Source organism: Ovis canadensis, chromosome 14 (genome assembly GCF_042477335.2).
Source record: "Ovis canadensis isolate MfBH-ARS-UI-01 breed Bighorn chromosome 14, ARS-UI_OviCan_v2, whole genome shotgun sequence".
Taxonomy (NCBI): domain Eukaryota; kingdom Metazoa; phylum Chordata; class Mammalia; order Artiodactyla; family Bovidae; genus Ovis; species Ovis canadensis.
Window position 1 is genome coordinate 28,450,444 of NC_091258.1, and position 133,029 is coordinate 28,583,472.

The 133,029-nt window shown below is 44.0% G+C and overlaps 1 protein-coding gene and 1 long non-coding RNA gene across 4 annotated transcripts; one reads left to right on the top strand and one right to left on the bottom strand.

The window, feature by feature from the left end:
- Positions 1-51,255: 51,255 nt before the first annotated feature.
- On the bottom strand, positions 51,256-65,862 carry LOC138418425 (uncharacterized). 2 transcript variants are annotated; one of them, XR_011248555.1, is made up of 4 exons: positions 65,631-65,862; positions 63,094-63,235; positions 54,837-54,921; positions 51,256-52,034 (listed from the first exon to the last, which is right to left on the bottom strand). It is a non-coding gene; the product is annotated as an uncharacterized lncRNA (long non-coding RNA). The 2 variants fall into 2 exon arrangements; XR_011248556.1 differs by lacking the exons at positions 63,094-63,235; positions 65,631-65,862 and adding an exon at positions 55,318-55,431.
- Positions 65,863-71,980: 6,118 nt separating this feature from the next.
- GPT2 (glutamic--pyruvic transaminase 2) lies at positions 71,981-106,176 on the top strand. 2 transcript variants are annotated; one of them, XM_069549780.1, is made up of 12 exons: positions 71,981-72,192; positions 72,426-72,689; positions 79,787-79,876; positions 81,964-82,072; positions 86,148-86,281; positions 88,418-88,661; positions 93,277-93,356; positions 95,029-95,165; positions 99,699-99,873; positions 101,359-101,514; positions 102,510-102,622; positions 103,750-106,176. In XM_069549780.1, exons 2-12 carry the CDS (start codon positions 72,447-72,449, stop codon positions 103,838-103,840), a joined length of 1,572 nt encoding a protein of 523 aa, XP_069405881.1. In that variant the 5' UTR covers positions 71,981-72,192; positions 72,426-72,446; the 3' UTR covers positions 103,841-106,176. The 2 variants fall into 2 exon arrangements, with proteins under 2 accessions (XP_069405881.1, XP_069405882.1); XM_069549781.1 differs by lacking the exon at positions 101,359-101,514 and having other exon boundaries at positions 72,023-72,192.
- The last annotated feature ends 26,853 nt before the right edge of the window (positions 106,177-133,029 follow it).

Here is a 133,029-nt window from a genome sequence, read left to right on the forward strand (position 1 = left end):
CTTTTTTTGGTGGGTTGCAACATAATCCTGCCCACGGTTCACCAGCTAGTTGCGATTTTGTTGTTTTCACAGGAGAAGATGACAGCACATTCTTCTAATCTGCCATCTGCATCAAAACTAGCTAATATCATACCCAACAGCGAAAAGCTAAAAGCTTTTCCCCTAAGATCAGGCCAAGACAAGGGTGCCCACTCTCACCACTTCTATTCAACATGGTACTGGAATTCCTAACCAGAGCAATTAAATGAGAAAAAGATATATAGCCTACATAAATAGAAATTATTTTTGGAAAATTCTTAAAGAAATGGGAATAACAGACCACCTAACCTGCCTCCTGAGAAACCTGTAGGCAGGTCAAGAAACAGCAGCTGGAACTGGACAAAGAACAACAGACTGGTTCAAAATTGAGAAAGGAGTACATCAAGGCTCTATATTGCCACCCTGCTTATTTAACTTATATGAAGAGAAGTTAACATATACAATATAAACTTAAATAAGTTATGTAACATCATGTGAAATGCCAGGCTGAATGAAGCACAAACTGGAATCATGATTGCCAGGAGAAATGTCACCAGCCTCAGATATGCAGATGACACTACCCTAATGGTAGAAAGGAAACAGGAACTAAAAAGCCCCTTGATGAAGGTGAAAGAGGAGAGTGAAAGGCTGGCTGAAAACGCAACATTCAAAAAATGAAGGTCATCTAGAAGAAATAAAAAAAGAGTCAATATATAATGAATAATGCAATAAATGAGATCACAAACACTCTGGAGGCAACAAATAGTAGAATAACAGAAGCAGAAGATAGGATTAGTGAAATAGATGATAGAATGGTAGAAATAAATGAATCAGAGAGGAAAAAAAGAAAAACGAATTAAAAGAAATGAGGACAATCTCAGAGACCTCCAGGACAATATAAACCACTCCAACATTCAAATTATAGGAGTCCCAGAAGAAGAAGACAGAAAGACCACGAGAAAATACTTGAGGAGATAATAGTTGAAAACTTCCCTAAAATGGGGAAGGAAATAATCACCCAAGTCCAAGAAACCCAGAGAGTCCCAAACAGGATAAACCCAAGGCAAAACACCCAAAGACACATATTAATCAAATTAACAAAGCTCAAACACAAAGAACAAATATTAAAAGCAGCAAGGGAAAAACAACAAATAACACACAAGGGTATTCCGATAAGGATAATAGCTGATCTTTCAATAGAAACTCTTCAGGCCAGGAGGGAATGGCAAGACATACTTAAAGTGATGAAGGAAATAACCTACAGTCCAGATTACTGTACCCAGCAAGGATCTCGTTCAAATATGAAGGAGAAATCAAAAGCTTTACAGACAAGCAAAAGCTGAGAGAATTCAGCACCACCAAACCAGCTCTCCAACAAATGCTAAAGGATAGTCTCTAGACAGGAAACACAAAAAGGGTGTATAAACCTGAACCCAAAACAATAAAGTAAATGGCAATGGGATCATACTTATCAATAATTACCTTAAACGTAAATGGATTGAATGCCCCAACCAAAAGACAAAGACTGGCTGAATGGATACAAAAACAAGACCCCTATATATGTTGTCTACAAGAGACCCACCTCAAAACAAGGGACACATACAGACTGAAAGTGAAGGGCTGGAAAAAGATATTCCATGCAAATAGAGAACAAAAGAAAGCAGGAGTAGCAATACTCATATCAGATAAAATAGACTTTAAAACAAAGGCTGTGAAAAGAGACAAAGAAGGCCATTACATAACTATCAAAGAATCAATCCAAGAAGAAGATATAACAATTATAAATATAGGGGCTTCCCTGGTGGTGCAGAGGTTAAAGCATCTGCCTGCAATATGGGAGAGCTGGGCTACAGTCCACGGGTGGCAAAGAGTCAGACATGACTGAGCAACTTCACCTTCACCTTCATGCACCCAACATAAGAGCACTGCGATATGTAAGACAAATGCTAACAAGTATGAAAGGGGAAATTAACAATAACACAATAATAGTGGGAGACTTTAATGCCCCACTCACACCTATGGACAGATCAACTAAACAGAAAATTAACAAAGAAACACAAACTTTAAATGATACAATAGACCAGTTAGACCTAATTGATATCTATAGGACATTTCACCCCAAAACAATGAATTTCACCTTTTCCTCAAGTGCTCACAGAACCTTCTCCAGGATAGATCACATCCTGGGCCATAAATCTAGCCTTGATAAATTCAAAAAAATTGAAATCATTCCAAGCATCTTTTCTGACCACAATGCAGTAAGATTAGATCTCAATTACAGGAGAAAAACTATTAAAAATTCCAACATATGGAGGCTGAACAACACGCTTTTGAATAACCAACAAATCACAGAAGAAATCAAAAAATAAATCAAAATATGCATAGAAATGAATGAAAATGAAAACACAACAACCCAAAATCTGTGGGACACTATAAAAGCAGTGCTAAGGGGGAAGTTCATAGCAATACAGGCATACCTCAAGAAACAAGAAAAAAGTCAAATAAATAACCTAACTCTACACCTAGAGCAACTAGAAAAGGAAGAAATGGAGAACCCCAGGGTTAGTAGAAGGAAAGAAATCTTTAAAATTAGGGCAGAAATAAATGCAAAAGAAACAAAAGAGACCAGAGCAAAAATCAACAAAGCCAAAAGCTGGTTCTTTGAAAGGATAAATAAAATTGACAAACCATTAGCCAGACTCATCAAGAAACAAAGGGAGAAAAATCAAATCAATAAAATTAGAAATGAAAATGGAGAGATCACAACAGATAACACAGAAATACAAAGGATCATAAGAGACTACTATCAGCAATTATATGCCAATAAAATGGACAACGTGGAAGAAATGGACAAATTCTTAGAAAAGTACAACTTTCCAAAACTGAACCAGGAAGAAATAGAAAATCTTAACAGACCCATCAAAAGCATGGACATTGAAACTGTAATCAGAAATCGTCCAACAAACAAAAGCCCAGGTCCAGACAGCTTCACAGCTGAATTCTACCAAAAATTTAAAGAAGAGCTAACACCTATCCTACTCAAGCTCTTCCAGAAAATTGCAGAGGAAGGTAAACTTCCAAATTCATTCTATGAGGCCATCATCACCCTAATAGCAAAACCTGACAAAGATACTACAAAAAAAAGAAAACTACAGGCCAATATCACTGATGACCATAGATGCAAAAATCCTTAACAAAATTATAGCAATCAGAATCCAACAACACATTAAAAAGATCATACACCATGACCAAGTGGGCTTTATCCCAGGGATGCAAGGATTCTTCAATATCTGCAAATCAATCAATGTAATTCACCACATTAACAAATTGAAAAATAAAAGCCATATGATTATCTCAATAGATGCAGAGAAAGCCTTTGACAAATTTCAACATCCATTTATGATAAAAACTCTCCAGAAAGCAAGAATAGAAGGAACATACCTCAACATAATAAAAGCTATATATGACAAACCCACAGCAAACATTATCCTCAATGGTGAAAAATTGAAAGCATTTCCCCTAAAGTCAGGAACAAGACAAGGGTGCCCACTTTCACCGCTACTATTCAACATTGTTCTGGAAGTTTTGGCCACAGCAATCAGAGCAGAAAAAGAAATAAAAGGATTCCAAATTGGAAAAGAAGAAGTAAAACTCTCACTGTTTGCAGATGACATGATCCTCTACATGGAAAACCCTAAAGACTCCACCAGAAAATTACTAGAGCTAATCAATGAATATAGTAAAGTTGCAGGATATAAAATCAACACACAGAAATCCCTTGCATTCCTATACACGAATAATGAGAAAGTAGAAAAAGAAATTAAGGAAACAATTCCATTCACCATTGCAACGAAAAGAATAAAATACTTAGGAATATATCTACCTAAAGAAACTAAAGACCTATATATAGAAAACTATAAAACACTGATGAAAGAAATCAAAGAGGACACTAATAGATGGAGAAATATACCATGTTCATGGATTGGAAGAATCAATATAGTGAAAATGAGTATACTACCCAAAGCAATTTACAAATTCAATGCAATCCCTATCAAGCTACCAGCCACATTTTTCACAGAACTAGAACAAATAATTTCAAGATTTGTATGGAAATACAAAAAACCTCGAATAGCCAAAGCAATCTTGAGAAAGAAGAATGGAACTGGAGGAATCAACTTGCCTGCCTTCAGGCTGTATTACAAAGCCACAGTCATCAAGACAGTATGGTACTGGCACAAAGACAGACATATAGATCAATGGAACAAAATAGAAAGCCCAGAGATAAATCCACACACATATGGACACCTTATCTTTGACAAAGGAGGCAAGAATATACAATGGAGTAAAGACAACCTCTTTAACAAGTGGTGCTGGGAAAACTGGTCAACCACTTGTAAAAGAATGAAACTAGATCACTTTCTAACACCGTACACAAAAATAAACTCAAAATGGATTAAAGATCTAAATGTAAGATCAGAAACTATAAAACTCCTAGAGGAGAACATAGGCAAAACACTCTCAGACATAAATCACAGCAGGATCCTCTGTGACCCACCTCCCAGAATACTGGAAATAAAAGCAAAAATAAACAAATGGGATCTAATTAAAATTAAAAGCTTCTGCACAACAAAGGAAAATATAAGCAAGGTGAAAAGACAGCCTTCTGAATGGGAGAAAATAATAGCAAATGAAGCAACTGACAAACAACTAATCTCAAAAATATACAAGCAACTTATGCAGCTCAATTCCAGAAAAATAAACGACCCAATCAAAAAATGGGCCAAAGAACTAAATAGACATTTCTCCAAAGAAGACATACGGATGGCTAACAAACACATGAAAAGATGCTCAACATCACTCATTATTAGAGAAATGCAAATCAAAACCACAATGAGGTACCACTTCACACCAGTCAGAATGGCTGCGATCCAAAAATCTGCAAGCAATAAATGCTGGAGGGGGTGTGGAGAAAAGGGAACCCTCCTACACTGTTGGTGGGAATGCAAACTAGTACAGCCACTATGGAGAACAGTGTGGAGATTCCTTAAAAAATTGCAAATAGAACTACCTTATGACCCAGCAATCCCACTGCTGGGCATACACACCGAGGAAACCAGAATTGAAAGAGACACATGTACCCCAATGTTCATCGCAGCACTGTTTATAATAGCCAGGACATGGAAACAACCTAGATGTCCATCAGCAGATGAATGGATAAGAAAGCTGTGGTACATATACACAATGGAGTATTACTCAGCAGTTAAAAAGAATTCATTTGAATCAGTTCTGATGAGATGGATGAAACTGGAGCCGATTATACAGAGTGAAGTAAGCCAGAAAGAAAAACACCAATACAGTATACTAACACATATATATGGAATTTAGGAAGATGGCAATGACGACCCTGTATGCAAGACAGGGAAAGAGACACAGATGTGTATAACGGACTTTTGGACTCAGAGGGAGAGGGAGAGGGTGGGATGATTTGGGAGAATGACATTCTAACATGTATACTATCATGTGAATTGAATCACCAGTCTATGTCTGATGCAGGATGCAGCATGCTTGGGGCTGGTGCATGGGGATGACCCAGAAAGATGTTATGGGGAGGGAGGTGGGAGGGGGGTTCATGTTTGGGAATGCATGTAAGAATTAAAGATTTTAAAATTTAAAAAATAAAAAACTAAAATAAAAAAATAAAGATAAGAGAAAAAAAAAATAAAATCAACACACAGAAATCCTTTGCATTCCTATACACTAATAATGAGAACGTAGAAAAAGAAATCAAGAAAACAATCCCATTCACCATTGCAATGAAAAGAATAAAATACTTGGGAATATATCTACCTAAAGAAACTAAAGACCTATATATAGAAAACTATAAAACACTGGTGAAAGAAATCAAAGAGGACACTAATAGATGGAGAAATATACCATGTTCATGGATCAGAAGAATCAATATAGTGAAAATGAGTATACTACCCAAAGCAATCTATAGATTCAATGCAAGCCCTATCAAGCTACCAGCTGTATTTTTCACAGAGCTAGAACAAATAATTTCACAATTTGTATGGAAATACAAAAAACCTCGAATAGCCAAAACAATCTTGAGAAAGAAGAATGGAACTGGAGGAATCAACCTGCCTGACTTCAGGCTCTATTACAAAGCCACAGTCATCAAGACAGAATAGTACTGGCACAAAGACAGAAATATAGATCAATGGAACAGAATAGAAAGCCCAGAGGTAAATCCACACACCTATGGACACCTTATCTTTGACAAAGGAGGCAAGAATATACAATGGATTAAAGACAACCTCTTTAACAAGTGGTGCTGGGAAAACTGGTCAACCACTTGTAAAAAGAATGAAACCAGAACACTTTCTAACACCATTCACAAAAATAAACTCAAAATGGATTAAAGATCTAAACATAAGACCAGAAACTATAAAACTCCTGGAGGAGAACATAGGCAAAACACTCTGTGACATAAATCACAGCAGGATCCTCTATGATCCACCTCCCAGAATACTGGAAATAAAAGCAAAAATAAACAAATGGGATCTAATTAAAATTAAAGGCTTCTGCACAACAAAGGAAACTATAAGCAAGGTGAAAAGACAGCCTTTGGAATGGGAGAAAATAATAGCAAATGAAGCAACTGACAAACACCTAATCTCAAAAATATACAAGCAACTTATGCAGCTCAATTCCAGAAAAATAAGTGACCCAATCAAAAAATGGGCCAAAGAACTAAATAGACATTTCTCCAAAGAAGACATATGGATGGCTAACAAACACATGAAAAGATGCTCAACATCACTCATTATCAGAGAAATGCAAATCAAAACCACAATGAGGTACCATTTCACACCAGTCAGAATGGCTGCGATCCAAAAGTCTACAAGCAATAAATGCTGGACAGGGTGTGGAGAAAAGGGAACCCTCTTACACTGTTGGTGGGAATGCAAACTAGTACAGCCTCTATGGAGAACAGTGTGGAGATTCCTTAAAAAACTGCAAATAGAACTGCCTTATGACCCAGCAATCCCACTGCTGGGAGTACACACCAAGGAAACCAGAATTGAAAGAGACACATGTACTCCAATGTTAATTGCAGCACTGTTTATAATAGCCAGGACATGGAAGCAACCTAGATGTCCATCAGCAGATGAATGGATAAGAAAGCTGTGGTATATACACAATGGAGTATTACTCAACCATTAAAAAGAATACATTTGAATCAGTTCTAATAAGGTGGATGAAACTGGAGCCAATTATATAGTGAAGTAAGCCAGAAAGAAAAACACCAATACAGTATACTAACACATATATATGGAATTTAGAAAGATGGTAACAATAACCCTGTATGCGAGACAGCAAAAGAGACACAGATGTATAGAACAGACTTTTGGACTCTGTGGGAGAGGGAGAGGGTGGGATGACTTGGAAGAATGGCATTGAAACATGTATACTATTATGTAAGAAACAAATCACCAGTCTAGGTTCGATACAGGATACAGGATACTTGGGGCTGGTGCACTGGGATGACCCAGAGAGATGATATGGGGAGGGTGGTGGGAGGGGGGCTCAGGATTGGGAACTCATGTACACATGTGGCAGATTCATGTCAATGTATGGCAAAACCAATACAGTATTGTAAAGTAAAAAAAAATAATAATAAAGAGCAAAAAATAAAAGGGAAAAAACTGAAGGTCATGGCATCAGGTCCCATCACTTCATGGCAAATAGATGGGGAAACAATGGAAACAGTAACAGACTTTATTTTCTTGGGCTCTAAAATCATTTCAAACAGTGACTCCAGCCATGAAATTAAAAGACACTTGTTTCTTGAAAGAAAAGCTATGACAAACCTAGACAGCTCATTAAAAAGCAGAGGCATCACTTTGCGAACAAAGGTCCATATAGTCAAAGCTGTGGTTTTTCCAGTAGTCATGTAAGGATGTGAGAGTTGGACCACAAAGAAAGCTGAGTGCCAAAGAATTGATGCTTTTGAACTGTGGTGTTGGAGAAGACTCTTAAGAGTCCTTTGGACTGCAAGGAGATCAGTCAGTCCTAAAGGAAATCAACCCTGAATATTCATTGGGAAGACTGATGCTGAAGCTGAAACTTCAATACTTTGGCCACCTGATGCGAAGAACTGACTCATTGGAAAAGACCCTGATGCTGGGAAAGATTGAAGGCAGGAGGACAAGGGGATGACAGAGGATAAGATGGCTGGATAGCATCACCAATTCAGTGGACATGAGTTTGAGCTAACTCCAGGAGACAGTGAAGAACAGGGAAGCCTGACGTGCTACAGTCCATGGGGTCACAAAGAGTTGAACATGACTCAGAGACTGAACAAAAATAAATATAAAGGAAGAAGAAAATTTGTCTCTGTTTGCAGATGACATAATCTTATATAGCTTATAGAATTAGTAAATTAATTCAATAAAGTTGCAGGATAAAAATATTCAATAAATAAAAAATCAATTGCAGGGGACTTCCCTGGCCATCCAGTGGCTCTGTGCTCCCAATGCAGGGGCCCCAGTTTCTATCTCTAACCAGGAAACTAGATCCCACATGCTACCACAAATATTGAAGATCCCACGTACTGCAACTAAGACCCTGCATAACCAAATAAATTAATTAAATAAATAAATATTTTAAAAAATCAGTTGTATTTTTAAACACAAACAATGAACTGCAAGAAAGATAAGTTAAGAAAGCAGCCCCATTGATAATAGCATCAAAAGTAATAAAATATTTAGGAATAATTTTACCCAAAGAGGTGAAATATCTCTACATTAAAAATTATAAGTGAAAGTGTTAGTTGCTTAGTTGTGTCTGGCTCTTTGTGACGCCATAGACTGTAGCCCACCAGACTCCTCTCTCCATGGAATTCTCCAGGTAAGAATACTAGGATGGGTAGTCATTCCCTTCTCCAGGGGATCTTCCCGACCCAAGGATCGAACCCAGGTCTCCTGTATTGCAAGCAGATATTTTACCACTTGATATAAAAATTATAGGACTTTCCTGGTGGTACAGAGGATAAGAATCTGCTTGCCAAAAATTCACATGCAATCACAAAAGATGTTGAATGGCCAGATGAACCCTGAAAAAGAACAAAGCTGGTGACACTGAGGAAAGGGGAGAGGCACATGCAGATGAGCGACAGAGGGCATTGGTGGGTGACTCCCTTTTCCATGGAGGGAATGCAGGGCCAGGAGATGGTGGTGGTATGTGAATGCCACCATACTAATCCATGCCTGGGTCCTCCACCATCACTGGCTCAAGTGTGGGTCAGAGGGCCTGGTCAGTCATTGGCCCTTGCTGTCTTCCTTTCCACGGTGCAAGTCAACCAGCAGTCCTGGCAGGCTTGGGCTGAATGTCCCAGCAGACTGGCTAAATGGTTACAAAACAAGACACATATATATGCTGTCTATAAGAGACGCACATTAGATCTAGAGACACATACAATCTGAAAGCAAGGTAATGGAAAAGAAGTATTCCATGCATATGGAAATCAAAAGAAAGCTAGAGTAGCAGTACTCATTTAAGACAAAATAGACTTTTTAAAATAAAGACAATAATCAAGGGATCAATCCAAGAAGAATAACAATTGTAAATACATATGTATTCAACATAGGAGAACCTCAATATATAAGTCAAATACTAAGAACTTAAAGGGAGAAATGGACAGTAACACAATAATAGTGGAGAACTTTAGCACCCTACTTCATGAATGAACAGATCATCCAGACATAAAACCAAAAAGTAAACAAAGGCAAGAAATGACAAATTAGATCAGATGGACTTAATGGATATTTATGGAGCATTCCATCCAAAAGCAGCAGAATACATATTCTTCTCAAGTTCACATGGACTATTCTCCAGAATTGACCATATCCTGGGCTAAAAAGTGAGCCTCAGTGAGCTTAAGAAAACTGAAATCAAATCAAGTATCTTTTCCAACCACAACTCTTATGAGATTAGAAATCAACTATGAGGACTTCCCTGATGATGCATTGGATAAGAGTCTGCCTGCCAATGCAAGGGACATGGGTTTGATCCCTGGTCTGGGAAGATTTCACATGCTGCAGAGCAACTAAGCCTGTGCATCACAACTATTGAGCCTGAACTCCAGTCTGTGAGTTGCAACTACTGAGTCTTCCTAAGGCCCACTTGACTTTGCATTCTAAAATATCTGGCTCTAGGCTGGTGATCACACCCTTGTGATTATCTGGGTCATGAAGATCTTGTTTGCATAGTTCTTCTGTGTATTTTTGCCACCTCTTCTTAATATCTTCTGCTTCTGTTAAGTCCATACAATTTCTGTCCTTTATTGTGCCCATTTTGCAATAAATATTCCCTTGGTATCTCTAATTTTCTTGAAGAGGTCTCTAGACTTTCCCATTCTATTGTTTTCCTCTATACACAGAAGAACTATAGAAACTATACAAAAAAGATCTTCATGACCCAGATAATCATGAGGGTGTGATCAGCAACCTAGAGGCAGACAATTTAGAATGCAAAGTCAAGTGAGCCTTAGGAAGCATCACTACGAACAAAGCTAGTGGAGGTGATGGAATTTCAATTAAGCTATTTCAAATTCTAAAATATGATGCTGTGAAAGTGCTGCACTCAATATGCCAGCACATTTGGAAAACTCAGCAGTGGCCATAGGACTGGAAAAAGTCCAATCTTAAGGTCATTCCAATCCCAAAGAAAGGCAATGCTAAAGAATGCTCCACTACTGCACAATAGCACTATCTCACACTCTAGTAAAGTAATACTCAAAATTCTCCAAGCCAGGCTTCAACTGTACATGAACTTCCAGATGTTCAAGCTGGATTTAGAAAAGGCAGGGGAACCAGAGATCAAATTGCCAACATCTGCTAGATCACTGAAAAAGCAAGAGAGTTCCAGAAAAAAACATCTGCTTTATTGACTATGCCAAAGCCTTTGAATGTGTGGACCACAACAAACTCTGGAAAATTCTTAAATAGACAGGAGTACCAGACCACCTGACCTGCCTCTTGAGAAACCTATATGCAGATTAGGAAGCAACAGTTAGAACTGGGCATGGAACAACAGACTGGTTCCAAATAGGGAAAGGAGTATGTCAAGGCTGTATATTGTTACCCTGCTTATTTAACTTACACGCAGAGTACATCATGAGAAACTCTGGGCTGGATGAAGCACAAGCTGGAACCAAGATTGCCAGAAGAAATATCAATAACCTCAGATATACAGATAACAACGCGCTTATGGCAGAAAGCAAAGAAGAACCAAAGAGCCTCTTGATGGAGGTGAAAGAGGAGAGTGAAAAAGTTGGCTTAGAGCTCAACATTCAGAAAACTAAGATCATGGCATCCGGTCCCATCATTTCATGGGAAATAGATGGGGAAACAGTGGAAACAGTGACAGACTTTATTTTATTGGGCTCCAAGATCACTGCAGATGATGACTGCTGCTGCTGCTGCTGAGTCGCTTCAGTCGTGCCCGACTCTGTGTGACCCCAGAGACGGCAGCCCACCAGGCTCCCCCATCCCTGGGATTCTCCAGGCAAGAACACTGGAGTGGGTTGCCATTTCCTTCTCCAATGCATGAAAGTGAAAAGTGAAAGTGAAGTGGCTCAGTCAAGTCTGACACTTCGCAACCCCATGGACTGCAGCCCACCAGGCTCCTCCGTCCATGGGATTTTCCAGGCAAGAGTACTGGAGTGGGGTGCCATTGCCTTCTCCCACAGATGATGACTGCAGCCATGAAATTAAAAGATGCTTGCTTCTTGGAAGAAGAGCTATGACCAACCTAGGCAGTATATTAAAAAGCAGAGACATTACTTTGCCAACAAAGGTCTGTATAGTCAAAGCTATGGTTTTTCCAGTAGTCATGTATGGATGTGAGATTTGGGCTATAAAGAAAGCTGAGTACCAAAGAATTGATGCTTTTGAACTGTGGTGTTGGAGAAGACTCTTGAGAGTCCCTTGGACTGCAAGGAGATCCAACCAGTCCATCCTAAAGGAAATCAGTCCTGAATATTCATTGGAAGGACTGATGCTGAAGCTGAAACTCCAATACTTTGGCCACCTGATGTGAAGAACTGACTCACTGGAAAAGACTCTGATGCTGGGAAAGATAGAAGGCGGGAGGAGAAGGGGACGACAGAAGATGAAATGGTTGGATGGCATCACCAACTCAATGGACATGGGGTCGCAAAGAGTTGGACACGACTGAGTGACTGAACTGAACTGAACACCATGATCAAGTGGGATTTATCCCAGGGATGTAAGGACTTTTCAGTATCTACAAATCAAACAATGTGATACATCACATCAACAAATTGAAGAATAAAAACCATATGATCATCTTAATATAGAAAAGGCTTTTGATAAAATTCAATACCCATTTATAATAAAAACTCCCCAGAAAGTGGGTATAAAGGGAACCTATCTCAACGTAATAAAGGTGATATATGACAAACCCACAGCAAACATTATTCTCAATGGTGAAAAACTGAAAACATTTCCTCTAAGACCAGGAACAAGGCAAGGATGTCCACTCTCACCACTATTATTCAACATAGTTTTGGAAGTCCTAGCCAAAGCAATCAGAGAAGAGAAAGAAATAAATGGAATCTAAATTGGAGAAAAAGAAGTAAAACTGTAACCGTTTGCAGATGGCATGATACTATACACAGAAAATCACTAGAGCTCATCAAGTAGCAGGATACAAAATTAATACACAGAAGTCTGTTGCATGTCTATGCACTAACAATGAAAGATCAGAAAGAGAAATGAAACAGTCCCCTTTGCAACTGCATCAAAAGCTATAAAATACCTAGGAATACACCTACCCAAGGAGGCAAAAGACCTATACTTGGAAAACTTTGAGACACTGATGAAAGAAATCAAAGATGACATGGACAGATGGAGAGATAGTCTATGTTCTTGAACTGGAAGAATCAATATTGTGAAAATGGCTAAACTACCAAAGGTTATCTATAGATTGAGTACAATTTGAGTTAAATTACCAATGCCATTTTCCACAGAAATAGAACAAAAAAAAATTTTTTTTTTTAAATTTGTATGGAGACATGAAAGACCCCGAATAGCCAAAGCAATCTTGAGAAAGAAAAACAGAGCTGGAGGAATCAGGCTCCCTGACTTCAGACTATACTACAAAGCTACAGTCATCAAAGCAGTATGGTACTACCACAAAAACAGATATATAGAGCAAGGTAACAGAATAAAAAAGCCAGAAACAAACCCATGCACCTATGGCCAATTAATCTTTGACAACAGAGGCAAGACTATGAAATGGAGGAAAGGTAGTCTCTTCAATAAATGGATCTGGGGAAACTGGAAAGCTACATGTAAAAAAAATGAAATGAGAACATTCTTTTATGCAATACACAAAAATAAACTCAAAATGGATTAAACACCTAAATGTAAGACAATTCTATAAAACTCTTAGAGGAAAACAAAGACAGAACATTCTTTGACATAAATGTTGACACTATATTTTTGATCTGTCTCATAGAGTAATGGAAAAAAATAAATAAATAAATAAATGGGACCTAATCAAATTCAAAAGCTTTTGCACACCAAAGGAAACCATAAGCAAAATGAAAAGACAGCCCACGAAATGGGAGAAAACATTTGCGATCAATGTGATGAATAAAGGATGAGCCTCCAAAATTTACAAACAGCTCATGTAGCTCAATATAAAAAAATAAATTTAAACAAAAAGTTCAAAATGGGCGAAAAACCTAAAGAGACATTTCTCCAAAGAAGGCATACAGTTGAACAAGACATACATAAAATGATGCTCAACTTTTAGATAGCATCGCTAGTTTTTAGAGAAATGCAGATCAAAACTACAATGAGATATCACCTCACACCAGACAGAATGGCCATCATCAAACAAGCTGCAAATAGTAAATGCTAGAAAGGATGCGGCAAATAGGGAAACTTCCTACACTGTTGGTGGGAATGTAAATTGGTACAGCTACTATGGAGAACAGTATGGAGATTCCTTAAAAGACTAAAAATAGGTCTACAATATCATCCTGCAATCTCACTCTTGAGCATATATCTAGAGAAAAACATGGCTTGAAAGGATACATTCACCCCAATGCTTATTGCAGCACTGGTTACAATAGCCAAGACATGGAAGCAACCTAAATGTCTATCAGCAGCTGAGTGGATAAAGAAGATGTGATGCATATATGTGATGGAATATTACTCAGCCATTAAAAAGAATGAAAGAATGCCATTTGCAGCAACATGGATAGACCTAGGGAGGGTCATACTGAGTGAAGTAAGTCAGACAGAAAAGGAGAAATATCATATAACATCCCTTATATATGAAATCTAAAAAAAAAAATGATACAAATGAACTTATTTACAGAACAGAAAGAGACTCACAGACTTAGAAAGCGAGCTTATGTTTGCCAGGGGGAAGGGATAGTTAGGGAGCCGGGGATGGATATGTACACACTGCTATATTCAAAATGGATAACCAACAAGGACTTATCGTATAGTATGTGGAACTCTACACAATGTTATGTGACATTCTGGATGGAGTGAGGTTTGGAAGATAATGGATACATGTATATGTATGGCTGAGTCCCTTCACTATTTACCTAAAACTACCACAACATTGTTAATTGGATATACAATAAAACAAATAAAACATTTTTAAATATTAAAGTTAAAAAAAAGAATGAAATAATGCCATTTGCAGAAACATGAATAGACCTGGAGAAGATCTTACTAAGGGAAGTAAGTCAGACAAAGAAGTATTATGTGATATCACTTATACATGGAATCTTTTTTAAAATGATACAAATGGACTTATTTACAGAACAGAAAGAGACTCACAGACTTAGAGAATGAACTTATAGTTACCAAGGGGAAGGGTGGATAGACTGGAGTTTGAGATTGACATGTGCAATCTGTTATATTTAAAATAAAATGCCTTTCCCATGAAAAAAATTTTAATAAACTGTATTATAAGGATACAGTAATCAAAACAACATGGTTCAGGAGTTCCCTGGTCGCCTAGTGGTTTTCCAAGCTTTCACTACTGTGGCCCAGGTTCAGTTCCTGGTTGGGGAACTGAGATCCTGCAAGCCACGTGCATGGCCAAAAATAAAACAAAACAAACAAACAAAAACAGTATGGTATAGCCATAAAAGTAGGCAAATAGATCAGTGGAACAAAACAGAGTGCCCAGGACTTTCCTGGTGGTACTGTGGATAAAAATCTGCCTACCAATGGAGGGGACATGGGTTCAATCCTTGGTGCAAGAAGATTCCACATGTCCATGTCACAGAGCAAATAAGCCACAACTTACACAACAACCACAGCTACTGAAACCTGAACACTCTAGGGCCAACAAGCCACAACTACTGAGCTTGTGTGCTGCAACTGAAACCTCTGCACCTAGAGCCTGTTCTCCATGACAAGAGAGGCCACTGCAATGAGAAGCCTGTGCACCACAACCTGAGAGTAGCCCCCTTTCTCCCCAACTACAGAAAGGCTGCACACAGCAACGAAGACCCAGTGCAACCAAAAATAAAATAAATGAATTATTTTTTAAAAAATAGAGTGCCCCCAAATAAAGCAACATATATACAGTCATCTGCTATTGGACAAGGGCACCGTGGAACATACAATTGAGAAAGGATCATCTCATCAGTAAATGGTGTTGGGAAACTGGATATTCACATGCAAAAGAATGAAACTAGACCCTCAAACTATGTCAAACATCTTGATTTTAAACTATACTACAAAATTATCTTGAGATGGATTAAACACTTAAATGTAAGACCTGAGACTGTAAAACTCTTAGAAGAAAACATAGAGGGAGTTCTCCTTGACATTGATGTTGGCAGTGATGTTTGGGGCATCACACCAAAAGAAAAACAACAAAATAAAAAATAAACGAAAATACATCAAATTTTAAAACATCTGCTGCACAACAAAGGAAACAGTCAACAAAACAAAAAGGCAATTGCAAAATGGGAAAAAAAAATTTCAAGCTATATATCCGTTCAGTTCAGTTCATTTCAGTGGCTCAGTCGTGTCCAACTCTTTGCGACCCCATGGACTGCAGCACACCATGCCTCCCTGTCCATCGCCAACTTCCAGAGCTTACTCAAACTCATGTCCATCAAGTCAGTGATGCCATCCAACCATCTCATCCTCTCCTCCGGTTCTCCTCCTGCCTTCAATCTTTCCCAGCATCAGGGTCTTTTCCAATGAGTCAGTTCTTCACATCAGGTGACCAAAGTATTGGAGTTTCAGTTCAGCATCAGTCCTTCCAATGAATATTCAGGACTGATTTCCTTTAGGATGGACTGGTTGGATCTCCTTGCAGTCCAAGGGACTCTCAAGAGTCTTCTCCAACACCACAGTTCAAAAGCATCAATTCTTTGGTGCTCAGCTTTCTTTATAGTCCAACTCTCACATCCATACACGACTACTAGAAAAACCATAGCTTCGGCTAGACGGACTTTTGTTGGTATATCTGTTAAGGGTTTAATACCCAAAATATTTAAAGAATTTATGCAACTCAAGAGCAATAAAAAATAATAATCCAGTTTAAAAGTGAGCAAAGACAGAGATGTGGAAAATAAACTTTATAGTTACCAGAGTGAAAGGGGGAAGGATAAATTGGTATATTGGGAGTGATATAGACACACTACTGTATGTGAAATAGATAACAAGGAACTCTTCTGAATACTCTATATTGCCCTCGATGGGAACAGAATCTAAAGAAGAGTGGATGTTTGTACATGCATTGCTGGGAGCCAGCGTGGAAAATCTCACCATGGCAAAGGTCATGAGGAAGAGGCCTGACCGGCAAAGGCGAGATCAGGACTCAAGGGACCCCCTGGATTTGCTCGAGCATCTACCCCCAAACCAGAATCTGTCTGTCTTACTATTTTATGCCTTTCATCAACTCCTCTGACATTAACAGGGGGCTGCCTCCAACCACCTTTCACTGGAAAGAGTTAACTTAGGGCTTTAGTTAATAAGTCTCCTGGACAAGATAAGAGTGTTTCAATTCAAACCTCCTGTTAGCATTCTAGCTTACTTGGCAGGTTTATCCAGACTCTTGCAACACTGTTGAGCCTATGCTTGCTGCCAAGTTCTCACATCCCTTATCCATTGTGTTCCTGGGAGTGCATATAGTCAGGATGTAGAAGAAACAAGCAGTAGCTTTAACATTAGCAACATTAGACATTGAGTTAATAAGTTCTTTCTTTGATGTAACCCACTGAATCTTTGCTCCATAAAAATTTAACTCTGTACTTTAAGGGTGATGCAGGCTAAAACTTTTAGAAGAAACACTTAAAGGGAAAATTATTGTTCTGGCTGACCAACCTTTATCAAAAAGAGGTCATGAAGTATCAACAGGCCTCCAGGCCAGAAGATGATGTACAAAAAATAATACTCTTGCAGGAAGGAACCTGATATCGATCAAAGTTATTACTGATGGAATGTTGAGTTGACTCTGCATTTTTTCACCTTGCTGTATGTATAACTCAGGGTATAGAAACCCCGGGGAAAATAAAGTAAACCGGCCTCGCTCACTGACGCTTGGTCACCCTGTGTCATTCTTTCCTTATCTCTTTCTCTATCTTCATTCGCGGATGTCGTCCATCCTGGACTCTGCTGAGGCTGGACCCCGGCAATGCATATCTAATTCACTTTGCTGTTCAGCAGAAACTAACACAACATTTTAAATCAACTACACACCAATTTAAAAAATTAGTGAAAATATACATATTACTAGGCTTCTGTAAAGAAAAACCATAGCTTTGACTAGACGGACCTCTGTTGGCAAAGTAGTCTCTGCTTTTTAATATGCTGTCTAGGTTGGTCATAACTTTCCTTCCAAGGAGCAAGCGTCTTTTAATTTTGTGGATGCAGTCACCATCTGTAGTGATTTTGGAGTCCAGAAAAATAGTCTGCCACTGTTTCCATTGCTCACCCATCTATTTCCCATGAAGTGATGGGACCAGATGACATGATCTTAGTTTTTTGAATGTTGAGTTTTAAGTCAACTTTTTCACTCTCCTCTTTCATCCTCATTAAGAGGCTCTTTAGTTCCTCTTCACTTTCTGCCATACGGGTGGTATCATTTGCATATCTGAGGTTATTGATATTTCTCCCAGGAATCTTGATTCCAGCTTGAGCTTCATTCAGCCTGGCATTTCACATGATGTACTCTGCATGTAAGTTTAATAAGCAGGGTGACAATATACAGCCTTGTTGTACTCCTTTCCCAATTTTGAACCAGTCTGTTCTTCCATGTGCAGTTCTAGCTGTTGCTTCTTGACTTGCATACACGTTTCTCAGGAGGCAGGTAAAGTGGTCTGGTATTCCCATCTCTTTAAGAATTTTCCAATCATGGAGTACTAAAGTCCCCTATTATTATTTAAAGGGATTTCCCTCAATTATTATTATATCACTGTATATTTCTTCCTTTAGTTCTGTTAGTATTTGCTTTACATATTTAGGTTCTCTAATATTGGGTACATAAAAATTTAAAATTTTGATATCTTATTGATGGATTGATTCCTTTGTCATTATTGAAAAATTCAGTCTTAAATTGAAAAAAAATAGGGAAAACTACTAGGCCATTTAGGTATGACCTAAATCAAGTCCCTTAAGATTATACAGTGGAGGTGATAAAAAGATTCAAGGGATTAGATCTAGTAGATAGACTGCCTAAAGAACTAGGGACAGAGGTTAATAATAGTAGATAGTGACCAAAGCCATCTCCAAGAAAAAGAAATGCAAGAAGGAAAAGTGATTGTCTGAGGAAGCTTTACAAATAGCTGAGGAAAGAAGAGAAGCTAAAAGCAAGGGAGAAAGGGAAAGATACACTCAACTGAATGCGGAGTTTCAGAGAATAGCAAGGAGAGACAAGAAGGCCTTCAATGAACAGTGCAAAGAGGTAGAGGAAAACAATAGACTAGGAAAGACTAGAGATCTCTTCAAGAAAATTGGAGAGATCAAGGGAACATTTCGTGTAATGATGGGTGCAGTAAAATACCTAACAGAGGCAGGAGAGATTAAGAAGAGACAGCAAAAATACAAAATACAAAAAAGGTCTTAATGACCAGAATAACCATGAAGGTGTGTGTGGTCACTCACCTAGAGCCAGGCATCCTGAAGTGTGAAGTCAAGTGGGCCTTAGGAAGCATTGCTACAAGCAAAACCAGTGGAGGTGATGGAATTCCATCTGAGCTAATTAAAATCCTAAAAGATGATGCTGTTAAAGTTCTTCACTCAACATGTCAGCAAATTTGGAAAACTCAGCAGTGGCCACAGGACTGGAAAAGGTCAGTTTTCATTCTAATTCCAAAGAAGGGCAGTGTCAAAGAATGTTCAAACTACTGTACAATTTCACTCATTTCACATGCTAGTAAGGGTATGCTCAAAATGGCTCCTGCAGTATGAACTTCAAGATGTAAACCTGGGTTTAGAAATGACGGAGTAACCAGGGATCAAATTGCCAACATTCTTTGGATTGTAGACAAAGCAAAGGAATTTCAGAAAAAGCTTTACTTATGCTTTATTGACTATGTGAAAGCATTTGTGTGGATTACAACAAATTGTCAAAAATTCTTAAAGAGATGGGCATGCTACTGCTAAGTTGCTTCAGTCGTGTCCGACTCTGTGCGACCCCATAGACGGCAGCCCACCAGGATCTGCCGTCCCTGGGATTCTCCAAGCAAGAGCACTGGTGTGGGTTGCCATTTCCTTCTCCAATGCATGAAAGTGAAAAGTGAAAGTGAAGTCACTGAGTCACGCCCAACTCTCAGCGACCCCATGGACTGCAGCCTACCAGGCTCCTCTGTCCATGGGATTTTCCAGGCAAGAATACTGGAGTAGGGTGCCATTGCCTTCTCCAAGACCACATTATCTGCCTCCTGAGAAATATGTATGCAGGTCAAGAAGCAGCAGTTAGAACTTTACATGGACCAACTGTCTGGTTCAAAATTGGGAAAGGAATACAACAGGCTGTATATTGTCACCCTGCTTATTTTACTTATACACAGAGTACATCATGTGAAATGCTGGGCTGGATGAATCACAAGCTGGAATCAAGTTTCCTGGGAGAAATATCAACAGTCTCAAATATGCGGATGATACCATGCTAATGGCAGAAAACAAAGAAGAACTAAAGAGCCTCTTGATGAGGATGAAAGAGGAGAGTGAAAAAGTTGGCTTAAAACTCAACATTCAAGAAACTAATACATAGCATCTAGTTCCTTCACTTCATGGCAAGTAGAAGGGTGAAAGTAGAAGCAGTGACAGATTTTATTTTCTTGCGTTCCAACATCACTGGGGATGGTGACTGCAGCCATGAAATTAGAAGATACTTTCTCCTTGGAAGGAAAGGTATGGCAAACATAGAGAGTGTACTAAAAAGTAGAGACATCACTTTGCCAACAAAGGTCTGTATAGTCAAAGCTATGGTTTTTCCAGTAGTCATGTACGGATATCAGAGTGGGACCATGAAGAATTCTAAGCACCAAAGAACTGATGCTTTCAAAGTGTAGTGCTGGAAAAGACTGCTGAGATTCCCTAGGACAGCAAGGAGGACAAACCAATCAATCCTCAAGGAAATCAACCCTGAATATTCATTGCAAGGACTGATGCTGAAGCCGAAGCTCCAATACCTTGGCCACCTGATGCAATGAGCCGACTCATTGGAAAACACCTGGATGTTGGGAAAGACTGAGGGTAAAAGAAGAGAGCATCAGAGGATGAGATGGTTAGATAGCATCATTGACTCAATGGACATGAATTTGAGCAAACTCTGGGAGCTAGTGAAAGACAGGGAAGCCTGGCATGCTGCAGTCCTTGGGATCGCAAGGAATTGGACATGATATAGCAACCAAAAATTACCTTTTGTATCTTTAGATCATTTTTAGCTTAAAATCTGTTTTGTTTTGTTTCATAAGAACAGCTACCAAATAGAAGGCTAATGGGAACCTGCAGTATAGCACAGGGAACTCAGCTTGGTGTTCTGCGGTGCCCTATATGCGTGCGATGGAGGGGAATGAGAGGGAGGTCCAAGAGGAGAGGATAGATGTATACATACAGCTAATTCACTTCATTGTATACCAGAAACTAACAACACTGTAAAGCAACTATACTCCAATTAAAAGATAAAAATGAAAAAGAGGCCTCTCCTTTGGGGTAGGCCCGTCCTCACACCTCGAGGGTATACTATCCTTTGTTTGCCAAATAAAACTCTGAGCTGTAACCGAGCTGTAACACAGTCCGCTGTAAAAAAAAAATTAGTAAATAAACAAAAATAAAAAAGAATAGTTACCCCTGCTTTCTTTCGGTTACAGTTTGCTTGAAATATCTTTTTCTATCTCTTCATTCTCAGTCAATCTACATGTATCTTTAAAACTAAACTAGATGTCTTATAGACAATATTCCATTGGATCATCTTTTGATTGGATAATTTAATCCGTTTATGTTTCAAGCAATGATTGGTAGGTAAGGACTTCAGTTCAGTTCAGTCGCTCAGTAGTGTCCGACTCTTTGTGACCCCATGGACTGCAGGATGCCAGGCTTCCCTGTCTATCTCCAACTCCTGGAGCTTGCTCAAACTCGTCCATCAAGTTGGTTATGCCATCCAACCTTCTTATCCTCTGTCGTCCCCTTCTTCTCCTGTTTTTAATCTTGCCCAGCATCAGGGTCTTTTCCAGTGCGTTCTTCACATCAAGTGACCAAAGTATTGGAGTTTCAGCATCAATCCTTCTAATGAATATTCAGAACTGATTTCCTTTAGAATGGACTGGTTAGATTTCCTTGCAGTCCAAGGGACTCTCAAAAGTCTTCTCCAACACCACAGTTCAAAAGCATCAATTCTTCAGCACTCAGCTTTCCTTATAGTCCAACTCGCACATCCATACGTGACTATTGGAAAAACCATAGCTTTGACTAGACAGACCTTTGGCAGCAAAGTAATGTCTCTGTTTGATAATATGCTGTCTAGCTCTGTCAAAGATTTTCTTCCAAGGAGTAAGCGTCTTTTAATTTCATGGCTGCAATCACCATCTGCAGTGATTTTGGAGCCCCAAAAAGTAAAGTCTGCCACTGTTTCCATTGTTGCCCCATCTATTTGACAGGAAGTGATGGGACCAGATGCCACAATCTTCATTTTCTGAATGTTGAGCTTTAAGCCAATTTTTTCACTCTCCTCTTTCACTTTCATCAAGAGGCTCTTTAGTTCTTTGCTTTCTGCCATAAGGGTGGTGTCATCTGCATATCTGAGGTTATTGATATTTCTCCTGGCTATCTTGATTCCAGCTTGGGCTTCATCCAGCCTGGCATTTCACATGATGTAGTCTGCATATAAGTTTAATATGTAGGGTGACAATATACAGCCTGATGTACTCCTCTCATCGTTTGGAACCATTCTGTTGTTCCATGTCTGTTTCTAACTGTTGCTTCTTGACCTGCACACAGATTTCTCAGGAGGCAGATAAGGTAGTCTGGTATTCCCATAATATTACCATTTTGTTAATTGTTTTCTGTTTTGTGGATCCATTACTCCTTGATTCTTATCTTGCTATCTTTTATGATCTGATATCTTTATGTAGCAGTATGCCTCGACTCTGTTACTATAATCTTCTTGTAATTATGACAGAGTTTCCTTTGTGGTTACCATGAGGTTTACATAAAATATCTTACATTTATAACATTCTATTTTAAACTGAAGACAGCCTAACTTTGATAGCATTCCAAGCTTGACATTTTTACTTAACACATGGGCTTCCCTGGTAGCTCAGCTGGTAAATAATCTGCGTGCAATGCGGGAGACTCTAGTTTACTTCCTGGGTCAGGAGGATCCCCTAGAGAAGGGCTAGGCTACCTACTCCAGTATTCTTGGGCTTCCCTGGTTGTTCAGCTGGTAAAGAATCCGGGACCCCTGGGTTTGATCCCTGGGTTGGGAACATCCCCTGGTGAAGGGATCAGTTACCCACTCCAGTATTCTGGCCTGGAGATTTCCATGGACTGTATAGTTCATGGGGTTGCAAAGAGTTGGACATGACTGAGTGACTTTCACTTTCATTTAAAATTTTAGGTTTTTGATTTTACAGTTTACATTTTTACAGTGTGTATTCAAAAGCAAAATATTTTAGTTATGGTTATTTGTAATATGTTTGTTTTTAACTTTTTTTTTTCAGGCCATGCTGTGCAGCATGTGGGATCTTAGTTCCTTGACCAGAGCTCGAAACTTTGCCCCCTGCATTGGGAGTGTGGAGTCTTAATCACTGGACTACCAGAGAAGTGGCTATTTTTTAACTTTTAAACTAGAGTTGTAAGTGAATTACAAGCCACCGTTACAATATTAGAGAATCTGACTTTGACCTCATATTTGACCTCGTTCACAACGAGTTTTACACAACTACCTTCATATATTTTTATGATGTTAGTTAGTGTCCCTTTATTTCCACTTGAAAAACTTTCTTTAGCATTTCTTGTAAGGAAGGAGTAGTGGTGAGGAACTCCCTCAGCTCTTGCTTACTTTAGAAAGTTTATCACTCCTTCATTTCTCACAGGCAGCCTTTCCAGGTATAGTATTCTTGTTTGATGTTAGTTTTTTTTTTTTTTCTTTCAATATTTTGAATATACCATCCCATTCTTTCTTGACCTAAAATGCTTTTGTAGAGAAATCTTCCAACGGTTCCATGGGATTCCCTTATATGTTTGTGACTTTTCACTTTTCCTTTGTTGTTTTCAAAATTCTCTCTCTTTTTTTTAGGTAAGAAGTAGATTTATTTAGAGAGAACACACTTCACAGAAAAGAGCGTAGGCGGTTGCTGAGGGCAGGTACAGCTCCAAATTCTCTGTCTTTGACTTCAAATAATTTAAATCTAGTGAGTCTCTGTGTAGTCCTTTTTCATTCAGTTTTGGGGTATTCTTTGGGCCTCTTTTGGTTGTCAATTTCTCTTCCCATGTTAAAGAAGCTCTCAGCCATTACTGATTTAAATATATTTTCGGTCTCTTTCGCCTCTCCTAAGAGTCCCATAATGTGCATGTGGTTTGTCTTGATAGTGTCCCATAAGTCCCACAGGCTTTCTTCATTTTTTTCATGTTTACCTGATTCTTCAAGGTCCCTGATTCCTTTTAGTTGGTATAAGCCCATGTGTGTAAACTGTCTCCTCTTCCAGACTTCACAGATTCATTTTGGCAGAGTCAGTTCTTCACCAGTCAGCTTAGCTTGGGGTTTCAGATGGGTCACTTGGTATTGTCCTTGAGCAGATTGGGCATGCAAAGCTTTTATGGGTTCAGAAAGTAATGGGAAAATTACTTCCACAGTATTCTGTTGGTAACACAGGTCTGGACCATATTCACTATGAAAGGAAACTACACAATGACATATCATTAGTTGTCATTATTTGTAGTATTTAAATTCTCTAAGTTTTGTAAATTAACTATAATTAACTAAAAATAAATTTAAATAAATAGATGAATTCAACAAAGTCACCATGAACACTGAGTTAGTGAATACTGAACCATTGCTTCTAGAGGAAATATAAGGTTGTGTTCCTGCAAGCCTCTGGTCACAACACTTTTGTCAACTGATTAATCCAGAACTTATTTTTATGTTTGTTTCCTTTCTAAAGACACATTATTTACTATATATTGTTGATCCTTCTGCATTAATCTAACAACCAATGGCACTCTAACTCATACAAGAACAAAGCTTTTCTAATACACTTATTTCCTCCATAAGACAATCACAGCCTTCTTGAGCTTCAACACTCAAACACCAGACAGCACTTCAACACTCTTCTTGAGGACTACCAGACTAATAAAGACCATCACTAATCTCTTTTTAGTCTCTGTGAACTTAGACCTTTTCTGATGACTTTGTATAAATGAAATCATATAGCCTGTAGTGTTTTCCACCACCCCTTCTGGCAACAAGTATGAGGGGAGTTTTCTCCCCCACATTAACCAATTCCCTAGCTCACTAGACACTAGCTGGGTGTCCTACAATTATACATTTATTCTTTTTGGCCACTCTGTACAGCTTGCAGGGTCTTAGTTCCCCAACCAGGGATTGAACCTAGGCCCTTGGCAGTTAAAGTGCAGATTCCTAACCACTGGACTACCAGGGAAGTGGATAGGACAATACATTTCTGATGTTAACTGGAGTTAGCACAGAACCCACATTTTAAGAACTTAGTCCCATAAGAGTACCCCAGCTTTAGATACCAGTTGCAAGTTCCTATACGTCTGACCAATCTGCTATGAATCCAGAGTCCCCATGATCCCTCCAGAGTTTTATTTTCTAGAAAAGCTCACAGGACTCGGAAAAACATACCACTTACTATTACCAGTTTGTTAGAAGAGGATACACCTCAGTTCAGTTCAGTTCAGTTCAGTCGCTCAGTCGTGTCCAACTCTTTGCGACCCCGTGAATCACAGCACGCCAGGCCTCTCTGTCCATCACCAACTCCTGGAGTTCACTCAAACTCATGTCCATCGAGTTGGTGATGCCATCCAGCCATCTCATCTGTCATCCTCTTCTCTTCCTGCCCCCAATCCCTCCCAGCATCAGAGTCTTTTCCAATGAGTTAACTCTTCGCATGAGGTGGCCAAAGTATTGGAGTTTCAGCTTTAGCATCAGTCCCTCCAAAGAACACCCAGGACTGGTCTCCTTTAGGATGGACTGGTTGGATCTCCTTGCAGTCCAAGGGACTCTCAAGAGTCTTTTCCAACACCACACTTCAAAAGCATCAATTCTTCGATGCTCAGCTTTCTTCACAGTCCAACTCTCACATCCATACATGACCACTGGAAAAACCATAGCCTTGACTAGACAGACCTTTGTTGGCAAAGTAGTATTTCTGCTTTTCAATATGCTATCTAGGTTGGTCATAACTTTCCTTCCAAGGAGTAAGCGTCTTTTAATTTTATGGCTGCAATCACCATCTGCAGTGATTTTGGAGCCCTCAAAATAAAGTCAGCCACTGTTTCTACTGTTTCCCCATCTATCTGCCATGAAGTGATGGGACCAGATGCCATGATCTTTGTTTTCTGAATGTTGAGCTTTAAGCCAACTTTTTCACTCTCCTCTTTCACTTTCATTAAGAGGCTTTTTAGTTCCTCTTCACTTTCTGCCATAAGGGTGGTGTCATCTGCATATCTGAGGTTAGTGATATTTCTCCCCGCATTCTTGATTCCATCTTGCGCTTCTTCCACCCCAGTGTTTCTCATGATGCACTCAGTTCAGTTCAGTTCAGTCGCTCAGTTGTGTCCGACTCTTTGCGACCCCATGAATCACAGCACGCCAGGCCTCCCTGTCCATCACCAACTCCCGGAGTTCACTCAAACTCATGTCCATCGAGTCGGTGATGCCATTCAGCCATCTCATCCTCGGTCGTCCCCTTTTCCTCCTGCCCCCAATCTCTCCCAGCATCAGAGTCTTTTCCAATGAGTCAACTCTTCGCATGAGGTGGCCAAAGTATTGGAGCTTCAGCTTTAGCATCATTCCTTCCAAAGAAATCCCAGGGTTGATCTCCTTCAGAATGGACTGGTTGGATCTCCTTGCAGTCCAAGGGACCCTCAAGAGTCTTCTCCAACACCACAGTTCAAATGCATCAATTCTTCGGCGCTCAGCCTTCTTCACAGTGCAACTCTCACTCTGCATATAAGTTAAATAAGCAGGGTGATAATATATAGCCTTGACGTACTCCTTTTCCTATTTGGAACCAGCCTGTTGTTCCATGTCCAGTTCTAACTGTTGCTTCCGGACCTGCATATAGGTTTCTCAAGAGGCAGGTCAGATGGTCTGGTATTCCCGTCTCTTTCAGAATTTTCCACAGTTTATTGTGATCCACACAGTCAAAGGCTTTGGCATAGTCAATAAAGCAGAGATAGATGGTTTTCTGGAACTCTCTTGCTTTTTCCATGATCCAGCAAATGTTGGCAATTTGATCTCTGGTTCCTCTGCCTTTTCTAAAACCAGCTTGAACATCTGGGAGGTCACGGTTCACGTATTGCTGAAGCCTGGCTTGAAGAATTTTAAGCATTACTTTACTAGCGTGTGAGATGAGTGCAATTGTGCAGTAGTTTGAGCATTCTTTGGCATTGCCTTTCTTTGGAACTGGAATGAAAAGTGACCTTTTCCAGTCCTGTGGCTACTGCTGAATTTTCCAAATTTGCTGGCATATTGAGTGCAGCACTTTCACAGCATCATCTTTCAGATACACCTCAATAACACTTAAATGTAAGAGATACATAGGACAAGGTATGGGGCTATGGGCACAGGGCTTGCATTCCCTCTCTGGGCACACCACCCTCCTGGCACCTCAATGGGAAAGCTTTCCAAACCTTATCATTTAGGGGTTTTTATAGTGGTTCCATTACATAAGCAGACTGATTAATTCATTGGCCATTGGTGATTGAACTCATTGTTCAACCCTCTTTCTTCCCAAGAGGTCCAGAGATGAATTAAAAGTTCCAACCCTCTGATTCATATGCTAGGTTGCATTAGCAATCACCCTCCATTCTGAAGCTATCTAGAGCCTCACCAAGAGATATCTTTCTAGCATAAAGCTTGGTATAGTCAAAAGGGGCTTATGAATAACAAAAGCTGCTCCCTTATCCCTCAGGAATTCCAAGGGTTTTTGAAACTCTGTGATAGGAACTGATGAGAAGACCAAATATAATTCTTATTGTATCACATAGAATGTGCTGTCTTTTATGACTAGCTTCTTTTATGTAACATAATGTTTTCAAAGTTTTTCTCTGTTGTAGCAAGCACCAGTGTTTTGTTTCTTTTTATAGCTGTATTACATTCCATTCTATGGATATTCCACATTTTGTTTATCGATTCACAGTTGATGGACATCTTTTGTGATGAAAGGGTTGTTTTCACTTTTTAGTTATTATAAACAATGTTGCTATAAACATTCAAAAGCTCTTATGTAGACATGTTTTCTTTTCTCGTAAGTATATACCTAGGTTTGGAATTACAAGATAATATGGTAATTTTATCTGGAGGAGGGCATGGCAACCCACTCCAGTATTGTTGCCTGGCAAATCCCCATGGACAGAGAAGCCTGGCAGGCACAGTCCATGGGGTCACAAAGAGTCAGACAAGACTGAGGGACCAAGCACACATGGTAACTTTACATTTAACTTTTTTAAGGAACTGCCAAACTGTTTTTCAAAGCAGTTCAGCTATTTTTCTGTTGCCTCTTTTAATTCAGTAATCTTTTTTTTGAGAGGTTATTTTGACAAGAAAGGAAGATTTTATAACTATGTATGGTATTGGATGTTAACTAGACTTATTGTAGTGATCATTTAATGATTTGATATTTAGTAGTATTTTGGAGAAGGCAATGGCATCCCACTCCAGACTCCTGCCTGGAAAATTCCATGGATGGAGAATCCTGGTAGACTGCAGTCCATTTGGTCGTGAAGAGTCGGACACAATTGAGCAACTTCATTTTCACTTTCCACTTTCATGTATTGGAGAAGGAAATGGCAACCCACTCCAGTGTTCTTGCCTAGAGAATCTAAGGGACGGGGGAGGCTGATGGGCTGCCATCTATGGGGTCGCACAGAGCCAGACACGACTGAAGTGACTTAGCAGCAGTAGCAGTAGCAGTATTTACAAAATATCAGATCATTATCAAATCAATATCAATATAAAAGATTATATTTATTTTTAATTTATTTATTTGTGTTCTGTTTGTATATGCTATGTAAGTTTTGACAGTTTCCTTGTTTCATTGGTCAGTATACTTCCACAAATAATATACCACAGTCTTAGCTCTTAACTGTTAAGTTTGGCATGTATATTGACAAAAATAACCCAGAAATAATAAAGTTTGTTTTGACACATTAGGAGTGAAAATAAATAAATTTTCCTTCTCTAATTTAGCCAATGGTATCAATATTAAATTAGATATATAGTTTTAAGACTCAATTAAAAACTTAAATGACTATAAAATTGGGAGCAGCTTAGCCACATGGTTCTGGCACAGAATCTCTCATAAGGAGGTGGCAATCAAGCTGTCAACAGGGCTACAGCCATCTGACTTGACTAGAGCTAGAGGATACGCTTCAAGGTGACTCACATGTGGCTGTTGGCAGGAGGCCCCAGTTCCTCACCTCATGGTCTTATCCACAGGGATATTTGAGTATCCTCATGACATGTCAGCAGATTCCTTCCAGATCAAGTGATCTAAAAAAGAGCGGGGGTAAAGTTGCCATTTCGCTCATGACCAAGTCTCAGAAGTCACAGACCATCCTGTCTCCTATATTCTATTTATTAGAAGTGAGTTGGGATTTCCTTGGTGGTCCAGTGGTTAAGACTCTGTGCTTCTACTGCTGGGAGCAGAATTTTAATCCCTGGTCGGGAAACTAAGATCCCTCATGCCGCAAAGCATGGCCAAAAGAGAGTTGTAATTCTTACCTTCACTAAACTACTGTGGTGAGTAAAAATTCCATTCCCATTAGCTCAGGATACCAAAAAAAAAAAAAAAGGGCTCAAAATGAGCAAAGACAGTATAACAATGTAAATAATTATTTTAAAAAGAAGTGAGTTAACAAGTCCAGTCCATACTCAAGAAGGGAATTAAATTCTACCTCTTAAGAGAGATGTATCAAAGAAATGGTGGACATCTTTTAAAACCACCACACTGGCTAATGGCAAGAAGCCTCAGTTCTTGAAAAGCCATGTGGACTTCTCCACTGGGTGCTCAAGTGTCCTTATGACACGGCAGCTGGTCTTTCAGTGTGGAAGAAGGTGGAAGAACAATAAGGAATCCACAGTACCTTTTATGGTCTAACTTCAGAAGCTACACTCTGTCATTTCTGCAGTTTCCTATTGGTTATACAGGTCAGCTTTATCCAAGGTGGCAAGACACTAAATGAGGGCATGTATCCCAGGAATATGAGAGCCGTCCTGGGTGCTGGCAACCACAGTTATCCAGGAAGTAATAATTAATTCTGCCAGGGCATTCTGGGGGTGGGCTTCAAAAAGAAATGATAGAGAGGTGGGCTTTTTGGGTCTCACAGATACTGAGAAAAATGAGAAGGATCAGTAAACGTTACCTGGTTTATCCCTGACTTAAAGACAGAAAGTAAGAAAGAGCCAGGACAGATGCCAGAGAAGTCCATTTTCCACTGGCTTTTGATGCTATTTCTAACTTTGTTCAAGATCTATCACGTGTGCTGCTAAAATACCTGTAGTTGCTCTAGTCTCACAATATGCAATTAGACCAGTCAGAAGCTTCTTTAATAATAGGTCTTAAGTACTTGATGAACCAAAATGGCTATTCAAAGCCACTTTTTGTTCACTCCTGTAATTAGGACATACGCTTCCTCAGGGAGATTGGGAGAATTTACATGTAATAGCGCCTTCTCTCCCCAACTCCCGTCATCGTTTTAACATTCAGAACACAAAATCTCTACTGGGAAGTCAAAGGTTTTGTAATTTTGGTGGGAGAGGAGACCAAGAACAGTGGGAAGCTCAGCAGATCTTTAAAATATAAAGTTTCTTATTCCTCTTGGAAAACAAAAAATAACTCCTGAGTTATAAATCATAGGTCTTTGTTCTTTCTTGGTTTTTCCCCCTAAAGCTTTGGCATCATCACAACACTGCAAAGGTAGTCATTTCATATTTATTCTTTTAATTTTGCTATAAACTTCACATACTTCCACAAAGAAATAGTCTACAAACAATAATAGTAACAAAAATAAATACAGAGAAGTATCCATATTAAAGAAAAAGAGAGTGAGAAGACTCTCACCTTGTCCTGAAAGAGAGCTTTTATTTTCTTCCTACAAGGCCAGTAACACATTGGATCAGGGAGCATTTGCTTCAGGAAAGTCACAGGCTCAAAGCAACTTAAGAGGCCAGCCCTGTTTGATAGCTGAGTACCTCAGGAAAGTTCAAGACAGGTACCAGACTTTGCTGAGCACTGAACTCAGCCCACTGGCCGGCCCTGGACACAGAGGGCCCTCCAGAGGTGGCCCTTGCCTTGCTTTGCCTCCTTTTCCTTTTTCTCTGATAGTATTAAATACTATTTGGGGACATCTACTCTGTGCCTGTGCTTTATATTAGTTGTCCTTCTTCCTTCTCAAACCCCGAGTCACATTTTACAGTTAAGGAAAGTAAAGCTCAGAGAGCATATTAATCACGAAGATTTCTTTTGCTGAAAAAGAAAACCCAAACTCGAATTGGCTTATGCAGAAAGACTGTTGACGGGTTCACATAACCAAAAAAGCCAAGCATGTGACTGGGCTTCAGATGTAGCTGCATCTAGGTACTCAAGTGAGCCACCAAGACAACATTTCTCTCTGGGCCTATTGTTTCTTTTCTTTTAATATTTACTTATTTCATCTACGTGGCTTCACTGGGCCTTAGTTGCAGGGCGTGGGATCTTCTTTGTGACGTTTGGGCTTTGGTTGCAGCATGCAGACTCAGTCTAAATTCCCTAACCAGGGGTCGAACCCACATCCTTTGCATTGGAAGGCAGATTCTTAACCAGTGGTCCACCAGGGAGGTCCCTCTGCCTTTTGTTTCTCTACTACTCCATGCAGGCAAGCTCTTCTTTCCTGGTGTTGGGGAGGTGGCTGAGACAACAGAAATACTGCATTTGATTAAGTGTGGCAGCTGAGGGAGTGCTCCATTTGGACCTCCCTTGTAAAAGAACTTGCCATTCAGCCACAAGCAGAACCTTTAGCCAAGAGCCTCCAGCGATACCATCTTCAGGATCTGTGCCTTTCCTGGTCTGCTACCAATCAATTCCTGGGCATGCAAGGGGGTATGAGGGCCTGGTCACTTCTGCCCACTGCATAACTCTTCTAAAGGACAACCTTTGTTTTAGAGTTTCCGTGGGATTGGCTGAGAATGTCAGCTCAGATTGTGGTGAGGCCCCCCTGTATCAGACATTGCCCTCTCCGCTAAATAAACCTCTGGTACTCCAAATCCATCTCAGTGTCTTTCTCCTTCAGGAGTTAACTGAACCATCGTGTCTCACTGGTTTAATCCCTGGTAGAAACAGATGCTCTTGCTTCACACAGATCCCTTTGGATGCCTTTGTAGTGATTTTCAGCGTGTTCTTCTAATACCCAGAACCTTCAGCTGAGCCCAGGTAGTGCTCTCAGAGCCTTGGAGTTAGCGCTTCACCCTAACTGAATGTTTAGAAGGTCCAGGTCCTGTATAATGCCCTGCTTCCTCTCATCCCCATCCACCTGACCAATGAATGGCAAGTTAAGAGTCTCAATGCCAAGCCTCTTTGCCTCAAGGTAGACCTTCTGAGAAACAACCTACCTCTCAAAGTTCCTCTGAGGGGTCAGGCTAACACTGCCTTTCCACAGAATTCTGCCTGAGATAATATCTTGCTGAACTTCTCTCCTTCTCTGTCCTGCTTATGCGCCCCTACCCCTTCCCATCTGTCCAAGGATTCCTTATTACACTGCTTTCATGTGAATCCTCCTCTAAGGGTGTGCTTCCCAACCAAGAACCACAGCTGAGGCCACAGCAACTGTCAAGTGGCTCTCTCCTGTGGAACAGTTCTTCTGGGTCCTCTTCTGCTTTTTGCTCCATCTGGCCTGTGAGTGCTAGCTGCTTCCGACTGTCACTAACTCTACAGTGCTTTCCTGGTCTTGACTGTTTCCCTGAGTCCCTTCCCATCCTTTCTGAGTAGCCCTTTCATTAAACTCTCCCCAGCCACCCCTTTGAAGCATGCTACCTGTTTCCTACAAGACTCCTGAATCATAAATGTGTCCATTCCAGGATTTCTTTATAAAAAAGATTATGTAGCATCTACGAAATTCATAGTAACCTAGAGGTTTGAAATGAGACACAAATTTTATATTGTGGAATGATTGCCCTTTTATTCCATCCAATCAGTTAGATTCTGCATCTATAATAAGCTAAATTAGAGATAATATCAAAAGCCTGATTTTAAGGTTCTTCCTGATGATAGGGGTAATGACCTCCTACTTTCATTTGGCTCCCCAAATGCCCTTCAGCTGGAAACAGCAAGTAAACAACTTGCAGAAGGTGACATCTGGCACTAGATGGCAGTCATACCCACTGGTGCTGCTGCTCACAGAAGCCTGCAGGTTCGAGTCACACAGTCCAGCAAAAGCAAGTTCACCTGCCAGCTCTCCACTCGTAAATCAGGGTTATTCCACTTTCCTCCAACATAGAAGCAGCTTGTGGTTTTTCAGAACCTTGGGCCTGAAAAGGCTCCTATTTGTATCTCCTTCTATCGGCCCTCCCTCAATACATCTATTGCTAGACGCTTGTCTTGCTGTATCTCAGTATTCGCTGAACCCACAGTAGTCAAGGCGAGAGCGGAGAAGCTGGAAGAAAACTCAAGGAGCCGTAGGAACTGCAAACATGTTTGTTTTCTCCTGACTAGCACAGCAGCTGTAGCAGCAGACATGCTGTATTCTCTCACAGCTGACACAGCAGACGCAGCCATAATGCAGTCACAAGGGCTTTTCAGGTGGAGCTTATATAGGCAAACAGAACAAAAGCGGCCTGTGGCCAAGAGAGTACATTGTGACACTCATATGCAGTGCTATAAGTGATCTCAACTGTTACATAACCATGTATTTACAAAACGTGGGGCGAGAGGCTGTGGGGTGAGAAAGCCTGACCACAGCTATCTTGGCTAATTTGCTGTTTGCTTACAACACTCAAGGGCTTCCCTTGTGGCTCAGCTGGTACAGAATCCACCTGCAGTGCGGGAGACCTGGGTTTGATCCTTGGGTTGGGAAGATCCCCTGGAGCAGGGAAAGGCTACCCACTCTAGTATTCTGGCCTGGAGAATTCCATGGACTGTATAGTTCATGTCGACGTTCACTCTTGCCATCTCCTGTTTGTCCACTTCCGATTCGCCTTTATTCATGGACCTAACATTTCAGGTTCCTATGCAATATTGCTCTTTACAGCATCGGACCTTGATCTATCACCAGTCACATCCACAACTGGGTGTTGTTTTTGCTTTGGCTCCATCCCTTCATTCTTTCTGGAGTTATTTCTCCACTGACCTCCAGTAGCATATTGGGCACCTACTGGGGAGTTCCTCTTTCAGTGTCCTATCTTTTTGCCTTTTCATACTGTTCATGGGGTTCTCAAGGCAAGAATGCTGAAGTGGTTTGCCATTCCCTTCTCCAGTGGACCACATTCGGTCAGACCTCTCCACCATGACCCATCTGTCTTGGGTGGCCTCACAAGGCATGGCTTAGTTTCATTGAGTTAGACAAGGCTGTGGTCCGTGTGATCAGATTGGCCAGTTGTCTGTGATTGTGGTTTCAGTCTGTCTCCCCTCTGATGCCCTCTCTCAGTGCCTACCGTCTTACTTGGGTTTCTCTTACCTTGGATGTGGGGTTTCTGACAGATGGCAAGAGTGAACGTCAACATTCTAGGAATCAGTGAGCTGGATGGACTGGAATGGGGGAATTTAACTCAGATGACCATTATATCTACTACTGCAGGCAGGAATCCCTTAGAAGAAATGGAGCAGCCCTCATAGTCAACGAAAGAGTCCGAAATGCAGTACTTGGATGCAATCTCAAAAACGACAGAATGGTCTCTGCTCATTTCCAAGGCAAACCATTCAATATCACGGTAATCCAAGTCTAGACCCTGACCAATAATGCTGAAGAAGCTGAAGTTGAAAGGTTCTATGAAGACCTACAAGACCTTTTAGAAATAACACCCAAAAAAGATGTCTTTTTCATTATAGGAGACTGGAATGCAAAAGTAGGAAGTCAAGAAACACCTGGGGTAACAGGCAAAGTTGGCCTTGGAATACAGAATGAAGCAGGGCAAAGGCTAATAGACTTTTGCCAAGAGAATGCACTGGTTATAGCAAACACCCTCTTCCAACAACACAAGAGAAGACTCTACACATGGACATCACCAGATGGTCAACACTGAAATCAGATTGATCATATTCTTTGCAGCCAAAGATGGAGAAGCTCTATACAGTCAGCAAAAACAAGACCAGGAGCTGACTGTGGCTCAGATTATGAACTCCTTAGTGCCAAATTCAGACTTAAATTGAAGAAAGTGGGGAACCACTAGACCATTCAGATATGACCTAAATCAAATCCCTTATGATTATACAGTGGAAGTGAGAAATAGATTTAAGGGCCTAGATCTGATAGACAGAGTGCCTGATGAACTATGGACAGAGGTTCATGACATTGTACAGGAGAGAGGGATCAAGATCATCCCCAAGAAAAAGAAATGCAAAATAGCAAAATGGCTATCTGAGGAGGCCTTACAAATAGCTGTGAAAAGAAGGGAAGTGAAAAGCAAAGGAGAAAAGAAAAGATATAAGCATCTGAATGCAGAGCTCCGAAGAATAGCAAGGAGAGATAAGAAAGCCTTCCTCAGTGATCAATGCAAGGAAATAGAGGAAAATAATAGAATGGGAAAGACTAGAGATCTCTTCAAGAAAATTAGAGATACCAAGGGAACATTTCATGCAAAGATGGGTTCAATAAAGGACAGAAATGGACCTAACAGACGCAGAAGATATTAAGAAGAGGTGGCAAGAATACACAGAAGAACTGTACAAAAACAAATCTTCACAACCCAGATAATCACAATGGTGTGCTCACTCTTCAGACATCCTGGAATGTGAAGTCAAGTGGGCCTTAGGAAGCATCACTATGAACAAAGCTAGTGGAGGTGATGGAATTCCAGTTGAGCTATTTCAAACCCTGAAAGATGATGCTATGAAAGTGCTGCACTCAATATGCCAGCAAATTTGGAAAACTCAGCAGTGGCCACAGGACTGGAAAAGGTCAGTTTTCATTCCAGTGCCAAGAAAGGCAATGCCAAAGAATGCTCAAACTACCACACAATTGCACTCCTCTCCCATGCTAGTAAAGTAATGCTCAAAATTCTCCAAGCCAGGCTTCAGCAATACATGAACCATGAACTTCCAGATGTTCAAGTAGTTTTAAAAAAGGCAGAGGAACCAGACATCAAACTGCCAACATCTGCTGGATCATGGAAAAAGCAAGAGAGTTCCAGAAAAGCATCTATTTCTTCTTTATTTACTATGCCAAAATCTTTGACTGTGTGGATCACAATAAATTGTGGAAAATTCTGAAAGAGATGGGAATACCAGACCACCTGACCTACCTCTTGGGAAGCATGTATGCAGGTCCAGAAACAACAGTTAGAACTGGACATGGAAAAACAGACTGGTTCCAAATAGGAAAAGGAGTATGTCAAGACTGTATATTGTCACCCTGCTTATTTAACTTACATGCAGAGTACATCATGAGAAATGCTGGGCTGGAGGAAGCACAAGCTGGAATCAAGATTGCTGGGAGAAATATCAATAACCTCAGATATGCAGATGACACCACCCTTATGGCAGAAAGTGAAGAACTAAAAAGCCACTTGATGAAAGTGAAAGAAGAGAGTGAAAAAGTTGGCTTAAAGCTCAACATTCAGAAAACTAAGATCATGGCATCCAGTCCCATCACTTCATGGCAAACAGATGGGGAAACAATGGAAACAGTGACTGACTTTATTTTGAGGGGCTCCAAAATCACTGCAGATTGTGACTGCAGCCATGAAATTAAAAGACGCTTCCTTGTGGCTCAGCTGGTAAAGAATCTGCCTGCAATGCAGGAGACCTGGGTTCGATCCCTGAGTTGGGAGGATCCCTGGAGAACAGAAAGGCTACCCACTCCAGTATTCTGGCCTGGAGAATTCCGTGGACTAGTCCATGGGTCGCAAAGAGTCGGACATGACTGAGCGACTTTCACTTTTTTACTCCTTGGAAGGAAAGTTATGAACAACCTAGATCGCATATTAAAAAGCAGAGACATTACTTTGTGTACAAAGTTCCGTCTAGTCAAGGCTATGGTTTTTCCAGTGGTCATGTATGGATGTGAGAGTTGGACTATAAAGAAAGCTGAGTATCGAAGAATTGATGCTTTTGAACTATGGTGTTGGAGAAGACTCTTGAGAGTCCCTTGGACTGCAAGGAGATCCAACCAGTCCATCCTAAAGGAGATCAGTCCTGAGTGTTCATTGGAAGGACTGATGTTGAAGCTGAAACTCCAATACTTTGGCCATCTGATGCGAAGAGCTGACTCATTGGAAAAGACCCTGATGCTGGGAAAGATTGAGGGCAGGAAGAGAAGGGGATGACAGAGGATGAGATGGTTGGATGGCATCACCGACTGATTCAAAGGACATGGGTTTGGGTGGACTCCGGGAGTTGGTGATGGACATGAGGCCTGGCGTGCTGCAGTTCATGGGGTCACAAAGAGTTGGACATGACTGATCAACTTTCACATCTATAACACTCAAACACTGATGTAGACCCAAGGGTCTGGGTCTATGGGAAAGAGACTCTAGAACATAGAACCTGAGGAGGAATCCCTCCTGGTGCAGGAAATACTGGTGTGTTTGGGTTATGCTCTTCCTGGCTCAATGACCTCCTCAATTGCTTTAGCAGGCTTCCCCTACTACCTTTGGATATAGCAGACAAGTGACATTAGTTAAAATCATTGTATTAAAAGAGACACTTAAGGGAATTCCCTGACAGTTCAGCAGTTAGGACTCTGCACTTTCACTGCTGAGGGCCCGGGGTTCAATACCTGGTCAGGGAACTAAGATCTCCACAAGGTACGTGGTATAGCCAAAAAAAAAAAAAAAGAGAGAGAGAGAGAGACACTTTAACTTGCAAGTAACTGAAGCCCTATGAAAATGAGCTTAAGCCAAATAAAGAGAACTGTTTAGTCAATAGACTTAAGAGCCATACATATGTGAATTTAGTCACAGCTGTATCTACATGATGAGTTTCAGGCATGTCTGGATTCAGGTGCTAAAGAAAAGAATTAGCAGTAATCTGTCTCGATCCATCTTTTCTCTTCTCTCTTGAGCACAAACTCCCAAGTCCTCAAAGAAAGAAATGTATTTCTCCATAATTCTGCCAAGATCTCTAGACTAATCACATGGGAGACAGCCTGAGAGATGACATAGCCAATTTGTTTAGGTCAAGCACCCATTGCTAGAAAGAGGCATAGGTCAGGATGAAAATGAAAGAGGCTTGGATTCCCAAGAAAAAAATTGAAGTACTCTCACCTGAACAAGGTACACAGGACAAGCCAAGTCAGCAGAAGCCCATGATGACCAGGCAGCTATGAAGTTCCCTGTCCCCTTCACTCCCTCACTTATCTATTGACTCATCCAGTACACCTGCTAAATTTCCCTCTCTATTCTTGCCAAGCTGAAAGTCCTGAGTATTCAAGGACTCCTACCACACAGTCTTCTAACATCCTGTTCTTTTCCTTCAAAGCACTGATCAGTTCAAGATTATGTAGTGACATGTATGATTATTAATCTAGTATGCATCTTTCCTTTAGATTTTGGTACCTGTAGATCCTCGCACAGTGACTGAAACATAGTAGGTACTCAGTAAACATGTGCTCATTCATTGATTTTATGTTTCCTATTGCTGTCTGCGGCTAAGTTGCTTCAGTTGTGTCCGACTCTGTGGGACCACATAGACAGAAGCCCACCAGGCTCCCCCGTCCCTGGGATTCTCCAGGCAAGAACGCTGGAGTGGGTTGCCATTTCCATCTCCAATGCATGAAAGTGAAAAGTGAAAGTGAAGTTGCTCAGTCTTGTCCGACTCTTAGCGACCTCATGGATTGCAGCCTACCAGGCTCCTCCATCCTTGGGATTTTCCAGGCAAGGGTACTAGAGTGCGGTGCCATCGCCTTTCCTATTAGGGGATAGCAAGTCCAACCAGACATGGCCCCCACCTGGCTTCTATCCTAATGATGGAGTCAGACAAGTAAAGCAGTATTCACAGGTCAACTGCAATGATTTCTGCAAGAGTGGTGGACTCAAGGGAGCCTGGGAGAGGAACGTCTAAATCAGAGTAGTCCAGGAAATTTCCCTGAAGAGTCATCGTGTTGTGTTAACTTTGGAAAAATAAGAAGGCACATGCAGCAAGATGCCCTCAGAAGCACATTGGAAGACGAGAAAATCTGACATAGTCTGATGTAGTCTCAGTCTCAGAGCACTGACCCTTCAGGACAAGGGGTAACCGTACCAGAATTATCTCTTTTAGCTAAACCAACCCCTTTTTAAAAAGAAAGAAAATAAAAATTCTGCATCAAAAGCAGAATTTTTTGGACAAAAAACTAGCTTAAAAGAATATGGAGAAGTCCTCTGATTATAATAGCACCTGGCAGGGCAACTGCCAATAGTAGGCCCTCGATAAATATGTGACTACCTGGATGAAAGTCATTGGAATTGGCATATTTCACTTGAAACAGAAAACAACACCAACCTGGGATATGGCCTGTTAAGAATCCAAGCAAACTGCTGAATGAAATAAATGAAATAAAAGGCAAAAAAAAAAAAAAACCCTGTAAAACAAGATTTATATAACCCTATCTGTGGAATAAAAATGTGTCCAGTTTCACATGCTGTTCATTTGCTGCCAGGATCAGAGATTGTTGCTGAGAAAGGGGTGGGAGGAGGCTGTTGGGGGAAATCACATGCCAGGCCAAGAAACAGGGACAGAGAATTCAACGTTTAGGGGTTTGAAGAGAAGGCTTGGAACACAAGCCTCTTTTGTTCCTCAGGCTTCTCTTAATTGCCATGTTTGAGATCTGGGATTTATGATGGAAGCGCTATTCAAAATGACACTTTCCACTTCATTATAAAGAAAGTTCAGTCTCCCCTTAAGTTGTGTTAGCCTAAAACCAGTGGGTGTCCAGCCAAAAGACACAACAAAGCCAAAGACTGGGAGAAGGAAGGATTTATTACTGCTTGCAGCCAGTAGGGAGAACTCCAGGGCTCTTTCCCAAAGCAGTGTCTCCCTTAACAGCAAAATTGGGGAAGTTTTAAGCTAAGCATACATGCATATTCATGAAGGGGCTTGGGAAATGAGCAGAGTCCAAGTTTCAGTCGAATGAAGTCACAAGGGTTAGAAAAGGTCAACATCATCATCCCTCAGGTTCCAGTTTGTCTGGTGGTTGAGCACTTCAGGCTAATCTTTACTACTGAAACAGTTGGGATTCTTTGCAACTGATTTCTTTGCTATTGCCAAGATTCTCTTGCCAGACAACAGTTGTTTGTTTCTGCATTCGTTTGTTCCTTTAAGATCATTAATTAGAGATCTGTTCAAGGACAAGCATTGTGGCCAGGATTAGATCACAAAATGTGTGTATGTGTGTGTGTGTGTGTGTGTGTGTGTGTTCAATCGCGTCCTACTCTTTGCAAACCTGTGGACTGTAGCCCGCCAGGCTCCTCTGTCCATGGGGTTTTCCAGGCAAGAATACTAGAGTGGCTAGAGTGGATTGCCGTTTCCTGCTCCAGGACATCTTTCTGACCCAGGGATCGAACCCGTATCTCCTACATCTCCTGCATTGGCAGACAGATTCTTTACCACTGCGCCACATGGGAAGCCCATAACAAAACGGCTTAGAGTAAAAGGAATACATTTGAATCACTTCTAATGAGGTGGATGGAACTGGAGCCTATTATACAGAGTGAAGCAAGCCAGAAAGAAAAACACCAATACAGTATGCTAACGCATATACGTGGAATTTAGGAAGATGGTAACGATAACCCTGTATGCGAGACAGCAAAAGAGACACAGATGTATAGAAATCTTTTGGACTCTGTGGGAGAGGGCGAGGGTGGGATGACTTGGGAGAACGGCATTGAAACATGTATAATATCATATATGAAACGAATCGCCAGTCCAGGTTCGATGCATGATATTGGATGCTTGGGGCTGGTACCCTGGGACGACCCAGAGGGATGATGGTACGGGAGGGAAGAGGGAGGGGGGTTCAGGATGGGGAACACGCGTATACCTGTGGTGGATTCTTGTTGATGTATGGCAAAACCAATACAATATTGTAAAGTAATTAACCTCCAATTTAAATAAAATTTTTTTTTAATGGCTTAGGCCAAAAATGGTTTCCCTTGTGTCAAAAAAGCCATGCCTTGTTCTCTTTCTCCAGGGCACCCCCCCAACATCTTTCTCCAGGGAACTCCACCCCCCCCACCCCCCCCACCCCACCCCCCCCCCCCCCCCCACCCCCCCCCCCCCCCCCGCCATCAGCAACCTGAGTCATTTGTGGAATGGCTGTGTTAAGAGGAGAGGAGAATTATAAATAAAATCAGTTTGTTTTGTCACAAATTGAAGCAGTTGCTGCTCCCCAGGCTGGCAGCAAAATCATGAATCAGAGTCTAAAGTTTAGAGCAATGTTTGTGAATTGTCTCACTCATTGTGAATCTCACAATGAATCGTTCCCCCTGGCATTCAGCAGTGAGGCCCTCACCTCCAGATCTCTTGTGAACCACCCCCAAGTATGCAAACACACTGAACCTGGAAGCTCCTCATTCCAAACTAAGCTTTTGAAAGGGACCTCTTCCAGTTACTGTATCACAGCCTTAGGCCAAAGAACCCTACCCTCTTTGTTCAGTACTTGCTATACGGAGAACTTTTCTTACTCTCCCCTCCAGATCATTACATCTCTGTCAGTAATAGCAAAGGCTTCTCTGGATCTTGTCCCAAGCCAGTCACTCTTGTAAGTGTTGCTGTTATTTTGTTGTAAGTTAGTCACTCAGTCGTGTCCAACCCTTTGCAGGGATCAAGCCCAGGTGTCCGCATTGCAAGCAGATTCTTTACCATCTGAGCTACCAGGGAGGCCTGTAAGTGCTGTATGCAAAGTTAATTAATTTGATGTCACAACAATCTTGTGGGGGACGTGCTATCATCCCCTACTTTTCAGATAAGAAAGCTGAGGCCAGAGGTTTGTTAGCTTGCCCAAAGTCATACAGCCTTTAAATAGCAAAGCCAGTATTAGAACCAAAGTCATTTGGCTCCATAGCCCACATTCTCAACCACTAGATGCCTCATAAGAAGGGGTGCCAGATAAGCAGAGCTGAGCTAGCCCTTGTCATAATCCACTCTGTTAACCACGCCTGATTCCCTCCTCCTTCCCTCTTCATTCAAGGGGTTCTGAAGAAGATGCTGACCTTGACCAGGCATGAGCCAATCACCCACCTTCCTGCCTCAGTGACTGGCTCAGGCCTGGTCCTGTGACCAGATCAGTCAGTGAGTCTTGACCAGACTTTCCTGCGGCCTGGAAGGGAGGCCTTTAAGGGGGAGTCAACAGAGAAAACAGAACAAAGAGAGGGGCCCAGAGCACAGGACTCCAGGGGCACTGCCAAAAGTACACAGTGTTGGACTCATGCCACACAATATAATGAGGCCCTCCGGAGTTGGCAAAGCATATTGCCAAGACCTGATTTGAGCCCTGAATCCAGTGACTCCTAAAGTGCCAAGCAGCTCTACAATTTCTAGTTCCACGAGTCAATATATCCCTTTTCAAAAGCCAATGTAACGGACTTTCCTGGTGGAAAGTGAAAGTGAAAGTCGCTCAGTCTTGTCCAACTCTTTGTGACCCCTTTGGAATTCTCCAGGCCAGAATGCTGGAGTGGGTAGCCTTTCCCTTCTCCAGGGATCAAACCCAGGTCTCCCTCATTGCGGGCAGATTCTTTACCAGCTGAGCCACAAGGGAAGCCCAGGAATACTGGAGTGGGTAGCTTATCCCTTCTCCAGAGGATCTTCCCGATCCAGGAATTGAACTAGGGTCTCCTGCATTGCAGGCAGACTCTTTACCAACTGAGTTATCAGGGAAGCCCTTCCTGGTGGTCCAGTGGTTAAGAATCTGCTTTGGAGTTAAGAATGCAAAGGACATGGGTTTGATCCCTGGTCTGGGAATGTAGCACAAGTCACTGGGCTACTAAGCCCATGTGCCACTACTACTGAGACCACTCTTTAGAGCCTGAGAGCCACAACTCCTGAAGTCTGTGCACCCTAGAGCTGATGCTTTGCATCAAGAGAAACCACCGCAATAAGAAGCCCCTGCACTGCAATGAAGAGTAGCCCCGCCCCACTCGCCACAACTAGAGAAAGCCTGCTTGCAGCAACAAAGATCCAGGGAAACAAAAAATAATAAATAAATAATAGACACACAGATTTTTTTAATTAAAAAAAAAAAGTCAATGTGGGACTTCCCTGGTGATCCAGTGGTTAAGAATCTGCCTGCCAATGCTCAGGACATGGGTTCAATTCCTGGCCTGGGAAGATTCCATATGCCACGGGGCATCTAAGCCCATCAGTCACAACTATTGAGCCTATGCACTGTCGCAGCAAGAGAAGCCACCACAATGAAAAAGCCGAGCACTGAAACTAGAGTAGCCCCCACTCACACCTAAAGAAAGCCTGCACACAGCAACGAAGGTCTAGCATAGCCAAAAATAAATTAACATTTTAAAAATAATTAAAAAGTCAATGTGAGTATGATTTTCTGCAACTTGAATCAGAATGCACCCTAATTAAAACAATCTCAATAAACCTTGTGATGGCTAGGTCAAAATGTCCATTAGTTACCAATGCTAGGATGAAACAGTAGTTTTGCTGATCAGAGATGAATCATGCCTCAAGATGCCCACCCCCCTAGACAACAGAGAAAAGGCTAAATTCCTAACATTCCCAACTGTTCTCAAGTTTTACATTTTTGTACAAATGGAGGATAAGAGCAGCTCAAAAAATTCTCCAAAATAGTTGTTAATGAATTCACTTTTCTAACTACATTGAATTCTGGTTAATGTTAAAATGACTTCAGCAAGGCAGAGAGTCATGGATCAGAAATCTGCTGAAGAAGGGGCAAAGTCAACCAGGCATCAAGAAGAAAAAGCCAGGAGACTTGTGTTGGTGAGGCTAAAGTCCAAACAGGACTTTAGCCTTATGTATGTGTGGATTTCTTATAAAGGAATGCATTTGTAAATTATTTGTTCATAAATAAAAATTAACTTTAAAATAGATAGGGTTAGGGACTTCCCTGACAGTTCAGTAGTTAAGACTCCACACTTCCACTGTAGGGGGGTACAGGTTTGTTCTCTGGTTGAGGAAAGAAGATCCTGCATGCTGTGTGCCATGCGGCCAAAAAATTTTTTTCCATTAAAAATTAAAAGAAAACAATAAATAGGTTTAAAGGACAAGTCATGTAATTGCATGATCTTAGATGAGTGCTTAGGTTTGTTTTTTTTTTTTTTTAAATAATGGAACTCGTCAAATGAAACATTACATGGAACACTAGTGAGCATCTGTTGGGTTTCTCTTTCTTTGGTATAGATTTTTAAAAACGTGATAACTTGCCTTCTGGGAAACATCTTCTCCTCTTCACACCTAAATGTGAGTCAGGTACTTGGTACTTGGTCCTGGTCTGGCCATGGAAGCAAATATAATATTTTCTTCCTGAGCTTTCCTGGCTTTTTTCCTTGCTAACAATACTGGAAAGGCAAAGCACCAGTGTTGCAGGAAGGGCGACCCCTTCCAGGACCCCAAAAGGGGCTCTTGTCTAACACTGGAAATGACGTGTCTGAGGAGACACATCTGCTGATAAAGCAACAGACTTTATTGGGAAGCCATGCCCATGCTGAGAGCCAGAAGAACTGTTCTGCCACATGGTTCACAGTCTTGGGTGTTATGGTGACGGGATTAGTTTCCAGGCTGTCTTCGGCCAATCATTCTGACTCAAGGTCCTTCCTGGTGGTGCACATATTGCTCAGCCAAGATGAACACTAGCAAGGATTCTGGGAGGTGGTAGGGCACGTGGACGCTCCTTTTGACCTTTCCTGAATTCTTCCGGTAGGTGGTGGCTTATTCGTTCCATGGCTTTTTAACTGAGATCACACACCTGGCCTTAGGACTTAAAGAAGCTCAGGCACTTGACGTCTCATTTCACAAAGTGAGAGACAAACCGATAGGTAAGAAGTGGACTTATTTAGAGAGAAACACATCCCACATTGTGTGGGCCATCTCCCAAGGTGAGAGAGTGCCAAAATATGGCATTAGTTTTGCATGGGCTGGGTAATCTCATAGGCTAATGAGTGGGGGTATTATACCAACAGTTTTGGGGAAGGAGGCAGAGAGATTTCCAGGAATTGGGCCACCACACACTTTTTGGTCTTTTATGGTTAGCCTTGGAACTGTCATGCACTGGTGGGTGTGTTGTTTAGCATAGGCTAATGTTTTACAGCAAGCTTACAGTGAGGATCAACAAGGTCCCATGGAAATCCAGTCTTCCACCAACTTGGACCTAGTTGGATCTAATCAGGTTTTGTCATGTCCTGTGTGTATGTTATTCTTTTAGAAAGTATGACTTATCCCTTTCCCTCCTGTTTCACCAGCACCATAAGATCTCTGGGATATTTACATTTATGCAGAAGAAAGCACAAGGAAGAAACAGGGCATCTGATGGGCCAGAGAAAGGGTATTCATAGAAAGGCAGAATGGGCTGATTTGAGCAAAACAGTTGAAGCAAAAGGCCTTTTGCTGGCTCCAATATTAAATGAGTACAAAGGATCTCAATTCAAAAGATACAAGATATCAAAAGTTAACATAAGAACTAGAAAATTATATCAGTTAAGCAATAAATCTCAGGAAAAATTAAGAATAAAAGTTGTCTGAGGAATGAAACTAAATAGAAAAGAAAAAAAGAGTGAATACATATCATAGATATTGCCTTATGAGAAGTAGAAAGTGAAAAAAGTTTTTAAATTAAAAGAATAAAGGAAGAAAAAGAATTCAAGAGAAAGTGACAAATATTGAAGCCATGTAAACAAGATCCAACATATTATAACAGGGCTTCCCTAGTGGCTCAGTTGGGTGTGTTGGGTGTGTGTAAAGAATCCTCCTAAAAAAAAAAAAAAGAATCCTCCTGCAATGTGGGAGACCTGGGTTCGATCCCTGAATTGGGAAGATCCCCTGGAGGAGGGCATGGCAACCCACTCCATTATTCTTGCCTGAAGAATCCCCATGGACAGAGGAGCCTGGAGGGCTACAGTCTGCTGCTGCTGCTAAGTCGCTTCAGTTGTGTCCAACTCTGTGTCACCCCATAGACGGCAGCGCACCAGGCTTCCCCATCCCTGGGATTCTCCAGGCAAGAACACTGGAGTGGGTTGCCATTTTCTTCTCCAATGCATGAAAGTGAAAAGTGAAAGTGAAGTCTCTCAGTCGTGTCCGACTCTTAGCGACCCCATGGACTGCAGCCTACCAGGCTCCTCCATCCATGGGATTTTCCAGGCAAGAATACTGGAGTGGGGTTCCATCACCTTCTCTGGGGCTACAGTCTATGAGGTAGCAAAAAGTCAGACATGACTGTGTAACTAAGCACAACTCTGAAAGAAAATGAAACAAGGGGACAATATGACAAGTACCAAAAACTGTTCAGTTCAGTTCAGTCGCTCAGTCGTGTCCAACTCTTTGCGACCCCATGAATCGCAGCACAACAGGCCTCCCTGTCCATCACCAACTCCCAGAGTTCACTCAAACTCATGTCCATCGAGTCGGTGATGCCATCCAGCCATCTCATCCTCTGTCGTCCCCTTCTCCTCCTGCCCACAATCCCTCCCAGCATCAGAGTCTTTTCCAATGAGTCAACTCTTCGCACGAGGTGGCCAAAGTATTGGAGTTTCAGCTTTAGCATCATTTCTTCCAAAGAACACCCAGGGCTGATCTCCTTTAGAATGGACTGCAATGATTTCCTTGCAGTCCAAGGGACTCTCAAGAGTCTTCACCAACACCACAATTCAAAAGCATCAACTCTTCGGCGCTCAGCTTTCTTCACAGTCCAACTCTCACATCCATACATGACCACTGGAAAAACCATAGCCTTGACTAGATGGACCTTGGTTGGCAAAGTAATGTCTCTGCTTTTTAATATGATATCTAGGTTGGTCATAACTTTTCTTCCAAGGAGTAAGCGTCTTTTAATTTCATGGCTGCAGTCACCATCTGCAGTGATTTTGGAGCCCCCCAAAATAAAGTCTGACACTGTTTCCATTGTTTCCCCATCTATTTCCCATGAAGTGATGGGACCAGATGCCTTGATCTTCATTTTCTGAATGTTGAGTTTTAAGCCAACTTTTTCACTCTCCTCTTTCACTTTCATCAAGAGGCTTTTTAGTTCCTCTTCACTTTCTGCCATAAGGGCGGCGGCCAAGAGGAGCTACCCCATGGCTGAGGGCAGAGGCGGCGGCTGAGAGGAGCTACCACTAAAAACTGTAATTCAAGAAAATTGTCTTGAAATAAGATTTGAAACTACATATTGAAGAGGCACAGCTTTACCTGAAAATACTGACCCAGAGTGATCAACACCAAGAAATATTCTAGACCTCCCAAGGCAAGAGGGCCAAGTGAACTTCGATGGAAAGAAAAGTAGCTTTTCATTAAACTTTCAACAATAGTTCAGTTCAGATCAGTTCAGTTCACTCGCTCAGTCGTGTCCGACTCTTTGCGACCCCATGAATCATAGCACACCAGGCCTCCCTATCCATCACCAACTCCCAGAGTTCACTCAGACTCACATCCATTGAGTCAGTGATGTCATCGAGTCAGTGATGCCATCCAGCCATCTCATTCTCCATCGTCCCCTTCTCCTCCTGCCCTCAATCCCTCCCAGCATCAGAGTCTCTTCCAATGAGTCAACTCTTTGCATGAGGCCAAAAGAAAATGATAAGTCATATATATAAGATAATCAAGGAAAGAAAACATGAGTCAAAGGGTTTGTATCCAACTGATCTGAGTATCCAGCTGGGTAAAGGGTCGATAAAACGAACAAATGTTATCAACATGCAAAAACTCAGGGAATCTTGCTTAGATTTCTGGTCTCTTTGAAGAAGTGGTTTTTGTGATTGAGATGAGTCAAACAGATGGAGGCCAGCAAAGTTTCATCTCTTTTCCTGAGTGGTGGCTATAAGAGTATTCACCTTACAATAATCACTAATGGAGGACTGATAATGAGGCTGAAACTACAATACTTTGGCCACCTCATGTGAAGAGTTGACTCGTTGGAAAAGACCCTGATGCTGGGAGGGATTGGGGGCAGGAGGAGAAGGGGACGACAGACGATGAGATGGCTGGATGGTATCACCAACTCAATGCACATGAGTTTGGGTAAACTCTAGGAGCTGGTGATGGACAGGGAGGCCTGGTGTGCTGTGATTCATGGGGTCGCAAGGAGTCGGACATGACTGAGCGACTGAACTGAACTGATCTGATACGTATGTTTGGTATAGCTTTCTGTAAATGTGTTTTAGTTGCTCAGTTTTGTCCTTCTCTTTGCAACATTACAGATTATAGCTCACCAGGCTCCCCAGTTCATGGAATTCTCCAGGCAAGAATACTGGAGTGGGTTGACATTCCCTTCTCCAGGGGATCTTCCCAACCCAGGGGTCCAACCTGAGTCTCCTGCATTGCAGGCAGATTCTTTACTGTCTGAGCCACCAGGAAAGCCCATACTTTTCACTTTTCAAATGTGTTTTATTTTATAATAAGTTTAAAAGAAAAGAAAAGAAAATAGATAATTACTGTTCAAGAAATTTGAATATGGGCTAAGGAACTATTGGTAAATTTTAGGTATGCTACAATAGCATTGTAGTTATATAGTAGAATGTTCTTATTTTTTGGAGATGCATGCTAAAAAATTTACTGTAATGTTCTAGTAAAACAAAACTGATTATATGCAATTTGTTACTTTAATTTTTAATTGAGGTATAAAATATATTATATATTACATAAAGACCTTAAGTGTTACAGTTACATGAGTTTTGACAAATCCCACTACTCTATCAAAATACAAAATATTTTCCCCAGAAAATTTTCTCCTGGATCTTCCCAATGAATCCCCTCTCCTGCCCCCACTGAGGGAACCACTGTTCTGATTATCTCTTTCACAATAGATTAGTTTTACTTGATCTAGAACGTCACATAATGGAATCATGCAATACGTACTCTTTAGACACATTTTTTTTCACATTTTTAATATCCTGAAACTGGAATGTATCTTAGAAATTGGTAGTGTTTTAACAATTAAATGGAAGTGTTTTCTTCTCTTTTTTTAAATAAAATAACGGAGTGTCTTATAGTCAATGTCACCTTTAATTTGATGAAGTGTATTATACACAGAGGAGTAGGTCAAGGCTGTATATTGTCACCCTGCTTATTTAACTTCTATGCAGAGTACATCATGAGAAACGCTGGGCTGAAAGAAGCACAAGCTGGAATCAAGATTGCTGGGAGAAATATCAATAACCTCAGATATGCAGATGACACCACTCTTATGGCAAAAAGTGAAGAAGAACTAAAGAGCCTCTTGAAAGTGAAAGAGGAGAGTGAAAAAGTTGGCTTAAAGCTCAACATTCAGAAAATGAAGATCATGGCATCCGGTCCCATCACTTCATGGGAAATAGATGGGGAAACAGTGGAAAGAGTGTCAGACTTTATTTTGGGGGGCTCCAAAATCACTGCAGATGGTGATTGCGGCCATGAAATTAAAAGACACTTACTCTTTGGAAGAAAAGTTATGACCAACCTAGATAGCATATTAGAAAGCAGAGACATTACTTTGCCAACCAAGGTCTGTCTAGTCAAAGCTATGGTTTTTTCAGTGGTCATGTATGGATGTGAGAGTTGGACTGTGAAGAAAGCTGAGCATCGAAGAACTGATGCTTTTGAACTGTGATGTTGGAGAAGACTCTTGAGAGTCCCTTGGACTGCAAGGAGATCCAACCAGTCCATCCTAAAGGAGATCAGTCCTGAATATTTATTGGAAGGACTGATGCTTAAGCTGAAACTCCAATACTTTGGCCACCTCATGCGAAGAGTTGACTCATTGGAAAAGACTCTGATGCTGGGAGGGATTGAGGGGCAGGAGGAGAAGGGGACGATGGAGAATGAGATGGCTGGATGGCATCACCGACTCGATGGATGTGAGTTTGGGTGAACTCCGGGAGATGGTGATGGACAGAGAGGCCTGGCGTGCTGCCATTCATAGGGTTGCAAAGAGTTGGACACAACTGAGCGACTGAAATGAACTGAACTGAACTGAACTGAAGCAAATATGGCAAAAATATTAACAGTTGTTGAAGCTTGTTGGTGGTATATATGGGTGTTCTTTTCTGTGAGTCTGAAAATTTTTGTATAAAAGAGTTTACTTATATATAAGCAAATGATACCACAATTAGATATCTTGCTTTGACCTTTTTTCCCCCTTAGTTAAAGTGACCCTTAGCTAATGGAATTGGCTGGAGTCTTCCTTCTCCTCTGCAAGGCCCTGATTATAGCAGGGACCTGGACACTCAAGATAAAGTAACAGGTGATTATCAGGTCTTTATAAGATTTGCCTTTTTCTCATATGTATTATTTTTCTTCCCTCTATTTCCCCAAACTTTTCAAAAGCACAGAGTTTCTGTCCTCTGTGTCCTAAGGCAGTGAGAAAGTGAAGCTTTGTACTTGTTACCAGAGGGTCTAATCAAGCTTTTAACCCAGCAAGCAGAATGCCTGAGCCTGTGGCAAGAGAAGAAAGTTGGGGGCCCAGAATCAGGACCTTGAAGCTGGAGGGCCAAGGTGCTGGTCTTCTAAGTCAAAAAACACTTTCAGTTGCTCCTTGTGAGTGGTACTTCTGGCTTGAGAGCTGACACTTTTCTTTGCACTTACTGGAACAAAGCCTGTGGCCATCAGACCCTATCCTCATCATCTGGGACTTGTATCACTGCTGTATCATCCATCAGAAATGGAGTTCCCTGAAGGTCCCTGAAGGTCGGAACTCCTTTCTTGTCCTGGAATCTGGCTTTTCCAGTTCTGTCACCTTTAGGAAGAAGCCACAGGCTCTTTGTCCATGGAGGACTGCATATATCACTTTTGCCACTGGCAGAATTACAGCTATGGTCACATATTATTAAAAGTCTTTCGAGTTGAAACCATTTGGTATCATTTCAGGGCTCCAAAGAACTCCAGTACCATAGTCCTTTATGTCTCAGTACAGAAAAAATTTCAGCAAGGGGAAACCTACAGAAGTAGGTTTTCAAGGGGAGGTTCTGACTCTTCCATTAAATAAACTATGTGGCCCAGAAGAAATCTGCAGCTCTTACACTCCCAGTTGCCTTGTCTGTACGACAGGTTAATAGCACCCATCTCTCAGGGTGGTTGAAAATTGCGTAAGGAAACAAAAGGGAAAGCATTTAGCAGACTGTAAAATTACTTTCAATGTGAGCAGTTAACTTTTTCCTGAGAAGGGAGAGAAAAACACTTGTTGACTGAAAAATAAAAACACAATCTAGAAGTTAAGAATTATGTTTTATTTGGCAGACAAGACTGAGTACTTCAGCCTGGAAAACAGCCTCTCAGATAGCTCTGAGGGACTGCTCTGAAGAGGTAAGGGAGGAACCAGGATATATAGGAATTTCCGCAATAAAAAGCGGGTAGTTCGAACTGTCCATGGGATTCTCCAGGCAAGAATACTGGAGTGGGTAGCCATTTCCTTCTCCAAAGGATCTTCCAAACACAGGGATTGAACCCAGGTACCCTGCACTGAAGGAGGATTTTTTTACTGTCTGCGCCACCAGGGAAGCCTATTAAAAGATTCAGTTCAATTCAGTTCAGTTCATTTCAGTCACTCAGTCGTGTCCAGCTCTCTGCGACCCCATGAATCGCAGCACACCAGGCCTCCCTGTCCATCACCATCTCTCGGAGTTCACCCAAACTCGTGTCCATCGAGTCGGTGATGCCATCCAGCCATCTCATCCTCTGTTGTCCCCTTCTCCTCCTGCCCCCAACCCCTCCCAGCATCAGAGTCTTTTCCAGTGAGTCAGCTCTTCCCATGAGGTGGCCAAAGTATTGGAGTTTCAGCTTTAGCATCAGTCCTTCCAAAGAACACCCAGGACTGATTTCCTTCAGAGTGGACTGGTTGGATCTCCTTGCAGTCCAAGGGACTCTCAAGAGTCTTCTCCAACACCACAGTTTAAAAGCATCAATTCTTCGTCACTCAGCTTTCTTCACAGTCCAACTCTCACATCCATACATGACCACTGGAAAAACCATAGCCTTGAGTAGATTACTGTCAATTAAAGAAAACAAGACATCTCAAGTTAATGAATTTAGCAGTTTTCTGTGTTTGGGAGATGCAAGAATCTGGGCTCATTGAAATCATTGCTTTCACACGCATCTTAACCATCCAGTGCCAGTGTCCTGTTTTCTCCATTCTGAATTCCCTCAGGGCACACAGTGGGAGGTGGCTGCAATGGTTACTAGTTTGATGGATAAAGCATGCTTTGCTTACTGATCTGGCAGATGACATGTTTCATTCACACACTTCATCTCAGATCTCAGTTGGCTCATGGTATTGGGGGGCGGTGATAACACTCATTGGCCCCTATCTTCATGGGGGTGGGGACTGGATAACCACAGGCCCTTTCGGTGCTGACATTCTGGCCTTCTCTCAGTATGGAGGAAATATAGACACCAGCTTCATGGTGTTTTCACCAGGGCTCTGGTCTGTCACACTTCACCTGTTATCTACCTGGTGGAGACCACAGGGAATTTGCTCTGGTCACATAATACTAAAAGATCTTTTGTGTTGAAACCATTTGGTGTCATTTCACAGCTCCAAAGAGCTCCAGTACCATAGTCCTTTATGTCTCAGCACAGAAAATAATTCAGCAAGAGGCAAAGTGATAGATAAGAAATGATTTATTAGAATAGGATGCTTGTGAGGCTAATAAGCAGGAGGGCAAGAGGATGCTGTGCCCAGGAACTTACTGTGCTACAGTTTTATGATCAAAGGAAAAGCTGGGGGCAGAAAAATCTTTGTCTCTCTTGAGTAGACATCATGCTTCCACCATCAGCTCCTCCTCCTGGTTGGGCAAAGGAGTTTTCTTGACCCTACATGGTCAAGCTAGGTCCACAAATTATTGTTTTTTATGTGTGCAAAGAGCATGCCCTAGGGATCATTAGCTTACTGAGCTCACTGGGCAGGATGCGGGTCTCATACCACCATTGTTTTGTTGTTTGGGAGCATGTTTCACGCTTCTGTTTCATGGTTTTATACCTAAGCAAGCCTGCTTGGTTTCATGGTTAAGCAAACCTGTTGTCTTTAGTAATCATTAACTTACAGGGGTGTCCCATATTTTTTTACTTAAAATCCTCTAGTGGGATTAACTGTTTAATTACCTGTTTTTATCCATTCACTCTGTTTCTGTCAGACATCAGCAAGACGGTGGATTAGTAGGCTCTAGGCCCTCATTTCCCCCATATAAACATTAAATCAACAATCAGAGATTGGGTAAACTAGCTTAATAAGAGCTCAATAAGTCAGTCAAAAAAGCCACATTCAAAGTAAAAGAAGTTTTATGGAATTACTTGCCCCTGCCCCACCCTTTCCTCATCATGTCAGATAGTGGTTTAAGGGAGTAGCTACCCATTCCCCAGTTTTCTTCTGTGAACTAGAGAAGGAAGAGTGGACCTAATTTTCAACATTTTAACCAGTGTGGGAGCTGTCTGCTTGGTCCCTGTGTTGCCTAACTTGGAGCTCAGATGGCCAAATAGGGCACGGCTCAGATCTCAGGTTGGGAAAAGCTGTGGGAAGTAGTGGACTTGGCTCATGAAAGCCACAGGGGGACTACGGACCCACATACTCCTGGAGCAGAAGACTACTGATTGAGAAATTCAAGAGACCATGTAGATCCCCTTAGGGCTTCCCTCATGGCTCAGAGGCTAAAGAATCTGCCTGCAGTGCAGGAAACCAGAGTTCAGTTCCTAGGTCAGAAAGATCCCCTGGCAAAGGGAATAGCAACCCACTCCAGTATTCTTGCCTGGAGAATCCCAAGGACAGAGGATCATGGCAGGCTACGCTCCATGGGGTCACAAAGGGCTGGACACAGCTGAGTAACTAACACTCACTAGAGCCCCTTAAAAAGCAAAGTGAGACACTTGGGGAAATTAAAACCTTTTAAAGCTACTGTATATACGGGAGAATTGGGAATCAGAGTTTTCTGGTGACAAGGTGGCTCAACATGAGCCATTAGATAGTTTCAAGAGAGGAGCTAACCAGGCACACACTTGATTAGAAATTTCAGCCCCACCTCCCAAACTTCAGAGAGATGAGTCTAGAGATTGAGTTCAATTAACAGTGGTCAATGATGTAGTCATTACATTAATTGATGTAATCAACAATCAAAAGTTCAAAACTTTTGAACAAGGAGCCTTGGGGAACTTATGAGTTGGTGAACATGAAACCAAGTCCCCCAATCACTGAGTTTATGATTAATCTGTCTATCCAAAACTTTATCCTTTTCTTATCCCCTCTGACCTCAATTCTGTGCTAAGGGAACACTAATCAGTCAGATGACTAAAATTGCTGTTGTCAATAATATCATTGAGCTGTGCTGTGCTTGGTTGTGTCTGACTCTTTGCAACCTCATGGACTGTAGCCTGCCAGGCTCCTCTGACCATGGGATTTCCAGGCAAGAATACTGGAGTGGGTTGCCATTTATCCTCCAAGGGATCTTCTCAACTCAGGGATAGAAACTGAGTGTCTGGCATCTCTTGCATTTCAAGCAGATTCCTCACTGCTGAGCCAACGTGGTGGCCCCCAACATCATTAAGACAACATCGTCAGTGTAGTAACATTGCTATTACAGGTATCATCATTAATGTACAAATTCAGATTGTTTCTCCAGGGCAAGATGAGTCCTCCTATCTGTTGGATCTCCTGGCCAGAGAATTGTAAACCACAGACATCCCCACCCTCAAAACTCTGATTATGAAATGCCACAGAAATGTCAGAAGATGATGATTAATCCCAGCCTCTTCATTCTTCCTCTTAAAAAAAAAAAAAAAAACAACAAACCCAGAGACTTACCTGGCAGTCCAGAGGTTAAGACTCTGTGCTTCCAATGCAGGGGCCACTGATTTGATCCCTGGTCAGAGAACTAAGATCTCACATGCTGCATGGCATGGACAAAAGACAAAAATAAAATAACAATAATACAAAATCAAAAAAGAATATTTGCGTATAAGTTTAAAAAAAATTTTTTTTAACCCAAACTTCAAAGATCAAGCTGGAATGGTTCTGTGGCTTTTCTCCCCACTCCTTGGCTTTGGTGCCCTACAATAAATGCTATACTTTCCTTCACCACAACCTGGTATCCGTAGACTGGCTTTGCTGTGTGTCAGCAGGTGGACCCCGGTTAGTTAGCAAACATCCATGTGCTGGCAGGATGGTGTGCCCTCCTCTGCGTCTTGCGCTGCTGCTCCCCTCCCCACACCCACCCTTTGCACCTCTTCCATTTGGCTGCTCCTGAGCTATATCCTTTATAATAAAGTTATAATAAGTATAGAACCTTCCTGAGTTCTGTGAGTCATCCTAGAGAATTACTGAATCTGAGTGAAGAGTCGCAGCTGGTATCTAAAGTGGGGGCAGTCTTGTGGGACTGAGCCTTTAACCTTTGAGATCTGAAGTTCAGGTCTTAGTGCTGCCACTTATTAGCTATGTGATCTTGAAAAGTAGCCCAATCTCTCTGAATATCAGTTTTCCTATCGTAATAGGGATCATAGTAGTAAACATGTCATAAGGTTGTTCTGAGGGTTGTTTGATATGATGCAGTAAAGCGCTTAGCACAGTATCTGACACATTAAAAATGCTTAATAAAAATGTTAGCTATAATTGAAACCATTTGGTGTCATTTTGGAGGCTCTGAAGAGTTCTCATGTCATAGTCCTTTATGTCTCAGCACAGAAAGAATTCAGCAAGAGGCAATGTGATAGATAAGAAATAACTTACTGGAATAGGATAGTTGTGAGGCTTACAAGTGAGCAGGTGAGAGGATGCCATGCCCGAGAACTTGTGGGCTACAGTTTTATAATCAAAATAAAAGTGGAGGCAGAAAAATCTGTCTTTCTTGAGTAGACATCATGCTTCCACCATCAGCTCGTCCTCCAGGTTGGGCAGAGGAGTTTTCTTGTCCCGGCATGGTCAAGCTAGGTCTACAAATTATTATTTTTATGTGCACAATGAGCATGCCCTAGGGATCATTAACTTATTGGGCTCACTGGACAGGATGTGGGTATCATGCCTCCATTATTATATTGTTTTGGAGCATATCTCACACTTCTGTTGTAAGGTTTTATTTCTAAACAACCTGTTTTGTGGTTATGCAAACCTACTTTTTTGAGTAATCATTGACTTACAGGGATATCCTGTATTTTCTATACTTACAATCCCCTAGTGGAATTTAATCACCCACTTTGTCCCTTTACTCTGTCCCTATCATAATAATATTATTGCTAATGAAGAAGGCTTTTCCCCAGGCCACTCTGCAGCTAAACCCAAATCACAAATAATTTATGCTTGTTTCTCCAGGCATAAAATAGGAAACAGATTCCCTTTCTTGTTTTTTTTTTTTATTGTTTTGCTGGCAGATAATTGCTTTACAATGTTGTGTTAGTTTCTGCTGTACAACAAAATGATTCAGCTATATGTGTACATACATCCCCTCCCTCTTGAGCCTCCTTCCCACTTCCCCCAGCCCACCTCTCTAGGTCCAGATTCCCTAGTGCAGGGTTTTAGAACACTAGTCACCCATCCTCCTTGTACAGGTGCCTTTACAATAAATGCTGCATTTTCCTTCATCAAACATACACATGCAGAACTAGAATCCAAAACCCCCCAAAACTAAAGGAGTAAATGAGAACAAATGACAACAGCAGATGATATTGCATAAATATTTTTTGTCCTAACTTCTGAGGTCCCAAAACTATTTTGCAAGCTTCTCTAGGTGAAAGATTCTGTGGCTTCATGAAGAAAATATCTGGGAAACTGAATGAGTAAACCAGTTGAAAGTATTGATTTGAGCCATTGCTTACTTAATATTGTGCCTATTCGGGGGCACTGAATAGCTGAAGTCATTGAGTTTCCTGCTAAGAATTCTCTTTATATTAATCCCTAGGGCTATTTCTGAAATTTTTCCCAAATGCCCTCCAAGGAAAAAGTATCCAGGGAGCAGGAAATCAAAGGATGTGGAACAATAAATACCCTCTGATTGATGGAGGTTATGTTTGCTCCTGAATCTTATACAATTGTTCTCTTTCACTCCTCTACCCTGCCCTACCCCTGTTCTCTGATACCTGGTTTTGTTGCATCAGCTGCTAAGACCACAACATGTCTGCCTCCATTCTGAAATGTTATCAGTGCAATACTGAACTGCAAATATGGCTTTTGTGAAATGTCTCTATTCAGTCCCAATCTCCACGAATTCCACTTGTGTCAAATGCACCAGTTGCCTGTGTCCAGCTTGGCTTTGTATCACAAGTTTATCTTTAACCTACTTTGCACGTCATTTTGAAAGCTTACTAGTACATGTGCCCTGGCTGTCAGCTCACCTCAACTAATATTTACTTGTTAGAGAGGCGATTAGTTGTTCCAAAGACACTCAGAGCAAGTGGGATCTCAATGAAACTCTCCCCCTAAATTTCCACTAAAAACTGAAGCCCGACTTTTCAAAAATGTGGTTCTTATTTAGAAAGGAAAACACAAGGACCAAGGATGGGAGCTGACTGCTATGTGGCAGAAAGAGAGAGGGGGTGGGGAGGAAAAGGGAGAAACCTTCACAAATGCCTCCAGAGACAGCTCCATAGCCATGTCTGAAACCATCAGTATTTATATTGTTTCCTTCTTTAAATGTTCTTGCATGGCATAGGAAACCCTTGTACATTAGTTTTTGTGGTAAAATATACATAACATAAAATTTACCATTCTGAACATTTGTAAGTGTCCAGTTTAAGTACATTTCCATTGTTGTGCAACCATCACCACCATCCGTCTCTAGAACTTTCTCATCCTCCCAAGTGGAGACTGTGCCCCTCTTAAAAAGTAACTCTCCATTCCACTTTCCATCTAGCCCTTGCTAATCTATTCTAATTTTTGTCTCTATAATTTGCTTATTATAGTTGCCTCTTTTAGACGCAAAGTAATACAGTAACCCTTTTGTGTCTATACAATGTGCCTTTCTTCTTTTCACTTAGCATAATGTCTTTAAATTTCATCTATGTAATAGGATATGTCAAAATTTCCTTCCTTTTAAGGGTTGAGTAATATTCCATTTTATTTTGTTTATCCACATTTTGTATACCCATTCATCTGAGATTTGTGTTGTTTCCACCTTTTGACTATTGTGAATAATGCTGTTTTGAACACTGGTGCACAAATATCTGTTCAAGTCCCTGCCTGCCTTTAACTCTTCTGTGTATATACCCAGAAGAGGAATTGCTGGATTATATGGTAATTCCATGTTTATATTTTTTAAATTTATTTTTATTTTTAACATTCCTTTAAAATTTTATCATTGATTAAAATATTGATAATACATTAAGCAAAAAGAAAGCTTAATCACCAATAATCCCACCACTCAAAGATAAGCATCTTTAACAATAGAGTGTGTATCTTTTCAGACTTTCTAATCTACCCAAATATCCACAAGGAAAATAAATTTTTAAAATGTCATTTTAATCCTCTCAGTAATTCTCTGAGGCAGATAATGTTGTCATCTCACTGACAGGTAAGGAAACCAAAGTGAACAGAGGCTGCAGCTGTGACTGGGGGAGTTAGTTACAATGGAGGGGGAAGCTTGACTGTCTTTAAGCCCTCAGCGGAGCCAATGACTTAGAAATCACGTAGAAATGCAAGTAGTTCTGCAGATGAAGAGTTTAAGGCTCAAGAAGAGATAGTATTGGTTCAGGGTCGTACATCTGATTAGTGACAAATTTGGAACCAGAATCCAGACTTTCCTGATCTGGACTTTTCCCACCGTGATAGTGCCCTGCCTTGCCCTGCACCTGTGGTTCTCAAATTTTAGTGCAAATCAGAATCCTGATTAAAGGAAAATCTCTGGGTAAAACTATCCCTGGAGTTTCAGAACCAGCAAGTCTGTACGAAGGCTCTGGAATTTACATTTTAAGCAAAACTCTGGGAACCACTTTAGAATTACTGGCCTAGACTATTGTTATTCAGTTGCTAAGTCATGTCTGGCTGTTTGCAACCCCTCCATAGGACTACAACATGCCAGGCTCCTCTGTCTTTCACTATCTCCCTGAGTTTGTTCAGATTTATGTCCACTGAGTTGGTGATGCTATTATTTAACCATCTCATCCTCTGCTTCCCCCTTCTCCTTTTGTCTTCAGTCTTTCCCAGAATCAGGGTCTTTTGCAGTGAGTCAGCTCTTCACATCAGGTGGCCAAAGTGTTGGAGCTTCAGCTTCAACATCAGTCCTGCCAATGAATAGCCAGGGTTTATTTTCTTTAGGATTGACTTGTTTGATCTCCTTGCAGTCCAAGGAACTCACAGGAGTCTTCTGCAACACCACAATTCAAAAGTGTCAATTCTTTGATGCTCAGCCTTCTTTACGGTCCAATTCTCGCAACTATATGACTACTGTGAGAAACCAAAGCTTTGACTATATGGAACTTTGTTGGCAAAGTGATGTCTCTGCATTTTAATACACTGTCTAGATTTATCATAGCCTTCTTTCCAAGGGGCAAGTCAAGGTATTTGATTACTGAAAGTGCTAACTTCTACCAGCTTCCCAAGAGTCCTTGGGAGCAAAAGACTAAGAGCTACCCTTGAGCTACCTAAGCACTCAGCCCAAGCATGATCTGACATTCTGAGAGGTCATCTGCCTCTCCCTACAACACTACAGTGCCCATCTGCTCTTCTGGGAAGAACCTCTCACCTTCTGTTCTGTTCTGTGGTTACTTATGAAGGTCTCTCATCACCCTCACTGAGTGGAATGGCCCTCATTTACTCCGAGAGCTGGCTGTACCACACTCTTAGGAGCTGCCTTTTCCACACTTACCGTGAGCTGTCCAACTCCTACTGGACTGCAAGCACTTTGAGAGCCTTGTAGAATCAACCTCTACATTCATTTAATGAAAATTTATTGAAAACCTCTATGTGCCAGGTATTATACCAGGTCCTCAGGATGCCTGTTCATTTCCCATCACCCACACTCTAGTCGATGCCAACCCTGGACCTTATTTGTGCCATAGGTCACCCTCCTGCACCCTCCATTGCCCTCCTCCAATTCATCTTCCATTCAGCAGAATTTTAAATATAAATATGATCGTGTAATTCTCTTATTATTTTAAGCCTTCCAGGGGCTTAAAAATGAAACCAAAATTATTACATTTTTCATTTCTTTATTACATTATTTCATTTCTCAAAATGAAACCAAAATTATTACCTTTAGAACCTGGCCTACCTGTCCTACCACAGCTCACATCTGACCCTTGTCTTCCAGTCCTGACCCTCCCTCAGGTCTGAACTGCAATCATCCTAGACTTCTTGGAGCTCTTCAGACATCTCAGTCTCCAGCGATCCCTGGCTTGTGATGCTGTCTATGTCCCACCAACGCTAAGATGGAGTGTGAGGTGCAAGATGAACATTAAGAATCCACTGCTGTAAGACGAAATAGAAGGAAGCATGATCAGGCAAAGAAAGAAAACCCATAAGACAGGCCGGCCAAAGCTTCAGCCAACATCCTGGGGAAGCCCTGGAGCAAATACTGCTCCAGCACCTCCCCTGGGCTTCTGCAGTTAGGGTGTGACAGTGACCTCAGGCAAGGCAGTTCTGTGCAAATGCTATGCAAGGCTGTCTGCCGACTGCACCCTTTGGTTGAAGGCAAGTTCTCTCTTGACAGATGAGGGCACATCGCTGTGTCTACCTCACTTGCCAGGACTGCTATCCCTCATCATCTGCCAGTCAGGTCCAGCTTGCAGGCCACTTCCTTTGGGAAAACTTTGCTCAGACCTTTGGGCTATAAGTGCTCATAAATCTCAGCAATTATCACAGTTTGTAATCATGGTTGCGTGTACAATTATCTAATCAACATCTGCTTTCCCTAAGAAACTATATGTTCTATATAGGCAAGGATGGTCTGTGAGACTACAGACGCAGAGTTCAGCCAGTAACCTGGCACCTTGTAGGTGCCCAGTAGAAACCTGTTGAGGAAAGGATCAAAGACTGGTACTACGTCTTGCACAGTGTGATTCTCTTAACTGTGGGTCATCAAGAGCTTGCTGTGTATTTGGAGCTCTCAGCTCACAGGGAGGGCATTTATGACCATTTCAATCAGGTTTTATTTTTAATATTTAGGAGCCTGTCTCCTGCTCCACCCTGACCTGGTCTAGAAGGCAAAATAAAGGCAGAATTCACACTATCACCACCACCATCATCACAACTATCACCCAAAAGCTTTTAAGGGCTCAGTGCATTGCAATGGGTAGCTCAAATTTCCAAACCCAGAGAGCTGCATAAATCCGGTTCCCACATGTATAGGCTGCAGCACTGTGTTAGGAATCCCACTTTCTGCTGCACTCTTAACTGTGCCACCTGAAGTCATTCAATCTCTCAGAACCTCATCTGTAAAATGGGGATAATGCTTGTCCTTTTTCTTTCATTGAGGTCAGGTTAAAATGCAGTGATAGATAAGAAAGTGCTTTGCAAATTATAGTGTTGTTTACAGGAATGCAAGGGAACTTTCTTCTCATGCAATCTTGACAGGTTGGCAAAAGGCAGTTTTGGAACACTATTTTGTTTTCTACAATGATGACTTTGGAGCCCACGTAGATGAGCTGTGCTCTGGAAGTTTGCTTTTCTCAGTTGCACAAATGGATTTATGCTCACCTAAACTCACCCTGCCTCCCAGCCCACTGTCCTGATCAGAGGTGAAGACAGCAGGAAGGGACTGTGTTTACAGTCTGTGCAGGTCAAGGTTAAGTGTGTTTTGGAGATGGAGAGGAATGCGTGGGTGTGGTATCTCCCCAACTGAGCAGAACAGGTAAGAATATGGCATTGAAGGCAGTGGCATCCTTAGAGAAGCGAAGTTCCCTGGGGGAGAATCTTCTGCCTGGAGACTGAACACATATCCATTGAGACAGAGGCTGGGAAGGAGCTAGTGTAGACACAGGTGCTGAGGGTGGAACTAGTGATGAAAAGCCCTCCACAGGCCAACTCATTTTGCTAACAAAGGAATATTCAGCGCCACCTTTGGTTTCTATTGCTCTCCCCATCCTCCTTTCCCCTCCACTGGTAATCAATTTATTTAATCAAAGTATATGGCATTCTCTTGACAAAGAGGAATAAGAGTGATCCACAGCACCAGGTTCCAAACTCTTAACTTCTACAGTTAACTCACTGAACTTTCCCCACAGTCCCATGAGGTAGATGTGTTATCTCATTTCACAGATGGGGAAACTACGCTTACAAAGGCTAAGTAACACGGTCAGTTAGCCAAGTGATAAGTGGCTATATGTACCTATATTCAAACCCATAGTTTCTAGTACCTTCTCCCTGGTACTGCTGTGTTTAAGTGCCCCTGCCCTCCACCCTTCATAAAGCTAATGTGAGTGGGTGTTTGTTGGGGTGAGGGAGCTCTGGACTGTTTATCTGCCTGAAAACACCTACAACACAAATTCCAAGCCCCCGAGGGACTGTAGAAGTCAGTTAATGCAACTTTATTTTGTAGATAGAGACTCTGAGGCCCTGAGAGGGGAAGTGACTTCTCCCACGTCCTTTCTGTCGACGTTGGCATCTCAGCACAGGTGTCTTCCATTCCTGCTCTTGCCCTGCACTTACTCTGGGGAAGCCAGGATGCCTTTGCCTGCAGTGTCAACTACAAATTGGCACTTACCAAGAGCGCTGCCAATGACTGAACAAGAAGGCATTTGCCACCTGCCTCTGTGGAGACTGAACCCCATGCTGCTCTAGCTGTTGACCTTCAACACCCCCTGAGGGAGTTCAGGGTGGAGTCAGACGCTCTGTGCTCCAGGGAATCTGGTGGGACAGGTCTTCAGATAGTTGGATGTTTTTAGGAACAGATTTTCGGATCTCAATCCTTGCATCTCCTCATATCTAGAGAAGCACTAAATCCCTTCATGGTGACGTCAGGCTCTCATGTCTAACAAAAAACCCTTTGTAAATTGCATGCTTCATGGTATTGAACGTCCCCTTCACCAAAACCTTATATATTGACTTTCCCCCATTGCTGCTTTGGGGCAGTCTCTCAGAGCCATCTGAGATGCTGCCTCCCAGGCTGCAGTCCTCCTTTGCCCCAAATAAAACTTACAGCTCTCAAGTTGTACATCTTCTTTTAGTTGACACTTATGGTGACCACGAAGGGACCCAGAGTGGACTTCCTTCTTTCAACTGGACTCCAAGAGGAACCAGAGCTTTGGTACCAGCAGCGGCCCTGTGCGTCCATCAGTCTCCTCGGGGAGTGCAGAAAAATTTGGTTAAGTCTCTCTTGGTTCTTGAATCTCCTGTATTGGTTGAGATTCTGGGTTATTTGGCGGTGGAACAGGTTACCCGCCCCCTCCTAGTAGGAAAGATACTGGGGGCCCCCAGGTGAAACATCCAAGACATATCCACTCATGGTCTAGACACTGAGTGGGGCTCGGTTGAAAGATACTGAGAAATTCCCACCTAGTCAAAAGATCCTTGGTGGGGGGCTGGCTGAAAGATGCCAGGAGAATTGCCCATCCAGTGGAAAGGTACTGGGTAGGGAGGGCTCGACTGGAAAAAAATCGAGGAATACCTGGGGCTCAGCTGAAAGATGCTGAGGTCACTCCATTGTAGGGACTGCATGGTCTTGGCTGAGTGGTTAAGTAAGAGGCTGATCTGACACTTTTTCTCAATTTGACTGCCATTATAGAATTTGTCAGGATAAAAGTGAGGAAAATACATGAGGGCTTTGCTCTGAAGAAAAGGGACAAGACTCCTCTGGGCCAGTTTTGGTTTTCTCAGGTGACTGAGAAATTTACAGGAGTGGTGGGAGCCTACTCCTCGTATTGTGCAGTGGTCCCACAGGGAAACCCACTCATTAATTAAAATACTTGCTTGTCCAGGGGTCACACACAAGAACTGGCTATTCAGCTACCTGAGCAACCATGGTGGCCTTAGATTGCCAGAGACAGACTCTGAGACACGTAAGGTGAGCTGAAACGATTCTAGGGTGACTCCTAGGGGAGTTAAACTCACAAGCAGCACATGGGCCCACTACACAAATTCACTAGTGACTTTTATCCCTGACAAATTCAGCTTAAAATGGGAAACAGAATCTCTCAACAGAAACAAAGGGGTGTCAGAAAGCCAGCCTCTGACTAACACTCGAGCCAGATTCATGTACAATACACACAGAGCTCACACTTGCAAGTACTTAGTTAATTGGAGAAATTATACTAAAAGAGATCTCAATCTAAAATGGCCAGATTTGGGTTCTTTTGATATTCTAAAATTGATAATTTTTGCATGCACAATTAGACAAGGCCAGCCATGCTTTGACTGGTATCTAGAAGCTTCTAAAGCAGGAAATGATAGTGTTGTATAGCCACACGTTCCAGGAAACAAACACACTCAGAAGGACAATGCAGATAGTGGAGTGTAGTTTATTACACCGGCGGGCCCAAGGCAGAGTCTCCTTTTAGCAAAGGACCCCGACCAGTTTTTGTGAAAACCTTATATACCTTAAGGGTACTTGCTCAAACCCACCTCCCCAAATTCCTTGAAATTAGTCTGGACAAGGTAAAAGAGATACGATCAAAGTTAACCAATGATTCATGTGTCACAAGGCTAGATAAACAGTGGATATTTATCAATAGAACTGTGGTCATATCCCAATAAACATAATGGAATTTACCACTTTGTTCTGTTACAGAGACAATGAGCATATTCTTTTAGGCAACGGAGAGTCCAAGTACAAGTCCTGAGGTTCTTTCATCCGGGGGTCTTGTTTTCCATTCGTATGCCATTTCTATAGACACGGGCACAAAGTTCAGAGTCCATTGGGAGGGTAACCATGCATGAAGCCTAATGTTCGCAGCCTGGCCTAAGATGGAGTCCAGCTCTGTCTGTTTCCTGCTTCGATAGAGTAACTTCTTCACAGAAAATCAGCAAGGAATTGCTTGAAACTATATCAAAACTGAAAAAAGGCTGCTAGCACTAACTTTGCCAGGTCCAACTGGGACATCATGTTTGGCATTTATGCGAGTTGGCTTTGGATTTTAGGGCATCGCTTTACCATCTTTATGGGGCACTCTTGCTACTTGGCTTTTGATTTTGGGGCATCTCTTTGCCTTTTGTTTTGTTTGGAGTGTGACTCCAGGCTGGTGAAGTTCTGACTCAGTTTGGTTTGTTGGTTTGGTTTGAGTGCACAGACATCTGGTACAAACTGTTTGAGCTAATATGTGAATTGCTCACTCTAAGTTTCCACACACCCCTGGGAAGACCTTGGGAAAATTTTTTAAATAGTCACCTATTGCTATGATCCAATGACAAGAAAAATGGCCTAAAAATATTAGATCTTTATTGACATAGGATAGGAAAATGAACTTAAGTTCCCTTATATCCAGGACTTCCTCCTGTAATCAACAGCCTGGGGCTGATCAAATTAAGACCCCCTACTTCCTCAGAGGGACAATCCCTGCTGGGACCAATCTGCCCTTGTTATCAAGGCCAAGTTGAGCAGTATCTGGTCTAAATTTTGGCTATAAAACTATGGTCACACACACACACATACACACACACACACACACAAAACCCCACAATTTTTGACAGTATGGTCACAATATTCTTTAGACTCCAGAGGAAGCTTGAAGAAAAAATTACCTCTTTAAGGATTCTTGCCCTGAGGAAACAACTCTTCTATACCTTTGGACCAGAGCTCTCTGGATCACTTATCTGCTGCTGCTGCTGCTAAGTCGCTTCAGTCGTGTCTGACTCTGTGCAACCCCAGAGACGGCAGCTCACCAGGCTCCCCCATCCCTGGGATTCTCCAGGCGAGAACACTAGAGTGGGTTGCCATTTTCTTCTCCAATGCATGAAAGTGAAAAGTGAAAGTGAAGTCTCTCAGTCGTGTCCGACTCTTAGCGACCCCATGGACTGCAGCCTACCAGGCTCCTCCATCCATGGGATTTTCCAAGCAAGAGTACTGGAGTGGGTTGCCATTGCCTTCTCCGGGATCACTTATCTAGACCATATCTAATTCCTGAAATCAAAAAGAACAAAAAACCAAAAGGGGAACAAAGCCTTTTAAAATCTTACTACAACCATTTTTTATTCATAACTAAGCTTGGAAAACAAAGCTATAGGATCTCTTGTGTCTATTTGGATGTATGTATGTCTCAGTGTGTGTCTTTTGTTTTTTTGATAATATTGCTGATTGCTGAGATCAGTTTGTAAATAAGCTCTAATCTAATTGGCCTTAAAAAAATAAAGTAAGCAAGTGCTTACAAATCAAATAATTCTAAATACAAGAGAAATTTAACCTAAATGAATTTCAGGTTCATGTGAACTGGGAAATATTCAGTGTTAAATACCTGATATTAATGTTTATTTGTTGATTTAAATAATGTAGACATGTCTAAGAGTAGTTAACATTAAGCAGAATATTTTCATTGTACCTAGGTTTATAATAAGTTAAATATTACTATATCTGTTACAAGTTTGTTAGCAAGGAAATTACCTTGCTGAGTGAAGAAATTTCTTAAAAAATGTAAATGAGATATGAGCCTTTAGATAAACTCTATTAAGAATAATTACACTTTAGGAATGTCTGTCTAAAATAGTCTATCCAGATTGGGGTAACTTGAACTTCTAAGGGTTGTGCTAAACTAAGTGTTGGAAGTCTATTGAATAGCTAAGTCATTTCCAAATAAAAGAAGATTTTGAAACATTTACTACTAAACACTAATTACCTCTTACAGAGAAACTAAAGAGATTTGGGATTAAAAAGAAATGATGTTTGGTGCCATCCTAAAATGTTCTCTCTAAAAAACAAAGGTTTTAGAAATTATCACTGATATTTATGCTCATCAATCTATAAAATGCTAATATAAAAGTCAGTTCTTTGTTGCTTAAGGGAGGTAGGAAATGTGTTTTCAGTAAAGAAGGTATGAAGAATGGAATTTCATTTTGTGAAGGGAAAATGAAGTAAGCCTGCCTTACAGGTGGCTTTTTAGGATGGAAGAACGCAGTAATGGGTACAGAAAGGGATAAGGTTTGTGAAAAGTGAACCATGAGGAAAGAGTTTTGTATATGGTTAGGACTAAGTTTAAAATAAAGTTAAGTTTACTTTTTAAGTGAAGTACTGACTGGTGGCTCAGATAGTAAAGCATCTGTCTACAATGCGGGAGATCCGGGTTCAATCCCTGGGTTGGGAAAAATCCCCTGGAGAAGGAAATGGCAATCCACTCCACTACTATTGCCTGGAAAATCCCATGGACAGAGGAGCCTGGTAGGCTACAGTCCATGGGGTCGAAAAGAGTCAGACATGACTGAGTGACTTCACTTTCTTTCTAAGCTGGTGCAAAAACTTGAATTTAGCTTTTCTCTCTGTTAAGAGGACACCTTTTCTTCAGATATTGAACTGGCTTTGATAATAGATTTAAGTTTCTTTATCTCTTAAATGATCTGCTCTGAAATCCCTTGTTGTCACTTTGGCCTTTTTGGTATTTGTTGACAAAGCTTCCTAAATCACTCTATCTTATTCATATAAGATTTCTAGCTAACTTTGGGATGCTTCAGAGGGCCTCTGAAACATCCCAAGGAGAGTCATTACATTAATTAGGTTCATTTTGTATGCAGAATTACATGAGGGGTATTGTCAAGCGAGTAATAAGTCTTGGGTTATATTGTATGGTAAATGTTACTAATATAGATATCCTAGAAACTGTATGGAGTTCCTAAAATTTTGATATGTTTGGGTAAAATATTACCAGGCATAATTCTAGTTACTATGTTGATATTGTCATAGCACTAACCAAGTTTCACCTCTTCAAGTAGATTTATAAAAAGGACTTTTGGATAAATACCAGTTTCTGAACTGAGTAAGGATTCTAATAGAAAACCTGATGACTTCACAAAGGTTAACAAAAGGACTGAATGAACCTGTGAATGTGCTTATAACTTTTATGGTTTCTATATGAAAAATTACTGATTTGAATCTGTGTTTTCCAGGTGTAAGGAAAAACAACCCTCCCCTCAAACTAATTATGACAGTAATTTGGTAAAATTACATTTTATAAACAAGTGAAACATTTATCTTTTCTCTCTATCTGAACCCTCCAGAGATTTTAAAAGTTCAGTCTGAGCAAAGCAACTCTCAGCGAAGCAAAAAAGTCTATGATCAATTATGGTTAGGTAAATAATCAGGCCAAGTTTCTTGAGACCAGACCTATATTACAAACAGGCCTTGCTGCTACTGCTAAGTCGCTTCGGTCGTGTCCGACTCTGTGCGACCCCATAGACAGCAGCCCACCAAGCTCCGCCAATCCTGGGATTCTCCAGGCAAGAACACTGGAGTGGGTTGCCATTTCCTTCTCCAATGCATGAAAGTGAAAAGTGAAAGTGAAGTCACTGAGTCATGTCCAACTCTCAGCGACCCCATGGACTTCAGCCTACCAGGTTCCTCCATCCATGGGATTTTCCAGGCAAGAGTACTGGAGTGGGGTGCCATTGCCTTCTCCGTATATTTGGTAAAGATGATGGTGATTTTAGAGAGAAAGAGATGTTTCAAGGAAAGTTAAATCCTAGTTTGTTAATGGAGGTCTGTATCTACTAAGACTTATTTCCAGGATAGTTCTTTGCTGTTAGGATATATTAATGTAAAATTTAATTGAATTATTAAAGGACACTCTAGAGTTGTTTCTGAAGCTTATGGCAGTAATCTCTCTTTGGATGAAGATCAGATGCCTCACACATGATCTTCAGTCAAGACTGGAAGAAGACATAATTTAAGAAACTGTCTCCAACCTGGATAGAAGGACCTTTCTATCAGGTACTCTTAACTAGCTCATCCCCAGTGAAATTGAAGGGAAATTGACTCTTCAGTTAACTCCCATTTCCAAAGGCCCCTAAGCTGGACTGGTTCATAGAGAGGCCTGCTGACCTCAACTCATCTTAAAACAATGCTCAACCAGGAAACTACACTACACTAGGGTGAGAAGATGACATCAGAAGTAGACAGCCTGCCCAAGATGCTGATCTGACTTTTATGATCATTCATAATGTTTTCTTGATTCCTTGGACCTATGCCTATCAATCACATGTTTTCTATCATGGACATGATTCTACGCTAGTTTAAAACTCCAGTTTTTAAATCCAATTGTTGGATTGTGGCCAATTACCTGTGCCTATTACTTCTTGGTTACCTTGGTGGGTTTCTGTTCTTTAGGGCTCTGATTGAATACCCCCTAGGAAATTTGTTTTATTTATTTATTTATTTTTAATTGGAAATTTGTTTTAGATGAGTGTTCAGTCCTGTTCTCTCTATTAATAATAATTCTAGATGGGATCCTCTCACCTGGCCAATTAAAAATACCTGCTCTGAGGCTGGCCATAGATTTAAGTTTTCTCTTAGGGTCATTTAAACTCAATTGGAGTGATGAGCTAAGTCTCAATAAAAAATTAACTTCTCATCTATTGAAATGAAAACTCCTACAATTATGGGGAGGATCTACATGGTTAACACCAGGCTATGGTCATTTAAGTTTAAAGGCTCCTCTATGTTGGGAATGGTTAAATCATACTAAAAATGATCAACCTGGTAATTATGAGACAAGGCTGGGTGCTTTATGAACTATGCCTGTTATTACCCTTAGAGTGATTGGTATGGAACTCAGTGGATTTGTGGCACTAATCTATGGCCTTGACATTTACAGGGATGATACGAAGGTATAGCCTGGGATTCCCATGAATTTAAGGTCATACATGTCAACAAATTACAGGTAACCCCAAGCAATCTACCATCAGTATGATCTCAATGGGTCAAAGATCTGTATTCTACTGGTATGACCATTTAGCAGCGTGTGTGTGTGTGTGTGTGTGTGTGTGTGTGTGTGTGTCTTCAATGGGGTTGGAGGATGTAATTGACCATATCTAAGCCTCGACAACTTTCATAAGCTTTAAATGATAGTAACCGGGCTATTAGCCTATTGAATTCTGAGATCTCTATGATGAAAAAGGCAGTGCTACACAACTGCAAGACCTTTGACACCTTACAGCATCTCAGGGAGATATCTGTGCTATAATTCAAACTGAATGCTGTTATTTTTGTACCTGATAAATCCTTTAATGTAACACATTTGAACCACATGAAAAATGAGATTTCTGCTCTAAGTGACCCATTCCCTAGTCTTGACAATCTTTAAATAAAAATTGGTGTGGGAGGCTCATGGATAAAATATTTACTTTTAATTCCACTAATGTTGTTAACTATACCATTTGTATTTTGCTTGTTTCACAAGATTATTCTTACTTGTATTACCAAGTATATGATGGAGACTTCAACGGAAATGATGACTAGACTTGAAGCAGCTGATCAAATGTATAGTTCAATATATGATCAATGATTGTAATACTGTAACTCTAGAAGGCAATGGCACCCCACTCCAGTACTCTTGCCTGGAAAATCCCATGGACGGAGGAGCCTGGTAGGCTGCAGTCCATGGGGTCGCGAAGAGTCGGACACGACTGAGCGACTTCCCTTTCACTTTTCACTTTCATGCATTGGAGAAGGAAATGGCAACACAATCCAGTGTTCTTGCCTGGAGAATCCCAGGGACGGGGGAGCCTCGTGGGCTTCCGTCTATGGGGTCGCACAGAGTTGGACACGACTGAAGCGACTTAGCAGCAGCAGGTATGAAAAGATGCAACAAGAGGGAATACTCTCCTGGACTATAACTAGAAGACAGGTGTCCAGAGATCTTTGACTATTAAGACCTAGTCCAGTAATAGCACATTGAGTGTCTTATCAACAAAAACCTTCTTCAGAACTGGGGATGAGCCTTCCCAGCAATGCGGGACAAAATGGTTATGAAATGACCCCCAAAGTTTGGTAGGATTTATGACCACAAGGGGGCCATGTCAACAACAAATTGGCACTTACCAAGAGCATTGCCAGTGACAGAACAAGGCATTTGCCATCTGCCTCTGTGGAGATTGAACCCCATGCTGCAAACCATCATGGTGACATCAGACCCTCATGACTAACAAAAAACCCTTTTGTAAATTGAGTGCTTCATGGTATTGAACGTCCCCTTCACCAAAACCTTATGTATTGACTTTCCCCCACTGCCGCTTTGGAGCAGTCTCTCAGAGCTATCTGAGATGATGCCTTCCAGGCTTCAGTCCTCATTTTGCCTAAAATAAAACTTAACTCACAACTCTCAAGTTGTACATCTTTTTTCAGTCAACAGCAGGTACCTTTACCAAAAAAAAAAAAAAAAAGCTACAAAGAGCTGAGCATCCATTCTCAACAAACGTTTACTGAGTTCTTACTATGTGCTGCTAACACTCAGAGGTTGTGTGAATACGTTGTGAACACAATGAACGAGAAAAACGTTGCCCCTGCCTTCTGGAGCTTACATGGTTAATGCGGGAGCCAGTAAAAAGTATATAAATTTCTGATGCTAGAAAGGAAATTAAAAGAGGTAGCGGAGGTGGGGTAGCGTTTCAAATGGAGCTGTCAGGAAGCCTGACCACCTGGTATATACCAGCTGTGTTGGTCCTTTAATTTTCACGACAGTCCTTAAAGGCTGAGAGTTGATCTCCCTTTTGACAAGAAAACCGACGTTGAGACGGGTAAAAGTGGCAGTCAAGTCGCAAACTCCTAACCCCCACCCCACCCCTGCTTCCTAAACAGCGGCCACTGAACCCTGGATGATGAAACTTGGGGCGAGGACTGCACCATCTCTCCGCCTATGTCTTTGCAGATGTTAGGGAAAGGGTTGTGTGGGGGAATGCGGGACGCGCCTCCAGGGAGAAGCACCAAATAGCTCTAAATTCGCAGAAAGCCGCGAGGAGAGCCCCCGCCAGACCCCCTCCGGGATCCCAGACCCTTCAGCCAGACAAAGAGCCCGCCCAGCTCTCGGCAGAGCCAGACCCTCGCTCCCGCCTCCAGCCCGGCCCCCAGATCAGGCCAGCGCGGGGCACTATGGGACTTGTAGTTCAACCAGTTCGCCACACCTGTTCTGAAAAACGACAAGGGAACTACAAGGCCCAGGAGCCAGCGGGGAGGCCCGGGCGGACTCGCTGGCTGTGGGTGTGTGAGCGCTGGGGGCCCGGTGCTGCGTGCGGGAGCTGGGATGCGGCTGCCGGCGCTTGAGCCGAGGAGCTGCCCTAGGCGAGCTTTCTAGCCGGACTCGACCAAGGGGTGACCAGGCGGCGACAGGCACGTTGCACGCATGCACTGGGCTCAGCCTTTGCAAAACCCGGTTGTGCAGCGCTTTCGCTCTGCAGCGGCGAGGTGCAGGGTCCGAGTCGCCGGGGGATGGGCACCCGTCCCCGAAGCCAGGCTGGCACCTCTCGCTGAAGGAGCCCTTAGCTGAGCTTGGGGGTGGGTGCCCGCGTGCCTGCCTTGGGCTGTGCGCGACGTGTTTGTTCTCTTTCCCTATTTGTCCCAAGGTTTCACTCGGCGGCCGCGCGATGCAGCGGGCGGCGGCGCTGGTCCGGCGGGGCTGCTGCCCCCGGACCCTCGGCCCCTGGGGCCGTAGTCAGAGCAGCGCGGCCGCCGAGGCCTCGGCGGTGCTCAAAGTGCGGCCCGAGCGGAGCCGGCGCGAGCGCATCCTTACGCTCGAGTCCATGAACCCGCAGGTGAAGGCGGTGGAGTACGCGGTGCGGGGACCTATCGTGCTCAAGGCCGGCGAGATCGAGCTCGAGCTGCAGCGGGTGAGCGCGGGCGCCCGGGCCCGCGTGGGGCGGGAGGGCCCTGGGAGGCCAGGGGGCACTGGTGGGGGCGAGGGGGGAGCAGTAGCAGCTGTCGCCTCCTGGGGTCCAACCGCTGTACTTCCTCCAGCCGCGTGGCCAAGCTCCTTCATTCTGCCAATCTTGACTGAAATGAGAGAATGCCCTCCCCCCAACCCTTCCCTCACTAGTGCCCGGCACCTGGCACAAAGTAAGGCCCTCAGATATGGTTCACTTGTTGAACTGAATTCATCAATTATAATTGAGTGGCCCTTAGTGCCAGGCACTGCCTGCTATGTGGCTGTCTTACTTGAGTGGAACCAAGATCCACTGGGGCGTGAGCGTGAGGACAACGACAGGCAGGAAAGACATAAAGGAGAATTTCAGAGATCACGTTAGGCACCAGAGGTGCGATGAAGGCTCTGAAGAGACCTGAGTGTTCTCCCGAAGCTTTTTCTCTCTCTGAGACCTTCTGGGTCATTCTTCCAGGAATGATTCCCTGACAAAAGTGGTCCCGCACAATTCCTTCCCCTAGAGCCCCTTTGGAACCTTGACTGACACCCTTATTTTGTTCTCTGAGGAAACAGTCGCCCACAGTGGGTAGCAGAGGCTTGGGCCTTTGGGGCCTTGGCAGGGTGGCCCTGGAACTTTCTTCCTCCTGGCAGCCAGCAGACTGGAATCTTGAGTTCACAGCTGTATATAAGGTGACCACACACCTGGTAGTGATTCCTGTCCCCCTACAACGAGGTGGCTCGGATGGGTGAAAGAAACACCTCTGTAGTTTACCAGAGTTCTAAGGCTGGTGGAATTCAGGAGGCAGGGTCCAGAAGGGGAATGTAAAAAAATGTATATATTCCTAAGATTTATAGGAGCAGATGAAGTAGTCACCCAGCTGCTTGCTCAAGGTAGTCCTAACCCAGAAGGGGGGAGGCTTCTTTGATCTCACTCTCATAGGCACCAGAACTGAATGTCCTGGGGGTGAGTTGGACACTTAATGGTCCTTGAATGCTTGGGAAGAAGCCATGATGGGACCATGACTGTAACATGGGCACTTCGGGGCGTTTGATGAGCTCACGGCTCGCTGAGACTTCATCAGGACACCCAGTTATGCTGACTCAAAACAGTGAGTTGAATAAGTGAAGTCCAGTGTCTCCCTCTGACTCCTTGCAAGGCCAAATTTAAAGCTTGGTCCTCGGAAAGCTGGCTTGGTTTCTGTGCCTCCCTGTCCCAAAAGTGGACCACAGGCAGAAAAAAGGTTTCTGCTCCTTGTTGATATCTGGCAGACTGGAGCTGGCCCTCCTTGAGACAACAGTCTCCCTGTTAAAGCTGAGATTAAATTGTTTCCGGTTTAGCACTTTACAACTGATTTCTCTGGTTCCAGAGCCGGTAGGGGTTCTGAGGATTATCTCTACCTTTTGTTAAGTAGCATGGACTCCATGAAGTATGGGGATGGTTAGAATAGAACGGAGACACTGTCTTTGCTTTCACGGAACTGATTGCCATGTTGTTCTCTGGGCCTGAACTTCTCTTCCTGCAATTCTTTAAGGATTGGTGGTTATTATTATTATTATTATTATTATTATTTTTAGCACGTAGAGAAAATGTGAGAGCATTCTAGGTGGAAGGAGGGCTGGGAGCGAAAACAAGGTTGGGAATTTCTGGGCAAATAGGGGAGGGGATTTGTGCTGTTTGGAAAGCACTGTCTGGCAAGGGATATGATAAATGAATGAGATGGAAATGAGGGACTGGAGTCTGGTGTGCTGGGCTTAGGACTTATAGTGCAAAGTTTGGTGTGCAGTGGGCAACTAAGAAGATGTTCCAACAGGATATGACTCCATCATTGAGCTAGAGAAAGTTCTTGGTCATTGGGGCTGGAAACACTCTGTGATTTCTAGAACAGATGGCTCCACCACCAGGTCCTACCCCTGAATAACTTGAGACATTCTTTCTGTCTATCTACATTCTCCAGTACTTTCGTTCAAATTCATCCCTTCTTGTTCTCTCCTCACTTCGTTGAGTCTCAGTTCCTGACTCTTGGTGCTGGAGATAATAGCCCCAGCCAAGCCTCGCTTAAATCTTTCACTCTTGAAGGGCAGCCTCTCCATTATGCTAGCTTAAGCAGGTCCTCTTCTGAGAGAGCCATGTTTTCTCAGGATTTCTCAGTCTTTTTTTTTTTTTTGGCTTAGCTTTGCACAGCTTCGGGTTTTTACTTCTGTTTTGAACTCTAATGATCAAAACTAGACTGATGTTATTTTAAAGGGTTTGACTTGGTTAGAGATGGGATATGCAGGGAGGTGAGTGACTTGGGGGTAAATCTCTTGTCTTCTCTGGGCTTTGGTTTCCCTATTCTGTAAAAGAAGAGTAGTGGTCTGGTGGGCCCAGGGTTTCCCCAGGCCCTGACTTTTGTGCCTCTTTCTCCATTGGAAGGCCTTATACTGCCGTATGGAATCACTTCACCAGGTGCTCTGTTAACAGTACTGGCTGTTTGGCTGGACACGTGGCTCTGGTTTTTGACTGTGGGGTGGCATGCCAGACAAGTCCCGTCCGTCTTACTTTGTGGTAGGAGTGGGGGAAAATGCTCAGGAGAGCCTGAGGGGGGAGGGGCACTTGGCTAAGAGCGTGTGAAAGAGGCCATTCTCCTCCAGCCTGTTCTGTGTGCTTACAGGGAGGCCCTGTTTCTCCCTGACAGCAGCTCCAAGGGGGAGTACCTATCAGCTTTTCAGATCCTGGTGTTCCCTGGGAGCGGCACTTAAAAATAAACTGCCATTAGTAGGAGTTTTGAAAAAATCTGTCAGTTCCTCCTCAACCTACTTCTTTTTCCCTTGTTTTATTGGAGGAGGAAAGGAGGTTGACAGAAGTGGAGACAGGAATGGCTTTTGTTTGTAAAAAGTACAGAGTCAGGGCAAAACATTCATGAGGGGAAACACTGAATATGTTAAAATCACTGAGTGCTGCACCGAGAAACAGATGAAAATGGAGAATGCTGGAGCACCTGCTGATAGTTAGCTAAGAGCTAAGAGTGGAAACTCTGGATGTGTGAGGTACAAGCAGTGAAATCTCATAGGCCGTTTTCTTTAGCGCTTAGATGCTTTTTTAAAATAAAAGAAATTTGTAACATAGGCTTTCTTAGCGCTTAGACGCTATTTTAAAATAAAAGACATTTGTAACATAGGCTTTTGTTTGGATGAACCCTCCACCCATCCCCCTGCCCAAGTCACCAGGGACCTGCATCCTGGGCTTTACCTTTATGTGCTGTGGGCCTCGCATCGTTCAGAACACCTTGGCCTCAATTATTCCTCTGTAAAATAGGGCCAATTTATTTCCACTGAAGATGAGTTGGAGATGTTTAGTGATGATGGTTTGAATAGCTAGAACCCTATCAGGATTCTGGCTATCTGGGGAGAAACAACTGCACCAGAGACTTTCCTGTTGTAGGTCAAAAGGTTATATGAGCTTATATTAATATAAGCAGTGTTTCTAAAAAAAAACTTTATGAGAAAGCAAAGGCTAGTGTTCCTCTTTTTTTTTTTTTTTTTAGCCTGTGCTGTGTGGTTTGCAGGATCTTAGTTCCCAATCAGGGACTGAACTCATGCCCTCAGCAGTGAATGCGTGGAGTCCCAACCACTGCACCACTAGGGAATTTCCCAGTCAGAACCCTTGGGAGGGTCTTGTTTTCAAGCTAACGAGAGTTGCCTGGGGGAGAGGTGCTGAGGGTCCCTCTTTCCTTGCCTTCCTTCTGAGTCTCTGGGTCTAGGAATGCGCTCTATGGGGTTGGCTCTCCTGCCTGGCGCTTAGGCTTGCTGCCTTGAATTATCCTGTTTGGAGCTCATTCACCTTTCATCCCTACTCTGCCCTGCAGATCTCCACTTCTACGGTTGACCCTCCTACAGACTCCCACAGTTCAGGAGCCTTCCATCCAGCCTTCCCTGCCTCTGTGGTTAGAAAATTCAGCCCCTGGAGTCCCCACCTCCTCTTAATCTCAGGCCTGTGTCGGGCTGGCTCGTTTCTTCCAGGTTTGCGTATCACTATGGTTAGGGCCAGACCCTGTGCTGAGCCTCACTTTCTTCTGCTCTGCAGCGCAGCTGTTCTCAAGGACCCTGGAGACTAGTCGGGTTTGTCTCTGAGACTTCCTTCCGGAGCTCTCTGGGGCCAGCTGTGCCCTCTCTCCCTTCTCTGAGCCTGCTTCTTCATCAGCCAGCACTCTGAAGGTGGTGGCCTTTCTGGTGTTGCCCACTTCTGTCACAGAGCATGATTCATAAGTGTTCGTGAATGAAAGGGAGGTTCTCTGGGGAGTAACTGTCCTACCAAGCCTCCCCACTGACATGCCGCATGAAGTGACAGGAGCCACCCCTACCTTGAGGAAAATGCCTGTGCCTGTTGGAATTGTCCATTGTTCTCATGCTGCACATGTGAACTGGGAAGGACAGTCGTAACAATGATAAAGGAGTTATCATTGTCCTTCCTTTATCCTTCTTCCCAATAACTCCTTCTGAAATATGCCATCTCCAGGGCCTGGGGGCCTGCTCCCTGAGCCTTCCTTGACCTGAATGGTGGGAAGGGAGCCCCCCTGCAATGGATCTCATCTCAGTTTCCCCTGGTGAGGCAGCTCTGGGCAGGATGTGTGCAGGTGAGTTAGACACATGGTTCTAGGATGCTAGGAATTGGAACTAAAAAGCTACGTGCTGACCTGGCCAGCTCCTGCGGCAGGGCTGAGGTGAGGTCTCCATTGGGTGTGCTTGCCAGACTTGGATGAGTCACTGTGGGCAGAAGTCTGCCCCTGGCTCCTTGGTATTTCCCAACCCACGTAGAACTCAAGTGCATAGATACAGGAGTCTCCTTTGTATGGTGGCCCTTGGCTGGGCAGCCTGGTCCCCAGTCCATTCAGAGGAGGCAGGTTCCCACCCACTAGCTCTTCCATCATAGCAAAGTATCTGGAGCCTGTGGGTACTCAGACCCAAGAAAGGAGATGCTCCACACTCCCAGGCTGCTTGTTGGCCTGCCCTGAGTTGATTGAGCTGTGCGGGGTGGAGGGGACACACGAAAGGAACATCCAGGGATCTGATTATTTTCTCCCTCCATGGGGCTGGCCCGGGGCCCACAGCTGTGTGGTATGTGTCCTGCCCTCGACTGTGACAGATTTGCTCCCCACCAGAGGGGACTGTGCCCACACTGTGGAAATCACCTGAGTTCAGCTGGCCAGGCCTAGGGGGCCATGGCGATGGAGTCAGACTAACAGAGGGTCCCATGCCAGGAGCTTAGGCCACTGTGGGTGGGGGAGTCCTACCCTTTGCACACAGTGGCCTGGGTTGCTCAGCCTGTGGGATGAGCCCTGAGGCCACACGCTCTGCAGCCTGTCTCCAGGGTGTCTGACTTCACCCCTGGCCCAGTCCGGGTCAGTAGGCAATGTTACCCCCTTCCTTGCCGCCCCCATCCCCCACCCTGAGATGTCTTTCCATATTGGCCAGCCCTGAAGAACTTTGTAAAAAGGGCAGAAGGGAATTCTACCCCCTCCAACCCAAACAGAGCTTTTTGACTCATTAGGCCTGGTTTATGGAAGGCCAGGGCTGCCTTCTGGCTTCCCTGGTGGCTTAGATGGTAAAGAATCTGCCTGCAATGTAGGAGATGTGGGTTCAGTCCCTGGATTGGGATGATCCCCTGGAGGAAGGCATGGCAACCCACTTCAGTATTCTTGCCTCAAGAATCCCCATGGACAGAGGAGCCTGGTGGGCTACAGTCCAGAGGGCTGCAAAGGGTTGGACGTGACTGAGCACAGCACAGGGCTGTTTCTGGGGTGCCCTCCTCAGCCCCTTGTGCCTCCTGGCTCCTAAAGCAGCTGGAGAATTCCATATGGGAGGGCTTAGGGGTGGCAAATGAGAGTCAAGAAAACTTGTTTGGCAGCTGCTTTCATTCCTTAAGCCCACTGGTCTTTACTTAAGGTGTATATTACTGAGTTAAAAAGGGGAAAGTTTTCTAACTTTGCTTTTATTCACACGTTGTGTGAAACGGAGAAGACAAGTATCAGAATCATGGAATTGTACCCTTAAGATTTGTATTTAGAATGCCTTTGGGAACAGGGCAGCTGGAGATGGGAAGGTGGCCATTCCGCACAGGCCACCCCTTGCCCCACCGCCTTCTTCCCCCACGGTGACCCTTGCAATCTTGCTCCTGGTCCAGCTTTGCAACATGATGATATTTGTACTCTGCCAAGTGCTTTCATACCATTTGTCTCAGATAATCCTTTCAGCTGCTCTGGGGGTTCTTGAACCTGCTGTTGATTCTAACTCTTATAGTGGCTAATTCTGGATTTATCAGGGACCTGTGTGGAGTTCCCATATTTCCAGATCCCCACAGTTCTCCATCCAAACCACATTTTCTCCTTTGCAGGAGCCAGGTGTCCTGTAGTCACTTTCCAGCGATGTTGCTACTGTTTCCGAGTTCCTTCTCTCTCTGCCGTCTCTGCTCTGTGCTAAACGCATTGCTCAGGCAGTGGCCTCACTTTTGCTCTTCAACAAGACGTCTTTATCCCTGATGCTTTTTTTTCTTTTCAGTATGAAGCTCAGTCCACATTCTTTATTTTGCAAAGACAGGGTTGCAAGAGAACGACCCCCGAAAGGTCCCTGTGGATCAGTGTCTTCTGGCAGCAAGGCTGGCTGCAGTGTCCCATCGATCACTTAGGGGTGGAGGTGGAGCTGGCAGTTGTGGGACCCTCTCCCTGATGCTTTCTGCTGCTGACGCCCTCCCTCCTTCCCACCACATTTGCCCCAGGGTCAGCGTGGACCTACAGCTGCTTCAGGGGTCTCTGGCAGCCCAGGGAAGTTCTTCTAGCCTTCTCAGAAAGTGGGTAACCTTTTGAAGCCTTAATTTCCCAATCTATAAAATGGGATTAACACAAGCCCTTCCTCATGGGGGTGGTTGTGAAGGTCAAATGGGACCAAGCATATCAAGTGCTTGGCCCTATGCCCAACACCTGGCAAGGCTCAGCATAGGGCTGCTGACTAATGTCCTGTTGACCATTGCTTGGCTTCTGAAATCTAGGGTCTGAGAATCCCTAAGTTACCACCTATTGCATTCTCTCTACTCAGGGTATCAAAAAACCGTTCACTGAGGTCATCCGTGCCAACATCGGGGATGCCCAGGCCATGGGCCAGCAGCCAATCACCTTCCTGCGACAGGTGAGCTGGCCCTCAGGAACCGAGGGCCCTGGGGGAGCGGGGAGCCAACCTGACGGTCAAACCTGTTAAATTGCCTCTGCCTCCTCGCCTGTCCAGCCCCTCAAGACCCAGCAGGCACTGGAATCCCACAGGGAGATGCCACTGAAGCAGCAACCCCCTCCAGCGCCTGACGTCCCCTCTGGTTCTCTCCAGCAGGCTCCTCCCCTTCCTTCCAGGGCTGTCTAAAATCCCTAAGCCCATCCTGAGGTCGCTGTAGTGTACAAGACTCCCAGGTGAATGGTCCTGGCTGCTGAGTTCGGACCTGGGTTGGTGAGGGCATCAGAGAGTAGATGAAGGCTGGGAGGTGGTGCATGGGGGTCTAGATATGGTTTCCCAGGTGAGAATACCCAGGTTTGAATGTTGGCTCTGTTGCTGATCAGTTGGGTGGCTTTGGGCAAGTGGAAGTCACCAGAGCACTGCCACAGAGGACTCCTGGGGGCCTCCATGAGATGATGAACATGAAGGCCTTCAAGAGGCACATTTCCGTGTTTCAGTTTGAGTGCCAACTGCAAGGACGCTGCATGGGCCCAACTTGTGAGATTGGTGGGCTTGGGGGAAAAGGTGGGAGAGTGCCATAGCATCTGCTAGATAGAGGCTGGAGACCAGCTGTGGGGAAGGCGTTTTCCTAGAGAAGAAATGGGGCCAATTCTGGAGCAAAATTTGGTCTTTGTGTGGTTAAGGTTTGTAGGCTGAGGCAGGCAGGAAAGCCGAGTGCTGGACACCCCTGGTCTTCCTTTCCTGCCCGTATTTCCTGCTGCAGGGGCTGGCACACAGGAGAGGCAAACTTTGCCCTGCTTTCTGGATGGCAGGTGTTGGGGGCCCCAGGGCCTCAGCCTGCAGCCCCTCAGGGAATTCACACAGGGTGTAGGGGAGAAGAAATGAGGCTGGTGATGACCTCAGGAACGTCCACTGAATGGACTCCCGTGGCATTGCTGCTGACTCGGGAGTGTGCCAGCTGCCTGTGAGTGTCAGAGGCCTCAAGCTGGGCCCATGATGAGGAAGTGGATCAGACCAGACAGAGTGGCTCTGCCCGGGAAGTGGAGGTGGGAGGAGATTAAAGCATCCTGCGTGTCCTGAAAGCTTGTCCTGGAAGCACATAGCTTAGGAGAGGAGAGGTCCAAAGTGGCCTCGCTCTGCAGAAGTTCCCCACACGTGCCTGGGGCTCTGGGTGTGAACAGGCTGCTGTTGCCTCAGCCTTTTCTGACTGGCTGGCACACTCCCAGATCCAGCTCTGCTGCTGGCCACAGCAGACCCAGCCTCTGCCACCTGGTGCTGGCTTCCTCCAGCCTTCATAAGCGCCCTAGAGCAGGAGGGCAAGCCAGGTCACCGCCCATCGCACCAATTTATTTGAGGCAAAGCCAGGCTCCAAGAAGCCTGAGCCTGCCTGAAGCCCCCAGCTGGTGTCAGAGCCGTGAGCCCCATCTCATCTCGTTGCTCCTGGCACCACTCCTAAGCTTCCAGCTTAGACTTGCCTGCTGAGTGGGGGTTTACTGACACTTTTGCAAACATTTTCTTGCGTAATCCTCTTAATTTGTGAGGTTAGGGTGATTTTCCCTGTTACAGAGGTGAAAAAGCTGCCTCGGTTTTCACTTCTGGCCAGGAAAGGGGGTGATGGTGAGGAGGGGTGGGGGCGGGGCATGGGGTGGCGCTCAGGCTGTAAGGAGGGGGTCTCTGCAGTCCTGTCAGCTGGGGTGCACCTGCCTGCTTGGTCCCAGCTCCTTGTTCTGGAACCCCTGGTTCTGTGGCCTTGGCTATGTGAGCCGCTGGCCTTTATAGAGGAGCTGGGCCGAGTAGCAGCCTCTTGTTCCCTGGCTCCTCTGGTGGCCCACCCTTGGCCCGAGCCCAGGTCATCAGGGACCCTGCCTCTCACCATCTCCTTTCCGCTGCAGAGCATCCACTGTCCTCCTCCCCACCCGTCCCCAGACCCTCCCCACAGGCGGGGGCCCTCGTGGGGAGTCCTGCGGTGACGCTGTCCCTCAGAGGCATCCTTTGTGCCCCTCTGGGGTGGGAGGTTGCCAAGAGCCCAGCCCATGCCTCTGTTCCCCCAGGTGATGGCACTGTGCACCTACCCGAACCTGTTGGACAGCCCCAGCTTCCCAGAAGATGCTAAGAAACGAGCCCGGCGCATCCTACAGGCTTGCGGTGGGAACAGCCTGGGTGAGGCCCCGACTTGCCAGGTCCCGGCGGGCATGAAAAGAACGTGTGTTCTCAGCATGGGCCTGGCCCCAGCCCCTCATGGAGGGTTATGCATTGAGCGAGTGTGTGAATGTGTGTGGGGTGGCCGACAGGCCAAGTCAAGGAAAAATACCCTCCTTGTCCATGCTCTGAGAGCCTCCTGTCTGCTGAGCTGATGGGGTCCGTGCTGTCTCTTGCAGACTGGGGGCACTTCGGGCATGAGAGTCTGCATTTGGCAGGATTTGGGGCTTCCAGGGGGAGCTGGCTGTGACGCTGAGCCCACCACACCCTCAGGGCAGAAGCTTGAGCTTGAGCCGGGGGGCCAGAAGGAGGTACATTGCCCCGCTGGCCCGGCTTCTCACTGTGCTGTGGCCCCTTTGGTGGCTTCCTCGCTGTGGAGGTGCCTCCCCTTACCCACCACGTGTGTGTGTTGTGTTCCTGACACCGGCCTGTGCCCCTTTGTGCCCGGAGCTCACGCCCGGCCCCAGGGGGCTCTGAGCGGGGAGGCCCTGTGGATGTGAAGGCATCTTCTCTCCCTTGCCTGCTGAGGTGGATCTCCAGCCTCTGGGCCGCTGGCTCTTTGATCTCATCTCATGTTCTCTTTCCTGTTTATTTTTGCCTCATTCCTTTGGCCAATGGAATACATAGGGAATCTGGCTCCCCTTGTCCTGAGGAGAAGTAGTTCTCCATAGGGCTTTTTAGGAAGCTTGCCTGAATGTTCCAAACATGGGACAGGGATTCTGTGGCTCGTTCAGCAGGGTATCAGCTGCCCTCGGCCTCTCGGTCACCTCCCTGCCTTTCCCCTCCCCCTTCTGCTCTGTCCCTTTATGGGCATCACTAGGCTTAGCCTTCCTGGCTGTGATCACCCCACCAGCCCTCCATCCAAGCCTGTGTCCTTCGTGTGTCCTTCTCAGGAAGGGGCCAGCCGCCCTTTGCCTCCCTGCCAGTCAGCCTGGGTGGGGTGTGGGCCAGCACCTTGTGAGGCAAGGCCTAAACCACAAGCTGGCAGAGGGCAGCGCCACAGCTCAGAGACCTGGCCTCCAGGCTCTTTCCCTCTGTATCCTCTGCCCGGCCCAGAGGACAAAGGCGCTTCTCAGAGATCCATGGCCTTCAGCCTGAGCCTCCAGGAAGCGCAACCCAGAGGTGGGGGGAGGGGGTTGCTGTCTGCGTGAATGTCTGGGGAACTAGGAAGGGATCTTGTTCCAGGGACAAGCCTCGTCAACAAGTGTTTTCTGTGTCAGCCAGGCAGGGCTAGGGGAATGATGTTGGGAGGCCATGTCTGTGTGAGTCAGGACTGTCTGTGTTCTGTGTGAGGAGCTCAGCAGGATGGGTGAGGGAGGCGCTCTCTGAGCCTCTTTCCTCATCCTTGAACTAGGAGATACTTTGTACCCACCTCCTGGGCTTGCAGGCAACTTGCTGTTTGTGCTGCTCGTCACGTGTGGAGAAGCCCCACCCTGGAGGTCACTACCTGTTTCTGCCCATTGTTGGGAGGAAGGGCAGTGATCTGGCAGAGAGTAGAACAATGGTGGTGGCGCTGTGTCAACTAAGGCTTGGGCAACCTGAGCACTGCCCACAAAAATGAAGGAAGTGGAAGATATGCCCAGGGCCACCCTGACCCAAGGAAGGATTATAAAGTGTGTACACAAGGGCTCACCTGGCCGTGTTTTTATCATGCCCCTTAAAATTATTTTTAATTGGGGCTTCATTTATTTTTTGTTTGCATAATCCAGTTCTCAGGTTGCATCCTGAATCTTAGGTGGGGTTGAGGTGAAACCTAGACACATCTGGGGGTGGCGGGAGATGGGAGAGAACGCCCTCCTCCAGCCCCTCTTGGAGCCTGGGTTGTGGACCAGGCACTGCTCTAGGCCCTGAGGGACACTGGGGAAGGCAGGTGGAGTTCTGTGCTCATGAAGCTCGCTGTCATATTTGGGAGAAACAAACATGAAAAAGAATTAAGACAAAAACATAATTCCCAGTTTTCATGAGTTCCTGGTGGACGAGCAGAGAGTTGTGGGGTTTGAACAAGGGGTTCTAGTGGAGAGGGAGGGTTTAAGGAGAAAGTGTTTCAAGTTCATGTAGAGGATGAGTAAGAGAATCTGCTAATGAATCCCAGACAGACAAAATGGTGTGTGCAAAGGCCCTGAGGCTTAAGAACTGAGTGTGACTGAGTGAAAGGGTTTGGATGCAATGATGCTGGGTGATTTGGCAGGTTTCGCCCGTCTGTGGACTGTGGGAGGCAGGTTGCCATCAGGTTCAGGCAGTGTCCTACACAGGAGTGTGGTGGGGTGGGCCTAGCTGGGGGTAGGTGCTGCAGAGACGCACAGAAGAAATAGGTGATGGTTCCTGCCTGCAAGTCATCTGTGCAAGGTAACTGGAGAAATCAGAAAGGCTGGGGTGAGGCCATTTCTCAGACTTCTTGAGAGAGTCTAGATCTGAGCTCTGAAGAATCAGGGTACTTCAGAACAAAACAGAAGATGGAAAGCCTGTGGCTGGCAGGAACAGAGAGCTTGCTAGTGGGGAAAGGCCTGGGAATGCAGGGAAGCCAATGAACTAGAGGCAGGAAGAAGAGGAGGCTTAGCTGGTGTGGACGTGGCCAGGCCCCATGGAGTGGAGCAGAGGGCAGTGAAAGAAGACAGAGGGAAATAGCTCAGGAAGCTTTCTGGGCATGGGAGCCCAAGATATATCAAGACATCCAGTGGAAGGAGGATTCTGTAACAGTGGCGTCTGCAGATGCCCTCGAGTACCCCCAAAGAACGTGGCAGGACTCTACTCTCCACCCAGATTTGGTGCGGGTTAATGTTTGCCGCCTGAACTTTGAGAGAAGTGGTGCCGCTTTCCCCGCCCTGGTTTACAGTTAGTCCAAGGGGATGGGCCAGCCCAGGGCTACACAGACCCTTAAACCGGGTGCCTCCTGGTGGTGGTGTTGCAGTCCTTAGGAGGAAATTGGCTGGTTTTCTTTAAACGTGGTATAAAACTCAAATGGGATAAAAGAATATGGAGTGAAAGATCTGCCTCCCACTTCGGACCCCAAGCCTCCTGGTTCATGTCCGCAGAGAATTCGCTTCGCCAGTTTGAATCTCCTGGAGAGATTTTGTGCGTGTTCAGGTACCTATTTTCAGTTTCTTTTCAAGAACGTACGTAGTGGCCTGACATCCTGAAAGCATTTGTATGCCTACGGTAAATGCCCAGGTATTAGTGCACAGCACCTGTGTGTGCACACCTGTGTAACCCGTGCCCAGATCATGACAACGAACGCTCTCAGCGCCACAAAAGGCCCCTGTGTGCCCCTTTGCCGAATATACTCCCAAGCCCAAAGTGGCCACTGCTGTTTTTGAACTTCACTTTTAACTGGTGGTTTGGATTTGGCTCCTAACTGGCAGCCTGAGCATGCTGTTGCCATAGGGTGAGGGTAGGTGCGTCATGCCCAGCAGCCCCAAAGAACTCTGTGGTTAGTGCCTGTCAGGGCTCTGGATTCCTGGGATGGCAGGTGGTGCCATTTTGGGGTGACCCTTCTCCCAAGCTCTTTGGAACCATGCGTAGGCAACAGTGATAAAAGCATAGCAGTGCCAGCTGTAATGGTCCGTGCTGTCGCGGAAGGCATGTAAAGCCCAGCAGGGTGGGTAGAGCAGCTATGAGACCCCATTGAACTGGTTAGAAGTCAGGGCCTGGAATAATGCTTGAGGTATAAGTAGGTTCTCAGTAAATACTGGATGGATGAGTGGGTGGGTGGGTAGATGAACAGACGGGCAGATGGGTGGGTGAGTGGGTGGGCAGGTGAGTGGATATGTGGATGAATGGATGGATAGCAGATGAGCAAATGGTTGGATGAGTGGGCAGACACTTGGGTAGGTGGAGGGATGACAGGATGGGTGGATGAAGCCCAGACAGGTGATTAAGCTGCTTGCCACAATTCCAGAACCTAGAGCAGTGGGAATAGGGCGCCACTGAGACTCCTTGACCTCCCCCAGCCTCCCACCCCCAGTTAATTTTATGGATATCTCAGACTGCATGGAGCCAGATCTTCCCTCCAGTCATTGTCTTGCTTTCTGTCTTACAGGCTCTTACAGTGCTAGCCAGGGTGTCAACTGTATCCGTGAAGATGTAGCTGCCTACATCACCAGGAGAGATGGTGGTGTACCTGCAGACCCGGATAACATTTACCTGACCACTGGAGCTAGTGATGGCATTTCTGTACGTGTCAGAGCGGCTCATTGTTGCTCACTCTTCACCCGCGTGAAGAACAGCCTTGTGCATTAGGGCCGATGGCGTGAGCCTGTGGGCTGTTAAAGGGGGACATCTGGGCAGAGAGGTTGGCCACCCTCTGCTCCCTGCTGTCTGCCCCAGCCTGGTAGCTGCTGTCCTTACCGCGTTCAGTCTTTGTGAACCTGGACACTCCGGCAGCCTCAGTTTCCCTCCTCTAGTTGGGAGGAGTCACGGGACACTCGAGAGTGTCCATCTTCCTGGCATCAGCCTTTCTCTTACTCAGCATATATGCTGTCTCTCCTCTGCCAGGCACTGTGCCAGGTGCTGGGGAGGTCATGGGGAACCAAACACATTTGGTCTCTACTTAGACATCAGTACTGGATCTGACTAGCACTAACAGCACATAAATACATGTCAGATCGCAAGCTTTCAGTTTCTCTTCTGGATGAGGACAAAGTGTTAACAGAAGGGAGCAGCAGGAACTCTGACCTGGGGCTGGTGAGGGCAGGAAGGTTTCTCCAAGGAAGGCTGAGCAGATAGAGATCTGGAGACTGCGTAGATGTGAACTCAGGGAGGCAGGCAGGGACAGATTCAGGGCAGAAGGTCAGCATATGCCGAGGCCTTGGGCTGGAAGGAGGCTGCATGTTTGGAAATGGAGCATTGCGGGGCAAGCACACGTGGGGAGGGGCAGTTACCAACAATGCGCTGGGAGGCAGGTGGGGCCTGAGTCCTGAAGTATTGTTGTCCTAAGAGCCGTGGGAGCCACTGAAGGATCTGAAGCAGACGGAGGGTCATAATTAGATTTGGGTTCTTAAGCTTTAACTGTGGCAGGAGGGAGCAGAGTAGATGTGAGAGTGTTTAGGAGACAAGAGAAGAGGCGGCTTGGGCTGGGCATCAGCCGTGGATGAGGTGAAGAGGGGCTGGTATCAAGGGGTCTATAGGAGAAGGGGCTGAACCTGTGGTCTGAGGTTCACCTGCAGCCTCTGTTCCCTTCCAGCACCCTCCCCACGTGCCCAGTCAGTGCTGGGGGCCATCCACTCACTTGTCCTCCCTACTCAGGGAGCTTGTCCTTTCCGACCCTTCTTTTAATAAGTTATGTTTGTCTGTGTCTCTTGACCTCCAAGGCTCTTGTTTTGGATGTTTATTAAATGATTTTGTCCTTTGCTGAAGCCTCTCAAGTGCATTAAACTCTTCCTTGAGCGCGGGAGGAAACTGAGGCACAGAAAGCTTAGGTGGTCTGCCTGCTGTTAAGAGCCTCTCGAGGCATTGGAGATTCTAGTGTTGGACTCAGACCCCCAGCCATGGCATCTTCCACTGTAAGCTGCCATCACGGCGCCTCCCTCTTCCCAGAGAAGCCCAGGTATGGGTAGAGGTTCCAGAGGCAGGTGTGGGGAAGAATCTTCAAGATTTAGTGAAAAGAATCAAGCTGTTACACTGGCATTGTTGTAGCAAGGAAATGAGCCTGAGAAAGGCGTGAAGTCTTCATGTAAGACTTAGAAAAGTAAAACTCACCCAGAAGAGTTTGGACTTATGAATTCAGTGAATTACTGCCACCTCCACTGGTGCCCCACAGGGCTCCCCAGGCCTGTTTCTCAGGAATCCTATGAACTTAGGGCTCATTCAATTCTGGAAACAGCCAGGTGGAAGCGCCACCTGGTGTCAGAAGCTGGGTATTTCATCCCATTTTCACACTCCTTTGTTCACTGGTCTTTCCAAGTCTTGGGCTCTGATAAGTTCGTGATTAGACAGATTCCGGGCTGCACCCCAGACATATAGAATGAGTTTCAGGGGTGAGGTCAGAATAATTCTGAGCAGGTATAATTTTGGGGCTACTTCTTTAAAAGATCTCTTTTAAAAATACTAACAGGTATCAAGCCTTTAGGTTCCATGCATTGTGCTAAAAGCTTTAAATCATTTTGCTCATTCCTCGTAGCAGACCTCATTTTACAGAGGAGGAGAGGTAGACTCAGGGGAGTTCAGAAACCTACATGTGGCTGTGCTGAGGGTAGGCACTGGGCGACTGGTAAAAGGCGGGGTTTGGGGTCTTCTGGCTTCTGCCGCTGTTCAGTCCTCGGAGGGTGGAAAGTGGCAGTCGCTCTGTAAGACGTGACTTCTCTGTTGCAGACGATCCTGAAGATCCTGGTCTCCGGGGGTGGCAAGTCACGGACAGGCGTGATGATCCCCATCCCGCAGTACCCACTCTACTCAGCGGTCATCTCCGAACTCGATGCCATCCAGGTGAACTATTACCTGGATGAGGACAACTGCTGGGCCCTGAATGTGAACGAGCTCCGGCGGGCCGTGCAGCAAGCCAAAGAGCACTGTAACCCCAAGGTGCTGTGCATCATCAACCCCGGGAACCCCACAGGTCTGTGCTTTACTTCCTCGCCAGTTTCTTGGGGAGCAGGGTGGCTGTGTATTGGCTGTCTGGACACTAAAGAGCTAAGGAATAATGTTTTATTTGCTCCCAGGTTCCTAATCCAACTCCAGATTTGCTAACATAAAACCATAAAGTTGGCCGCCAGCCACCTTAGGAGGTGAACGAATACAGGCCTTTTCCTGGGCAGGGTTGTATGGTAATTAAGACCAGTTCTTTTTCCTGTTCGTCCACGTACAAAGAACCTACTCTTTGAGGTCACAGACAAACCATCACCTAATTATAGGCCTAATTTTACCCTTACTCCTACTTGTTTTTCTGAACCAGTTTTTAGATTGCTGGTGTGAGCGTTTTTGTTTTTCTTTGACACAGCATTGCTGTGTACTTTGAGGCCTGAAAAGGAAATGCCATATTAAAAACAAAAGCAAACCAAAAAAACCTGTTTCCAGAAGTTGGAGAGCACTCCTAATTTTGCACATTTTTCTTCACACAAAAGATGCACAGTCCTGCCTGCCTCAATCTTTCCAGGCTGTTGGCTTCATGTGCCCCAGATGCTATTTGGATGCCGAGAGCAAGGGCTCCTCTCTCCTCCTTTGTTGAGATAAACTGGGTCAGGGCCAAAGCGTGGTGGAGCTGATTGTGGAATCTGCTCCTTGGGAACATCAGATGATGCTTCAATCAGCTGAAAGCTCCACTTGAATTCCTGGGTGCAGAAAATGGGTGCAGCTGCTCGCCTGGTTTATTTACACCGACTGCCTGGGGGAAGGGATAAGGGACCTAACCCAGGGTACTGTAGGAAAATGACAGAGCTGGGTTCTCAATCCTGGCTGCACATTAGAATCAAAGAGGGAGCTTTTAAAAATGCCAAAGGCCAGGCCACACCCTAGAATCTCTGGGGATGGGGCTCAGGCATCAATATTCGGTATAACTGAGGATGAGAAACACTGCCCTTGGATGATGCTTCTAAAACTTCAGCTTGTTAAAAACAAAACTGCTGGGCCCTACATCTAGATATGGTGATATAATTAGGCTGGAGTGGGACTTGACAATTTGCATTTCTAACAAGCTCTTGGGTGATGCTGATGCTACTGGCCCCAAACTTGGAGTAGTAGGTCCTATATCTTAGGAAATACTCTGTATACCTAGTTTATATCATAGGCTTGGTAACTTCTTCACCAGAAGCTTACATATATCTTCTTCTGGCTGTCTGGGGAGAAGTAACTGCACCAGAGACTTTCCTATTTGGGGTCAAAGTGGGGGTCATATGAGTGTGATATTAATATAAGCAGTTTTTCAGTAGTCATGTTCGAATGTGAGAGTTGGACCAGAAAGAAGGTTGAGCACTGAAGAATTGGTGTTTTTGAACTGTGGTGCTGGAGAAGACTCTTGAGAGTCCCTTGGACTGTAAGGAGATCAAATAAGCCAATGCTAAAGGAAATCAACCCTGAATATTCATTGGAAGCTGATGCTGAACCTCCAGTACTCTGGCCACCTGATGTGAAGAGCTGACTCATTGGAAAAGACTCTGATGCTGGGCAGGAGGAAAAGGGGGCAACAGAGAATGAGAGGATGAGATGGTTGGATGGCATCACTGAATCAATGGACAAGAGTTTGAGCAAACTCTGGGAGACAGCGAAGAACAGGGAAGCCTGGTGTGTTGCAGTCCATGGGGTTGCAGCAGCTGGACAGGACTAGCGACTGAACTATAACAACAAGCAGTTTTTCTAAAAAATAAGTTATAAGCAGGCTCAGGCTAGTTTTGCTCTCTGAGGTTGTTTTTACTTTCTGGTTGTGATACGCAGCTGTAGGATCTTAGTTCTCTGACCACGGATTGAACTTGGACCCCAGCAGTGAAAGCATCAAGTCTTAACCATTGGACCACCAGGCAGTTCCCCTCTGGGGTCTTAATGTGTGGAAAGCAGCTATTGGAAGATGGAGGATGGAAAATAGAGACCTACCTGTGATCACCATGTATCTCATCTGGACCACACACTGTAACCACTTTGTCTGAAAGGTGTCAAAATGGAGTGGAATATTAGTGGCTAACAAGGCTCTTTGGGGTTCGAGACAGAAACTTACCTTGAGGCTTGAAGGGAGTGGACCTGTGAAGGCCAGGGTAAAGCAGCACACTTGAATTAACGTCGTCGTCATGGGAACCTCAGGCCATGACCCAGCTCTGCTCTGGGCTGGAATCCTCAGGAAGCACCTGTCCTGGGAGTGGCCTTCCGCAGGTCCAGTCAGTGCCCAGCAGCTGAGCGTCCTCCACAGGGAGCCTCACCCCTGGTTTCAACTGAAGCCCCAGGCCAGACTCTCTTGGCCCACACTGGGATACCTGCCTATGCCTGACCTAGTTAAATCACTGAGGCTGATTGGCTGGGTCTGTGTCCCTGGTGGAGTTTAAAGAGAAGTTCCCCTAGGACAGCTGTGTGCTGTTGCTGAGAGAAGGACAGGACGCTAGGCTGGTGCAAGCAACAGGTATCCCCATTAGTGTGTGGGACATTCCCTTGGCCCGGCCTCTGGCAAGGGGCACTTGGAAGACCCCTCTGCAGCCTTTGGGGCCTTCAGCAGAGCTGCCTCTTCTCTGTGGTGCGCGCATGTCTCCCCCTGCTGGGCACAGGCATGCCCTGCCCTCTGGAGATCATGTGGCTCCTCCTGCTCCACAGGCCTGTTCTGAGTGACGGCTTCGTCCCAGGCCCTGGAGAGGAATAAGCTCTGTCCTTGTCCCACAGTTTGCATCGATCGCATGGGGGATTATTTGTGCACAGCAGGTCTCCTTTCCTCTCCTGAGCCGCGGGCTTCCTGAGGCCCGGCCCTTGCACTCCCCCTGGCATTATGGAGAAGACTCTTGAGAGAGTTCCCTGGACTACAACGAGATCAAACCAGTTAATCCTAAAGGAAATCAGTCCTGAATATTCATTGGAAGGACTGGTGCTTAAGCTGAAACTCCAATACTTTGGCCACCTGATGCAAAGAACTGACTTTTTGGAAAAGACCCTGATGCTGGGAAAAATTGAAGGCGGGAGAAGGGGATGACAGAGGATGAGATGGTTGGATGACATCACCGGCTTGATGGAGATGAGTTTTGAGCAAGCGCTGGGAATTGGTGATGGACAGGGAAGCCTGGCGTGCTGCAGACCGTGAAGTTGCAGAGAGTCGGACACAACTGAGCGACTGAACTAAACTGGCATCATGTTCCCCGCTCACACCTTTTATACTCTGGGTGCTCACACCTTTGCTTGCATTCTAACAGGGTATACTTTGTGGCATCGCAGCCCTGGGAGGGAAGACCAGGAGCATGTGGTAGGCAGGAGAGGCTGCCAGAATGGACAGCCCCTGTCTGTCTATGGGAACAGCAGCTGGTTACTTGTAGCATCGGGGGTGCTGCCCTTCCTAATTCCCAGAGCGTGAGCTTGCTTCATAGGAAGCCTGCTTGGCCTTTGTTTGGCACGGACAGATTGGTCCCTTAGTAAAGGAACTGGTTGCTTAGATAGTTTAAGTCTGAAATCCTGGCTGAATCATACCATGCTCTTATAAGATACATCAATGTATTTTTCCGAGACTTAGTCTTGTTATTCTTACATGGACAAGAATATGGTTATTTTTATTTTTAACAAAAAGGTAATATATTCTCCATACTGCTTTGCATGAAGGCGTAGATACATATGGCAGTAATACATGTGCACATACGTACTTATGTAGACAGTACATGCATGTAACACCCGTAGGTGCTCATTTACGTCCTTTGTGAGTATCAGCAGGCCTGCCTAGTACTTTTCCAGAAGCTGTGTGAGCAAGTCCACCATCCCAGGGCCTCGGGAAATCTGGGAAAGTGTTCCTTTCCCCACTGAAACCCGCAGTATTTCCTGTGAGCTGATGGTGAATATTTTGCTACTGGCACTGATTTCTCTAAGGTGGATGAAGTGATGAGTCCAGCTCTGAAGGGAGACCCTGGCAGGGATACCATGGGTGCCTGCCAGCGTCCTCAGCGGGCACGGCTCCCACATGGTCGCTGGAGAAGCCAGAGCTGGTAGGCAGGCTCATTCATTCGTTTAGAACTTCTTCCACTGTGCTTACCAGGGAGGGCCCTGCTGGGTGCCGGCTTTGAGGGTCGGTGCTGGGCCAGAGACATTGTCCCTGCCTCGCGGAGCTTGTGTAGGGAGAAGGTGTGGCCAGGGCTCTTTTCATGGTGTGGCTGCTGTGGGGGACGGAGGGGAGCAGGGCTGAAAGAGTTAACTCCTTCAGTTTCATTTTCGTGCTGTCTATGATACGTCCATGTCTTCTTGTCCTCTAGCACAGAATAATACACATATATCCTCCTCCCCCCTCCGCACACATACCTCTGAGAATAACAAGAAAGTTGGGTATGAAACACCACTCCCTACACATACCTGGCTGAAGTGAGTCAGAGGGACGGAGCTGACCCTAGGGGCTCCCTGGAGGCCGTCAGCAGCTAGGGAGGGTGGTCCTGTAAGATCATGAGGGAACACAGACATCTGAGTGATTCTGGCTGGAATTCTCACCTGGGGATGAATGAAACACCATGAAAAAAAAAAAAAAAAGAAACACCATGACAACCTGCCTTCTGCTTTTGTTTGGGACTGTTTAGGTCAGGTGCAGAGCAGAAAGTGCATAGAAGATGTGATTCACTTTGCCTGGGAGGAGAAGCTCTTTCTCCTGGCTGATGAGGTAAGAGCAGCCTGGACTCTCAGAGGTGAGGGTATGCTTTCTCTTCTGGGGGAGGGAGCCAGGTCTGCTGTTCTATAGACAAGAGAACTTTCTAGATATCGGAGGAGAGATTCTAACAAGGTTGAGGATGTTCAGTGTTAAACAACCTGTGAGACTGTGACCAAAATCATCCCTTATTGGTTTGGAATCTTGGTTATAAGTTTCAAAAATCCAACCCAAACTACTTTAAACTTAACACGGTGGTGGGGTCTCAGGAGTGGGGCTGGATCCAGGGACTCGAATCATATCTTCCGGCTCCTCTTTCCATCCTGCTGCCTTGGCCTCAAACACGGGCCTGCTATCTTCCCAGCCTAGGAAGAGAGCTTATCTTCCTGGTCGTTTCAACAAAGCTCGGAATTGAGCTTCACTGGTGCAGTTTAGGTCAAACACCCATCACTGAACTGATTATTCTGGCCCAGTGGCTGCAATGTGCGGACTGACCAGGCCCTAGGCAAGGGTCGGGGGCTCTCCCCTATGACCTGAAACCTGAAGATAGAGAGCTGGGGAGGATGTTTCTTGAAGCAAATCAAGGGCCCCTTTCTCAAGAAGGGAGAATGGGAGCTGGGTGGGCTGAATGCTGTGTCCTATGAGGAGGGGAATCTTATTAACCCCAGAATCACTGCTGCCTGAACCCTAGATCTGGAGACAAACCTGCCCATTCTTTTCCTGCTTTGCAAGAAGAAATTAAAGACCTGTCAAATCCTATTTTCACTTCTTTATTTCTGCGTGATATCTGGTTAGTCATAGCTTCTAGCACGTGAGCTTCATTTCTGTGTTCCTTAGCACCCCCCCGCCCACACACACACACAGAGGTTATCCACCAAATCACTGCTGTGATCAATAGCAGATAGACTTAAATCTTCATTTCTAAAGGAAAGAAGGGGCAGTAGAGTGACCTGGTGCACGAACCTTTTCCCTCAGGGTCTGGGAAGCGAGGAGGGTGAGGGGCAGAAGGGAGAGGCCATGGAGGAGCTGGGGAGGGGAGGGGGCTCTGCCTGGCTTGTTAAAGGTGGAGCTGGCCTGACCCTCCTGCTGACCCACAGCGTCTCAGAGAGCCTCGGTTTCCCTGATCTCCATACTGGGCGTGGGAAGTTCATCTCCAAGTGTAGATGGAGCGCTTGCCTGCTAGACTGTGTAGACGGGGAGGGACAAGAGGTGTAGGCGCTGCTCAGTCCAGGGAGGAGAGAATGACGGTGATGGTGGATGGAAAGCTGGGTGAGTGCCGTGAAGCGCTGAGGACGGTTAGCTCTTCGGATGGGGAGGTCAGAGGACAGGTCCATGAGCTGCTTTCACCACTCATCTCATTGACAGGGTGAGCATCACGCTCTGGGAGGAAAGCCTACTCAGGCCAGCCAGGTGTCACTGGCACGTGAGGCAGAAAGGAGATCTGGAGACTGCGTGGGGCTAATGTGGGAGAATCCAGTGGGCATCCAGCCCGTGGCCTCCCCCGCCACCCTTGCTTTTTCTGGAAGGTTCCCTTGGGCACATCTGGCTTAGACGTGACATCTAAGGCCAGCTTCACAGCAGGCAGCCCTGGCTGCAGGTTGTCCCAGTGCCCTCGCTCAGCCACAGCCCGGGTGGCTCAGTTTCTGGGGGACTTGGCTGACTGTTCCTGTCCTGTCCCCTCCTGCAGGTGTACCAGGACAATGTGTACTCCCCGGACTGCAAATTCCACTCCTTTAAGAAGGTGCTTTATGAGATGGGGCCTGAGTACTCCAGCAACGTGGAGCTCGCTTCCTTCCATTCCACCTCCAAGGGCTACATGGGCGAGTATGTGGGCCCCCGCCTCCCTCACGCTGCTCCTGGGCCCACCTGGTCCCATTGCTTTTCCACCCTGCCCCGCCTCAACCTACTGGACAGAGGTGGCTACTCTCGTCTACAGCCTCTAATGATCTAAGAAGCAGGAGGAGACAGGCCATGTCTCCCCAGGGGGAGTGCACTGGTGTGAGGGCATCCCCTGTGCAAGGGCTCATGTAAAATAAGGCTGTGATGAAAGTGAATACAGGACCCACAGCAGCTTCCAACCCTAGGGTTTTCTGCCAGCCTTGTTGCTATTGCTCTGACACTTGACTGAAGTCTGAGGGCCAGGGATGGCAGGTTGAGTGGATAGATGCCATCAGGCCAGTGGCCAAGCTCTGTGTGCAGGAGCGCTGTATGCACCCTGCCTGAGCACCCTGTGACCTGTGGGGCCAGAGTGTCAGCTTCAGCCCTGTATTCATTCATTCAGCCCATATTTATTGAGCATCTGCTATGAGTTCAGAAGCTCAGCAGTGAGGTTACAGCAGTGAGAAAACCACACCCATTCTGCCCTCACAGTCATGCTCTAGTGAGGTCAGAGGCAATAGACAAATGAACGTGATGTGTCAAGGACAGAAATAATCAGAGAGGAGGTAGGAATGCAGAGAGGCGGCGTCTGGTCACTACAGAGTTGGACCCAGGGAGGGGAGGTGGGGAGCTATGCAGACGTCTAAGGAAACAGCTTCTACAAAGGCCCTGAGGTGGAGGGAGGAGCTGTTCGAGGAGCAGGAAGGAGACTAGAAGAGGGTGAGAAGGAAAGTGGCAGCAGTTGAGACCAAAAAGTCCAGGAGGCCAGATCACCTGGGCTACTTAGGTTATCTTTTACTCAGAATGAGATGGGAGCCCTTAGAGGGTTTGCACAGAAGTGTGACTTCTCCTGGTTGCTGAGTGATGAGGGCAGGGAAAGAAGCGAGCACTTAAGTCAGGAGGCTGTTACAGTCCAGGGGAGATACTGGGGGCCAGGGTAAAGGTGGGGTGATGTTGGATCCTGGGTATCTTTGAAGGTGAAGTTGACGGTTGTTGCTTGATGAAAAGGAGGGTGTGAGAGAGAGAAGGATGACTCCCAAGTTTTTTGTTCAAACAGCAGGAAGCATAGAGTTGCCTTCAATAGATGAGGATGTCTGTGGGTGAAGCAGGTTTGGTGGGGGGGGATTTGGAAGTTGGTTTTAGATGTGTACAATTTGCAGATGCCTGTTGGATGTCCAGATGGAGGTGGATATGTGAGTCTGTAGCTCAGGGCTGATACCCAGCTGGAGATTCAAGTGTGCGAGATGTCAGTGTTTGAGTTGTTAGTTAGATCTCTGAGCCTAGACATCTCATTGGGAGGAGTATAGATAGAGAAGAGGTCCAGGGACTGGGCCCAGCCATCATTGCTCAAAAGTTAGGGGAGGAGAGGAGGAACCTGCAAACTAGACTGAGATGGATAGGCCCATGCATTTACAGCCAGGACATTCATTCCCCAGCGTTGTGGGAGTTCCACTATGTGCCAGGTGTCAGGGTAGGGGAGAGGGTCTGGAGGCCAGTGTAACTGTGAAGCTTCAGGAAATATATTGACCAGGTCAAGGGAGCTTCCCAGGTAGCGCTAGTGGTGAAGAACTCACCTGCCAATGCAGGAGACATAAGAGACACAGGTTCGATCCCTGGGTCAAGAAGATCCCCTGGAGGAGGGCATGGCAACCCACTCCAGTATTCCTGCCTGCAGAATCCCATGGACGGAGGAGCCTGCTGGGCTACACTCCATAGGGTTGCAAAGAGTCGGACATAGCTGAAGTGACTTAGCACACACACGCACACACACGCAAGGGAGCTGTCCCCTTGGGATGGTTGCCCGGCTGTTCTTGGCTATATTTGTTGTGTGCAGGAGTTGATTTATGCTGTTCTTTCTGGTTTACCCTGGTAGCTGTGGTGCCTCCTTGCCAAACTTTCCTGTGTTGTGTACTGCTTTACTTAAATATGTTCTCTATTAACTCATTTTTCAAACTCAAGTGTGTTTATTACATACCTACCCGTCTCTCCATCTGTGTTACTGATTACTCTGGATATTGGTAACCTGAGTTGGTATCCTGTTGCCCTTAGATCCTGATTACCTGGGATTAGACTGATTTACCCAATTTGATTTTCTTCTCATCAGCTGAGGGTAAAGCAGAAAGATTCTTCTTTCAACTTTTGTTACGAGAAACCCTTCCAAGAGGCCAGAATTTATCTTCCTGCCTTGGAAAGGCCAGGTGATGGATCAGATGGGGATCAGTCTTTGCCAGTTCATTCTACAGCCTGATCCCAAAAGTCTTTTACTGAGTTCTCATCATATCAGGTGTCTGAGGTTGGGTGGGTGTGGTGCATATGCAGAGGAAGGTAGCTGATGCCATTATTTCTGTGGTCATTAACCTGAAGATTATCAGTCACAGTCCAGAGAAGGAAGTGTGGCTAATGGAGCTGATTTGGTTCTGAAAGTTGTTTTTTGTTGTTGTTGTTTGTTAATGATTTCAGCTTATTTTCATGAGATTTGACTCTGTATCAGTCAGGATCCTTTTGGCAATAAGTAACAGAAACTCAACATGAAAGAGGGTTTAAAAAACACATAGAAAGTGAAGTCGGTCAGAAAGAGAAAAACAGGTATTGTATACTCACACATGTATATGGAATCTAGAAAGATGGTGCTGATGAACCTTTTTGCAGAGCAGCAGTGGAGACACAGACATTGAGAACAGACGTATGGACACAGCTCAGGGTCGGGGGGAGAAAGAAGAGGTGGGATGTATGGAGGGAGTAACATGGAAACATACGTTACCATATGTAAAGTAGATAGCCAATGGGAATTTGCTGTATGACTGAAGGAACTCAAGCTGGGGCTTGGTGACAACCTAGAGGGGTGGGATGGGGGTGGAGGTGGGAGAGATGTTCCAGTGGAAGGGGACATGGGTAGATCTATGGCTGATTCACGTTGATGTTTGCTAGAAACCAACACAATACTATAAAGCAATTATCCTTCAATTAAAAATAAATGAATTTTTCAAAAAATCCGTATCAGTAAAAAGTCAAGGAGTAAAGTTGAATCAGGGGGCTTAAAAATGTCAGTGGGTCTCTCTCTCTACTTCTGACTTTGTCCTGTTTTCTTTCTCAGCTCTGCTTTCCTACCCTCCTCCCCTTTTTTTCTCTTCCTTCTTTTTCCTTTTTTTTGACCACACCATGCAGCTTATGGGATCTTGTTCCCTGTCCGGGAATTGAACACAAGCCCTTGGCAGTCAAAGTGCAGAGTCCTAACCACTGAACTGCCAGGGAATTCCCTGCTCTGCTTTCCTTTGGATTGGCTTTGTTTTCAGGCATCAGAAAGTTGCAGCAAAATCCTCAGGTTGCTGCTCACATGCCCACTTCTTGAACCTGTGCAAGGGGTGCCTGGCCTGAATCATATGCCCCTTTCGAGCAGAGCTAATACTAGTTAGCAGTCAGGCTAAGCTGCTATAACCAAAAGGCCCCAAAGTACAGTGGCTCACTATAGAAGACTTATAGACCCAAAGTATAATGTCTCATTACAAAAAACTAGGAATAAAACCACTGTATGACCCAGCAATCCCACTGCTAGGCATATACCCTGAGGAAACCAAAAAAAAAGACACATGTACCCCAATGTTCATTGCAGCACTATTTACAACAACACTTAGAACATGGAAGCAGCCTGGATGTCCATCAACCGATGAATGGATAAAGAAGCTGTGGTACATACGTACAATGTTAGTCAGCCATAGAAAGGAATGCATTTGAGTCAGTTTAATGAGGTGAGCAAACCTAGAGCCTAGTATACAGAGCAAAGTAAGTCAGAAAGAGAAATGTGAATATCACATATTGACACATATATATGGAATCCAGAACGATGGTACTGATGAATTTATTTTCAGGGTGGCTATTGGAGAAACAGACACAGAGAACAGACCTATGGACACGGGAGGAGGGGAGGAGGGAGAGGGTGAGAGTATGGAGAGAGTAACATGGAAACCTACATTACCACGTGTGAAATAGATAGCCAACGGGAATTTGTTGTATGACTCAAAGAGGGGCTCTGTGACAATCTAGAAGGGTGGAAGAAAATGACAGAAAACCACACAAAACAACTACAGTGGCTCAAACAAGGTGCAAGTGTGTCTCTGTGATAACAGTTCAGAGGCAGGGGGAGTCTGGGACTGGCTTTGCTCCACGAGGTCGTTCGAAGATAGCCTGCTGGGCTGGCTCTGTCTTCTCAACACGTGGCATCATCTCTAGCACTGAGGCTGCTTGCTCTGGTGTCTGCCTTTCTTAGGAAGTGGGAGAAAGGAACGAGAGAGCCTGCTTTTAAGGAAGTGATGTGGGATTTGCACATGTCACTTCTATTCACTTTCCACTGGCAAGAACTTGGCCGTACCTGGCAGCTCAGTGTTGGGCATGGGGCTGGTTACAGAAGATTCTGGCCAGCTGGTTGCACTTAGTAGAGGTCCCTGTGACTGGTGGGTCCTCTCTCCCGCTTCAACATTCTAGGTGTGGCTACAGAGGAGGCTACATGGAGGTGATCAACCTGCACCCTGAAATCAAGGGCCAGCTGGTGAAGCTGCTCTCGGTGCGTCTGTGCCCGCCAGTGTCTGGGCAGGCTGCCATGGACATCGTTGTGAACCCCCCGGTGCCAGGAGAGGAATCCTTCGAGCAGTTCAGCAGGGTGAGTCGGCTGCGTCCCATGGCCTGTCTGCTTCACTGCTGTGGCCAGCATTCACCATGTGTGGTCTCCGTGGCCAGCCTCTTTCCAGATGACCTCCAGGGCATGCTTATGGTTCCACATGGTGCCTGACCCCCCCCAGTAAGGTTAAGTCTCAGGATGTGGCGGGGCTGTATTTGAAGTGGGAGGACTGTGCGCACTATGGGTGTGAGCACCTCTTCCTCCTTCTCACCTGTGAGCACCATGGATGGGCAGGTGCTCAGAGGGAATGGCCTCATGTCCTGAGAACATGGAGGGCAGAGAAGGGAGTGATGATTCTGTTGCTAAAGTAAAAGGGGGAAATGGATGAGCATGCCATTGATTCTAGACCACAAACTTGCCTGTGGCTTAACCAGATATCCTTGCAGCTTGAAGTGATGCAGACAGACCCTTTCAACTGCAGGTGACAAAAACCCAACTGTAACGAGTTTAAACAAGAATGGAACTCATTGAAGAAGTCAGCTCCCAGCTGTTTTAGATTAACAATCTTTCTTTTTCAATTGTGGTGAATTACACAGAACATAAAATTTGCCATTCTGATCTTTTTTGACTGAACAGTTTAGTGAATAAAGTACATTCACATTGTGCAACTATTACCAGCATCCATCTCCAGAACCTTTTCCCAAACTGAAACTGTACCCATTAAACAATAACTCCTCATTTCCCCCTTCCCCAGCCCCTGGTAACCGCTGATTTACTTTCTGTCTCTGAGGATTTGACTGCTTTAGGTACCTCGTATATAGCATTTATCTTGTGGCTGGTTTATTTCAATTGGCACTGTGTCTTCAAGGTTTGTCCCTGTCGGGGCGTGTGTCGGAATGTGCTTCCTTTTGAAGGCAGGGTAACGTTGCACTGTGTGTGCGTGCTGTGCTCTGCTGATCCGCTCATGCACAGGGCACACCGCTTCACCTCCGTCCAGCAGTGCTTACACAAGTGTTGGGCTGCCTGCTCCAGCCTTGGCCGCGTGTCAGGCTCCCAGCCTATCACTGATGTGCTTTGCCTGGATTGTGTGCCCCAACGCATCACATGGACTGGGGGAAGGGTAGCTCCCCAGAATTAAGTGGTGGGGCTGTCTCCAGGAAGCATATTCTAGGATGTTCCGTCCAGGGCCAAGTTTGTCCAGGCTGATGGGCAGGGACTGGTTTTCCTTGTTTGCGGGAATGACGTCTTGGTATGAGAGTAGAACCTATGACACAAGCCACCTAGGACCTACTTGTGACTCATGTGCCCCTGCCCAGGGCCCATGGCAACCTCATGGGCTGAGCGTCTGTGGAGGACATTCTGCAGAGGGACACGTGTCTTGCCCGCCTCTCTGGTTTGTTGCTCAAGCACACAACAGCTTGCCTTTCACCAGTCTGTCTGGACGCCCTAGTTTGAAGGGATGGTTTTCAGTGTCTGGAGCCATGGTGCCTGGAGATGCTGACTCCTATGCTTTCTCTGTCTCCTTAGGAGAAAGAGTCCGTCTTGGGTAATTTGGCCAAAAAAGCTAAACTGACAGAAGACATGTTTAGCCAAGTCCCAGGAATTCACTGCAACCCCTTGATGGGGGCCATGTACGCCTTTCCTCGAATCTTCATCCCTGCGAAAGCCGTGGAGGCAGCTCAGGTCAGAGCCGCCGGGTTGGGCTGGCTCTCTCAGCAGGTTCACTTGGAACTCTTTCTTGCCTTGAGGAGCACAAGCGCTGGCCCTTGAGGCTCTGAACTTGGTGTATCCATTGGTCAGATGGTACTTAACGTGTAAAGATGACGGGCAGATGACCCAGCCCTGCAGCAGCTGTGGTGATGGAGTGGGCGTGAGGTCAGGCCCAGGTGTGATGCGATGCATTTAAAACTGAACAGACACTGGAGAAGCATCAGGAGCTGTCTCCTCCACCTGGCCACCATACCCTACAATAGTGCTGCTCAAACTTGGATGTGTACATGGATCACCTGAGGCCCTGTTAAAAATGTCAGTTCTGGTTCAGGAAGTCTATGGAGGGGCCCAAGGTTCTGCATTCCCAATAAGTTCTCAGGTGGTGACACTGAGGTGGTTTGAGAATCAAGGGCCAGAGCCCTATCTCTGAAAGTGTCCTCACACCCCCTAACCTACCTTGTTAAAACATTCAAAATCTGGCCCCATCCCTCAGCCTGTGGAATCAGCATCCCAGGTGTTAGAGCCCAAGAATCTATTTAAGAGGTGGCCTGGTTGTGCAAACTGAAGTGTGAGAAGCACCACCAGCAGGGCCCCTGAGAGGCTTGTTCCTTAAGGCTCCCCTGGGCACAGACCTCAGGGCCCTGGCTTGGTGTGTAGGAGGCCCAGGCCAATGCTTGGGGAGCTGCTCTGTGGGTGGGGCACAGTGGACTCGGGCTGGCACTCCCTAGGGGACAGCAGAAGCCCCACAGCCCATGGCTGTCCCAAAGCGGCCTTTGGGTTCTTTGCTCCTGGCCCCAGCTGCCTGCGTACCCAGTGTCCTGCCTTCTTTCTCGCAGGAAGAGAGGGCGGAGGGGCCCTGCCATGGCAAAGAACCCGCCATGTCAAGCATACTGGGCTTTGAGAGTGTCATGGTGGGGCTGTGCAGGGTGAAATCGGGATGACTCCTAAGCTCTGCCCTGTCCCCTCAGGCCCGTAAGATGGCCCCTGACATGTTCTACTGTATGAAGCTCCTGGAGGAGACGGGCATCTGTGTCGTGCCTGGCAGCGGCTTCGGGCAGAGGGAAGGCACCTACCACTTCAGGTACCACTGCCTCTGCACCTGTTAAACAGAGAGGGGTGGGTCCTGGTTTGTCTTGGGAAACTTGGGCTTCTTAACAGCAAGGCAACTTCAGAGACGGAGACGTGTGAAGCCCCTGTGCCCTCATCCCACTCCCATTCTGTCCTGCCACAGAGATAGCCGAGACGCTGCGCAGGGACTCAGGAAGACTATGGGTGGACTCCACGGTCATCTCCTTGGCTGCTGTCTCCCCCTCCACCGCCTCCATCTTTCACATGCTCTCTGGAGTGTTCCCCCTGCTGGGTTTTCTTTTCTTCCCTTGTCCCTTTTCAACTCCATGATGTATCAGTCTGCACCCAGGAGCTCAGTAGCTTGTCCACTGAGCCAAAAACCTGCTGAGGTGTTGCCTCTGAGATACGGTGAAATTGCTGTGCCGCCTTTCGCAGGCATGGGACTCTACCAGGCCAGCTGAACAGCTCAGCCAGGGCTTCCCACCAAGGCCAGCAGCAGATGTCAAAAAAAGAAATGTCTTGGGCTTAGCACCTGGGGCCAAGTTTTGAGTCAGTGAAGGTCATGGGCAGTGCCCCTCAATGGATAAATGTGTGTGGATAGCCTTTCCACCCTAGTTAGGTTCATCTTGGCAATTTGTGGCTCACTCAAGAAGTGGTTACTTCTTGAGAGCTGCCGTTAGGGATGGGAAGCAGGTTGACAGGATTGGAGGGAGGAGTTAGTTACCATGGCAACTTGGGAATTCCTATGGAGGGAAGCTGTGACTGAAGGTTCTCACTATGAGACTGACAGTGGAGATGGAAAAGGCTTGTCTAGCAGGAGTAGGGTCGGCTCCAGAGAAAAGTTCTGTGCACCAGTCAGAGTGTTGGGTGGGCCTCCTGTGATTATGGGTGGATGGGTTAAGTAAGCTGAGATGCCGCCACCAGCTTACTGCATTTGTTCACATGTATGAATTGGCTAAAAAAAATATGTGAATGATAAAGGAAAGTGGTTTAGCAAGTGCCAGGTGCTGTTCAGGGCCTGTCCCTCCCCAGGAAGCTTGCCTGCCCTGTGTGCAGGTAGAGGAGTGACCTGCCAGCTTTACCCCTGTCCCCTTCTCCAGAGCACTTCATGTCTGACTGTGCTGTTCTCCTTCCTGACAGAATGACCATTCTTCCTCCGGTCGAGAAACTAAAGACGGTTCTGCAGAAGGTGAAGGACTTTCACATAAAGTTCCTGGAGGAATATGCGTGAGGACTCCTCAGGCCCCAGAGGGAGACCGGGCCCTTGGCCTGCCTCCTGATATGCCCGCCCAGCCCAGCCCAGACTCGCCTCCCGCAGCGACTCCGCCTCAGGCCTTACAAAGGTCACTGGTCGCTTTCATCGTCATTTTGCCCCAGGAGACTTCTTTCTTTGTGCCTTGATGTTGGGAGCACCTCTCTTCTGAGCAAATGTGAATCGGGGATGCCTCAGAAGCCCTGTTTTTTTTGATGCAGCCAAAATAGAGGGGACTCGCTCAGCGTTATGTGGTAGTGTTCTCCGAATCTGTTGTTGTTATTGCTTGTGGAAAATTCATTTGGGGTTTAAAACAGCCTGGGTGTGTTGGGTGAGCTGCTTCAGGTTTGCAGAAACAAGGCATCAGGAAATGTATAACTTAACCACGATGAGGACTGGAAATCCCAAACTCACCGCCATGATCTGTGAAATAAAACTCTTAGCGGTGTGAAAATCTATTCCTTCAAACAGGAGAGCCTGGAGTCCACTGGAGGCCCAGAGAGGGCCCATCCTTCTGACTTGGAGGCAGGCATCCTGCTCTCAGACTAGCATGGTGAGAGGAGCAGTGCAAGGATGCCAGGCTAGGGGGTGGTGAGTGTGGAGATTATGGCCAAGGCCAGAAGGTCCACCAGGGGAGGGGTGGGTGCGAGCCAGGCTCCAAGCTGAACCAGGCTTCCATCCGGGAGCACACAGCAGGTAGTGAGGACTCTGCCCACAGGGGGGCTGCAGGTAAAGAGTTCTCTTGAGCTTTCTTAGGCTGGGACACCCATCTTGAGGTCTCCCTGAGCTCCAGGGGCACAGGGTTCATCAGCCCAGCCATATCTCAGTCGTGGGAGATTCTGCCTGATGGTGTGTGGATCTATCCCACTGTTACCCAACAGCCAGCCTCACCCCAGGGCTTCAGGGAGCTTTTAGGCAATAGTAGAACAAGGAAACTCTGAAAATGTCCTAGTGAAGGAGGGTATCCTTAGAGACATGAAGACAGTTAAACCACATGCCCCTCCTGTAGTGTTTGTTGTTTGGACCAAGCGGAATTTGGTCCCTATCCTAGCTCTTAATTGGTCCAAGTGCCTGGTAGCATGCCTGCTCTGAACATGTGATCCGATTCAAAGTTTATAAAAGTGTTCGATAAGTAAAGTGTTTTGCCTCCCCATCTGTTGCTGGCTCCCCTCCCAGGCTCTGTAGACTGTCCCGTAGCATCAGTCATCTTTTGGGGGTAGAGGTGGGGGATCATCCCCCAAGCCTGCAGCTTCCCTGCCACGTGCAAACCTGAGTGGGGGGCCTGACCCACACTCCCCAGAAGTAGGCACCTCAGGCCGCAGAAGGCTTATGCCCTCTTCTCTGGGCCGTCCCTGGTGGGCTTTGCTGAGAAGCCAAGGCCAGCTCAGGAGTCAGGGGATCCAGCAAGTCCTAAAGTGGAATTGAAGGGACCGAAGAGAGAAATCTGAAGAGGCTAAAGCAGCCTCCTGTCCTGTAATCTCCATGCCAGGTCCACGCACGGGATGCAATAGGAAACTTCAGACTGCCCCTGTCCACTAGCATCACAGTCCCTATGAAGAAAGTAGCCACAATCTCAAATAACAAAGGGAATGTTTTAGAACTTTTTCTTCCTTAAAACTTCGAGAAAGTTGCACTTGTGCTTGTTGATGGTATATAAGCCAGGATGTATCCCAGAGTTTGAGATTTCTGGTGAAAATGTTAAATAGTAGAAGCTAGTATATTTTCTATATTTTTGTAACAATTGCTTTTTTCATGGGGGGAGTTGGGGTTAGTATTTGTAGTTTTAACAAGTCCAGTAGTATTTTTAAATGAATCTCTTCAGATTATAAGTAACCCCTAAAAACTTTGCAACGTTTACATGCTTTTTTTAAAAAGATGCCATATACATTTGGTTTGCTTTTAAAAATAAGTAAATTCTTAATAAGGTCAGCTAGCTGGTTTAGGAGGTTAACTTGATTCAGGTAGAAACTCTGATCATGATAGATTTGATTTTCTGCAGATTGTGGTGTCTTATTTGGGCACCACCAGAGGAAGTTGTTTGTCGTTTGAGGTTGCACAAAATCTACACCTGTAAAGTTTTCTGCTGTTCATCTAGGTCTGCACGGGAGTTGGGGGGATGCTGGGCTATACTGTGGTGGTCCATGACCTTACACCTTGTGGCCAGACCGGTTGTCCCCATGTTTGTGAATTTGCAGGAAGAGCTGACAGGCCTACGTGCCCGTTTTCCAGTCTGGATTCTCATAGGCATCTCCTGACAAAGGTACTTCATGATAGCTCTGATGGAAATTTCTAAACAATAAAATATGTGTCCAAAATGGTGACTGTGTTTACCTTTCTTTGTATTTTAAATATCAAATGGACGTCACTAATTGCACACCTTCATTCTTATGTTTCTAAGTCATAGCCTTTCAGTTTCCATTTCTTCTTAGGTGTCAACGCTAAGGACCCTGGGCTGCTCTATATTGCTTATGTATTCTTTTAAAATAGAATGCTGTTCAAATGAAAACAGACCTTGATTTTCTCATGGGAGTGAAACGAACTAGCAGGAGCTTCGCAGGCGGCAGGGGAGCCCAAGCAGGCAGGGGGAGCTGGAGAAGCAGCCCTGAGGCTGGGGTGGGGGGGTGAGGAGCAGCTGCCCAGACAAGGGGTTTCATTCATTGCCCCAGGCTTTCCCAGACCCATATCAATTTTAATGTGTGGTACTGGAATTCAAAACTTTATTTTTCACTTAAAACTGAAACTTCTTTTTTAAAGAAAGTCTGGAAATATATATGTTTTAAAAAGTAAGATACTTTCGAGTGGAAGGCTTGGAAACTTACTGAAAGTAGCTTAAGCAGAAGAGAATTTATTGGGTCATGTAAAAGGAATTTATTGAAATCCTGGAAGGATGCTGACTTTAGTTTTGACGTACACGGTTAAGTGCAAAGCCTGCCTGCCTGTCTGGCTCTATTGAAAAATCTCATAGAAGGGCTCTGCCTTGGTTCACATGCCCTTCCCTGAACAGTAGCTGTGGCCTTTAAGAATAGAGTGTTTTGGCTGGCCCTGTGTATGAGCAGAGGTAGAGAAGGGCCTAGAATTGCCAGCCTCATGAGGGCCTTTGGAGAAGTTGCTCCCCATAGGAATGAGGGATGGAGGTGATGCTGCACCCACAAAACTCATTTACCACAGGTGGCTTTTTAGAGGGAAGCTGGGGGAGGTGTGTTGCAGGCAGGTTGAAAGTCGTTACTAGTTGATAACGCAGGGGACTGAGATGCTCTGCACACACACACTCTGCTTGCACACATACCTCGGGAAGTGTAGATCTTGTCTGGTGAGCAAACTTTGTGTAGTGTATTATGCAAAGGGTTTATTAAATAGACAAAGATTGGGAGATACAGTTATTCTAGATCAGTAGTTCTTTGTCACTAGGGACTGGTTTTGTGAAAGACACTTTTTCCACAGATGTGTGGTGAGGGAGGGAAAGTTCAAGCGGTAGTGCAAGAGATGGTGGGGATGGATGGTTCAGGCGATAATACAAGCTGTGGGGAGTGGCAGATGAAACGTCATCCCTCACCCACCACTCATCTGCTGTGTGACCGAGTTCCTAACAGGTCGGGGGCTGGGGACCCCTGCTCTAAATTATTTTGGTATAGTGTTTGCTCTAACCACATCTAGAAAGCTTTTGAATGTTTGATAAGGACCTAGCATAAGCCCACAGACTGCTAGGGAATGGGGAATCAAGCTAATAAGAGGGGGTCACTGTCCTCAAAAAACCTATGGATGGAATGGCCACTGAATGGTTCATGGCTCAAATCCCATCCGCCTAGTGGTGCTGGCCTTAATAGAAGTATACGGGTGATGCATAGGAGGGAGAGGCTGATTCTGTTCTCTACTGAGTTGGGGTGCCTCTACCCACCTCTACTCTTTCCACAATGCCTTCTGAGGTCTTCCTTTTAGCCTTCATCCTGCCACCGAGCCAGGAGACTCTTCAAGAAAAAGGAAAAGATGAAACTTAATGCTAGGTACTCAACGAGTTCTTTTACTTAAGAGGAACAGGTCAGCTAGAGTTTCCTATTGAGATTTCATTGTCCTACTGAAAAAAAAAAAGAGACACCCACATACCTACAGTCAATTAATCTATGACAAAAGGGCAAGAATGTACAGTGAAAAGACAGTCACTTCAGTAAGTGATTCAGGAGAAAACGTAAAACAGCAAGATTAGAACATTTCTTCCTTCACACTATATACAAAAATAAACTCAAAATGAATTAAAAACCTAAATGTAAAACCCGAAGCCATAAAACTCCTGGAAGAGAACATCGGCAGTACATTCTTTGACATAAATTATAACAATAATTTTTTTGGATATGTCTCCCAAAGGAAAAGAAATAGGCCTTAATTAAACTTCAAAGATTTTGCACAGCAAAGGAAACCTCTGACAAAATGAAAAGACAACCTACTGAATGGGAGGAAATATTTGCAAATCACTTGACCAGCATGGGGTTAATATCCAAAATCTATAAACAGCTCATACAGTTCAATGTAAAAAAAAAAAAAGCCTCAAAAATAGGCAAAAACCCTGAATAGACATTTTTCCAAAGAAGATATACAGATGGCCAACGGGTACATAAAAAGATGCTCGCTATGTTGCTAAAAGCAAGAAGAAAAAAAATCTCACACTGGTCAGAATGGCTATCATCAAAAAGTCTACAAGTAACAAATGCTGGAGAGGGTATGGAGAAAAGAGAACACTTGCACACTGTTGGTGGGAATGGAAATGGGTGCAGCCACTATGGAAAACAGTGTGGAGGGTCCTCAAAAAGCTAAAAATAGGAATTTCCTGGTGATCTAGTGGTTAGGATTCAGTGCTTTCACTGCTATAGGTCCAATCCTACAAGATGTGTGGCCTAGCCAAAAGAAAAACTAAACTAAAAATAGAACTTCCATATGATCCAACAATCCCACTCCTAGATATAATATTTGAAAAAAAATGAAAACACTAATTCAAAAACATCCATGTACCCCAAGTACCCCAATGTTCATTACAGCACTGTTTACAATAGCCAAGACATGGAAACAGCCCAAATGCCCATGATAAGATGACTGGCTTGAGAAGATATGGTATATATACATATAAATGTGTGAATGTGTATAGCAAAATAAAAATAGAAAACAAACTACTGGTTACCAGCTGGGAGAGGGTAGGGGAAAGGACTTGATAGGAATATGGGATTAAGAGATACAAACTACCGCATATAAAATAGATAAGCAAAAAAAAAAAAAAAAAGATAAGCCACAAGGATATACTGTACCACAGACAGAACTATAGCCATTGTTTTGTAATAATTTTTAATGGAGTATAATCTATAAAAATACTGAACCTTTATGCTATCCACCTGAAACTAATATTATAAATTAACTATAATTTTTAAAAATCAATCACTAAAAAGATTAGAAGATATAGAGTCATCCCTTGGTATCCAAGGGGGATTGGTTGCAAAATCCCCTGGTGAAGTTGCTCAGTCATGTCCGACCCTTTGCCACCCCATGGACTGTAGCCTACCAGGTTCCACCGTCCAAAATCCCCTAGGATACCAAAAATCTGGGGATGCTCAAGTCTCTTATATAAAACGGTACAGTATTTGAATATGTTACATGTATTCTCCCATATACTTTAAAGCATTTCTACGTTACTCATAATACCTAATACAATGTAAATGCTATGTGAATAGTTGTAAATACAACGTAAATAGTTGCTAGTGTGTGACAAATTCAACTTTTGCTTTTTGGAATTTTCTAGAAAAAAAATTATTTTTATCTGAAGTTGGTTCAGTTCATAAATATGAAGCGTTGACTCTCATGATTTCTTTTGTCTCCTCCCCAGTTTTGTCTGTCTTTGCTCTGAGTGCATAACCCTGAAGTCCTTTTGACGATATTCAGTTTCAAAACTGTAAAAACATCCAGAATCCTAGTGATGCTTAGGTCAGTGCACAGAAGTATACATTAAATAAGTCTAAAACAAAAAATATTCTGATTATCAAAGTAAAGATATTCATGTGGAAAAACTAGAAAATAAAATAATGGAAGAAATTTTTAAAATCTCCTATAATCCTCCAGAATTAATCAAGTCTGACATTCATTTTCTTTGGCTTGGCTTTTGGGATCCTAGGGCTGGGACCAGGATCAAACCTGGGCCTTCAGCAATGATAGAGCAGAGTCCCAGCCACTGGACTGCCAGGGAGTTCCCCTAACATTCCTTACTGTCCTCTTCCTGAAAGTATTTTTATATGGCTATGTGTTTGGATCCTAATTTTTCCCCCTTCAACATTAGAACATGATTAAAGTGCCTGATGAGCAGTTTGGATGGCTACTTCATCAGTTCTATGGATAAATAGCCATAGTAACTATTGGTTAGCTACACACGTAAACATTTAGATTACATACAGTTCTTGGTTTTTAAAAATAAGGCCACATAATACATCTGTGCATAGAGAAGGGATTCCCCTCCCTGGCTCTGAGTCATGTCTTATTGTGGAACATGATCAAGAGTAGGTGTTGTCCATGAACCTCCAGGGACTTTGTCCCTGAGGCAGAGTTCAGAGCTCAGCAGATTCTGGTACACACCTTGGCCTTGGCTCTAGCACTTCCCAGCTGTGAGATCACTCATCCTCATTGTTTCCATCTGCAAAACAGGGCTAATAGCACCCATTTGTGGAGTAATGGGATGACTGTGAGCACCGAACAGGAAAATGTGGGGGGTTGCATGTATGTGTATGTAACTGAGTATAGCTCATGGCAAGTCGTTTATTTATTGATTAGTTTCTTTGATAGTCTGATTAATTTTTAGAGCAGTGCTGATAAGATACATGTTCAATACATGTTTAAATCAAGGGAAAAATTACATTCTTGGCACACCAGATACAGTATGAAAATGACATGCAGAGGAAGTGAGGACTCTTTCCCAGCACTGCTGAACATATTCTGCTAGACAAAGTACACAGGTTAGTTATTTGGTTATTTTTTTGGGTCAGTGGTAACCTTTTTATTTTTTCAGTTACACATTTTCTGAAATAAAATTGCACTGGGTCCAGTTACACTGGATTCTTCATGAGGTTCAGTTCAGCCAGTTCAGTCACTCAGTCGTGTCTGACCTTTTGCAACCCCATGAATCACAGCACGCCAGGCCTCCCTGTCCATCACCAACTTCCAGAGTTTGCTCAAACTCATGTCCATTGGGTCGGTGATGCCATCCAGCCATCTCATCCTCTGTCATCCCCTTCTCCTCCTACCCCCAATCTCTCCCAGCATCAGGGTCTTTTCCAATGAGTCAACTCTTCGCATGAGGTGGCCAAAGTACTGGAGTTTCAGCTTTAGCATCAGTCCTTCCAGAGAACACCCAGGACTGATTTTCTTTAGGATGGACCGGTTGGACCTCCTTGCAGTCCAAGGGATTCTCAACTGTCTGATCCAACACCACAATTCAAAAGCATCTATTCTTCGGTGCTCAGCTTTCTTTATAGTCCAACTCTCACTTCCATACATGACCACTGGAAATACCATAGCCTTGACTAGATGGGCCTTTATTGGCAAAGTAATGTCTCTGCTTTTCAATATGCTATCTAGGTTGTCACAACTTTTCTTCCAAGGAGCAAGCATCTTTTAATCTTCATGAGGTAGGTCCAATTGAAAAAACAACACAAAACTCTTTTTACAACTCTAATGTAACTGGACATTTTTTTTCTTGGTGCAGGTTCATCTTGACCTGCTGGCACCAGTTAGGAACTGGTATTTGGGGTTGGGTCCTCCCTCAAAAGGAACTTTGTGGGCCTTTTCCCCTTCATGACTAAAGCAAGCTGCTATTTGCCATTTCCACCTTAAAACTTTAAAACAAAATCCCCCCAGTTATTTGAGTCAGTATCATGATACACTTTGTGGTCCAAAGCCCCACTCCAGGATTTAGAGTGTATAAATTAGAATTCTTTTGTTTGTACAGACAGAAAGCCAAACTTGAGAAGTCAAGAACTGGGTAAGTCAAACCTACATTCCCCAGGGTCGGCAGTTCATGTGTGGCCATGAATTTAATGGGTCATCATCGTAGTATCATGTGGAAGCTGCTGGGAACTTTCCTTGCCTGTCCTGGGTCCCTTTTCTTCCCGTCTTGTCCTCTGACTGCTTGGAATGCATGTGTGACAACTGAGCTGTGACAAAGACACAGGCTTGTGCAGAAATGCTGTGTAAGGTTTTGCTGTTATTTTTGTTGTTATTATTCCACCTTAATTATAGTGACAAAATCTTTTGGACTTTCATTTGTCTGGAGTTTAGCTTGATCATCTCATCTTTGTTGCCTACCAAGGCAGCTAAATAAATGCTGGCAACACTCATGGAAATGCTAACGACTCCTGCCATTCATCCTGCGCTGGCTGGGCAGCTGTGTGCCAGGCACAGTGCTTGGTGATGGGGAACCAGCAGTAAGACATGGCTTCATGGTTTACAAGGTTGATGATGCTTATGCTGATAAGAGTGGGAGAGGCAACAGTGATACATTGTTGATAAGAGTGTGAGTTTGTACCATTTTGGTACAATCATCATTAAATATACACATGCCTACTTTAAAACTGCAGTAATCAAGACAGTATGGTATTACTTTAAGGAAAGACAAAAATAAAGAACAGAATAGACACCAGATATAGAACCACATACATTTATCACTTTGGCGTAAGAGACTGCACACACACACACACACACGTATATTTATTTGATACATCTGTATTGATGAAATAATTTTTGACAAGCATACTAAAGCAATCCAGTAAGAAAAGGAGTCTCTTCAACAAATGGTGCTGCAATGTCTGGGTATCCACATGGGGAAACAAATGAACTTCAGCTCCTACCTCATACATATGCAAAATTTGGGGTGAATCACAGACCTAAATTTAAGAGCTAAAATGATACATCTTCTAGAAGAAAACATAAGAGAAAATCTTTGCGATTTATGATATAAACATTTCTTAGGACAAAAAGACACAAATATTAAAAGAAAAAATTGATAAATTGAACCACATCAAAATTAAGAACTTCTCCTTTTTAAAAAGACATGATTCAGAAACAAAAGACAAGTCACGTGCTGGGAAAATATATTTTCAGAACATAAATCTCATAAAAGACTTGTAACAAGAGTACATAAAAAACTTCAAAAGTCAATAATAGCGCCTTCCCTGGTGGTCCAGTGATTAAGAATCTGCCTTGCAATGAACCAGGAACCAGGAACCAGGAAGCACCAGCTCAACCCCACATGCCGTGGAGAGACTAAGCCTGTGTGCCACTACTGTGGCCATGTTCTCCAGAGCCCGTGAGACGCAGCAAGAGAGGCCACCGTGGTGGGAAGCCCGCACACTGCAGTGAAGAGTAGCCCCTGCCGCCCGCAACCAGAGAAAGCCCACCCACCTCAACAAAACCCAGCAGACCCCCGCCAAAAAACAAAACAAATACAGTTATTTTAAAAGTCAACAACAATCAGAGAAACAACCCAACTGAAAAACAGGGGAAAGATTGGAACAGATACTTCACAGAAGAAGATATACAAATGGCCAATGAGGACCTGGGAAAAAGCCCAACGTCATCAGTGATGGAAAGGAACGTGAATTAAAAGCACTGAGATGCCACTGAGGTGACTAAGTAAAGAAGATTGACAGTCCCAAATGCTGAAGGCACAGAGCAACCAAAATCTCAGGGGTGATACAATCACTTTGGAAAACGGGTGGCTTCTTACAAAGTCAAACACACACCTGCCTTGAGAGGCAGCAATTTCACTGCTAGGGCTCCTTCATTTGCTCCCTCCCAGGGAACACTGTCTGGTGTTGCCTGTTGTCCATTGCCTGAAACTATCGTTTCAAGTGTTTCCCCATTCTCCAGGTTTTAGTTGTTTAAAACGGTTGAGTAAATCTCAGTTCAGTTCAGTCGCTCAGTCGTGTCCGACTCTTTGAGACCCCATGAACTGCAGCACGCCAGGCCTCCCTGTCCATCACCAACTCCTGGAGTTCACTCAAACTCATGTCCATCGAGTCGGTGATGCCATCCAGCCGTCTCATCCTCTGCCGTCCCCTTTTACTTCTGCCCTCAAATCCCTCCCAGCATCAGAGTCTTTTCCAATGAGTCAACTCTTTGCATGAGGTGGACAAAGTTTTGGAGTTTCAGCTTTAGCATCAGTCCTTCCAAAGAACACCCAGGGCTGATTTTCTTTAGAATGGACTGGTTGGATCTCCTTGCAGTCCAAGGAACTCTCAAGAGTCTTCTCCAACACCATAGTTCAAACGCATCAATTCTTCGGCCCTCAGCCTTCTTTACAGTCCAACTCTCACATCCATACATGACCACTGGAAAACCATAGCCTTGACTAGACGGAGCTTTCTTGGCAAAGTAATGTCTCTGCTTTTTAATACGCTGTCTAGGTTGGTCATAACTTTCCTTCCAAGGAGTAAGCGTCTTAATTTCATGGCTGCAATCACCATCTGCAGTGATTTTGGAGCCCAAAAGAATAAAGTCTGACACTGCTTCTGCTGATTCCACATTGACTTCCCATGAAGTGATGGGACCAGATGCCATGATTTTAGTTTTCTGAATGTTGAGCTTTAAGCCAACCTTTTCACTCTCCTCTTTCACTTTCATCAAGAGGCTGTTTAGTTCCTCGTCACTTTCTGCCATAAGGGTGGTGTCATCTGCATATCTGAGGTGATTGATATTTCTTCTGGCAATCTTGATTCCAGCTTGTGTTTCTTCCAGTCCAGCGTTTCTCATGATATACTCTGCATAGAAGTTAAATAAGCAGGGTGACAACATACAGCCTTGACATACTCCTTTTCCTATTTGGAACCAGTCTGTTTTTCCATGTCCAGTTCTAACTGTTGCTTCCTGACCTGCATATAGGTTTCTCAAGAGGCAGGTCAGGTGGTCTGTATTCCCATCTCTTTCAGAATTTTCCACAGTTTATTGTGATCTACACAGTCAAAGGCTTTGGCATAGTCAATAAAGCAGAAATAGATGTTTTTCTGGAACTCTCTTGCTTTTTCCATGATCCAGCAGATGTTGGCAATTTGACCACTGGTTCCTCTGCCTTTTCTAAAACCAGCTTGAACATCAGGAAGTTCATGCTTCACATATTGCTGAAGCCTGGCTTGGAGAATTTTGAGCATTACTTTACCAGAGTGTGAAATGAGTGCAATTGTGCGGTAGTTTGAGCAATCTTTGGCACTGCCTTTCTTAGGGATTGGAATGAAAACTGACCTTTTCCAGTCCTGTGGCCACTGCTGAGTTTTCCACATTTGCTGGCATATTGAGTGCAGCACTTTCACAGCATCATCTTTCAGGATTTGAAATAGCTCAACTGGAATGCCATCACCTCCACTAGCTTTGTTTGTAGTGATGCTTTCTAAGGCCCACTTGACTTCACATTCCAGGATGTCTGGGTCTAGGTGAGTGATTATCTTGGTCATGAAGATCTTTTTTGTACAGTTCTTCTGTGTGTTCTTGCCACCTCTTCTTAATATCTTCTGCTTCTGTTAGGTCCATACCATTTCTGTCCTTTATCGAGTCCATCTTTGCATGAAATATTTTCTTGGTATCTCTAGTTTTCTTGAAGAGATCTTTAGTCTTTCCCATTCTGTTGTTTTCCTCTATTTCTTTGCATTGATCGCTGAGGAGGGCTTTCTTATCTCTCCTTGCTATTCTTTGGAACTCTGCATTCAGATGTTTATATCTTTCCTTTTCTCCTTTGCTTTCTGCTTCTCTCTTTTCATAGCTCTTTGTAAGCCCTCCTCAGACAGTCATTTTGCTTTTTTGCATTTCTTTTCCATGAGGATGGTCTTGATCCCTGTCTCCTGTACAATGTCACGAACCTCCACCCATAGTTCTTCAGGCACTCTATCAGATCTAGTCCCTTAAATCTATTTCTCAAAATGGATTAAAGATCTAAATGTAAGACCAGAAACCATAAAACTCCTAGAGGAGAACATAGGCAAAACACTCTCCGACATAAATCACAGCAGGATCCTCTATGATCCACCTCCCAGAATACTGGAAATAAAAGCAAAAATAAACAAATTGGATCTAATTAAAATTAAAAGCTTCTGCACAACAAAGGAAACTATAAGCAAGGTGAAAAGACAGCCTTTGGAATGGGAGAAAATAATAGCAAATGAAGAAACTGACAAACAGCTAATCTCAAAAACATACAAGCAACTTATGCAGCTCAATTTCAGAAAAATAAATGACCCAATCAAAAAATGGGCCAAAGAACTAAATAGACATTTCTCCAAAGAAGACATACAGATGGCTAACAAACACATGAAAAGATGCTCAACATCACTCATTATCAGAGAAATGCAAATCAAGACCACAATGAGGTACCATTTCACACTAGTCGGAATGGCTGCTATCCAAAAGTCTACAAGCAATAAATGCTGGAGAGGGTGTGGAGAAAAGGGAACCCTCTTACACTGTTGGTGGGAATGCAAACTAGTAGAGCCACTAGGGAGAAGAGTGTGGAGATTCGTTAAAAAACTGGAAATAGAACTGCCTTATGACCCAGCAATCCCACTGCTGGGCACACACACCAAGGAAACCAGAATTGAAAGAGACATGTGTACGTACCCCAATGTTCATCGCAGCACTGTTTATAATAGCCAGGACATGGAAGCAACCTAGATGTCCATCAGCAGATGAATGGATAAGAAAGCTGTGGTATATATGCAATGGAGTATTACTCAGCCATTAAAAAGAATACATTTGAATCAGTTCTAATGAGGTGGATGAAACGGCAGCCGATTATATAGACTGAAGTAAGCCAGAAAGAAAAACACCAATACAGTATACTGACACATATATATGGAATTTAGAAAGATGGTAGTGATAACCCTGTATGTGAGACAGCAAAAGAGACACAGATGTAAAGAACGGACTATTGGACTCAGGGGGAGAGGGAGAGGGTGGGATGATTTGGGAGAATGGCATTGAAACATGTATACTATCATGTAAGAAACGAATCGCCAGTCTATGTTCGATACAGGATACAGGATGCTTGGGGCTGGTGCACGGGAATGACCCAGAGAGATGATATGGGGAGGGTGGTGGGAGGGGGGTTCAGGGTTGGGAACTCATGTACACCTGTGGTGGATTCATGTCAAGGTATGGCAAAACCAAAACAGTATTGTAAAGTTAAAAAATATATATATTTCTCACTTCCACTGCATAATCATAAGGGATTTGTTTTAGGTCATACCTGAATGGTCTAGTGGTTTTCCCCACTGTCTTCAATTTAAGTCTGAATTTGGCAATAAGGAGTTCATGATCTGAGCCACAGTCAGCTCCTGGTCTTGTTTTTGCTGACTGTATAGAGTTTCTCCATCTTTGGCTGCAAAGAATATAATCAATCTGATTTCAGTGTTGACCATCTGGTGATATCCATGTGTAGAATCTTCTCTTGCGTTGTTGGAAGAGGGCGTTGCTATGACTAGTGCGTTCTCTTGGCAAAACCTATTAGCCTTTGCCCTGCTTCATTCTGTACTCCAAGGCCAAATTTGCCTGTTACTCCAGGTTTTTTTTACTTCCTAGTTTTGCATTCCAGTCTCCTATAATGAAAAGGACATCTTTTTGGGGTGTTAGTTCTAAAAGGTCTTGTAGGTCTTCATAGAACCATTCAACTTCAGCTTCTTCAGTGTTACTGGTTGGGGCATAGACTTGGATTACTGTGATATTGAATGGTTTGCCTTGGAAACAAACAGAGATCATCCTGTCATTTTTGAGATTGCATCCAAGAGTCTGCATTTTGGACTCTTTTGTTGACCTTGATGGCTACTCCATTTCTTCTAAGGGATTCCTGCCCACAGTAGTAGATATAATGGTCATCTGAGTTAAATTCACCCATTTCAGTCCATTTTAGTTCACTGATTCCTAGAATGTCGACGTTCACTCTTGCCATCTCCTGTTTGACCACTTCCAATTTGCCTTGATTCATGGACCTGACATTCCAGGTTCCTATGCAATATTGCTCTTTACAGCATTGGACCTTGCTTTTATCACCAGTCACATCCACAACTGGGTATTGTTTTTGCTTTTGCTCCATCCCTTCATTCTTTCTGGAGTTATTTCTCCACTGACCTCCAGTAGCATATTGGGCACCTACTGACCTGGGGAGTTCCTCTTCCAGTGTCCTATCATTTTGCATTTTCATACTGTTCACGGGTTCTCAAGGCAAGAATACTGAAGTGGTTTGCCATTCCCTTCTCCAGTGGACCACATTCTGTCAGACCTCTCCACCATGACCCGTCTGTCTCGGGTGGCCCCACACAGCATGGCTTAGTTTCACTGAGTTAGACAAAGCTATGGTCCATGTGATCAGATTGACTAGTTTTCTGTGATTATGGTTTCAGTGTGTCTGCCCTCTGATGCCCTCTTGCAACAGGTACCGTCTTACTTGGGTTTCTCTTACCTTGGACGAGGGGTATCTCCTCATGGCTGCCCCTCCTGACCTTGAACATAGAGTAGCTCCTCTCGCCCTCCTGCGCCCGCGTAGCCGCCGCTCCTTGGGCGTGGGGTTGCTCCTCTAGACTGCCGTCCCTGACCTCGGGCGTGTGGTAGCTCCTCTTGGCAGCCGCCCCTAACCTCGGACGTGGGGTTGTTCCTCCACGTTCTGAGTAAATCTAGTGCCTGTTAATCCATCATAGCCTGGAGCAAAAGTTTCCTGTTTCATGTCTCTACAAGACTGTGGGTTACACTGCTGTGTTCATTTGTCCAGACTTATAGAGCTGTCCACTTACAATCTGTGTATTTCACTGCAAGTAAATTATAACTCAACAAAACTTATTAGCAGGAAATAGATGCATCCCTTGATCCAGAAATCTCACCTCTAGGAATTTATCCTTGGACATTTTCCCACTTGTGAAAGATGTGTGTATATATATATGAAGTAAAATTTCTATTTTAAGGCAGGAGAAGAAAAATTAAACAAAATTCTCTCTGTGTTTGTTTGGACCTCCTCCTCCTTCCCTGATGTGCAGTGTGTATCTCATTACACATTAACTAGAGCTCCTCAAAGATGGGAGTGCAGGCTCAGCTGGAAAGATCTTTTCTCTCCCCTGCCTTCTGATACTAGCAATGTAACTTCTTAAAATAATAATGTTCTTTCCCAGCTCTGTAGGGGGTCAGTAAGGGGTCACCATGACTTGCTGCTCACTTTGTATAAGAGCTCTGTATCCTTGGTGAACTTTATGTAAAATATCATGTCATTTTCAAAGTTCCCAGGTACATCCTCACAGTTCTTTTGTATCAAAAATGTATATGATTGCACCTTCAACTTCTAGCTGGTACAAAGTTTCTCAGAGCTTTCTGGGAATCTGCTTTCCAGGTTATAATCCTCAGTTTGGCTTGAATAAAATTCCCCCTTTTTTCTTCTTAACTTGGTAGTTAATTGACTTTTCTATGACTGTGTTCAAGAATGTTCATGCCAGCATTGTTGGCCAGAGCAAAAGAGGGGAGAAACTTACACACTCACTAATGAAAGATTTGTGTATCCCTCCAAAAGAATGTCATGCAACTATTAATCCAGATTAGTACATCTGTAGGTACTGGCCTGAAAAGTCATCTAAGATCCACTTTTAAATTGAAGTAGAATTGCAATCGCTTTACATAGGGCAGTAGTGGACATCTCGGTATTGTCTGATCAGACTCACCCTGTCCTGGGAATATTCTTTCCCCACATCAAGAGGATTCTCTCACTCTAAAGTGAGTCCACGCCTTCTAAGGTGATTCTGCAACCCCTGGACTGCAGGTGGGTAAATCCATTCCCAGGATTGTCCAGTTTGAAACCCAGAGTCTAATTCTTGAAAGGCTAAATTATTTTTATAAAAGAAAACTCAAGCCCTAAAGGTAAACATGGGTCTTGTCTCATAGAAGATGCTCATTAATGAGACAACAAAACTAACGTTCAGAGAGAATCAGGGATGAGAATTCACAGTCCAAAGGCCTTCATGGGTTTTGCCCTTTTGCTTCAGTTGCTTTCAGTGTCCCCAGCTACATCCCCGCTGTTCCTGTGGCTTGGTTATCTAATTTATTGGATCCTAAGAGCCAATAAAGTCTCCCTTTTGGCCAAGTTAGCTGGAGTTAAGTTCCTATTGCTGCAGGCAAAGCATATGTTAGTGTACACATAAGGAAACACTAGGGGAAAAGAGTTTCATATGTATATATATACACATATATGGTCTACAGATGCTCAAACACTCAGCTTACTTTTTAGTAAAGGGAACTTGGAGGAGGAAATGGTGCAGCCACAGCTATCCACAACTGCTGCCCGGTTCATCAGAGCAGTAAGTGAGGCTGGGGCTAGTTTTGTTTAGAGGCAGGAATGTGATTTTTGAGTGAGGAGTAGGGGTCCCCTGGGTAACCTTGAGATAGTGATGTACCGGACTAGTATTTGATTATGGAAATCAATCTGTTTCATTTGCTCTGTGTCTGATTTTCAGTCTCCACGTCTCTGTCTCTCTCTTAAAGATGAAGGATTTTCCCTCATAATGTTTTTCTGCCCTAAAATACTTCAGCTAACAAATTCTTAAGAAGAATTCTTAAAAAATCATCAAGCTGCTAAAAACTTGCAAACCCTTATTTGTCTTTAGACCTTTGCTTGATTCATCAGATTTCACATTTAGTCACTGAATGCAGTCTATGTTCCTAAGAAAAAGTGTATAAATCAAAGGATTTCTAATTTTTTTAATGGTTGCTTTTTAATAAGTGTTGTTATATTGATTTGTAAAAAATTAGAAAACACAGGTAAGAAAAAGGAAAAGAAAATCACTCATGGAAATGGGAATATAATGCAGATAATGCAGAAATTTAAGGGTTTATTGTTAATTTGTTAGATGTGATAACAGCATTGCAAACACATAAGAAATGTCCCCCTCTCCTTTTTTCTGGCTGTACGCAGGCCTTCTCTTATGGGCTTCTCTAGCTGTGGAGCAAGGGCTCTAGAGCATGCGGGCTCAGTTTTTGCGGTGCACAGGCTATCTAGTTATGACCTGTGAGCTTAGTTTTCGGGGCATGTGGGATCTTAGTTCCCCAACCAGGGATCAAACCCACATCCCCTGCCTTAGAAAACAGATTCTTAACCTCTGGACCACCAGGAAAGTCCCAGAAATGTCAAGATGCATGTTGAAGTACATAGGGATAACATTCAGTGGTGTCTGACATTTACTTTAAAATACTTTAGTCAAGAGAGGCCAGTTAAAAAAAATAGGTGTGAAAATATTACTATTCAACAAAGTAGTATAAGTTTTAAGACTAAATGTATTTCTTTATTGGAAAAAATAAGTGCAGCAAGTGTGGCTAAATATTGATGATAATTAATGATTTGAAGACGTTCATTTTATTATTTGACTTTTCTGTATATTTTCATAATAAAATTTTTTTAAACACCTGCAACCTTCAAATGCAGAGAAAAATAATTATTTTCAGTTTCATGTACATTCTATCAGAACAGTTATGCAGGCATATATTTCATCATAGTGAATGCATTTTCTATTATATAATTAACATAGCCATAAAACATTCTTTACAACATTGGTTTTTAGCAACTACATGCTATGCATTGAATGGATGCATCAAAATCTAATGGAGGAAAGTTCAGTTTATTTTCAATTCCTTACAATCATAATCTTTCAATGGATATTCTTATATTGACTCTTGCACAGTCATAATTTTCCCAAGATAGAGGCCCAGAAAGGGATTTCCAAATGCAAAAATGTTTAAGCACCAGGGGGAGCTGGTCACCTATCCAATACCCAGAGCCCGTGTGTGTGTGTGTGTGTGTGTGTGTGTGTGTGTGTGTGTGCGTGTGTTGGAAAGCAACCTTCATCCTTGAACTTAGCAGCTGAGCCCATCTCTTGTTTCATATTTCAGCTTTCTGTGATGAAAGTACAAAACGCCTGGGCACACAGCCACATTGTTTAATGCCTGACACCCAGGAACACTTAACTAAGCCTGTAATCTTTGAAACCCTTTTACCAAGACAGACCAAGAAGGATTAAATAGAAGTTATAGACGAGTGCCAGTGATAACTGTGTCAATCTAGAGGTTCTGTGCAGTGGGAGGGTGGGCTGGGTACTGGGCAGAGGGATGGGCGTGCACACCAGACTCTAGTCAAGGGAGAACTTGTTTCCTTATGACTCACTGGCAGGTTTTAGCCTACAGGTGATTCTGCTACATTCTTATTTTGTAGACTGTCTTGTAGTTATTTTGACCCTTTGACTAGCTTTGAAAGCCTGATCAGATTCTCACCAGATTGCAGGGAAGGAGACCACGACATTTAGCAGTTGACTTGCCTCGGAGGTTGTCAAGATCCTAATGCAGGTGCTGCCCACAGGTTGTATCCCTGATAGACACACATCTCTTTGTCAGGAAGGGTCCTCTAGGGTTGGCCTCCCAACATTTCAGCTGGTCACAGGCGACAACGGACAGAAGCACAATAACCAGAGGTGGAGGCAACACACTCCCTCCCGGCCTCTTCCTGCCCGCCCCACAAAAGTGTGGACAATTGATGTTTCTCAATCACACAAAGACTATCACCTTCCAGTCCTGAACCCTTCAGTGTGAAAACATGCCACTGCCTCAGGCCAGGTTATGTCATTTAGGTAAGCATGGTCCCACCTCAGGCTCACAGATGAGCATGGGACCCAGGTTGGTGCTCCTAACCCCAGTGATTTGTTCAAGGATGGCACATGACTAACACCAGGCCAATGGGTGCCCCATCCAGTACTTATGGTGGGAGGGTGGAGAGAGAGCTGCTGCTTTTACAGGCTTGCTGACTTGGTTGTAGAGCATCATATTGAAGAACCTGGGTGTTGGAGTTTGGACTTGAATTGGAATCCTATCTTCATTATTAGCCATGTGACCTTTCTGAAATTTCCTAATATCTCTAAGAATTGGCTTCCTTGGGGCTTCCCTGTGGCTCAGATGGTAAAGAATCTGCCTGCAATGCAGGAGACCCAGGTTCAATCCCTGGGTAGGGAAGATTCCCTGGCAAAGGGAATAGCAACCCACGACAGTATTCTTGCCTGGAGAATCCCAAGGACAGAGGAGCCTGGCAGGCTACAGTCCATAGGGTCGCAAAGAATCAGACATGACTGAGTGCTCATTGGTTGGTTGGTTCACTTGTAAACTGGGGCACTAATAATTTCCACCTTACAGAGTTATTGTAGGGTTCATGTGATGTAACACATGCAAACCATTAAGCCCTAAGCCTGGCACATATCAGTCATTCCAAGCTTTAGGTTGGCAGTTAGGACAACATCCCATACCCTGAGATGTAGAGAGAGACAGCAAGCTTCCATCCTGCTAAGCCTGTTCATCCACAGCACTATCTCCCTCTCATCAAATATATACACACATATGTATTCCACTGTCAACATGTATATAAAATGAGGCATCGTCAGATGATGACCATGCATCTGGGATTTTCTGGGAACTCCCAGTTTCAAATATATGACCCTGTTGACAGAAAACAAATTGCAGCATCTGATCAGAGGATACTTCCTGTCCTTCTCTGATGGGCATGAATTAGAGCCATTGCTCTGGGTGTGTGATTTAGGCCATTCCAAGAGCAGAGTGATTCTAGAACTGGGCCACCCTTGTGTCAGGTAGGACTCAGTTGGTTTGCCAAGTGACAAAAAACTCACCTTTAGCTCTGAGAGCTGAGGGTGAAGAAGGTACTGGTCCCTTGGAGTAGAAGTAAGGAAATTTTACCTATAAAGGGGAAGATAGTATATACTTTAGGATTTACAGACCACATGGTCTCTGTTGTAACTGCTCAACCCTGCTATTGTAGCACAAAAGCAATATAGAAAATATGGGAAAAAAGAGCATGGCTGTGTTCCAATAAAACTTTATTTACAAAAACAGGTGGTCGATGACTTGACCCATGGGCTATAGTTTGCTGACCCTTGGCTTTAGAGGAAATCCAGGGTATAAATGCCCAGAGAGAGAAGATTGAAAGAAGATAGCCAAAATACCTAAAAATCCTTTTTTAAGTCACTAAGAGTCCCTCGGACTGCAAGGAGATCCAACCAGTCCATTCTGAAGGGGATCAGCCCTGGGATTTCTTTGGAAGGAATGATGCTAAAGCTGAAACTCCAGTACTTTGGCCACCTCATGTGAAGAGTTGACTTATTGGAAAAGACCCTGATGCTGGGAGGGATTGGGGGCAGGAGGAGAAGGGGACAACAGAGGATGAGATGGCTGGATGGCATCACAGACTCGATTGACATGAGTTTGAGTGAACTCTGGGAGTTGGTGATGGACAGGGAGGCCTGGCGTGCTGCAATTTATGGGGTCGCAAAGAGTTGGACACGACTGAGCGACTGAACTGAACTGAACTGAACACTCCTGATTGGAGAAGGCAATGGTAACCCACTTCAGTACTCTTGCCTGGAAAATCCCATGGACGGAGGAGCCTGGTGGGCTGCAGTCCATGGGGTCAGTAAGAGTCGGACACGACTGAGCGACTTCACTTTCACTTCGCACTTCCACGCATTGGGGAAGGAAATGGCAACCCACTCCAGTGTTCTTGCCTGGAGAATCCCAGTGACAGGGGAGCCTGGTGGGCTACCATCTATGGGGTTGCACAGAGTCGGACACAGCTGAAGCGACTCAGCAGCAGCAGCCTGGAATCTAGTCTACGTGGACAGAACAAGGAAAAGTTCTTTCTCCTTGTGGATCTACTATATGAGGAGTTCAAACTCAAGACCTTAAAAAAGTGTAAAGGTCACACTGGGAAGCTTGTGTGCTGAAGTTTTGCTTCTTTATAAGCATTGATTGCTTTGTGTCAATTCTTAACAGGCAGACCCCTGGACCCATGATTCTTCATGGATCGAGACCCTTGGACCTTCAACAATACAATATATTTTATATTGTGGACTCTCCCTCCTTCAGATGTTCCTCACTGCTTCTTACAACTGTATTTTTTTTTGTTCATTGCAATCACAGGGTGTCTTAGATGCAAATGTATACTAATCAGTGTAGGCAGAAAGTTAATCAACTTGTTCTGAAATGTCTTGGTCAGACAAAAATGTATACCATTGGCAAAGGCATTCTAAAGATTATACATGGACCAAACATTAAATAATTTAAGGAATCTTGTGTTGAAAAAATGTAGTCAATAGTCCTCTGTGAATAAATACACAGAACAAGGAAGCTCTGTGAACAAACTTTGTGAGGCCCAAGCCATTCTCAAATTGAGGAGTCAGAGGGTTTCTAAAGGAGTGATGGCCAGCGGACCACTGTTTCTTCATCCTTGATCCTCAAACTTACCCATCTCTAAAGCAATCAGCTGAGACAAGCGCCTAACCAATAGTTGGATCTCTCTCTCTTTTATTTTTTTGATAGCAAGAAATGAAGTATTCAAAGCAGGTCATTATAGTGGAAGTCTCTAGACTGTTGGGATGCACAGGGAATATCCAACACTGCCTGCCTTTCCTAGGATGACCGTTCTGGGTACTTAGCCACGGACGGATGTCTAGGATCAAGCGAGAGAGGACTTAGAACCTAAGGAGCTTTAAATAAGACATTCCTGGATTGATAGAGTGAGAAGGTGAATGGGCTGGGGTGTCACCATGGTGCCCTGTCGAGCCACAGCCATCCGCATTGATGGCTTCTTTGCAGAGTCATTAAGAGCACTGCAGACAAGAGATCAGCTTTTGAGGACAAGAGAGGTGCCTTTGAGGAAATAGCTCAACTGTCTGTTGAGCTCTGTAGAATCCACCTTTCAGATGCCTGAGCAAGGCCAGAACCTTAGAGACTTGAGTCCAGCTGAAACCAGTTACCCACAGGGAAAGTCCAGTTCCCAGTGGCACTGGGATTGGTACCTGAGGCTAAAGACATGCTGGACTGTCTTTAGTGGAGGTTTCCTTGCAGGAGTACCTGTTGGTGGTCTATAAAGGCTTTCTCCTTAACTAAATCTTGTGTCCTCTCAAGTAGACGTTTTAAAATATGCATTCTTATTTTATAGCTTTGGTTTTACTGCAAGTTACATTATAGCCTTCAAGATGGAAAATTGCACCTTAATAAAGTAAAAATGTGGGTCATCATGACTAATTTGGCAAGCAAAATAGTATTTTGGCATAAGGTCCTTGGTGGTGAAGAGTTTGAGAAATGGATGGTGTGTAACACTGTTCGACTAACAGGGATATATTGTTTTTTGGAGCTCCTTTTCAGGGATTTAGGTCATTATTTTCGATCCTTCAGATCTTATGGTTCAGAAGATCAAGAGGCACACCACTCATTTAGAAAATATTTATTTAGGTTCTGCTTTGTGCCAGGGTTCTTTGCATTAGAAGCTTAACTTTATAATCTGTGCATTGTGTCCACATGCGCAGACATATTTATGAAGATGCTATGCATATCATTGTAATGAATAATTGGAAACAGTCTCATTATTTATCAGTAGAAAAATGAATAATGGTTCAAACAATAGAACTTTGAGATCATTAAAAAGAAGACATAGATCTTTATGTATTAGATGCAAATGTGGCAAAGGAGGAATAAGGCCAAAGGAAAGTTGTAAAATAAGTTATAACCCATTTCTGTATAAACACATGAGAAAATGGTAAAAGCAGCTGCATCTGGGAGGAGGATTAAAGATGGGAGATTTCGTTCTATGAAAAAAATGAAAGTGGAAGTCGCTCCGTGTCTGACTTTTTGCAACCCCATGGACTGTATAGTCCACAGAGTTCTCCAGTCCAGAATACTGGAGTAGTGGGTAAGCTGTTCCCTTCTCCAGGGGCTCTTCCCACCTCAGGGATCAGAACCCAGGTCTTCTGCATTGAAGGTGGATTCTTTACCAGCTGAGCTACCAGGGAATTCCAACTGGTTCTATATGCATTTTAAAAAATCTTGAAGAATAAAGACAACTCTATTTGTATTCATAGTCTCATAAACATGGGATTGGATGGGAGCACTGCATTACTCATTTTTCTAAGTCACATAGTTTTGTAAGGTTTTTTTAATGGTTATGTACGGCATTCATAACAGAAAAGGCAATAATTTGTGGTTCACAAGAAGGAATTAGCTGTTCACACACAGACTAAAGTACATCATTGATGGAAGGTTAACCTACCCTGGCTAAAGAGCTTTCTCAGGCACTTTCGTTCCTATAGCTGAGAAGTCAGGTCTTCTAGCATCTTTAGCTTGACCCAATTGTCTTTGATAGAAATTTAACTAAACTTTCAGGAATTAAAGACAAGAATTATGCTAACAACATTCTCTAGAAGCCTGCATCAGATTATGTGGGCTTCAGAATTTATTAAAATCCCTTGCAACTGGAGGTGAATTAATCACAAGACTTTGGGAGTTTTTACTGTTATTATTATTTTGACCAAGTTGCTCAGCTTATGGGATCTTAGTTCCCTGACCAGGGATCAAACCTAGACCCTGGCGGTGAAAGTGCCTAGTGCTAGCCACTGGCTCATCAGGGAATTCCAGGAAGTGTTGATTATTAGAGAACATGCATCTTTTTGTAATCAAACTCCAGCTATCTATATTAATATAAACTCTGTTTACTTAACAATAAAAGACTGTAAAACTTCCGAGCTAGTAAGCCAAAAAAGGAAGATTAGGTTTATGGATAACTTACTATGTGTGGCATAAGTAAAGAAAGGCAGGAAGATGAATGAGTATACTAGCCACTGTGGAAAACTGTATGAAGAGTTCTCAAAAAAATAAAAATACAACTACCACATGCATGATCCAGCAATTGATTTTCCCAAAGAAAACAAAAACACTAATTTGAAAAGATATAGGTACCCCATGTTAATTTAACATTTTTTGAATAATAGCTAAGCTATGGAAGCAACCCAAGTGCCTATGTATTGATGAATAGATAAAGATGTGGTATACATATATTCATATTCTATGGAATATATATTAATGAATAAAGATGTGGTATATATATGTATTAAAATATATAAATATTACTCAGCCACAAAAAGGGATGAAATCTTGCCATTTGCAACAACATGGATGGACCTGAGGGTATTATGCTAAGTGAAATAAGCCAGACAGAAAAAGACATATGATTCCACACTTGGAATCATACACTATATGCAAAGATTGAAGGCAGGAGGAGAAGGGGACGACAGAGGATGAGATGGTTGGATGGCCTCACTGACTAACGAGTCTGAGCAAGCTCAGGAGATGGTGGAGGACAAGGAAGCCTGGTGAGCTGCAGTCCATGGGGTCGCAAAGAGTCGGACGGAACCGAGCAACTGAACAACAACAACCACTTGTATGTGAAATCTAAGAAGTAAATGAACAAACATAACTAAACAGATACAGAATCAGAGATACAGAGAACAAACAGGTGGTTGCCAAGGGGAAGGGGGCGAGAGATGAGAGAAACACATGAAGGAGACGAAGGTGATGGACTTTCAGATATGAAACAGACAGTGTGGGGAATAGACAATAATGTTGTAATACCTTTGTATGGTGACACATTACAACTGGATTTATCATGGTGATCATTTCAAAATGTATGGAAACATCTTACTATATTGTACACCAGGGACTAGCAGTGGCACCCCGCTCTGGTACTCTTGCCTAGAAAATCCCATGGACGGAGGAGCCTGGTGGGCTGCAGTCCATGGGGTCTCTAAGAGTTGGACACGACTGAGCGACTTCACTTTCATGCATTGGAGAAGGAAATGGCAACCGACTCCAGTGTTCTTGCCTGGAGAATCCCAGGGACGGCGGAGCCTGGTGGGCTGCCATCTCTGGGGTCACACGGAGTCGGACACGACTGAAGCGACTTAGCAGCAGTAGTAGCAACATGGTGTTACAAGTCAATTACACTTCAAAACCAAACAAATTCATAGACAAAGAGATCAGATTTGTGGTTACCAGAGGCAGAGGTGTGGGGAGAAAGGATTGGATGAAGACATTCAAAAGGTACACACTTCCAGTTATAATAGTGGGGTTGTAATGTACTAGGGATGTAATGTCATTAACACAGCTACACATTACATAAAAGTTTAGAGAGTAAATTCTAAGAGTTCTCATCACAAGAAAAAATTATTTTTTTCCATTTCTTTACTGTTTTTATTTATATGAGATGATGGGTAGTCACTAAACTTATTGTAATAATCATTTCATAATGTATGAAAGTCAAATCATTATGTTGTCATACCTTAAACTTATACAGTACTGTATGTCAATTATATTTCAATAAAACTAGAAGGAAAAAGAAAGAAAATGAGTGGGTATAATCAGTACTTGGGGCAAAATACTCAAGACCTAACTGATGTAACTGTTGAACAGTACCTTCATGTGGATGGACTTCCCAAATAAATTATCAATTACCAAATAAGATCTACGATGTCTTACATACACCCAGCCCGAGCTAGATGACTGCTGTATGTAAAAAAGCAGCTACTGTTTCACAATGAACACCGAAGGTCATCTCCAGCGTCAAACACAGTTTTAACACACTTTGGTTAAAAATTTTATGTAAGTAACAAAAGAAAAAATAAACTGGAGTTAATGAAAACTTTAAAACTTTGTGCTAAATTCAAAAGACGCTATCAAGAAAGTGAAGGCAACCATGGAATGGGAAAACATTTGCAAATCAAATATCTGATAATGAGTAAATAAACATATCCATATAATGACATCTTTTTCAGCAATAGTAAGAAAAGTAAGACAAACTGAGAAAGTAGCATTGATATATATACACTATCATGTGTAAAACAGACAACTAGCAGGAAGCTGCTGTGTAACAGGGAGCCCAGCCTGGCACCCTGTGATGACCTAAAGGGTGGATTACAGGAGAGGAGGAAGGCTCATGAGGGACTGGAGATACATGTATATATGTAATTATCACTGATTCATATCTATGTAGGGCAGAGACCACCACAATATTGCAGAGCAATCATCCTCCAATAAAAAAATAATAACAAGTGAGCTATTAGGCCACAAAAAGATATGAACACACCTTAAGAGCATATTGTTAAGTGAAAGACTGAAAAGCTTACATACGATATGACTAATTTTATAAAATTTTGGCAAAGGCAAAACAGTAGGTGTTTGTCATGGGTTCAGGAGTGGGGAGAGTTGAATAGGTGAAGTCCAGAGGAGTTTCTAATTCAGTATAGCATAATAGTAAAGACAGGACACTATGCACTTGTCAAAACATACTGAACTTTACGGCACAAAGAGCAACCGGCAATGTACGCAGGTTTTAGCCAGCAAATCTAAATTGTTTTAAACTGCAGGTTTGGACTGTTTGGCGCTGTCGGATCTTTGCTGCGCTCCGTGGGCTCCCCGCTGTGGTGCACAGGCTTCCTGTAGCTGCAGCATGTGGGTTTTGTTGCGGCACATGCACTCCAGAGGCTTAGCTGTGGCATGCAAGCTCTCGAGTTGCAGCATGTGGAATCATAGTTCCCTGACCAGGGATCAAACCCACGTCCCGTGCTTTGGAAGGTGGATTCTAAACCACTGTACCACCAGGGAAGAACCCAGAATTTATTTATTTTTGACTATGAAGTGCAGCTTGCAGGACCTTAGTTCCCCAACCAGGAACTGAAGGCATGTCTTCAGTGTGAAAGTGAAGTCCTAGAAACCACTGGACAGCCAGGGTATCCCTGTATGGAGGTTTTCAAAAATCATTTGGGAGGTGGTGGTGGGGTGGCACCTAGAATAGAATGTAGAATGCTTGTAGAAGGCAAGCACATAATTTAACTGTATTACAAACATACGAAACAGTTCTCAAGGAAGGGGGTGGGAGCAAAGGTGTTGGCCTAAATAACCTTGAAAATAGAGTCTGTACAGTTAAATGCAAAAGAAACTATGCTTAGCACTGTACTCTAGTTGACCTAGTTTTTTTCCCATGTGGGTATGGGTTAACAATGGTTATTACCATTCATTTATACTAGAATTGAACAACTAAGCAGAAAGTTGGCAGATGATAGGAGCCAGGTTTCTACCAAAGTAATACCACACTGATTCATTCATGCAAAACTATTAGAAATAACTTTTACACATGTGCCTTGACAGAGTTTGTAATATGCAGCTTTTGTGTTTCACAAAATAAGACTGTAATCTTGTGATAGAATAAGAAAAATGTATTTGGTTTTCATCCCTGGTTCCTGGCAGAGCTCCCTAAACCCTTGGAGTTTTCCAATAAGAATTAGTGGAGTATCTTTTTAAATTTATTACAAGCCCTTTTCAATCACTCCTGAGTTTATGTTAATGATGGTGTTGCTTACCAGTGGGAACCAACAATATGGTAAGAAGGTTGGACCTTTCCATCTCACCCCTAGACCTCTGGGAAAGGGAGAAGGGCTGAGACAGTTCAGTCATCAATGGAAATGATTATGTCCTGTTCCGTTGGGCTGTTCCTGAGTTGTATCACTTGTAATAAGCCACTAATCTAGTAGGTGTTCCTGAGTTCTATGAGCCATTCTAGCAAATTATTGAACTGAGAAGAGGGTTGTGCATACCCTTGATTCATAACCACTTGGTCAGTACAAATGACAACCTGGAACTGTGATTAGTGTCTAAAGACCAGGCAGTCTTGTGGGACCTGAGCCCTTAACCTGTGGAGTCTAACTCCTGGTAGTGTCAAAGTGTTTTGAGTAGAAGAAACAGGTGTTTCTTTTAGGCATTACACTGATTCATTCCTGCAACTAATACTATTAGAATCAACTTTTACATATGTAATGAGAAGAAATGGTACCGCACTCCAGTACTCTTGCCTGGAGGAGCCTGGTAGGCTGCAGTCCATGGGGTCGCAAAGAGTCGGACACAACTGAGCAACTTGACTTTAACTTTTCACTTTCATGCATTGGAGAAGGAAATGGCAACCCACTCCAGTGTTCTTGCCTGGAGAATCCCAGGGACGGGGAAGCCTGGTGGGCTGCCGTCTATGGGGTCACACAGAGTCGGACACAACTGAAGTGACTTAGCAGCAATACTAATATTACATTGTTCATTTTATAAAACACTTGACTCCTCAAAATTTTCTAAGTCATCAATCAAAAATAAAGAAACTCTGAGAACTGTTACAGCCAAGCAGAGCCAATGCAGATATGACTAAATGTAATATGGTGTCCTGGAACAGAAAAACGTTAGAAAATAAGAAAACATATTGAATAAAATATGGGAAAAGGATTTGAATAGACATTTCTCCCAAAACACAAATGGTCAGCAAGCACATGAAATGATGTTTAAAATATAACATCATTAGGCAAATGTAAATTATACCTACTAGGACAGCTATACTAAAATACAGCAAATGCTGGTTGTTACATGGAAAAACTGAAGTCTTCAAATATTGTTGTATTGTGAAATGGCGCATACTTTTTGGAAGTTTGACAGGCTTCAAAAGATTAAACCACGTGAACCACTAATTACACTCCTAGATTTATGCAAAAGAACTTAAAAACATGCCCCCACAAAAATCTGTATGTTAATGTTCATAGAAGCATTATTCCAAATGGAAAAAATCCAAATGTTCACCAACTGATGGATGGGTGAACAAACCTGGTATTTTATACAATGGAGTATGATTTTGCTATAAAAGTGAAATATGGATACATGCTATGACGGGGATCAACTGGTAACGTACTAAATGAACGTCCCAAATGGCCACATACTGTTTATTCCATTTTGTAGACAATGTCTGAAACAGGCAAATACTTAGAAACTAGAGACTGCACCAAAGGGACAGGGAATGGAATGTGGAGCAAATACTAACAGACTTAAGCTTTCTTCCCTGGGGTAATGAGAATGTTCTAGAATCAGTGGTGATGGTTGCAAATCTCTGTGAATACACTAAAACCCACTGAACTGCACACCTTTTATTTGGCCATGTGGCTTGTGGGATCTTAGTTTCCAGTCCACAGATTGAAGCCAGGACCCCAACACTGGAAGTATGGAGTCCTAGCCACTGAACAGCCAGGGAATTCCTTGTACTTTCCTTTAAAAAGTAGATTTAAAGGTATATTAATTGTATTTCAATAAAGCCATTATAAAAGGTTCTTTGTACTAATGATACATGCTTATTCTTTAAAACAGATGCTCTGCAACAGAGCCAGTAGCTTCAGTGAAATAACCGTAACAAGGTCTTATTCCCCTTCTCTCGTAGCTCAGCTGGTAAAGAATCC

Coding starts and splice junctions, on each gene's coding strand:
- GPT2 (XM_069549780.1), top strand. CDS start 72,447: ATGCAGCGGGCGGCGGCGCTGGTCCGGCGGGGCTGCTGCCCCCGGACC. Junction 95,166..99,698: donor TCCAAGGGCTACATGGGCGA/GTATGTGGGCCC, acceptor TCAACATTCTAG/GTGTGGCTACAGAGGAGGCT. Junction 101,515..102,509: donor AAGCCGTGGAGGCAGCTCAG/GTCAGAGCCGCC, acceptor CTGTCCCCTCAG/GCCCGTAAGATGGCCCCTGA.